This window comes from Anastrepha ludens, chromosome 2 (genome assembly GCF_028408465.1).
Source record: "Anastrepha ludens isolate Willacy chromosome 2, idAnaLude1.1, whole genome shotgun sequence".
Classification (NCBI taxonomy): Eukaryota; Metazoa; Arthropoda; class Insecta; order Diptera; family Tephritidae; genus Anastrepha; species Anastrepha ludens.
In genome coordinates this window covers 109,554,866-109,699,044 of record NC_071498.1, presented here as the reverse complement: position 1 = coordinate 109,699,044, position 144,179 = coordinate 109,554,866, and the positions used below count along the sequence as shown (strand labels likewise).

General features: G+C 36.6%; 1 protein-coding gene across 3 annotated transcripts; it reads left to right on the top strand.

Annotated features, from left to right (window-relative positions):
* The first annotated feature begins 67,861 nt into the window (after window positions 1–67,861).
* Window positions 67,862–142,468, top strand: LOC128855068 (rho GTPase-activating protein 100F). 3 transcript variants are annotated; one of them, XM_054089668.1, is made up of 12 exons: window positions 67,862–71,075; window positions 116,750–117,034; window positions 119,354–119,476; window positions 119,555–119,692; window positions 119,759–120,026; window positions 120,098–121,140; window positions 121,219–122,344; window positions 122,408–122,487; window positions 122,549–122,879; window positions 123,440–123,690; window positions 138,396–138,519; window positions 138,593–142,468. In XM_054089668.1, the coding sequence occupies exons 1-12, from the start codon at window positions 71,022–71,024 to the stop codon at window positions 140,266–140,268; spliced, it is 5,499 nt and encodes a 1,832-aa protein (XP_053945643.1). In that variant the 5' UTR covers window positions 67,862–71,021; the 3' UTR covers window positions 140,269–142,468. The 3 variants fall into 3 exon arrangements, with proteins under 3 accessions (XP_053945643.1, XP_053945642.1, XP_053945644.1); XM_054089667.1 differs by having other exon boundaries at window positions 119,759–120,032; XM_054089669.1 differs by having other exon boundaries at window positions 119,759–120,032; window positions 123,436–123,690; window positions 138,593–138,683.
* Window positions 142,469–144,179: the final 1,711 nt, after the last annotated feature.

Sequence of the window (144,179 nt, the reverse complement as noted above, 5' to 3'; positions counted from 1 at the left end):
TTGCACGATTTGTTTGTGCAGTAATAATTCGATTTGCCAGCCATTTTGATATATTCGATGTGGAAAAATGCCCTTACACACCGAAAATGTCCTGTCCACGGTCTAGTGAGTGAGCCTGAGGCAAGCATTTGTATACATTTGAGTTTGTGCGTTTGCTGAACAAATTAAGTTTGGACCAACCCGATGTTCGGTTTACTTTGGTTTGTTCAGCTACAAAATGAAAGCGCGGGAGCTGTGGTGGCGGTCGCAGGAACTGGTAATGCTGCATAAACACAGCTTGCAGCCAATATTTCATAGCCTCACTACAGTAAAACTCATCGATTTTGACTAAAGAAATATTAACGAGTAAAATAAGCTCAACTGGTTCGACGACTAAGCATTTCTTTCCAAGGTTAACAAACTCAGTTTGAATCAGCATTTTACTAGTTACACATTAGTTACTTTCAGACTTTAACAGACGTTGCGGTCCAATTTAAATGAATTAAAAGAAAATTATTTATAAAAAAATATTTTTATCAAAATAAAAAAATATTTAAAAAAATATTTTATAAAACAAAGAGACCACACCGTTACAAACCCAAAAGTACCAAGCACAGGGTGCGCCATCTTTTATGTATATATACTCATATTTACTGGGATTCATTGGACGAGACCCAACGTTACCGATAGTTGAACGCCTCTGAATAACTACGTACCGGTGACGGGAACTGTCCGAACTGTTCGGCTACGGGACCCATTCATGGAAAGAAATGAAAGACTTACCCTTGCCTCATAAAGTAAATATCTACAGATTGAACTCATCAGCTGTTATTAAAGAAATTAATTTTAAACAGTTTTTTATTAAAAAAAAGTAATGCATTCTTTACTTAAAAAATCAAGTTAAAGGTACCGAAATATTTATTTGAAAGTAAAAAACAAAGTCTTATGACGTACAGAAACAAAAGTGAGTCAGTAGAAGTCGCGACATATCCTTTTACACTTCAACTAATTTGTCCTTTGATATTTCATGGAGTTTTGTTGCTACATTAATTGGTGCTTTATATCCCTCGAGGGATCGATTACCGGAAGAAGAATAGTAACGTGAAGGTAATCGTATTTGTTCTATATTCTCATCTGTTTTTGACGAGAAAAAACGATTCGTCTTCTTGGCCATCTTGAAAATGCTTAAACTACTAAAACCATATCCCTTAAATGGATCAATAATGTATTGCTTGAATATTTTGGTGTGAAAACCAGGATAACCAGGACAATAACCATGATAACGCTGCGTCACATTCATCGTTGAGAGAGAGAGATGGAAAAAATTGAAGGAATTTCACTACGAATTGGTTCCACATCTTTTGCATGCTCTAAATCTGGGTCTCAGCGACTATTATTTGTCTCGAAATAGGAAGTGATTGCTCCAGGGAGTGCTTCGTTCAAGCGTGAAGTGATCGCCGATATTGAGGCTACATTTGAAAGCGGGTCGCTGGTTTAAGTGCGCAGTGCTATGATATGAGCGTCCATACTGAAGAACAAAAATTGTTTAAAAAAAAAGGTTGAATTTGATATTTTTCCAATCAGGTTCGAGAATGTGCTCAGTAATCTCAGTAAGTTTTAAAATGGGATTCCGATAACTTTTCGAGTTATACTGAAATACGTGCAACGTGTCAGTGAATCATTGAAATGGACTACCCTTGAATATTTTTGTTTGTATTTGAATGCAACTAGAAAATATATGAGAATTCCATTATAAAGCTTGCAGGGATTACTGAGCATATTACAATTTGTTGGTGCGTGGCTACCATTCGGAATTCAGAAAGAACGCAGGTTCGAATCTCGGTCGAAGATCAAAATTAAGAAAACGTTTTTTTCTTATAGCGGTCGCCCTTCGGCAGGCAATGGAAATCCTCCGAGTGTATTTCTGCCATGAAAAAGCTCCTCATAAGAAATATCTGCCGTTCAGAGTCGGCTTGAAACTGTAGGTCTCTCCGTTTGTGGAACAACATCAAGACGCACACCACAAATAGGAGGGGGAGCTCGGCCAAACACCCAAAAAGGGTGTACGCGCCAATTATACAGTGTGCGCCATCTCGAGCTTCGGTATGGAAATATTGAATAACTTTAGCAACTAGCAAAATTGAATGTTTGTTGGTGTTTTTTTATTTGATTTTGTCCTTTACAATCTGTTTCAACTTCACTTAGAACACAACATCCAACAAATGACCACCTTTACGAGTTACACAATATTGTGCTCTTTTTTTCGAAATATCCATTACTTTTGCTAGCATTTCGGGTGATATTGCCTCTATTTCAGATCTAATGTTGGTCCTGTATTAACGGAAAAATAAAGAAAAAAACTGAGTCGGAAGTTTTCCAAAAATGAGCAAACACATTTTTTGGCTTTAAAGGAACTTTAATATTTTTCTTAAATTTTTTTAAATTAAAAAGAAAATAATAAAAAGGTTAAAAAAATAACCTTATAAAAATGTGAAGGGTGTTGTTGTTAAGTCAAGTTGACATTAAACATTTTGCAAAATTTCAATTGCGTCGTATATTTTATTGGGTTTATAATTTGTACCAAATTGGATTAATTTTCTTTGCTTCCTTATTCTTAACAGAGGTTTCACTGAAATTTAACGTTATATTGAAAGTAAGAAGCGTGATTATCGACCGCTTTTGCCGTATATAATGGCAAATGTCCTGTGTGCTGGGAAAAATGAGAGTTAGTCTTAAAAGCGCAGCGAATAAAAAACAGTGGATACGTCGGCTGGGTCATGCCGTCCGAATGGGTAAAAACGCTCCGGCTCTGAAAGTATTCGATGCGGTGGTAGCAGAAGAAAAGTAAGGCCTCCTCTGCGTTGGAAAGTTTAGGTGTGAAGGACTTGTCTTCACTTGGTGAAAAGAAAGGAACGACTGCCTCACTTTTTTAAACTCGGCCAACACCGTGTAAGCGGTTATCGCGCCAATCAAAAAGAAGAAGATGTCTTAAGATAAAAAAGTGGGCGTGGCTTTCACTCGATCTCCATAAAATTTAAGTGGGATCTAAATGAGGTGGGGAGAAACTATTTAGGGCTAGTACCACGATACGATCTGCTGGAGGAGCTGGAGAGGAGTGGATGTAAGGTGATTGCCTACGCGGATGGCGTGGCACTTATAGTCAGAGGCAAGTTTCTAGATACTCTGATGGAACTGAATCTAGTTATGAATTGGACCAAAAATTGCGGCCTATCGATAAAATAAGTTACGGACACTCTAGCATCCTTAAAAATTTTCAGTTCATCCCCATGGTGCTGGTACACCTAGTCCGAGCGGACCTTTTTCTATTCATATTCCCTCAAGGGATGAGTCGGCGGCGTGCAACATTTGGAGGCAAGGCGTGGCAAACATGCTCACGGATGGCTTGAAATTGGATGGAAGGGTTGGTGAGGGAGTATTCTGTAACGAACCTCCAATCAAACTTAAATTTAGGCTTCCGGACCACTGTAGTGTTTTCCAAGCGGAGGTATCCGCAATTAAGGAAGCGGTGGTCTGGTTGATTACCTCGGTAATTACCGTTAAGGAAGTAAATATTTACTTCGATAGTCAAGCAGCAATGAGGACCTTGGGCTCGTTGTTTGTGCGTTCGAGATTGGTCGGGGTATGTCTGGCTTCTCTCTCGATTGCATCCGAATACTTCGACATCAGGCTCATTTGGGTTCCCGGTCACAGCAGCATTGAGGGAAACTGCTGGGCTAATGAGCTGGCTAGACAGGGAACTTTGGAGACGGTTTTGTCGCGAAATGAGAGAATTAGGGTTCCCTTAAGAACCTTTGGTCTGCTCCTGGAAAGACGGGCCCCGAGTCAACTCAGCGAGCGCTGGGCTAGTGCGCAAACGTGCAAGGTCGCGAGATCCTTCTGGCCATGGGTAGATCGGGGACGCTCGAGGGAACTCCTAAGGCTAACAAAGCCCCAGCTCTCGAATTTGGTGGGCATCCTTCCCGGACATTGTCCGTTAGGTGTTCATGCCGTGAGACTTGGTATTGCCTCAAGTCCGTTCTGCAGAAGCTGTCGGGAGGACGAGGTGGAATCATCTCAACACCTTTTTCTCAGCTGCCCTGCTCTCTTCTGGCAAAGATTTAGTCATCTGGGCTCTCATTTTTTCGCTACGCTTGCGGATATAGCGGGTCTAAATATCATAAATTTGGTGAAGTTAATCAGTAGCTTGTTGCGGCTAACTACGAACGCAAATCAGCCACCGTCGGCGTCGTCGTAATATGCTGGTCATTATCGTCTCTAATCCTACGGCTTCTTCTTCCTTCTTCCTTCCCGTTCTCCTTTCTCCTCTCCCATGTATAGCATCACAACGGACGAATTTTCAATATTTGTCCAAGTGAGCCCTAAGCTAGGGCAGCCATTTAACCTAACCTAATCTCTATGATACTATGCAAATTGTTATCGAAATTTAAGTATGTGTCCAAAAGCGGGGAAGGCAAAGTTGAATGGTATATAATATTTCACTTCAAAAAACTGCATCATTTAGTTACTGCATATATCTCAAAATTACAAAATGAAAAACAAATTTTTTGATTACCTCTTATTATAATCAACCTTAAAAATAAACCAATTTTTCAAAGAATTGTCAAAAATACTTCTATCACTGGATATGCAATCGCGCTAACACCTACTCTATGTACTTGGTAAAAGTACTCGTATTTATTCTAAAAGTGCTTGAATTCAAGTAGCAAGTTCAGAGTACATACCTATTGTGTAGAATCGCTGGAATCGGCTATTTTCCAAACAGCATCCGCGTCTCTAAGTTCTATTTCAGACAGTTTAAATTTTATTCACTTGTTCGGATTTCCACTGTAACTTATACAGATATCATTGCGTCAGCCACAAGCACACACCATACAGCCGTGCTTCCTCAACACATACATACATCATGTACTCCGGCTATTTCCCATACACCATCTGCTATGGGGCATCACGTAGTGTATGTGTGTGTGTGCAGCATTGCAAGAGTGGCATAGTGTCGCATAGTCGCAATAAATTTATATTTTCACTTGAATTTCAATGAGTCGTAATTGCGGAATTTTGACATACACAAATACATATACATATATGCATGTATATGTGTGCACTTATTGCAATGGGCCTACAAATATGAAGTGCTCATAAAACACTGGCACACACAAACAGCTTTGGTTGAGTGTGTATGAATGTGTGTGCGGGTGTTAGTTTACTCATTGCTTTACAGCTGATTATTTTGCCGGGTTTTAAAATAATAAAACTTTGTTGACATTTTTATTTTTCCACAATTTTTATTGCATTCGCCGTTTCTTGTCAGTTAATAAAACTGGCTTTTCAAAAGGCATTGCCGTCAAATAACAACAGCAACAGGAAGAGTAACAGCTATAAAAGGAACAGTAACAAAAACATAAGGTAAAATGAAATGAACTACAACAAAGTATCCCACTAGACCTTTTGGTTTAACCCAACTCACTCTCTCTCTCTCTCTCCCTGGAATGTTATATGCGTTTGGTTGGCGACGGCGGTGGATGTAAATGACGCTGCGTCGCACACAAATAAAATTGAATTTGCTGCGTTGTAAAGTGAGTTCGAGGCTAAATTAATTTGTTTATAAAAGTTTGGCACTGAAACGCAAGTTTCTGCAAAACAGCTATAGAGCTGCCTGCTGCATGTCTGTTGCTAGCTTCGTTCATTTTGAAGTTTGTTGGCGCGCAGTCAGCGCTTTTAAAATACGAACCAGCTGGTGGAAGTGCATTTTTTCGTTGCACTTCCGCACGCGTTTTACTTTTCAAACTAAAAAATAAATATTAAAATAAATACTGTACACATTTATTTTACATTTACATTTATATTTACACCTATGGATCTACACGGCTATGATAACACCCATTATCACCTATGCATCAGTGGCCTGGATGAGTAGACTCTCTCTAGTGCAAGTCAGGAGGACCTTATCGAGACTACAACGCACTGTGGCCATCTGTTGCACCGGAGCTTTTCCGATTACTTCACGCCCGGCATTAGATGCTCTGATTGGTTTACCACCACTTGATGCTTTCATCCAAGGAGAGGCCTTGAAGGCCATCTGTAGACTGAAATATAATGGGAACTGGTACGGTCCTTGTCCGGCATTGGAACATAGAGAAGGCATGGACATCGATCCAACGATTCTCTCCATGCCCCTTGACTCCATGCCATCAAGAGTCGTACTTGAAAAGAGATACAGTGTAGTGCTACCAGAGGCTCAGTTGTGGGAAGACTTAGAAAATGAGCCCGGCAAACACTGTTTTCGCATTTTTACGGATGGCTCCAGGACCGAGCATGGCTCCGGCTCTGGGGTCTACGTGGAATCCAGCGGGACAAAACTGCACTTTGCTCTTGGAATGCATGCATCTGTGTTTCAAACGGAGGTGTATGCAGTTCAAGAAGCGATGAACTTTGTTGTGGAAAAACCATGGAGAGGCAGATCTATATGTGTCTGCAGCGACAGCCAAGCTGCGCTTATGGCCCTAGACAGCCCTCCAACCACATCAGGGGTAGTCAAGTCCTGTAAATCCAGTCTGAACTATGTCGGTAGACATAATAGCCTGATGCTAAAATGGGTCTCGGGACACGTGGGTATCGCGGGTAACGAGACCTCTGACTACTTAGCTAAGATGGGCTCTGAGGCCAACTTCTTTGGCCCAGAGCCCGTTTTGCCACTCCCTTCTGCGGCCATCACAGCCACGGTTAGCAAATGGGTAACTACCACCCACAAGCGGGCTTGGCAGGCTGAGAGAGGCTGCAGATGGACTAAACTGATGTTATCTGTCATGTCCGATCGACTGTCGCAAATCTTTTTGTCATTAAGCAGAGGGGAGTGCAGACAACTGGTTGGACTGATGACGGGCCACTTTCTGTGGGCGAAGCACGTGGAAAGGTTGGGCATCTCAGACAGTGTACTCTGCCCAGTTTGTGAAGAGGAGGATGAGACGGCGGACCATTTCCTGTGTGTCTGCCCCGTCTTCGCTCGAATCAGGTTTGAGGTCTTTGGCACTGATGTGTTAAGAAGCGACCATCTTGGCTCCTCGGCACAACAAGGTCTACTCAGATTTCTTCGGAGATCGGGTAGATTTAAAGAAAATTAAAAGGGAATCCAAGTGCAGTACAATGGACTTAATTAATGTCTGAGTGCTGCACTTGCTAGTTGTCCCGACAAAAAAAAACAAAAAAAGTACACATTTAAGAATAAGTTTTTTTAAGTATATTTTATACTAAAAATTTAAACTTCAAACTTTTTGATATTTTTGTTTTTAAGTTTCATGTTAAACTTTTTTGGAATAAAATTTGTCTTTTATCATTTTTGAAAAACTATTGAAAGTAATTTTTGAATTTCACTGAAAAAATGTTATAATTTTTCACATGGGTTCAATGTTGAGAATTATGGTATACAGGTACAGTGTTTTACCTTCACTACTGCTTAACATTTATTTGTTTTTTGTTGATTATTGATAAATTATACCTTTAGAATAATATTTTTTTTTTTATTTTTGTTTTATGGTAACAAGTTTTTGGAATACAATTTTTCTGGTCACGTTTAGTGCTTGCAGGTTCGGTATGCGGGAATATAAAGCTATCAACTCAGATGAATAAAAATCACGTGTAATTTGCTCGAACTTATTTAATAGAAATAAGAGGAAATATAAACTTTGCCAAGTTGACCGCCAAAAATTATTTTTTTAAGGTATATTTTATACTTATGATATTGTGTTATAATGTTACATTAAAAAAATTAATATATGTTAAAAAGAACCGAACATATTTTAGTCTAAAAACTCTTTTCCAAAATTTTCAATATTAATTAAATCTGAGAATTATAAATTTTTTTAAGTTTACTTCTTAATATACTCAGACCCACAAATAAACCAATTTTCAGAAAAAATTACGGCGATATCTAAAATATTTCGATCACTTGACGAGGAATCGCTTAATATGCAATGGTTTACTTCATAAAAATGTTAAAATATATCTGCTTAATTTAAATCACTCTGAATTAGAATTCTTGATGAGTTTGATATTGGATTCCTAACTTTTAACAAAGTATTTATAATTGTAGCACTTTTCTTATTTAGTATTAATTAATTTTTTTCGAGTCTCTTGATTTTGTAAAAATATTTTTCCTTTTTTGTTAATTTTTTGGTAAGAAGGAACAAAATATTGGCAAATAAAATAAAAACTTAACATCCCAAATAAACTCATTATTCATTTTCTGTACCCCACAGCAGGTACATGAATGTACATCCCTTTGGGGTGGCATTTGGTACTATTTAAATTTTTAATAAAAAAAAATTGCCATGTACCTTTCTTATGCAACATATTAAATGTATTGAACACTGTAGAGAGCATCATCTGAGAACAGTGAGAGAAAGATGTTGACGTGACAATTAGCGAGTAGTACTCCCTATGCATTCAATGTGCAGTCTGTGGTCCTTGTTACCGGTATGCGCTACAACTATGTTTATCAGAATCTGGGACATTTTTCTTCCATATTTTGGCTTATTTGTTGATTAAAAGTAAATCATGAAAGCTACAATTTCGGGCAGCATCGCGCTTTATTTCCTTCTCTAACAAAAACTTAGTTTGAGACTTTGACTTCACTACATAGAAACATATTTAAACACAAAAACCACCGCTAGTAACTTTACAACAAAACCAATAATTGCTGGTATTTCAGTAGATTTCGAGTAGAAGTCAGCGTAACAACTTTTCATAAAATGAGAAATTCCATCAACAGTCGCCAATCACTTCTCAAACATTTCTATGCGCGGCAATTATGGCAGCACCAACAACCACAATTCCCAAAACAACTAGAATAAAAAAATAAAAAAAAAATGCACTTCCAAATAAATGCACTGGATTTGGTAAAGCGTTTTCAATGAAGCCAAAAGCGCCAGATTTTCCCACAACAAAGTATATTAAATACTGTTATTTTATGGTTTGTTGAGTGCAACAAATACAATATTTAGTAGGTACAGATATGCCGTCCGTCATTGGAGTCAAATAGCAATGGAAGTGAAAATATGCGAGTGAGTCACCAAAGTTTATCGCCTGCAATGGTGAGCCAATATTTCGAAGCAAGTGGCTGATTGTGCGGGTGAGTGGCACAGCTCTTGAGGAAGTTGTTAGGTAAATATTTGTGTGATTTGAGGCGAAATCGCGAGCATAGCCAAAAGTGATTGCGTTGTGAGAGGGGCTGAATGCTGGCAAGCAAAGAGTTAAATTTTAAAGTAGTAAATATGCGGAAATGTCTACTTCTACGGAAATTAAAATTATTAACATAACACCAACTAGCAGCCCGTTAGCTATATAGATGTGTCATAACAACTGTAGCGTTTTTTGCAGCCTTTCCAGATTCTCAGTTCAGTGATGGAATTCATAAATCGGAGCCTCGTTGAAAAAAATGTATTGATATTTAGGAAGAATCTATTGAATAATGAAGTGTATTTCAGACCGCAAAACTTATTCAACAATCTAGTATGTACACATAAACAGCAATTGTTTTTTTTTTTTAATTTGCATTTATTCAAAATATAAATGAAATATAACACTTCAGATGGGTGTTTGGTCGCGCTCGTCCTTCTATTTGTGGTGTGCATCTTGATGTTGTTCCACAAAATTTTACTAGTAATACGAAAGAGTTGGTAAATTTAAGCCATGCAAAGTGATAGGAAATATATCAAAGATTTGTAGCAAACACGAAATTTGTCGAATCGGTTGAGTTATTTTTGACCGCTGCAGCTTTAAGTTTAGTTTTACGATTTCTTAACAGCTTTGACCTTATAGACAGGCCTTTCTTGTAAGTTTATGCCGCTTATGCAGTTTATGTTGAAGAGGCCTTCTAGGAGAGAGAAACTTCAAAATACAAAATACCCTAAGTAAATCGGAGACTTCTGTGGGAAGTTATTATACTACAGGGTTGCCCATATTCGACGGACCCATGTGTTTTTTTCTAAATCAAAGAAAAACACAAGTTTTTTGATGTTGACGATAATAATCATTTAATTTCGTTCAAGTAGATTTGTTAACATTACTTTTTGAATATAATATCTCTCAAACGGAGGCTTTTAGCCTGTACGGCGTATTGTGCCCGTTTTGCAGCATTTTCCATAGTTTTAGCTAACATTTCGGCTGGAATAACGGCTATTTCCTCACGGAAATTGTTCTTGAACTCTTCTATGGTCTTTGGCTTATTAATATAAACCTTTGATTTTAAATATCCCCACAAGAAGAAGTCAGGTGGCGTTGAATCGGGCGAACGCGGTGGCCAGTCAAAATCGCCATTTTTTGACATCAAACAACGAGGACACAATTTCTTCAAAAAATCGATTTTGGGGCGAGCTGTGTATGGTGGAGCGCCGTCTTGTTGAAACCAGAACTGCCTCATACGCTTTCGACGAATAATTGGCATCACAAAAGTGGTTATCATATCGCGATAACGCTTCTGATTGACGGTAACAGCTTGACCATCTTCATTTTCGAAGAAAAACGGCCCAATAATCGTTTTCGCACTAACGCCGCACCAAACAGTGACTTTTTCGTCGTAAAGAGGTACCTCTTGAGTTTCGTGAGGATTTTCAGTAGCATAAATACGGCAGTTTTGCTTGTTTACCGTCCCATTCAATAAGAAATGAGCCTCATCGGACATAATGATTTTGTTCTTCTTCTTTTTCTTTTGACTTCTTTTGTTGAATGTAAATTTCAACAATTTGCGAGCGCTCGCGTGGCGTGTACTGTTCCATGGTAAAAATCTGCTTGGACTGACGCTTCCAACGCGATATGTCATTAAGTGTCTCTGTCAAAAGATACAGGGTTGCCAGATGGGTCCGTCGAATATAGGCAACCCAGTACATACATATTTTGGGGCTTTATTTTATAGAAAGTAGATCATTTCAATGTGAACTAAGGCATTGATATTTTTTTTTGGAAGAGCGTTGCAGAATCACTGATTTCTGTAATGATAGTCACTGCACAAAAAAGGTTGGGCGCCACTGGTTTACCCCATATGTTCATTACTCTTAATTAACGAAACCAACATAATTAACTAAAACAAATTTTAATGTATTATTTACTTTTGAAATTATTGCAACGGCTTTTAATGACCCAGCTATTCATATTCACCGGCTTAAAAATGTGTGCAGTCTACATCAGCTGATAATAGTTAACTTTGTCATTTCAAAATTAGCCTGGAGTGTCTGTGTGTGTGGATGGAATGCAGCAACTAAAATGTCTGGCGTCGATTTTATGAGAAGCAACACCAAAACCATTCCATATGTATGTATGTACGCATGTATGTGTGTAGAAGTACATACACAAGTGCGTTTTGGTTGAGGTGAGAGAGTGCACGAATACATTGCCATTAGCGTGTGAACTTTAAATTATCAAAATTTTGCAAATTTGTAAACTTTGTCCATTTTGTGCGTCTGTCTGTTGAAATACTTGCGCGTACCAACACTTGTGCGTTACAATAAACAGCGAGTTGCTGGCAGCTGCTGCTTTAGTTTTAGTTTGTTGGAAGTGTGTCTCGACGATGTTGGCAGTTGGTGGAGCTTTGTCGTAATTATCAGTAATAAACGGCACTAATACTCCAGACACCTGCTCCCTGCCATTTGTCGGCTGTCGGCTGCCGACTACGCCTCTTCCTCTTTCCATTTCCCACTGTAAAGACTTATAAATAGTTTTTAAATTATTTTGCACGTAACTTAAGATTTTTGTTTGTTACCCGAAAAACAGTTTGTTAAACTTTTCCTCTCCTGTCTACATCTCTCATTTTTAGTTCTATTATTTTGTTGGTTCCTTTCATTTCCTTTTGTTATGTATTTGAACACTCGAAAACCGCATAAGTTTTGCATTTGGGCCCCATTGTTGTGTCACTTTGATGCGAAGCTAAGATGAGAAATATTGGCGTTGCGAAAGCAGCTCGAGTGGTGCTGATAACTTCGGTTGTACGAAATTTCTCAACTATGTGCCGAGGGGTCGGCCTTGTTGTTTGACTTGAAAACTTTCGGAAACTTTTGCACCCAACGAAATTGTTCGAAACACTTAATTTGCGTCTCTATGCCGTCTGCTTTCCTACTTCTAAAACTTTCTGCTACTTCACTTGTGCGCTTTTCATACTCATATCAGCTCTTTGCATTGAATGCTCTCCGCTAAATGATGTCAGACTCGCTTCCTATGCCAATAAGTGTACATAAGTTTTTGTTGGTGTTGCTAATATAATATTCTGTGTTTTTTTGCTTTTGGGTTTTTTTTGGTGGTTCGTAGAAATAAATATGAACGTTTATTGGTGAATGACACTCAAAGGAGCTGTGCGGCATTTAAACGTGTCTTTGCATATAAATTTCCAATTTTGCATTCTGTAGCAGGTCTGCTTCAGCGACGGTGCCAGTGACAACATCTCAAGCTTGCCATATACATGCATATTTGTATTAGTCGCCTGTGTAGAATACTTATGGTTCATTTTGGGCGCATACTCGAGAGATGACTTCACTTTTAGCGACTGTTCATATGTTGAAGGATATTTTTTCATTCCTTCTTTGCGAACAAAACCCACACTAAAAATATTGCATCACGGTGGATGTGAAAGAAGATGATCTTTGATATGAAATATCGAAATGTTGTCGGTACCCATTGAATAACACTAGTGTTTTTTTAACTAATTTGGGGTCGCTGTATACGAAAATGCGTTCCATTTATTTTTCTATAGAAGCGATTTCGAGTTATAGGTAAAAAGTCTGTAGCAGTTAATGGAAAAAAACTCGAGAAAGGCGAAAAAGTTGCCTTTTATGGAAATCCATTCGTATATTCCGTCTCTTTGCGTTGATATATGTATATATTTTTTGGTTTTTTTAACAGGTAAAAAAAAAATTGTAAACGGAGTAAGGACAAAAATTTTATAAAAATGTTAGAGGTTTTAAACTGAAAATGTGAATGTGTCAAAAATTTAAACTGATTACTTTTATTTAATTTGTCTGCTCTAAATTATAACTATAGAAATACATATGTACTTACATTAGTTAGATACAAGCACGAGTACATATAGGGTTTTTCAGTAAGAGCGCTTCAACTTTTGAACTTTTTTGAATAAAACACAAACGGTTTGACTTTTTTAACTAATTTTTTTTTTATTATCGAGTTTGAACATATACATTTAAGTATGAAATTCGATTTCTTTTGCATGACCACCGCGTGCACGTTTTACGAAGTCCAATCGTTGAACTCAATTTTCGACCACTCTTTTGCATAAATCCGCTGAAATTCCAGCAATTTCGCGTTCAATATTGGCGCTGAGCTCACAAATCGTCGCCGGCTTGTTACTGTAGACCAATGACTTCACATAACCCCAAAACGGGACGGCTTGTTAAATGGACCGTAAAATGGCCGTAATGCTCTTAAAGTAGCAGCAACAGAACGATTATTTTCATAAAAAATTTGCACGATTTGCAATCGTTGCTCAAGTGTGTAGCGCTCCATGATGAAATGTATACTAATGAAGTTTACAAATGACAAGCGAAAAATAAAAAATATTGCGTCGTTCGCCCTCCCTACGGAAAAAAGTTGAAGCGCACCTATTGAACAACCCTATATAATATGAGTGCTGAAATGTCGCTCATACGCCATGACATCGCAGACTGAATGCTCTGGCATAACGTACTGGATGGATACTCTTTGAAATATATATACAGAAATAATAATATATATTTGAATATATAATATAAAATAATATAATATATGGGTGTATGCTTTAATATATCTTCCCGCTATACACTTTTGGGGCGATTCGTTAAACTTTGGTGGCGGCGCCAGCTTCTGCATCAAAGTTTTTCCCTATGTAGTAAAACTTTTTGCAGATTTTTAATGAAAATACATTCTTTTATTTATGGTGTTGTTTATGTTTAGCAAAATTTTTCTCTAATTGTGTTAACTATTGATATATGCACATACATACATACAACTTTACGCATGGAATTATTCGAACATTTTTAAGGTTTAAGCAATTTTTGACTTTTCCCACACATTTCCTATGAATGAAGTGAATGAAAACTATTCAACGAGTGCTGGTAGCAATACTCTTGTAGTAAGGGGAATAAGGCGCCACTGCAACAACTTCGAAAGTAGTTTTTTTTACTTTTTACTTTTATGAATTTAGAGAATGTCTTAAAAATTGCGTACTAAAAGGATTAAGATTGTGAAAAAATATCTGAATGCATACAGGGTGGTCAATATAGTGGCTTTATTTTATTTATATATTAATTTGACATTAATAGCTCGATTCTGCTGTAACTCTTGATAGAAAGTCAGTATCATGCACACCACGGAATAATTATAAGGCGCCACATATTGCTAAGTTTGGACCATTTAGTTATTTAGTTTTGATTTTAATTATTTTTTTGTCAAAATTTATTTCATTCTATAACAAAGGCCGTAATAATTGAAGTTTCGTACTTTGTATAATATTTACTAGCGAAAACCCGCCCGTTCCGCTGGTCGTCTTTAAAAAAATCTAGATTAATTAATTAAATTAAGCCGAAAAATACTGTGTGTATTTTATAAAAATTCTCGCGCATGAATAGTAATGAAAGAAGTTTTAAATAGAAGTAGCAATTAAAAAACGTTTGATGTGATTTACTTTATTACTTTTTTTATTGTAATGTTCTTTGGTATAAAATATTCTTCGTTTTTCCATGCGTTGTTGAATAAATGAACAATACCGATGGCTTACCAACTCTTGAGCATGAAACATAAAGTTGGCTATGAGAAAAACATGGGTATTCTAAATCAATACCACAAATTGATAAAGTTTAGCCTTGTGACTTATTAATAGTAATCGCGAATGCAAAGCGAACAGGAAATTGAAGACGTTTGAGTTCAAACGGCATATCCGATGGCATCATTGGTATTCGCGGTATTAAAACGTCTTCACCAGAGTATTTTCCATTCAAAATTGTTGCTTCAATGACGTTATTCATCAATCTCTTAACTGTTAATCGAGTGCCATTACATAGTCGTGGTTGATTTATGTTTCTCAACATAATAATCGGTGTTCCTATTTTCAAGTTTAGTATGTGTGGCGGTAATCCAGGTAAATCAAGGGAATTCAAAAATTCAGTGGGATAATTTACAATATCATCTTGATTTGTAACAGTGTCAACGGATCGATATGTTTGTTCTGGACTTGGTATGTTAGCCAAAATAGCCGCATTCATTTCATTCACATCTTTATTTTTGCCAGCCATGATGGCTCGTTCAATAAGCCAATCATGATTTTTGTAGTTTTGAGGCAAATTTGGGAAAATACTTTGAATTAACTGTTCTTTCGTTTGACTTATTTGACAAAAGTTTGGTTGTAAAGTTATTAAGCCAGTTAAATTATCGACAGGAACTTTGCCATTTCATATATCCAATAATTGCTGTGAAAATTCAGCAGCTGATGGATCATTTTGCATTAGAACACGTACATTTGTAGTTAGTTTGAGTGTTTGAACATGTCTCCACAAATATGATGATTTCAAACATGCAGCCAATTCATCTGCTACAGTCGCTCGAGGAATAACAGGCAGTGTTTGTCTAAAATCACCTGCCAGCAGCACTAAGGCACGACCAAAAATTTCATTTTTACTACGTAAATCTCGTAATGTCCTATCAAGCGCTTCCAGTGACTTTTCATGTGCTATCGTGCACTCATCCCATACAATTACGTGTGCGAAAAAGCGGAGAAGGAGAAGAGAACTGTTCTATTCCCCCCGCTTTAACCCAGCTATGTGTTCAGGTGCAAATGACTTTTTTGCGTGAAGTCTGATATAAAATAAGTTCTATTTACTCTTCTTAAATTTATATAAACTTTTCCAGGCGAAGTATAAAAACTGACATATATTTGCTTCAACCGTATATTTGTGAGTACACAGGTAATACGTAAATACTATATGAATGATATAGGTAATATCTCATATTAGCATAACCTTTCTGCAAAAAATTAAGGAAACGATCACCCATCACGCCGGCAATGATACAATGAATTTTTCACTATAACTGACTTCAGATTAACGTTTATATAATAAGCGGATATGTAACATTTTAAAATTTTTTTAGAATTTTTTTTTTTAATTTTTAATAATAACTGGTCTTCCTCTTCCTGTAGCTATTCCTTTTCCTCTTCCATCTCCAGCTCCGTCTCCTTTCTTTATCCCGGAAACGGGCAGTAAAAATTACTTCACTTAAAAGCTTTCATCAACAGCTTCCATCTGATACCCATATTGTACAAACACATCCAAGGGTGCCTTGGTCCACCTTTTCGGCTATATCTCGAGACCCTGGTCACTCAGAGATCTAAAAAATACTCTGTGTTAAAGCACTCATCAGTAGCTTTGATTTGATACCCACAATGTAAAAACACATCCTAGGGTTACCCGGGTCCTCGTTTTGGCCTTCGGCAGCGCCACCTGGTGGCGAGTGGAATCAATAAGCATATTATACTAACCTTCACCGTGGGAAAATATATATATATACCAAATTTCATAATAATCGGCCCAGACACACCCGACCAAAATGTATTCAATTCTAATGAATGCTATGTGCGGTACAAAAAATACGTGCGGCAAATAGCAAAAACACACTCACTTAACCGACGCACCGCACACACACGCGTCATTGGATTTCAACCAAACTTCACAGAAACCTTTGCCAAAGCAACACCAACAATGTGTGAAACTTTCATTGTTTTCCTTACACGCGTTGCTGAGATTACCCCGGACAAATGTACACTTTTTTTCGGCTTAATTTTTATATATAACCAGAGGGTCCGCCTGCTTCGCTAGGCATATCAAAATTAGAAATGAGTAATGAACACTCGATTTAAATTCACTCTATGTGTATTTATTCTTTTTTTACAATATAAAATTAATGTTAATTTTAAACTTAAACTAACGCAAAGCCTTTTCGTAAACTACATTTTTTGTTTCGCCCTGAGTTGTGGTATAAATAAACAGAACTGATTGCTTTCCTACACGTGAACATGATACATATAATTGTCCGTGCGAGAAGCATGGATATTCTAAGTCAATTCCGCATAATTCCAGCGATTGTCCTTGTGCTTTGTTTATTGTCATTGCAAATGCAAGACGTATTGGAAATTGCAATCTTTTGAAGTCAAAAGCTAAATCTGGTGGAATCAGCGGAATAGGCGGAATCAATACGTATTCACCTTTGAATTTTCCTTTTAAAATTGTTGCTTCAATAAGATTATGCATGACCTTTTTGACTGCTAATCTTGTTCCGTTACACAATCGTCGCTGATTTAAATTTCTAAGTAAAGTATCAATTGATTTAAATGTTACAATCTCACCAGGCACATCATTTAAAATATTCGCATTCAATTGACCAACATCCTTATTTTTCGCAGCCAGTATTGCTCTTTCAGCTAAGCAATTGTGATTTTGATAATTTTGCGCAATATTTGGAAAAACACTTGAAACTAATTCTTATTTTGTGTGTGTGAAATTACAAAAATTATCTGGCAAAGTGATTAAGCCAGTAGCAGCATCAATAGGTATTTGTCGATTTCCTATCTTCAGAAGTTGTCTTGAAAATTCGTCAGCCGATGCATAATTTTGCAAATAAATTCGCAGATTCGTTTTCAAAGTCAAAGTTTTTACGTGCCTCCATAAATGGGATGTCTTTAAACATGCTTTTAATTCATCTGCTGGTGTTGAACGGGGAATTACTGGCAAAGTATGACGAAAATCACCAGACAATAATATTACAGCGCCACCAAATATTTCTTGATTATTACGTAATTCATCCGTACATTCATTCCACACAATTAATTTGCATTGTTGCAAAACTCTTCCCAATCCAGAATTTTTTGAAATGTTACATGTTGGATTTTCATTAATTTGCATGTTCAATGGTAATTTAAGTGCGGAATGCGCTGTACGGCCACCATCTAATAATGTAGCAGCTATTCCAGACGATGCAAGCGCTAATGCTATATTGTTTTGTGATCTTAGACTTTCACCACAAAAAAATTACTCAAACCCATGAACAAAGTTATACTAATAGAAACCTGATCTTAATACTCGAGCTACCATCAAATTAACACATTTTATTTTTTAAAAGAACATTTATGGCGACTGTCGATCCATATTGATGGATTTCAAAAAATGTATGGATTCAACCGCTGAATAATTTCGTATATTTTAAATCCATCTAAACTTTTACATTTGCGCATTTATATATATATTATGTATTTAACATTTAATTTAAGTAAATGTTTCAATATTTGTCCAAAAACTTTGAACTTCGAAAAATACAGGCTTATGGTTATTAATGGAATCAAATATATTTAACGAATTTTTATTTTATCTACAATAAATCATAAAACGTTCAAATGAAGCTCAAAATATTTTTCCAGTTTAAAAAAAAGCAATGTGCTTTGATGCCGTGTCACGCATGCATAAAAAGGAAAGAAAAGAGAGGGCAACTATTGCGTTACGAATAATACAGTCGCATACGTCACTCGACATCGAAACAATGTTATTCATGTCTGTGTACATTCTATTCATTTGCGTGTATTCTCATTCCGTATACGTAATGTCCGTATAAGGGAAACACGCAAATATTGTATTTTTCACACTTACACAACGCACGCATACTTTTACTGATTTCTTTAAAACTTCACATAAACCATCTATGGACGAATACCAATGATCTGTGAAAGTTTGATTGAAATCGGTGAATGCGTTTAGGCGTGAATCGGCGACTAACGAACACAAAAAAACGTCTCCATTTTTATATATAAGATATATGGATAAAAATTTGAAATTTTTTTATTAAAATTTCAAAAGTGAAAATTTTTTATTAAAACTTCAAAATTTTTTTTTGTATTTTTTTTAAATTTGGGGTATGCAATTTTATAGTTTATTAAATACCAGTTTAATAAAGTGCAAGTTTGAAGTTGCACTAAGTGTTCGTTGATTGCAAAGCCAGTTGAGGCAGTCACTTGAATCATATCGTATTTCATCCAAATAAAAATATAAATCAATAATACCATATAAATAAATTAAAAAAATTATGAAAAAACTATACTGTGTCACCCTGCACTTCTACTTCGAATATTTACCCTGTTTTGACTGTACTGGAAACTTGAAGTGCGCTTTTCTCAAACTCACATTTTTTTAGAATGGCCGGACTCCTTATTTTTATTATTATGAGGGGATTTAGCTATGCACACTGAAAGATATGTTGTGTCGCCTTCCTGGAATAAGAGCACATACTTTTCTGAGTCCAACGCAAGCCCAACCACCAATCGTTAAAGTTGAGGTAGCGAACAAATATTGACCGATTGAAATTTGAACTATGTAATCACAATTATATTTTGCGTGGAAGTACGGATGGTATTTTCCGTATAAAGGGCCAGCAACATTTTTTATGTCGCCTCTAATATTTGTCAAGTGGTCAGATGTTAAATTTTACGCGATAGAGTAATGCGCCAAAATTATTGAAACTTATTATGAGAATGGTCGATCTTTATTTAAGAATGAAATATGGCAAAATTCGTAATTTTTGTTGGAATTAGCCATACGAATAAGTCCACAATTCAAAAGCTGGCGAACAAGTTTCAAGAAACTATTTCTGCCCAGAATACAAAACGAACTGGCAGACCAAAAACTGAATGTTGTCTTGAAATATTGCTGCTGTAGCGCTAGGTGTTGCGGAAAAATCTTCAAAATCGATATTTCGACGATCCCAACAATTATGCATTCATGATTTTATCTGTAAAATTGTATTTTAATTAATAATTGTATAATAATTGTAAAGCGTCGCTAGCGATTAATTCGGCAGGGTGCTCTTCAAAAACGTATATAAAAGAATTACAAACAATAAATTCATAGAAAATAATTGTTTATTAATAACCATAATATATAGGTATTACAATACCCGGCATCCGTTGCTAAGCCTCGTTGCATCAAATCAAAACAACTCATCAGAAAAATATCAAGCCAAATTATTTTTATTAATTTTCTATCTCAAACCGTTTTTGAACTTTGCATTTGGGTTATAGTTGAACAGCTTATGCGGATTATGAAGTCTAGAGTGTGCTATCAATAGCGGAAAATAGGAAAAACTAAGATTTTTTAGATTAAATTAAAGCAAATATTCGATTATTAGTGACGAATGAGAGTGGTAGCGCGGCCTGAGGGCTGTAGGAAGGGAGTTCCATCATAAAAGCATGCCTATAACCTTCATTGGGTGAAAAAATGAATGTATAACAATTTTTACGCCATTTGGTGTTGTCGTTTCGTAGTGATGCGCGGACACCTTTATAGTATAGAGTGCTTCCCAAAAAAAAAAAAAAAAAAATAGTGAGCAAGCAGCCAAATACAATAATTCTGAGCCGGGGATCATATCTACTTATATCTAACACCATCTAGTGTATACCATCGCATTTATTTATCGACAGATACAGTTTCCTATATTTAATGCATGGGCTGAAAAGTCCCATGCCTAACAAATAAAACACGTTTGGTTTTGTTCAAAATCAGGTCTGTTCATCAACGTAATTTCCATCAAGAACAACGCAGTCATTCCAGTACCGCTTTAATCAATACCACTTTTGTAGATTGATTTATGTTTTGCCTCGAAAAAGGGGTCAGTTTCAGCGCTGACCTCTTCATTCTAGCGAAATTTCTTACCGGTGAACATTCTTTTAAGGCCTGCGAACAGCCAGTAGTCGCTGGGAGCTAAATCTGGCGAATGCGGTAGATGTGAGAACAAACCGAAGTTCAATTTATGTAGTTTGCCATTGGTTTCAGTGACTTGTGACACGGTGCGTTGTCTTGATTTTGGTCAACAGTGAACTAACGCGACACCCACTTTGATCATAGCTTTCTCATAGTCACATGCTCATGCAATATAAAGCCAACACGTTCTTTTGATACGTTTACGATGTCAGCTAACTCACGCAATTTCACTTTTCGATCACTCAAAATGATTTTGTGGATTTTAGTGTTACCGCCCCATTTGGACGTCCACTGCGTTGTGCGTTATCGTTGTCTCTACGACCACTTTTGAAGTGAGTAAATCACCGTTTTATTGTTGTTTTATTGCTTCTGATGGAACGAAGTGCCCATGACACTTTTCAAGCCATTGCTTCGCTTGAACGGTATTTTTCCCTATCAATAAGCAGTGTAAAACTAAAACACGAAATTCTTTTTGATCCATTGTTTTGAAAATAACAAAAGTAGCGCCCCTCTTAGCACAATAACTCACGAACTAATGAATAGAATATCACGAAATTTTAATAGCTGTTTTTAAGGTTACTACTAGCTAAAAAAAGGTGAACGTGTGAATATATGCGATTACCAGCAAATAATTTAGTCCATTCACATAAAATGCATAACCCTCTAAAATATGCAATATTGATTCCTCTCCAAAATCGGCATTTTTCATGGAAATTTTTGTTAATTATGCACTTTTCATAGTGGCGACAAAAAAAAGAAGAAAAAAAGACAATTATAATACATAAATTCATTATATGTACTTTTCTTCACATTTAAATATTTGTCTGTGTGAGGCCAAAAGTGTGTGCTAAGACATATTAATGTACTGTTGATCTTGGACTCACATGGAGCAGTCATTGAAGCAGAACTGTGTACAAAAGAGTAGTTGAATGAGTTTGCGAATGCACAATGGAACACACATTTCAATGTTTTTCCCTTCTCCGCATAGAAACAGCAGACCATGGAAGAGGTTATAAGAGTGTGTTAATTCGACTGGAAAGCTGATTGTGAGAAAAATATGAGATGAGCTGGGCACACATAAAGAATTCGCAAACAGTTTATTGATAATGAAATATTTATTACCTCTAAATCGGGTGGCTGAGTGTTCATGTAATACTTCAAAAAATTTTCTCAATTTTTCCTAAAAATAAAAAAAAAAATTTTAAATGGTATTTATTGGTTGATATGAAATTAATTAAAAAAAAATCATTCCGAAAGCTCAAATTTCATTGCACAAAATCACGTGTAGTTCTAAGCGTAGGTCGGATGTATTTGACACAAATATTCATTATTTTATTCTATTGACAGAAAGTTAAGATAATGAGCGATTCTATGTGAAGTATTTTGTACATTGTCGTCAACTATTCCAAAAATTGGTTTATTTTTAGGCTTGAACAAAATGAGAAGTAGACTGAAAAAATGTTGAAAATTTGTTTACTATTTTGAAATTTATTCAAAATATAGCAAATTTAACCCACTAACTCTTACTTAAATGGACATTTTCGACCATTCCTCAAAACTGGTGTAAGGAAATGTCGCAGAACGCTCACTTGCGCTATAATCGATTGTGACTGATTCACATTTATTGTAGTTTTCTTATCCTATATATTATATGTATATTTATGCATATGTATACATATATGTATGTATATTTGCTGCTATGCTTCGTGTTTACTTGTACTTGCCAATCATTCGTTGGTCTGCAGCAGAAGTTAAAACAGCAAAATAAACCGAAGATATATCCAGCAAAAATTTTGGACATTTGTTTTTTGAGTAGCTGGATTTGGAAATGATTATGAAAATTCATTAAAAAAAGGCACTTAGAGGGTTAAATTCGTCCACACACATTTTAAGCAGACATTTTTACCGTTCCCACGACAGTCCCGTCTACGTAATCGGAAGGAAACAGATTTATATCCGGCCAAGGACAGTCACTTTTTCTTTATGCTGCTACAAAAACAACCGTGGATTATCGAAGACTGAAAACTTGTATGGGTTAAGGTGGGTGCTCAAAAAGTCTTATAATGAGTGTTGAAAAAATTTTTGTTTTGGTTTTTTTTCGAAAAACGTGATTTTTGAGCCACTTATAACTGCACTTTATTATACCAAAATTAAATGGGCTAAATTGAATCCCTGACATATTTCTAGAAATTGCGATAAAAAAGTTTGAAATTTTAAAATAATAAAACAAAGGAAATAAGTAAATTGCCAAAACTTGCTAATAAGTCTGGTTGTAAGTATTTAACGCAGTGCGTACACAAGGTGGCGCAAAATTATTCATCCATTTTTTTAATTATTTTTATTATGAAATAAAATAATTTATTTATGAAACAAAAAATATTTTGAGCGATGGAAATCTTTACTTGGATCTTAATATTTTTTTTGTCAAGTTTAAAAGTTGATACCCGTGATTTGTGTGCGTTTTTCGCATTTTCCCAGACTTTCCGCATGGGTTCCGCATGCGTTTTTCACAAAATCCATTGTGGCACATGCTGCGCGTGTGCGGTTGCACTGTCTTATTGAAACAAGCTTCCTCATTAAATTCCGGCAAATAAGTGATTTAGTGTCCGATGACGCCTTCAAAAAAATATACTCCACGTGAACGGCGCTCCACGCAGTGGCTTTGAGTGAATGTGATGACTTTTCATGCAGCACTAGCTGTGTTTCAGTACCCCAAAATCGAAGATTTTGCTTATTGACGTAACCGTTTAAGTGGAGATTCGGATGATTTTTGACACAAAATCTGGGCCTTCGGCTGATGTTTCTTTTTTTCAGTGATATCGGCAGCTTTTGGAGCAATCTTTCTAAGTAGGCAGTATTGGAACGAGAAAAAAAAACCGCAGCGTTGCTGATAACTCTGTCATTATTGACGGCTGCAATATGAAATCGGGGGTCGGAGCAGGGGTTTTCTCTAGATCCTTAAAATTGCCGAATAATGCTAGTGTTTTTCAGGTAGAAGTCTCTCCGATCCTGCAGGCATGCAAAATGCTTAGAGAACGACATAGATATTAACATTTATTCTGACGACGACATGGTGCTGATCCAAACTAGCCAATTCTGTAAGGAGGAGATCAAATTTCTTGGGTGTGCAGGTAACATTCGATGTCTCATAATGGTATCAAAACGGCGCTTTAATGCAACTTGGGGAGTGCCAGAGTGGTGTATCAACCATTTCATTTCAAATAGAATTATGTACCTATAAATTAACCCTGAACGGCCGAAAGGCTCCGCTATGGGGATATAGTACTTATGCGATAGAAAACGAAAGGCCCCAATACAGGGACATGAAAAGAATTCAGTTTTCATTTCACTTATTTATCATTGCTATAGTTTTCTTTAACAAATATTGCAACTTTGTACATCCCTGGTTTGTTGATCATATAAAATTATAAATCAAGTAAATATATTGAATTCATATCTAAATAAATCAGTTTAAATATTTATGATAGTTTAAGATTTTATCCTTATAAGCGCTTTAGCGCTTAATTTTCCGTCGTCTAATGGGCGAGTACTACAAAAAAGCTCTAGGCCGCTAAGGGCTAATAATTGGTTCACCCTGTATTCAAAATAGTATAAAGCTAATATATCTTCTACATATAAAAATCCACATCCTAAATTATTGAAATTTTTTAAGTGAATGGAATATTCTGGATATCGCGTGTGTGTGCATGACAGAAACAACAAAATATCCCGCGAAACATGCTAATGCAATTTCTAAGTAAACATACATACGTGACGTAACAATGATACAACGTCAATAGCAGCAACAACAAGAGAAATATAGTCGATATTTAGTCCCAAAATAGCAGAGCTCACTGATATTTGATTACTCTGACTCTGAACCTCACTTTGACTCTGACACTGACTATGACGTTTAAGTTGCCTGTCTGCTTTTATTATTGCTAAAAATAATTTTCTTTTTCGTTACGTGGTGAGGTTGAACTACAAAATGACAACTTTGGTGTGCATATGCCGGTGACAGCGTCACTATGTTGCACTAAATTACCCGTAATCACGTATTCATCGGCTTCCCATTCGTCTCAAGGTGAGATTGACAAACAAATATTATACGTGACACTGTTTAGCACATTCGTCATACATACAAACAGTAAGTATGCACAACGTATTGATAAATTTCCTATGAAATTTCTTATGAGCACGAGATGAGGTCGCTCAAGTCAAGTCTTCTTATCCATTTATATTATATAAAAATGAATAATTGTTTGTTTGATATCTACGAACGCCTAGAACTGTCCGATTGAGCTCGAATTCATAGGGTATTTTTAACTAGTAGTTTAGCGTGTTTTTGTAGAAGAAAAACTCGTTAGGTGGCGCTGCAGTCGAAATACTTCTAAAAATCGTGTTTAGTGCCAGATTTGATTAATTAAAACGTTACTGATTTGAGTTCTCTTGTTTTTTTGTTGGATTGCCACATCTGTGATTAATATGCCTGTTAAAATTGTATTGACATTTGCAAAAGTTGCGCTTTGAGTAAATCTACCACTGCACGCATTTTCGAGTTTTTAAAGGTTTAAAAATGGATCTGAATTTCCAACAACGCGTTTGTGTTCAATTTTGCGTTAAAATGGATTCAGTGGTGCGAGAATCTTAGAAATGTTGAGAAACTGTTTCGGTAATGATATTCTAAAGAAAACAGTCGTTTACAAGTGACAGAAACGCTTCAGATGAGATCTTGAGTGCATCGAAAACGACGACTTTAGTGGCAGGCCATCGATATCGAAAGCTGATGAAAATATCAGTAAATTGAAAGAAAAGTTTATCAATTATCACATATTAACTACCAGAGAGCTGGTAAAGGACTTGAGCATTGCTTAAGAATCTATTCAGGACATTATAGTTAATAGGAAAGTTGGTTCCAAGGGACCGAAATTTTATGCAAAAAAGGGACTGCGTTGACACCACCAATGACATAATTTGCAAGGCTTAATCCGACCTAACATTTATCAAATGAATCATTACTGGAGACGAGGCTTAAGTTTATGAGTACGACATGCAGTGGAGACAACAGACGAGTGAGTAGAGAGCTGTGAATGCACCAAGACAAAAAAAAGGGGTTGTCTGTAAAGTCGGTTTACTGAAGATAGTTTAACGTGACAACGTCAAAAGAAAATACTGATGGAATGGTTACATTTCCTACTTTTCTTATCATATCATATCGTAGAGAATAGATTCGTCCATTTGTTATGTCCATATGATATGCATCTATATGCACATATAGATTTGTTCTTTTTGTTTGAAAATTGCGCGAAATTGTAACATAACATAACATAACATAACATAACATAACATAACATAACATAACATAACATAACATAACATAACATAACATAACATAACATAACATAACATAACATAATATAACATAACATAACATAACATAACTTAACATAACATAACTTAACATAACATAACATAACATAACATAACATAACATAACATAACATAATATAACATAACATAACATAACATAACATAACATAACTTAACATAACATAACATAACATAACATAACTTAACATAACATAACATAACATAACATAACATAACATAACATAACATAACATAACATAACATAACATAACATAACATAACATAACATAACATAACATAACATAACATAACATAACATAACATAACATAACATAACATAACATAACATAACATAACATAACATAACATAACATAACATAACATAACATAACATAACATAACATAACATAACATAACATAACATAACATAACATAACATAACATAACATAACATAACATAACATAACATAACATAACATAACATAACATAACATAACATAACATAACATAACATAACATAATATAACATAACATAACATAACATAACTTAACATAACATAACATAACATAACATAACATAACATAACATAACATAACCTAACATAACATAACATAACATAACATAACATAACATAACATAACATAACATAACATAACATAACATAACATAACATAGCATAACATAACATAATATAACATAACATAACATGCAGTTCAAGCAAGGTAACGCCGCATGAGCAAGATAACGACGCATAAGCAAGATTTCGACGCATTTTTTGGTGCGTGCAGCCGGCTACATCGATTATAAGACGTTATCACGACAAAAACCACATCTGACGTTGTTTTCAGTCAGAAAGCGTTGCTCACTGTTTTAAGTATTACAATAGTATTAAAGACCGCGTATTTTTACCAGAAGATCAGACTATTATTTGGGCGTTATGAGACGTTTACGTGAAGCAATTCGCTCAAAAAGATAGAATTTTTGGGAAAACAGCTGGTGGATTTTGCACCATAATAACGCAACGTCGCACAGTGACATTATTAGTCGTTAATTGTTGACCAAGAACGAAACGAATACCAGCCAACAGCCATCGGACTATCAACCATTTAAAATAGTTAGCTCTCTGCGATTTTTTTCTTGGATCGAGTCAAAAAACTACTATAAAGGACTATTTTAACAGCCGAAAGGAATTAATGGATAAATCGAAGACTTATGGCTTTACCGAAAATTGAGTTCCAGAAACGTTTCGAGAGCTAGAAATTGTGGCATAAATACGTTACAGTTAATTCTTTGGACACGATTATATCCCTTTTGAGGAGTCAACTTTTATTTTAAATTTGAATATATTCCCGGAACTTTTTGATGAAGGTGGTATCTCAAACTTTCCAAAAGAAGCTATGGATGGCGCCTGTTAGCACTAGAAGTACCCAATACCAGAAATATAAATAGGAACCGTCGTATTTACCTTTATACGTATTCTGCAATATTTTTTAATAAATTACTGTCCTTATTTTCAAATACAAACAAAGATGAAAAAATAATCTAAATCACTTATGATACGAGCGTTTCCCGCGAAAAAAACTTTAGGCTAAAAAATGCAATGAGTATCGCTTGACTAGCTTAATGAATCACTTAAAAAATTTTTTTTTTAATTTTACATAGTCGGATATATGCCAAGTACAAGGAAGCCATCCGAGACTCCCAATTCGGGCTTAGAAATGGAACATGCGAAGCTCTCCTATGGGTTCATGTGATCATTCAAAATTGCAAATAGAGGGTAAGGCACTCGAAGTGTAACCAATTAAAAAGGCCATAAATTTAGTTTGAAAAACTACTTTTTTTCAATTCAAAGTAAAAAATGTGTGAAAATAATACAAAATTAAGAATCAATTTACTTTTGCTCGATATGACAACCTTTTGCCTTGACTATGGCCTTGAGACGGTCCAGAAACCAATCGCAAGCTGCCCGAATGTGACTTGAAGGTATTTTCGCTCACTTGCGGATAATGGCTTTTTCAGAGCCTCGAGACTCGTGAATCGTTTAGTTTGGGGCTTGCTCTCCAAAATGGCCCAAAGAGAATAATCCATCGGATTCCCGTCTGGTGAATTTGAGAGCCATTAAGTGGAAGGTATGAAGTTCGTAACGTTGTTTAGCCATTCTTGGTTCAGTCGAGCTTTGTGAGACGGTGCCGAGTCCCTGTTAAACCGTCCATGGCCTGCCACCGAAATGTTTGTCTTTCCACGCTTTCAAAGCAACTTCCAGAAAATTTCCCGATACTATTTCGAATTTACCTAGACGCCAGGTTGTATGAAAACGATTGGAGAGCGCCCTTCTGCAGTTACAGCGCCCAAGTCATTACCTGTGGCGGGTGCTGCCTCCATCTGCACCATCGATGACTTAAATTCTCGTATGAAAGGTCGGTCAAATAAACTCTATCATTCTCGTCAGAAATCACAATGTTCGGAAATTGACTGCTTTCGGCCAAGCGAAGCAACTCCTTCGCTCTCTCAAGTCTGACTTGTTGCTGCTTTGGTGTGAGATCATGTGCCTTTGGGTTCTTGGAAGTCTTGACTTAGAGATCATTTTCCAGTATGCGGCGGATGCTATGGTCAGATATTTTCAGCGCTTTCGTCATTTGATTGGCACTTCGTCGGGGATTTCGCTCAAGTCGTTTCTTCACTTTTTAAACCATTTCACTTGACATTCCAGTTTTTTGGTGACCACCTCCATGACGTTTCGCGATGCTACCAGTATCATTGTAACGAGTAATGGTGCTATGAACAAAAGATTTATTTACTTCAAGGTCGCTCGAGCTCACGATCAATCGCTGGTAGTGATTTTCCAGGCAAATATAATGCAATCACACTATTACGTTTGAAAACCATTACTGATTTTCTTTTTTCGCGTTTACTCTCCACGCGCTTGTAAACAATACTCCGGACTGGATATAATACAAAGAGATAAGAGAAAAAAATTGCCCAAATATGCAAAAATATGACAAAAGAGGTAAAAATGGACCCAATTTCTGATTTGAATAGTGTACAACCTAGTAAAAGTCAAAAATGTTACAAAATTTAATAAGTTTTTTTTAAGATCTTGAGAACTTATAATGATAATACAAAATTGAAATATTGTTGAAATGAATTTTTTTGTTAGCGAATTTCATGGCATTTATTTTTTGAATATGATGTCCGGTATATGACCGCCGCGGCTACAAGTAATGTGGACCCATTTTTGACTACTTTTTCGAATAAATTTGAATAATAGGTAAATCTAACTGAGTCCACTCAACAAAAATGCGCCGCAACCGATGACTTAAATTCATGTACGAGCTGTATTTTATAGTCACGTAAGCCAAAATCCTGGGGACGCCGCAGGGTGGTGTCCTTTCGCCCCCACTTTGGGTAAATGCTATTGACGATAATGCTAAATAAGGGTGGGGTTAAGGTAGTAGCATACGCCGATGACTTGGCCCTAATGGTCTCGGGACCATTTCCCTCAGTCGTGGCTGAGATTTTTGAATGGTCACTGGCTGTACTCAGCCGCTGGGCTACCAATTGCGGCCTCCGAGTCAACTCTAATATAACTGAGCTGGTGCTATTTACCAGAAAATATAAACCTCCACCCTTTCGACTTCCCAATGAAACAACCCCGTTCACCCGCTTTAATCGAAAGTTAGGTATCTTGAAGTGATACTTGACTCCAAACTCCATTGGAAGCTATACATTGAAAATCAGGTAAAGAGGGCCGGTGTAGTCTTCTACTCCTGCAAATCTATGTTCGGTAAAAAATGAGGACTCAAGCCACAGGTCGTCCTGTGGATGTACAACGCTGTGGTTTTGCCAACTGTAACGTATGGATGCCTGGTTTGGTGGGAAGCTCTTCGGAAGGGTTATAATATCACTAAACTGGGGAGGGTGCAAAGACTGCATGCATTGGCATCACCGGCGCATGTAAAACTTGCCCTAGTGCTGCCCTGAATGTCCTTTTGCTCTTACTTCCCATCGAATTTTCTGTTATTTTTATCACAGCTCAAAGTGCAATCAGGTTAAAGGAGGTTGGACCCTGGAGACATTCTCTTAAAGCACATTATAGCATTTTCGGGCAGTCAACACCGAATGTCTCCGAGCTTCGAACAGATCTCTCTATCCGCAAGCTATGTAGAGTTTGAGGGTCCTGCTAGGACAATTTTTCCAATTAGGCAGGATTAGATCGGGAGGAAAATCTGCACCGAAGCTCAGTCTTCACTGCCGGGAGTCGGAACAGAGATTTTCTCTAAATCAGCCAATTTATCTATCTCCTTTAAATTGCCGAATACTGCTAGTGTTTTACAAGCAGAAGTCTTGCGATCCTGCAGGCATGCAAAATGCTTAAGAAACGCAGGAATGAGGAAGATATTAACATTTTCCCCGTTAGTCAAGTCGCTATCAAGGATCTGACGACGCCATAGTGCAGAATGAAATTAGTAAACACCTGTAAGCAGGAGATCAAATCTCTGGGGTGTGCAGGTAACATTTCTCTGATCTGGGTTCCAGGACATAGAAACATAGAGGGAAATGAAATTGCTGATTGGCTTGCCAGGAAGGGGACTGGATTGATCTTTTGACTTGATCTATTCATTGAGCCAGTTTGTGATGTTCTCGTAAGAAGTGAACCGCTCTCCAATAAGGACTAACTGCATTGATCGCAATAGATGGTAATCCGAAGATGCAATATCTGGAGAATACGGCGGGTGGGGCAAGATTTCCCAATTAAGTCCCCCTAAATATTTCTGGACCGATTTAGCAACGTGTGGCCTGGTGTTGACACGCAGCAAAATAAGTTTGTCACGTCTACCGTCCCATTCCGGCTGCATTTCTTTAAGAGCTCATTTCAGAGCTTTACCTGGAGTCGGTAACGATCGCCAGTGATGGTTTCAGATGGTTTAAGTAGTTCATAATAGATGCCACCCTTCTCATTCCACAACATAACCTTTGAGGTATGAATATTTTTTTCCGCTGTCGATGGACCTGGTTCACTTGGTAGATTCCAACATTTTCGACGCTTAGGGTTATCATAATAGATTAATTTTTCATCGCCAGTGACAATGCAAAGCAGAAAACCTTTTCGTTTCTGCTATTCAAGAAGCATCTCACTCATCACCAAACGTGTCTCGATATCTTTCTCCATTAATTAATGTGGCACCCAGTTACCTGCTTTCTGGCCTATACCCATCGCGTGCAAACTCCATCCAACTCTTTAGACCTATCATCAAGGAGGATTCGACTTGCGTCTTCATCCAATATTTGTTGTAGTCGAATATCTTCGAAGTTTTTTGGTACATAAGTAATGACGAATTTCCGTTTTTCTGCATCTGTTAGTTACTTAACAATAAAGTTACTACTTAACTACTTATTAATAAAGTATAAGCTGAAAATTAAATAGTCGATTGTTCGGTTTACCAATGGGAAATACCGTTAAATATGCTGGCCTTGACATTATTTGATTGAGCCATTACCAGCCAAGTATAAATACATCTTTATTTATATATAATTTGTGTGAATATATCAATTTTGATAATCAATTTTGATAGGGAAACATTTGTGAAAAGTGCCAATTTACTCATTCTGACCTTATTTCATTGCCTGTCAGCTGACTTGCCAATTTAAAAAATCAACCTAAGCTACTTATTTAGAGATCATTTGCATGCCATCGTGCCTGAAACATCTGTGGTATCACGTGGCACAACCGACGCATATTTTATATTGTTTTCACCTGCCGCCCAACATGTCATGCTACCTTGACATTTTTAGTAACAGAAAAAAAGCAAACAAATATTTCTTTAAATATTATATTTTTTTTTTTATATTGTCAATTTTCATTAGTTTCCCCACTTTTCCCCACAGAATGCTTCATCGATTACAAGCAAACATCTCTTGCTAGCAATGCGTTGGCCTCGCTCCGCCGAGGTGCGCTCGTCTGTGAATGTTGTCGCAGAAAAATGTAGGTAGTGCTTTAGAGGAGTTAGTGCCTATAAATATGCTAATTAAGTTGTTCGCCGTCTCTGTCACCAGGTTGTGCTCCATTGAAATGTCTCATTAATTACACATGTGACACAGAAATGATGGCGGTGAGAACACATTGCCCTATTTCGTAGCCACATCAGCGATTGGCCGGTTACTAAGGGGAAGCATTTAGGCAACGGACACCGCTTTGGCAGTGCTTGAGTGAGGGGTATGACTGCACACACACACATGTTTCGAACAAAAAATCTGCATCATTTATTTGTATGTATGGATGTATGCGATAGTACTCAAGTATCGGCACTCAGCAAGTACTCGCCATATGTTATTGCCTACATACATACATATACATATATAAATAATAGGTATATATGTATTTAGTATATTATGCAAGCGAAACCACGCCGCGTAAACGGGTAAACGGTACACCCACTGGTGAACTGCAGCAACGAAGCGAAAAATATTAAATGCAAAAATATGCATACTTCAAAATGTGTGAAAAAGAATTAAACGTTAAGCGGTGCACACTGGGGTGGCATTACACTAGACGGTGCCTGATAAATTTGTTGGAGAGAGTTTTACGTTCAAAATTATATAAACAAATGCACAAAGGTAAAATATTGACATTCTGCTGACATTTTATATAATTACAAACAGACACGCAATGGAGCGAAGATAAAGATTTCCATCACTGAAAATACTTTTTTTTTAGGAAAAAAGTTATTCGAAAACAAAATTGCATGATAAATTTTGCGCCACCTTGTATTTTCCCTGCGTTATACTACTATAGCATAGAGACTTATTGTTTTGACAATTTATTTATTTCCTATTTAATAAAATTTTTTTATAAGCCATATTTTGGGCTTATTCTCCTACAAAAACCATATAAATGTAAATTTCAAATTTTATGAAAATTAAAAAAAAGTCCACAAATTTGTATCAAAATTTTAAACGTTTTTATCAAAATTTCTAGTTTTACATAGTTTTTTTTTATACTTTATTCCAAATTTTTAGAAGGTATTTTTAATTTTTTTTCTTTAATTTGGAACTTTGTCTTTCATTATTATTATTATTTTTATATTATTAACGGTTTATTTATAAAGAAAATTCTATAGATAAACACTAGCACTAGGCACTACTACCATGGTCTTCAGTCTAATGCAAAACTCAATTTAAAAAATTCTTTATATTAACAGCGGTATGTAATATTTTGTTTTTGTTATATTAAAAATTCCAGGTGCGAGAATTTTTTCGATATATTTGAGTATTCGATTTCCTTTTTCTTAATTTTTTTTTGTTTGTTTTTATTTGTAAAACATGGGCGTCGGAACCGATCTTATAAGATTTATCTGCAAAATGCTTAGCGAATAGCCGCGGCAGAGCGGGGCGGCATCTCCATCCGCCGGCAGGTGAGGAGGGGCACTTCGCAAGGTGGTGTTCCCTCCCCATTTCTCTGGGTTGTTGTTGTGAATGATTAGTTGGAGGAGCTTGTGAGAGGGGGCTGCAGGGTAATTACCTACACGGATGACGTGATACTAATTCTAGAGGAAAATTTGTGGATACTCTGTACAATTTGATGCAGGGATATCTGAATGTAGTTGTTAGATGGGCAATGGATTGCTGCCTGTCGGTGAATCCTCTTAAGGCGGAGCTCGTCCTATTTACGAGGAAATATAAAATACCCAAAGCTTAACTTCCCTCACTAGGGGGTGCTCTTCTGATGCTTTCTGACAAGGTGAAGTACCTAAGCAATTTCCTTGACAGCAAGCATACATGGAAGCCCAATATTGAGGAAAGTGTGAGGAAGACAACAATCGCCTTGTATGGGTGCAAGCTGGCAATTGGCAATGGGGCTTTTCGCCTAGAGTTGTTTTTCGGCTATATAATACCATTGTAAAGCCTATCGTTATATGGAGTCATAGTCTGGTGGAACTCACTAGAGAGGACGATATTGGTGAAGAAGCTGGAGAGAGTTCAGAGATCGGCCCTCATTGGAATCAGTGGGGCGCTTCGACGCAATATTAAATGTGGTACCCGTAGACATCACAGGCAGGCTGCACGTACCGCAATCAGACTGAGGGGTTCGGGCTATATGCACAACCTCACTTATGGGCACACAAGCATGCTTAGAAACTTCGAGTTCATCCCCCTGTCAAGGGATCAATGTATACCCTCGCTTAGGGAAACTGGTACTTTCTCCACACATGTTTCATCAAGGGAAGAGTGGACGGGGGGGCTACACTTAGCGACAGGGCCTGGAGAACTTGTTCACGGATGGATCGAAGTTGGAAGGAAAGGTTGGCGGAGGAGTTTTTTGCGAGGAGCTCCTCATCAGACTCAAATTCAGGTTACCGGACCACTGCAGTGTGTTCCAGGCAGAGGTAGCCGCAATCAAGGAGGACTATGACATGCGTACTAACAGTCAAGAAAGTAAATATTTACTCCGACAGCCAAGCGGCAATAAAGGCTCTCGGGTCAGTGGCGGTGTATTCGAAACTGAATGCCTGGCCTCACTTTTGACTGCGGCCGAATTCTTTGACATAAGCCTCATCTGGGTTCCTGGTCACAGCGACATTGCCGGAAACTGTGAGGCGGATGAGCTGGCCAGACAAGGGACATGTGATTTCCCCGCGAAGGGAGTGAATTGGGATTCCCTTGACTACCTGTAGTCTGCTCCTGGAAATATGGGCTTCGCGCCAACGCAGCGAGCGTTGAAAAAGTACACAAAATTGTAATGTAGCGAAATTCTTCTGGTCACGTATGGATCGGGGCGCTCGGGCGAGCTTCTGAGGTTGACAAAATATCAGCTCTCGAATCTCGTGGATTTTCTCACAGGTCACTATGCGCGAGGAATGCATGCTTTGAGACTTGGAATTACCTCGAGTGCTTTTTGTGTTGGAGCTGAGCTGTATGCAATTTTTTTAAAGTAGTTTAGTTTTTGTATGTACATTGTTTACAATTTTTCTTTTTTTTTTGTTAAATGTGGTTTTTTTCGAACAAAAGGTGTTGCGCAGAATTCGACTAAAAAAAATCAATAATGTACTGTTAATAGCTTTGTGTGAATAAATTGTTTTTTTTTTTTTGTATTTTTGTGTATTTTTTGTTTGTTTCTTTGTCTTTTTATTCTTTTTGTCGTTTTTTTTTTTTTTTGTTTTTTAATAATGCTGGCTACTCAATTTAAAAGGGGATGCGTAAAAGTTGAGCTTAAGCGCCGCCTCATAATGCGTTCAAGCTCAATTTGATATACTTTAGATTGATTTAAATGTTTTGTCTCCACGCCTGAGCTGAACGTTTCAACAAAAACAATTATGATCTTAAGCACAAAACTATAGCTAATGGCTAAGCTCGCTTTAATGCTCAGCTCTTCAAGCTCAGTGAAAATCTGATTAAAATCAAAAGCAAAAAAACTAAAAAGAAATCTTGTCAAAAGCAAACGTTTTTATCGATTCACAGAGGAAATGTGTGAAGAAAAAAATGCTAAATTTGTTTGCATTTAGCTCATTTCCGGTTATAATTCACTCATTTTAAGCAACTGGTAATTCTAATTTTATTCTTCATAACTTTTTGACTTCATTTCATTTCAAAATTGTCGTCTCAGCATTCAGTCGAAGTTTTAGCTAAATCTTGAGCTCGATATCCTCAGCTCAGCTCTCCACCTTAAATCGAACTCAATCTCAATTTTATGCATCGTAACTAATATGATAGCGTAGAATTTCAAGTACAACAGAGGTCAAGCCATAAGATGTTCAGCTAGTAAATACAGATATTCCTGATATGACTAAGCAAATTCAATCGAATTATTGAGTATGGCTAAAGATCTAACACTGGCCTGCTGTATTCGGCTAGAAGCCTCTTGAATGAGCAATACAAGATGAGCCGGTGCGTTGTCCTGGTGGAGGATCCGTGACTTTTCTCTGCTTAACTGGAGTTGGGGTTTCCTTATTTTTTTACAAAGTTTATCAAGAATGGAAAAGTAGTAATTTTGGCTAATAGTTTATTCATCGGGTGCCCACTGATAGTGCAGTTTCGACCTTCATATCAAATTTTACAATAATTCTTGTTTATTGTTACACTTCATATTTTACCGCAGTAGCCGAATGGGTTGGTGCGTGACTACCATTCGGAGTTGGGAGAACATAGGTCCGAATCTCCGTGAAACACCAAAATAAAGAAAAAGTTTTTCTAATAGCGGTCGCCCCTCGGCAGACAATGGCAAACCTCCGAATGTATTTCTCCTCATAAAAATATCTACCTTTCGGAGTCGGCTTAAAACTGTAGATTCCCCTATTTGTGGAATAACATCAAGACCCACTCCACAATTAGGAGGAGGAGCTCGGCCAAACACCCAAAAAGGGTGTACGCGCCAATTATATATATATCAGAAATTTAGTTTATGATTAGACATTTACAAAAAGAGCCGCTTTTTGCTCGAACGAAGTTCAAAAAATATTACAATCAAATATTGATGCTGGAAAATGGAAGAGTCAACTCAAATGATGATGACAATTGAAATGTTCGCTTCTGAAGGGTGATCAATTTAGAGGTATCGGATTTTAAATTGAAATAAAACAGCGAAAATTCAAATTGATTGGGCAATCTTTATTAATTTTGTGCAGAACCATTCATGACATTTATTTTTTAAAGATAATTCCTTTCAAATGTTGCCCGCAACTGTGGAGTAATTCGGTCATCCGTAAACACCAATTTTGAATGACACGCTGGAGGACTTCGGCCGGTATCTCGTGAATAACTTTAGTAATGTTGGCTTCCAATGCCTCAGTCGAAGGTGGCTTACCCACAAAGCATTTAGACTTTACATACCACCGCAAATAAAAATACAAAGGGGTGATATCACACAATCTTGGTGGCAATCCACTGGTTCGAGACGAGAAATAAATTACTCACCTAGGTAAACGACGACGCAGTAAATCCACTGTTTCAATTGTTTCACGAGCTGTATGGCAAGTAGTGGCATCTTGTTGGAATCAGCGTCGTATTGTTGTGGAGATCACGGGCTTCAATTTCCGACATCAAAAAGTCGTTTATCATAGAGCGATATCGTTCCTATACATTGTTGCGTTGGCGCTAGGCTCGTCTTTGACGGCCCGGTGGGCTGATGATTCCTCCAACCCATGGGCCGCACCAAACGGTTGTTTTCAATGGCTATGATGGCTGTTCCTAAATGACTTCGGGTTGCTCTTCAGCCCAAATATGGCAGTTTGGTTATTGACGTAGCCATTAAGCCAAAAATGGGCCTCATCGCTGAACACCATATGTAAGTAGGACTGAGCGCGCGATGAATACTTTTCACAGAGCGTCGATTTTCGTAATACAATTGTACAATTCTTAAACGTCTAGTCTAAGCATAAGTCTTTCCATGATGAAGTGTCAATGAATACTCAAAAAATTATGTATTTAATTTGACAGTAGTCCCGCCTGATCTGTCAAAGAAAAAACCCTATTGGAAAAAATACTTCCAATCTAATCACCCTTTACAACTAGAAATAGTTGATGGCAAGAAATGGGCTATGCTATAAATAAAGCAGTCATGAAAAATGTTCATTCTGTTAATCAAATTTGTCTGTACATTTTCGTGCGTTTCGGCACTAATCTGACCGATGGAATTCTTGATTTCATGTTTCTACTCTTGAAAAATATTTAATTTTGTAAACTGAAGATGAGGGGCTATTTTGATATTTATTGTAAATATAAAAATAAAAAAATACCCTACAAGCAGATACAACGTCTGAACACTTTTAAGTATAATATGACTTGAAAACGAAAGGCTTATTATAGCATCAGTAACAAGTTTTAAATAGGAAATTTCAATCTGGAGTATTGCCTAAAACTAGTGCAAAAGGCGCTCTCTGAAATACACCAAAAAGGAAAACGTATTGGTCCGCACTCGTTATGATATGTGTAAAGTATATATTATATATTTGTAATTCCCGCTTACACACTTTATTGAGTGTTTTGGCCGCGCTCCTCTTCCTACTGTGTGTGTCTTAAACAAATGAAGGTGCCTCCCGTTTTATGCCGCTTTTGAACGCCAGCTGGTTATTTTTTATGAGTAATTTTTTCATGGCAGAAATTCTCTGCGAGGTTTATCCTTGCCAGCAGAGGGCGACCCTATTAGGAAACCAAATGTCTATCATTTAGTGTTTCTCGAACGGGGTTTCGTACCTAGGCACTACCGAATGGCGGCACGCAACAACCCATTCGTCAATGGTTGACGGGAACTTGCTATTATTTGCATAAAAAACAAAAAATTCACTATTCAAACTGCATAAGAGTTACTGACAAATTTTGGTAATCAAATTTGACAGTTAAAAAATTTCTGTTAACGTGCAGAATACACGCATTAGTGTATATATTGGCTGTATATATAACTAATATATATTTGCGCCTAATTGTGTTAAAATAAATTTCCTAATCTACCTATTGCCGATAGAAAGAGTGTGGTACACTCAGTGTACAAAAATACATAGATATATGTACCTAAATAGATGTGGTTTGTATATAGCGGCAAAGACCCACTGCAAGTGTGGTTGTGCCCGATTATGCGTTGATGAATGACTGAATAGTTGAGAGTTTGGTGGCTGAGTAAGTTGCCATATTTGTTGATAACAGGCATATTGATTGTGGTGCTCATTCGCATACTCCTCACCAGCAGCGCATTTACTCACATATTTGCACTCACCAATTTCCCGTTACCTTTCTCAATATTCTATTCTCATTTTAAGCACCCTAAATTGCTTACACACGTTTTTGTTGCTCGCTCAGCAAAAGTTGATTGCTGTTGGAAAAATTGTTTGCATACTCATTTGGCCATGTTGATTTTCTCCTTCATTGGTTGATATTCATAGTAAATATGTAGTAGTAATAACTCGGTCTTTCATTCTGAAGTTGAAGCCATCATACGTTATTCGACATTTGTATTTCTTAATACATATATATTTGTTGGTGTGCAATTGTAGACTGTGTGCGTATTACGCGAGTATGCGTATCCGACTGGTTTGACTTCCACCCCATTTGGTATAAATGTGAGAGTTGTAGAGCAACGAGTAAATTCGCTCTAAGAGAGCGAAGTGTAAGTGTAGGGGAAAAAAGCTTTACGAATAGAGAAAAATACAATTTTACTGGTGAATTTTGGGTGACCAGATGAATGATGATTGCCACTCTATATTTAAATATGACTGATGAGCATTATTTAGTAGTCTTGGATTTAAAAGTGAAGGACTTGATTAACACGGAATCTGATGGTAGATTCTGTGATGAGTTTCAGAAAGTTGTATTAACAACTAAATATTAAATTCGGAATCAATTGCAAAGAATCTAAACTCGTTTAATTTGTAGAAGTTTGCAGTTTAATCGAAATTATATGGGGAAACTTGAAAAAAATTCAAAATTGCTTAAGTATAAAAGTAAACTTTGTTGCTGCTTGAAATGGTAGTAGCCTACTGATGTTAGGTTAGGTTAGGTTATGGTGGTAGTCGGTCTGCACGATCAACTCACTTAGACCTTAAAGGTCCATTGTGATACTACGGTGCTGCACGGGAACCCCATTTACCTTTCTTCCTGGAACCATTTTGTGGCTCTTATGAAGCGTAGAATTGATCCCAACCCCACGCCAGACAGCTCTGTAAGAGAATTAAAAAAGTATTTACCTAGACAACCTGCTCTGATTTGAGAAATGTCTGCCAAATAGCCAATGACCGGTTAAACAAGCCACGACCTTCGAGATCTAAGCAATTTCTGTGTTTGTGGCCATAGTAGCCTATCTGTTACTCATGTATCTTCATCTCTCCATGACCTATAGGCCTCTTGGACAATGTTGTTTTTTATTATTAGTTTACTTGTAGCCATAGGTATTCCAATGGTATTTTTATCGCTGAGCAGTTGAAGAGCTGTACCTTTTCTGGCTAGCTCATCAGCTTTACAGTTGCCCTCAACATCTCTGTGCCCCGGAACCCAAATGAGGCTGACCTTGAATACGGCACTAATATCATTTAGGGCTGCCCGGCATTCCTGTGCAACCTTCGATCTAAGTATAACCGTATTCTTTGATTTGATGGCCGCTTGGCTATCCGAGAAGATATTTATAGTAGTTTTTGTTTTGTAAGTAGCCACTTCTTTTATAGCTTGAACCTCTGCCTGATAGACGTTGCAGTAGTCTGGTAGTCGAACGGATAGTTCCAGTTCTAATTCCTTCGAGAAAACCCCATAACCAACCTTATCGTGTAGCTTGGAACCGTCTGTATAAAAATTTAATTCTCCCCTTCTCCATGGCCTTGGTGCCTTCTACTCCTTTCTTGACGGTATACTCGTTTTGAAGAGCCTTTCGAAGGAGAGTCTAGGAGTAGAGTGGTCTATTTCTTGTTTGTGACTATTCAGAGAGTGCAAAATAGAAGCGCGGCCAAACCACCGGTCTTTCCATAGCGCCATACTTTTGAGTCTGAGCATCGAGGCGGCGGCGACGTGTTTTCCTACCAGATTTAGGGCAGGTAAATTGAATAGCACTTCCAGCGCCAGCAACTTCTAATGATAACTTTGATAAACGGTAAGCTGATGTCCCGTGATTGTTGCAGTTCAGCAGGGTAGATACCGGCCAGTCCTGGTGAGTTATAAGGACCAAAAGTCTTCATAGCCCATTTGATCTCTGCGCTTGTAACTAAGATAGTTTCTAGGTCGAATTGCCTTTTATTATTGGCGGAATCGTTTTGTTCCACCGGCTTGTTTCCTTGGAAGTGAGTATCTAGGAGAAGACCTAAATATTCCTCACTTGTTTATCCGATCAATATTTAGTCAAAAAGCCATTTGTGGTGAAAAGTAATTTTCTTCATTCATTTTCTTTCTTTCCTACTCAACCGGCACTCACAAAAACCGAATAATTTTATATTAATGATCTGCCTACTGAAACCCATCCATTCATATAAACAGCATGTGAAAAGAATTGAGAAGGTGTGGCCAACAACATACTGTTATACGGCTCTCAGCGAATTTGACAGAATCTGCTGATAGGCTGACGAAACAGGCTATGTTTACAAGACAACTGAGATTGTATTGGTGATATAAGAAAAAAATCGAACAGTGACCCTTTGTTGCCAACTGAACGACTGATTGGACGAGTGTGAGAATACATGTGAATTGATCGCGCGGGATTCGACTGCCGAGCCCCTTGGGACGTGGCAGCCGAAGTTGCTCGCAAAATTTTGTTTTTCACCCGAGCTAATGATCAAAACTGCTAATCTATCACCCTTAAGAAAAATTTGATGCCGTCTATACACGGACTATTTAGTGGTCTTTTCTTTCAGAAGGAGTGTCTTGCCGCTGCACCAAAATGTATTGTATAACTTGGTCTTCATACAGATTTGGAAATTTCATGGCTTACTTTTGTTTCAATTGACAATGGTCTGACTTCTTTCAATCCCGTAAGCATTGGCAAGCAATAAAGGGACTTCACTTAAATTGGTTTGGATCTTTCAGAAATTCGGCATAATACGAAATCCGCGAAGATTGTTTAAAAACCATATTTAAAACTCGACAAAATATTAATATATAAAAAATGCAGTTTTTAGAATATCTAATTTTTCGCTCATTAAGAAGGTGATATAATTTTTATAGTGATCATACACTGCGCTACTGTACCTCTCCTTATACCAGAGCTCAATTAGAGCAAATCTGCATTCTTAGTTTTTCACCAGATCGTCAGGTTTTTTCGACTGGCTTCCTCTCTCGCACGGTTTTATAGCGCCAGATTTTTTCCTGTAGATCTACTTAAAGGGTACACTAAAAAGTTTCAAATACTAGACTCTGACGACCACTACCCGGAGTCCACTTTAGATGGAACACCCTGTATTCTACAGAGCTATGAGCTTTTAGTTGAATCGGTTAAAAATGAAGTTACAAGCTTCATCATTTTCTCAGAATTTAATTAAAATGATTGTTTTTATCATATATTTTTTGGAAAAAATGTAATGAAACTCTTTATTGAAGGAAAATATTGTAAAGAACATTTTTAACATATTTTAGTAATAATAATTTTTAGCGAAATCCTTTTTTAAAATGTCTTATTACTTTTCTTTCATTTGATATCCATATGCCCATAGCGCAAATTTGAATTTGCTCCACTGTAATAGAGGCAAAGCTATGTGAGTGATTTTATGTAAAGTGATTCAAGTATCAGGTCAGTCCATAAGTTCGTGCGTTTTTTAAAGGTGGTTTTAAAATTAATAAAAAAGATGTTTAAAGTATTTATTAATCAATAAAATATTTTCCTTCATTGTTTACAATAAGACCCCAACGTTTAGGCAAATTTTTAATTCCCTGCTCAAAAATTTTGTTGTCCTTGGAGCTAAAATACGCTTCGATACCCCTTTTTATAGCTTCTTTTGAGGAGCAGTTCTTGTTAATCAAATGGGATTGAAGTCCACGGAAAAGGTGATAATCACAAGGTGCAATATCCGGAGAGTATGGTGGATGCGGCATTAGCTCCCATCCGAGCTCGTTCAGGTTGCCTAATGTTTACCTTGCGATATGAGGTCTTTGTGGGGAAACAAAACTTTGCGTCTATTCACTAAAGACGGTCGATTTTTGTTAAGTGCCTCATTCAGGTTTGATAGCAGATGGGAATAATAATCAGCAGTTATCGTCTGGTTTGGTTCCAGAAGTTCATAATAAACAATACCGGCCATGTCGCACCAAATAGACAGGAGAATCTTCTTGGGGTGAAGACCATCTCTAGGGGTCGGTTCTGGGTGTTTCATCTTTATCTAACCATTGGCGCTTGCGAACAGGATTATTGTAAAGGACCCATTTTTCATCACCAGTAACGATACGGTTCAAAAAAATTTCATTTTCAAGCCATTGCAGCAGCTGAGAACACACATTCACTCTCGGCTGAAGGTTGGCGACGGAAAGTCTCTGCGGAACCCATTTTCCCAGGCTACCGCGTGAGATGTCTCCCTGACAACGAGCAAAAACTTGAAATTGGTTGATCAATGCTTTACAAGATATCGATCACTACAGCCATCTACCGAGAAAATAATGGCATTCTTTTGCCCCAAGCTAATATATGGTTTGAAAGGTCCTAGTTTTTTTTTTTGGAAAAAATCTCAAAATCGGTTGAAAATCAATAAGTTATAGGCTTATAACTTCGGAAAGTTGCGTAGTTCCAGTTTTTAGCCATAAGTCAAGATTTTCCAGGTGTTTGGCAAATTTCATATTTTGCTTCTTGTTTTCCCCAATACACTTACAACAAAAATAACATAACTTCTCACGTATGCTTGAGTGCCCAACCGAGCTCAAACTATTCGATTTTTTGCGAAAGATCAAAAGTAAGGTTGAGTATGTTGCGTCGTCCTGTTGAATCCAAATAACGTCTACGTCTTCAATTTCAATCTTCCGAGGGGCATCAATTATTAATATGGCGCGGTAATGCCTGCAATTGACTGTAACCATGGTTTCGGACTCATTTTCGAAAAAATAGTAACAAATATGATGATGTCCAAGCAAAATTCGCACTCGTTGTGGGCAAGAATGATAGATTATAAGTTTGGCCATCCAAAGCGGAGTTGTGAGACTAACTTCAGCAGCTACGTCATCAGGGACTCGGCATCATAATTCTGCCCGCTCATATCACAAACAATATTCTTACGCTCTTCCAATCACTAGTTATTCAGATGGCAGCGGTAATATGAGTAAAGGCTGCTGTGATGACACCTGTTACATCAGCAAATCAGCTGATTCCTTCAAAATCGCAGTCTGATTTTGGTCATCTGTCATCTCGTAGTTGTGGATGGTGTATGAATTTCTTCAGCATTTTATTTCTAAACATAACCGCCTTTCACATTAGTTTCATTTAATAAGACAATTTTTTGGTAAAAATACAAGGCGTTCAGCCAAGCGTTCTTCCGTCCATAGTTTCAAACGAAAAGCAACCCATATTGTAAATGTCCAACCATATATGTAATATGGTGGTGGCCCTATGTTCCACACTAGAACTCTACCAATTTATGATGATGATGAACCATGTACTAAATTTCTGCCCCATCAAGGTTGTTCTTTTAACTATCAAAGTCAAAATAATCGACGGACCATCCTGTAATTCAAAGCAAAACAATTTTATATACCTTTTTCACTGCTTTCGCATTTGCGTGCTTTGCTTTAAGGGGGGCCTCTACTGTAAAACTTAAAAAAAATCGATTTTTTACTTTTTGTTGAAACATACTCAGAAACAACTCCAGAATGTTCCATGAAAATCTTAAAAAGAAATCTTGAATAGTTTTCAAGTTATAAAAGTTTTAGCAAAGCAGGTATAAACTGAGCGCTCGAGCGGTTTACGGTCATATGCGCTTGATAATGCGCTTGTGTAAGCGTGTTTTTCTCGAAACCACGTTTTCAAAATTGCCCACATCACAGCTAACAATATTTACTAGTTTTTAAAGCTATGGTGGGAAAAAATTTATTATTTATAACCCCTTTTTTAATAACAAAATGACAACAAAAAAATGTCGATTTTTTAAAAAACTTCAAAAATTTAACAAAAAAATTTTTTTTTTGCAAGTAATAGGCTTAACAACTAAAAATAATGATATATAATAAAAAAAAATTGTTTTTTTTCATTTCAGATTTTTTTTAAATGCGCGACAGTGTGGGCAGATTTCAAAAGGCGTTTCGGGGGAGCGGCTGTACAGCTGCCATTTTGAAATGAAAATAAATTTAAAAAATTTTTTTGTACACTCAAGACCTGTGTTTATGTAACCCTAAACTTTTTTTTACTAATTAAATTAATACAAGTATGAAAACAAAATCCATGAAAATTTGATTTTTACAGTAGAATCCCCCCTTAAGCACTCAGCCTCAAGCCGTTTGAGTGCGAAGTAAAAATCCCAAAAATCCAAATATCCAAAGGTTTTTGCTTGACTCATTCCACAAACATGGATTCTGCCCATTTAACAAACTTACTGACAAAACTTTTCCTCTTCGGAAATTCGTTATTAGCAGCTCATCCGTCGTTGGTGGGGGCCGAGGCGTATGAGTAACAACCAAAATCGCAGAGGGCAATAAGCTGGCAATGAGCGCGTTGTTTGAATACAAGACAGAATGGAATGGCGAACAGCACAAGCCATTGTTATCCATCCGGTTATTCATGTGTGCTGATACGAAGCTATTTTCCAATACTGGTTACTTTGCATTAAAGCAACACCCAACTGTCGGCAGATGGATTTATATAGATGTACAAGTACATATGAATATATGAATGTATGTATACGTGTATGTGTGAACGAATATGTTGCAAGTATCTTTGCTATCATTTGAATAACACACGCACACACATTGTATTTGCAATCGAAGCGGGATGGTGCTAAAGGATGAAATCGTGAAAATGTTCAGTGACAGAAATGTTTATTTGTTCTCTATTTAACACCCACAAATCTCGTATTGGCTGCGAATGGAATGCACCAGATTGAGTATCTGATAAGTAAATACTTATTTGTCGGACATTGTGATGTGCGATGTTGTTGGTGTTCTATGTATGTATTGCGAAGGAAAAACTCATTTTAAATTAAATGAGTTCGCCCTGAAATTGTTTGGCTTAATGCTTGCAATGATGTGTCACGATAGAATGAAATCTGAATGAATAGTTATTGTTGTTGTTATTCTTGCTGTTATTGTTGACACTTTTGCTGCTGATAATACACGCTCGATTTCCCCCCTTCTTGTTTTCCAGGTTTCATGGCTTCTATTGCTTTTGCGGTTATCGTAACTGCTAGACTTTTTTTTTGCTTGTGCGCAACAAATTAAATCCTTGCGTATGCATCCACGAACACGAACACATACATATGCATGTATGTATAAATATCCGTTAATACACTCACTTGTACGCTCGCTTTGGCACAAATACTTATCTACGTAGACTTTGCATGTGAACCATGCAGGAAACTGCTGCCCAAATGGAGGACTGATGAGTTTGCATTTTTCCATCGATTCAACAACTGTTAGTTTGGAATTTTGTAGGAAAATGCAGAAAACCAACAACTGATGAGCCCATAGTTGGCATTAGTTCTAAATTATCGTGCCTCACTTGAGTTCGAGAAAATCGTTAGGGTGAGCATTGAGATGAGTAAAAGTTGAAAATATAATAGAAACCCTCTCAGCATTTGAATAAAATTAATTGATATTAAAAATGTAGAAATTCTGAGAATTATAACCTTTCATCTTTCATTTGCACAGTGTGGAAGAGCGGGCATGTGAGGTCCATACCCTCACTTGGAGCCCCAACTGCCAAGTTCACCAAATGAGGTCTAATTTCTAAGCTTCTTGGCATGCATATTCGAGGTGGCGCAGAACTAATCATTCTATCGGAAGATTTATAATATTTGCAAATAAAGCTCACAAAGATCAAAATAAAGCTTGCTATCACTCCCTATTATTTAATAAAAAATTCTTAAAAAAAGAATGACTAATTTTGTTCCACCTTATATTTACTTGTTTCTGGTATCAGAACAAAGTATGGAGCGCAAAATAAATATGGGTATAGCGTACATATTCAAGTATCGAGTATAAAATGTGAATAATAATAATTATGAACTTTCGTTTTTCATATAAATTTTATTTCTTATTTATTTATAACTTGATTTCTGGAAAGGATTCTGCGACTCGCTGCTCTGTGCATAACAGAAGCGATGAAAACCACTCCAGCGGCAGCGCTGGAAATGATACTCCGCATGCCACCTATTGATCTTATGGCGGAAAACCTGGCAGTGAAATCCGCGAGGAGGTTGGTGGCCCCTGGAGTATTCACTTGTAGAAACTTCGGGCAGAGCTCAATAAGAAAGTGGGGTTCAGATTGCACAGACTACATGACTCCGTACTTTAATTGGGAGAGAAGGTTTCGTACTACAATTGAAGAGGCGGGATGACACAAAAGCATGAAGCCTGACCATAGAACTTCTCACATCTATACAGAGGGCTCTAAAACCTTAGACGGAGTGAAAGCGTTCATTTACTTCTCAAAACTAGGGATAAGGCAGCCTATCAAGCTGACATACCACAGCAGTATTTTCGTAGCGGAAGTTTTTGCTGGGGGGAAAGCCGCGGAGCTAGCCTACACAAGAACAAGAAAGAACTCAACAATTAATATTATATATACGTGGACAATCAAGCAGCAATAAAAGCAATAAGCTCATATTGTATTAAGTCCAAAAAATGTTCCACGGAGCATAGAAAGGCTAGCCGCAAACAGTAGACTGCATATCTATTGGGTGCCTGGTCATGGGGAACGAAATAGTAAATAGATGAGATAGCAAAAAGCGCTGTTAAACTACCTTTTGAACAAGAGAACGACATACCAAAACCGCTAAATACAATATACAATGAAATGGACGACTACATGAAAAGGCGAGTGGAAGCTAGGTGGACCAATTTGACCACATGCAAAACAGCAAAGTCATGTGTAGAACTAACGACACAAAACTCACTCAATTCATACTTACGCTCTCGCGAAAGGACTGCAGAACTATTAGAGGTATGCTAACAGGTCATAATCTATTGGCTGCACATGCGTATAAGATGGGGATTGCTAACACGCACAAATGCAGGAAATGCAGAGAGGATGTTGAGGGAACTTTAGAACACCTTCTGTGCGTTTGTCCGGCTTTATTAAAAACGCGACTAAAATGCCTGGGAGCCCCACTGTTTGAGGGTCTGGAAGACGTCTCAAAAGCGGAGTTCTCAGCTCTACTTAAATTCCCCAAAAGCGCTGACCTCCTACATCATGTCTACTTTCAGTATTCATAGAGGTCGGTCTCCATCTGGTATTGCCAGGGACCAAAAGATCTATGCGTGGCTTATTGCCAACCAGGCGAACCTAACCTAACGTGTAACTCGATTTAGTTTAAAACTTATCTTATAACTTATCTTATAAGTTTTGATTATAATTATAAATTTAAATTTATAAATTTTTGAATTTTATCTTAAAATTATTACATATACGAGGGGTGCGTTTCATATGTCGGGATTAGAGAACAAAAACAAATTTTAATCATCAAAAATCACTTTATTGTTTTTTCAAAATATTCTCCATGAAGATCTATACACTTTTGCATGCTTTTGAATCAATTGTCGAAGCACTTTTGCCACTCTGAATGAGGTACCTCCAAAACATGCATTCTGAATGCCGCAACCGCTTCTTCAGGTGTCGAAAAACCTCTAAGTTTGTTTTTTACGTTCGCGAATAAAAAGAAGTCATTCGGTGCCAAGTCAGGACTATACGGCGGATGACCCATTAATTCGATGTTTTGGGTGCTCAAAAATGCAGTTGTTTGAGCCGATGTGTGAGAGCTCGCATTGTCCTGGTGAAGAGTGATCCGTCTTTGGCGATTGGTTTTCCTAATTTCTTGGAAGACAACTGGCAAACAAATGGTTGTGTACCACTCAGATCTTACTGTTCTACTTGTTCTAGTGGTACGGTTGCGACATGTCCAGTTTTTCCGAAAAAACAGACGACCATTTGCTTGGAAGTGCTTCGTGCGCGAACAACTTTTGTTGAATTTGGCTCATCTTGAAACACCCATACAGTCGACTGCTGTTTATTTTCGGGCTCATACGCGTAAATCCACGATTCATCACCTGTCACGATGTCATAGACGTGTTTCGAAGCTCCGCGATCGTATTTTGTGAGCATTTCCTTCGACCAATCGACACGAGCCTTTTTTTGAGCGATTGACAAGTTGTGTGGGATCCAATGCGAACAAATTTTTTTGATAGTCAAATATTTATGCAATATTGTATGTATGCTGGACCCACTAATACCTAAGATTGTCTCACTCTCACGATAGGTCACATGACGATCTTGCAATATCAAAACGTTCTGAGTACGTAAAAGCCAAAAAATGTCAAACTTTCCGATACAGCTGTCAGTTGGCAGATTGCAACACCAGGGGTGCCAAATTCCGACATATAAAAGACACCCCTCGTATTATAAATTTGAATTTAACAAATGGGAAATACAGAGAAATTAACATTTTTATATTCAGCATAACATACTAAGCAACTGACCTGAGCAAAGGCCTCACTAACTGGGGTCCAAAAAGGTGATTTCTCTAAGTAAAATTATTCCTTTTCTGTGTAATAATGTTTCCTTCCTTCGAGCAAAGTCTATCGCGAGAGACAAAATACTTCACGAGCGTTTAAAAAAGTGCCAGCACAAAAGCAGCAGTTCCAAAAAAAATCTGCTGTTGCTTGGCCACGAAAACAGTTATTTTTCTGAAAACTGTTGTGGTTTCACTTCGATGCGCACATCTCTACAGCAAACTCCCTGTAAAGCTACAGTTGGCTCTCAGTTGCTGCTGTTTTCCGCGCTGGCTACGACATTTCAAGCAGTTCAGTCACAGCACAGTTTAAAAAATGGTTCGTTGCGTTTCGTATTTGCGTTTGCTTTAACTGCCGAACAGCATAGTACTCGTATAGCGCAGTTTTATGTATTTTCTGCTGTTGCTTTCCGAATATTGCTGTTCAGCAAATTGAGTAATTGATTGTGTTTTTATTTTTCTTGTTAATCATTTCACGCGAAAATGCTTCGAATACCACTTGCAATTTAAATATTTGATATGCTGCAAGTTTAGTGGAGTTCATTGTTTCGTAGTTTTTTAAGCGGAAAATATTGGGATATTGCAAAATCTCAGCTTTTCAGTATCAATTACACGCAGAAATTATAAGGAAAGTAAAAACGTGTAATTCAAATTTGCTTACACTACTTTGACATGTTGGAATGAATTTTTGATGGATGATAGTTATAGCGTTGCCATATAGCAAATAATGAAAAATATCGATTAAAGAAACTATTTGCTGCGTGAAATGTATCCAGTATTTATTTGAAAACACAGGCATCTTGGGATCACTGAGCTCATGGCCTTTAAGTTTGTTTTCCATTCCATTCACAGTTTGATTTTAAGCCAATGTGATAATTATGCTACTCGTAGTCTCCAAGTATAATCTGGTAAAATACACTAAAATGGGTGACTCTCCTAATAAAATCTCTCAAATTACGCGCCTTTGCAGCAACTTTGCAGACTGTCTGTAATAAAGTTTCGTAATCCTTATCGCATTTTGATCCACTGGTTCTATAAAAGTGGTTACATGAACCCTGTTCAAATAAAGGCAACGTCACTTCTAAGTTATTTATCAGGTAAATGCAGTGAATGCAAAACAAAAACTATATAAAATAAAGGGAAAATTTTGCACAAAGTTTTTGTTTTAGAGAAGTCACTGGTGGTTAAAATTGTTCTTTCTTAGGGATATTCATATGTTACAATGCCAATAATACTGCGCATCCACTGTTTTTAATTCAAAAATTTTTATTTTCTTTTTCCTGATCTCTAGCTTTTAAAGCAAATTTCAAAATTATGCTATTAAAAATTAAAAAACTCAATTTTCTTGCATTGTCTCATTTTCTAGCGGCTGCATCCCTTCTGTTTCCAAAACTCATGCCAATGATTTAGTTTAGAATTTATTTTAAAGAGGCATTAATTTCCAATATCACTTTATTTAAAATTTAGTCACGATGGAGCATTTTGTACCAAGAATTCGTGTTGAACACGAAAATATTCTTAAGAAATATTACTTACGCCGCCTTCATACGGCCAAATCGCTGCAGCTTATCAAAATTGTGGTATACATTGGAAGGAGAGGCAGATGGTTTTTTATGAGAAACTTTTACATGACAGAATGGCAAACATGTTTTTCTATTTCCTTCGATTTCCTGATTCATTTCCACAGTGGGCTTCGCAGTCGAACCAATTGGAATGGTAGTTACGTACAAACTATCTAACTTTTATTATTTTTATTTTCACTGCCTTGGCTACTATTCAGTAGACCCGGTGTGCGAAACACCGAATAATAGAAAACGAGTTATCTAATAGAGGTCGCCTCTTGGTAGGCAATGACAAACTTCCGAGTGTATTTTTGCCATGAAAAAGCTCTTGATAATAAAACAACTGGTGTACTTCAGAGGTGACCTAAGCAAACTGTAGGCCCCTCTATTTGTGGAAAAACATCAAGCCGCATGAATAGGAGCACCAGAAATAGGAAGTGGATTAGCTCGGCCAAACACTAAATAAAGGGTGTAAGCCCAACTAGAAATATATAATAATGTCCCAGACATATGTAAAGGGTGGTTAAATTTCAAGGCCCGATGTTAAATGTGAACCACACCTAAACGTCAACGACACCGTTGGACTTCTTTCTTTGGTATTATTTGAAAGAAAAGGTGTACGTCGATAAGCCAGCAACAATTCAAGAGCTAAAGGATGACATAATTCGGCACATTAACGGCATACGGCATAGAACCTCAATTATGCCTCAGCGTCATCGAAAATTTGGACCATCGGATGGAGGTGTGCCGCCGAGACCGCGGCGACTATTTGGCCGATATTTTTTTCTACGTAATGGAGCTATGCCAATATTATCATAATAAAGAGAAATGACAATAATTTCCTAAAAAAATTGTATTTTATACAAAATCAACGCCGGCCCTTGAAACTTAACCCCCCTTTATATAATAAATAATAAAAAATAATATTGGTCATACAGGGTGGGCTATATAGCGCTTGCTTTTTGAACCACCTATTTTTTTGAGAATGGTAACACAAATGACATGCTAAATGTGTTCATAATTTACTTAAAGGTTTGACATTTACGAAATGGGACGCTATACGCTTGAACAAAATTGGGAAATATTGAAAACCTATTTCCAAAGTGGTGAGTTTTCTTTTTCTTTTCTGATTTTCACATCGGTGGCTACGTCAATAAGCAAAATTTTCAGATTTGGGGCTCAGAAAATACCCACGTTACTGTAGAGAAGCAAATTCATCCACAACGAATCACTGTTTGGTGCGGTTTTTGGTCTGGCGGCATCATCTAGCCATTTTTTTTCGAAAATGAGCGAGGAGCCGCGGTTACAGTAAATGGCGAGCGTTAGTGTGATATGCTCAACGAGTTGTTTCCAAAAATTGAAGAGGATGACATGGACGACATTTGGTTTCAACAGGACGGTGCAACTTGTCACACTGCCAAAGTTACACTCGAACTTTTGGCTACCGTTTTTGAATTCCGTTATGAATTGGCCGCCTCGGAGCTGTGATTTAAGCCCGTTGGATTATTTTTTGTGGGGAGCCGTTAAGGACAAATGCTATGCGAACCATCCAGAGACGATTGATGCCTTAAAACACGAAATCGAAGTTGCCATTCATGAAATTCGAGCCCAAACAATCGAAAATGTGCTTAAAAATTGAGTTGATCGAATGGCCTATTGTAAAGCCAGTCGTGGCAGTCATTTGAACGATATTATTTTTCATTCATAAATGACAATGTTCAATATTTAAAATAAAAAAAAGTTTGAAAAAATATTGATTCGTTTTTTTTTATAGCCGATTCAAAAAGCAAATTTTACATGGCCCACCCCATCATAATTGAAGTCTAGAAAATATTTAAAAATAAAAAAAATGTTATAAAAATAACACAAAATTTTATTTGGCCAATTTTGCACATACTCAAATTCGACAGTAACACTTTATTCTTAATACAAGAATTTCCGTTATTTTTCTGCTATTAAAATTTACTGTTTCCTGACTCCTTTTTTGCGTATTAGTTGTATTAAAATTCGTTTTTGGACACTGTTTTTCGCCAATTTAATTTTTGTTGTTTAATGAACTAGTTTTTTATACAACTTTTTTAGAATTAACCTGTTTTGTTAAACCCAGTATTTGCTATTATTCATATTTTTAAAATATCACACCATTTAACTTTTCTTTCCAATTTGAATATACATTTATTTCTCATAGCCAGATTTTCTCTACTGGGTGCGCTTGCATACACGTTTTGCTCTTTGTGTATGTGGACGCTATTTACGGCATTACTCTTTGATTCTGATTCATGTGTGTTGTCGCCATTTTTATGATGGAAATGACCCACATTTTGCGGGTAGACATTTTCCATTTTCATTTTTTGAAGTACGAGTTCACTACCCCTGTGCTTGTATTTGTACACAGTGGGTATATCGTGTGTGTAAGGCGCATGTAAAAAAAAAGCCATACTCGTTTTTATGTATGTGTGGCTCTTTTCGTAGCACCTGTCGTAGCCTTTGTGGACGTACCCATGTGCTTATTGCATCGGTATGTATGCTTGTGTGTGACAGCCATTTAAAGCGCTATGTGAGAAACGTATTTCCATTTTATTATTATTCTCGTTATATTTACTTGTATGTGTTTAAGTGCTGGAGTGTGAGTGTTTGCTTTAACTTTTTTAAAATTTTTTTTTTTTAATTTAAAATGCATTTTTAATGATGTTTTTTACCTTGTTTCTCTTTGCAGGTAATAAGAAATGATTTCAATAACTTCACATATGTATGTCAACCCATACAGATGAAATGCCTCGCACTCTATGTGTACAAGAGGCAAGTAAAAATTTACACATGTATGTGTGGAATGGTAAGCTATTGTAGTGCGTAAGAAGAAAACACAATTCAAATACTAAATGCCGAGTCCTTTATGGCTCGTTACTGTGCTTGTACGAATATATCCCGCCGAAGGCCAACCTTTCGATGTGATGACTGCTAGTTTTCGTATTCACACACATGCACCTATGTGTATGTTGGATGAGTATTGATTTAATGCGAAGCAATAGGATTGTAGATGTGTGGCAGTCGTTTGACTTAAAGTTTTGGTAACATTTTGGTAATCCGCTTATCGTCTGAGGTCAGAGTGAAAGTAGATGAACGAAAGGATTTATTGGCATATCCAAGTTTTGGGTATTCTTAGATGATTCGGCAAACCAGATTCAAATTAATAAATATAAATACTATCCAGTTAAGCGTTGCATCGTAACGATCTTTAGAAACTGTTCACTCTAAATATAGTTTTCTAGGTATTGTCAAGACTGTAAAAAAGGAACATAAATTCTTGACAGAGCCTTTAGATACTTACAGTGTTGTGGATTCATTAAATTTAAGTATTCGCTATTTAGCACCATAAATATGTAAATGTGTATGTAGAATACTCCTGTACTACATGTATAGAGAAACAGCCGTACTTGGAGCTTATTTTAATGAAAATAAAGCCTTCTTAAAAATTACCAATTCTGTGTGATTCCATGTCCAGTGATCCAACTCTTTTCGACTTTATTATAAATTTTTATGAAAATTTATTTATACTTTTTTTTAGGTTAGAGTATAGTAAGAAGTAAAGTGAAAAAATATTGAAAAAAAAAATTAAAAATTTTGAAATTTATTCAGTATTGAAAATTTTGGTATATGCAGAAGCGTAAACTTAAAGAATATTTTTTTGGAAAATAAAAAAAAAATGTTTGGAAAAGAATTGGCGGAAAATAATGTGTTTTTTGGGAAATGAGTTTTTTTGATTTTTGTTTTTGTTTTTTTGACAATAATTTTGTTTTTTATATTTTCCGGGATTTTAAAACATCGCCCCTATATACGATATTTTTTTCTAATTTTTTCCGTAAATAGATGAGATTACGTTCAGAAAGTCCACTATGAAATTTTCAGGGACTACTGAGCAAAATTTATTCAATTTGTATCTACAACTTTTTGTTCTTAACATTTGTATCATAATTTTTTAGGTTAAAATATACTTAAAAAATATTTCTAGAAAATATATTTTGTAGAAAAAAAATTTTTAGGGATTTTTATTCAATTTGTATGAACAACTTTTTCATTTTAACATTTGTAAAATATAGATACTTAAAAAATATTTGTACAAAAAAATTTTTAGGGAAATAATAGAAATATATGTTTTTTTCTAAAATAATTTTTTGCTTAGAAAATAATTTTTTTAGTAAGTAATTATTTTTAGCAAATTTTGTTTTTGGGAAAATTATGTTTTTTCAATATTTTTTGGAAATTTTTATAATTTTTTTGGGGAAAAATGTAGTAGAAAATAAGTTTTTGGAAAATAATGTTTTGTTTAGAAAATATTTTTTTTTAGTAAAGATTCTGTTTTTTTAATTATTGTTTTAAAATATTTTTCGGGAATTTTTATTTTTTTATTTGTAAAAAATCATCGACCCTAGATTTCTGTTTCTAATTTTTCTCTTTAATAGTTGAGTTTACCTTCAGGGATTATCGACCAAAGTGTGAGCTATTAAAGCAAAACACAAAAAACGAAATAAGAAAAATATATGAGGGTGGTGCTTTTTCAAAAATGACAAAATAAATTTATTTGCAAAATTATTGAACAAAACATTAAAACTTATTTGCAAATGGCAAAGTAAGTAATTTTCTTGCAATAAACTTTTTTGTATTACTAAGCTCCCCCGACTCTAGGTGGAACGGCACTGTCATTCAGTGATGACGCTCGCTACTTAGGTCTAATACTAGACAGAAAACTAAGGTGGAAGGCAAATGTCGAAAATAGAGTGAAAAGAGCGACAATAGCACTCTACACTTCTAAACAGCTTATAGGACTAAGTTGGGGTCTCTCCCCATCTATCGTATATTGGATTTACACAGCAATTGTCAGACCAATCCTAACATACGGTATACTAAATAGTATGGTGGCTGGCTTTAGATAAGTTATATATTAAAAGAACCATTGTACATGTACAAAGAATGGCCAGTCTTTGCACGTGCGGGGCCCTTAGGACTACACCCACAGAGGCACTAAATATTATGCTTAACCTTTTACCAATAGAGCATTTCGGTAAGCAAACAGCTGCCAAAGCAGCTCTCAGACTAAGAGAAATCGACCTACTCAGAACGAACCAGAGAGGACACTATTCAATTTTAGAAAAACTCCCCTGCATTCTTGGCACAACGGATTTCTGTAAGGCCTAGGACATCAATTTAAATAAATCCTTCGTCCCAGTATTTCCTTCCAAAGAGGAATGGGATAACGGGCTTATTGCTAAGAAACATGATGTAAACATCTATACAGATGGCTCAAAACTAGACAACAAAGTAGGTGGAGGGGTCTACTCCGATAAACTCGGAGTTAGCCAATCATTTCGCCTACCTGATTATTGCAGTGTATTTCAGGCGGAAGTCACTGCCATAAAAGAGGGACTTACGGTAATAAAAACGAGAATATTATCCACAAATGAAGTCTTCATATACACGGTCAGTCAAGCGGCAATAAAAGCGCTTGAATCTAAAACACCCTCGTCAAAAACAGTCTTAGAATGTTTTAAACTTCTAAATGACGTATCTAAGCGTTACAAAGTGCACCTTATTTGGGTGCCAGGCCACAGGAATATAGCAGGGAACTCCAAGGCGGATGAACTCGCTCGAACCGATACAACGCTCGATCTCCAACCGGATAAGACTCTGATACCCATGCCTAAAGCCACTTGTAAATTACTTATAGATAGGGAAACCATCAACAGGGTAAATACAAGTTGGCAAAACTTCACAGCAAGCGAACTAAGCAGACAGACATGGCCGTATTGGAACAGCGGTCGATCGAAAATCTGGTTAAGACTTAACAGAGAAGCTATAAGAAAAAGGATAGGGGTATTAAGTGGTCGATGTATAATAGGCAGCCACGCTAGAAGGTTAAAACTCCCGTACTTCGATATCCGTAGAAGCTGTCTTAATTCAGAAGAAGAGGAAACAGTCAGACACCTTTTATGTGAGTGTGAAAGCATAACTATGAGGAGGCTGCGTACTCTTGATACGGTATTTTTAACCGATATAGCGGACATAGCGCATCTAAAACTAGCGAAGCTCTGCTCGTTTATTAAAGCTACCGGATGGTTTGAAAAGGAACCCATAGGGTAAGGATAAGCTCCAGTGGTATCACAATGGACCTGCGAAAGGTCTGAATGTGTCGCTACGATAACCACCCAACCTACCTATCTACCTACTAAGCAAAGTCTCAGATATTAATGTAAAACAATAAAAAGTATCTGAAGAGGTCCCAAAAATAATTATTGATCCTAAAATAAATGAATATAAAGAACATTAGGTTTTTTGTGAAGCAATTTTTTTTAATAAGTATATTTAAATTTTTATTAAAGAGGCAAATTTATAAAAATGTTAAAAATAACAGAAGTTGTTTCACTTTGAAAAAACTCTGCAACAAAATTTTCAGTCTTAAATAAATCTGAAACTTATAGAGTTTTTTTTTAATTATTTAGTTTACTTTTTATTATACGCAAGCCCACAAATAAATAAATTTTCAAAAAAACTTACGTAAATATGCACAATATTTAAATCACATGACATGGAACCGCTTTTATCCTAAAAGTGAAAATTTGAACACATATTGTATAATAAAACTTGATTTCATATATTATAAATTAGAAACGTTCTTTTTATATTACAGGTACATTTCTATTTATGTCGAATGCCGAATGCGCAACACACTTGTCTTATTTAGGCCTCTCACAAACAAACTAAACATGCCACATTGCTATAACCGTGAACATATCTTCGACACGAAAAAATAATAATAATAAACGAAAGTCGAATGTACGTAGACCGCGAAATTTGAGAATTCATCTTATTTTTCGAACACACCTCGTACATACAATTTGCTATGGGTAATGAAATATTTGAATAGAATACGTCGGTCTGTCTCCACGAGTTTCATAATTTGTACTGACAAACACGTTACTGTTGCATTTAATATTGTTTTGATTCACGTTTGTATCGTAGACTAAATGCATATGGAAAAAAAAACTCAAAAAGTGTTGCATATCTTAAGGGGAACTGGGGAACTGGGCATCTATTTTACATTTGAATTTCTGTGCACTTTTAGATTCGATCGCTCGCCACAAATAGGAGGAGGGCTCGGCCAGAAAGGGTATACGCGCCAATTATATATGTATATATATAATTTCATATTGTTCCTTTATACTTCTTCATTAGCTAAGTTTCATCTCACTTAATTTTGTTTTATTTAATTTCATTTTGTTTCGCCCTTTTAATTAGTATTCTGCTTTTTATACCACTTAATTTCTTAAGTTTTATCTCACTTTATTTTATTTATTTAACCATATTCCTTTTATGTTCAGTTAATTCTTTCATTTTCTTTTACTTCATTTTCTTTAACTTTTTTTACGTCACTTTATTTCTTCTCCGCGTCTTACCGCTTCTTTTCTTTCCCTTTATCTCTTTTTATTCCATTTGACTTCACTTCATCTTCGTTCATTTCATTCCGGTTTTTTTACTTAATTTCATTTTGTGTCGCCTTTTTTGCTTTTCCTTTCTCTTGTTTTCTTTTCTTTTTTTTTCCTTTCTTTTCTTTTCTTTTCTTTTCTTTTATTTTCTTTTCTTTTCTTTTCTTTTCTTTTCTTTTCTTTTCTTTTCTTTTCTTTTCTTTTCTTTTCTTTTCTTTTCTTTTCTTTTCTTTTCTTTTCTTTTCTTTTCTTTTCTTTTCTTTTCTTTTCTTTTCTTTTCTTTTCTTTTCTTTTCTTTTCTTTTCTTTTCTTTTCTTTTCTTTTCTTTTCTTTTCTTTTCTTTTCTTTTCTTTTCTTTTCTTTTCTTTTCTTTTCTTTTCTTTTCTTTTCTTTTCTTTTCTTTTCTTTTCTTTTCTTTTCTTTTCTTTTCTTTTCTTTTCTTTTCTTTTCTTTTCTTTTCTTTTCTTTTCTTTTCTTTTCTTTTCTTTTCTTTTCTTTTCTTTTATTTTCTTTTATTTTCTTTTCTTTTCTTTTCTTTTCTTTTCTTTTCTTTTCTTTTCTTTTCTTTTCTTTTCTTTTCTTTTCTTTTCTTTTCTTTTCTTTTCTTTTCTTTTCTCTCCTTTTTTTCTTTTCTTTTCCTTTCTCTTGTTTTCTTTTCTTTTCTTTTTTTTCTTTTCTTTTCTTTTCTTTTCTTTTAATTTAGATTTTAGATTTTTATGCCATTTCATTCCTTGAATTTCATTTCACTTCATTTCTCTTCATTTTACCTCATTTCTTTTTTTCATTTAATTTCTGTAATTTCCTTTAATTTGCTTCCCCATTTCTTTCATTTTCCTTCCTTTTTTATCTCGTTTTATTTCATTTTATTTCAGTTCATCTGCTTTCATTTCATTTCGCTTTGTTTTATTTCATTCCGTTTTCTTCTATTTCATTTCATTATATTAATTTTAATTCCATTTCGTGTATTTATACCACTTCATTTATTAAATCTCATCTCACTTCATTTCACTTAGTTTTTTATCTCGGTTATTTGACTTTCTTTTCCTTTCTGCTTATTTCTTCGAACCACTTGGCGTAATTTCATTCGATTGTCACTCTACATAGTGGCAACTTTGTTAGTGAATGGTATTTTATAATACACACATTCATACGCACTTATGTTCAAATAACGTGTTTATTATAAATGTACAAAACCTATGCATAGAAATTCACATACACTTGTACACTCTCCCAAGAATGCGCACATCACAACTACATGCATGGGTTCATGCATACATATCCCGAGGATGTCTATATCTCGGCTTCCTCCAACCATTCATTTTCCTAAATTTGGAGCTTTTTATTCTAACACAATTGGCCACAAACATACACACTTACACAAAAGCAGACATGCGATTTTAGGAAACTTTTTGCGGGAGCATTGCGCTTAGTCAGGTTCCAATTCGTTTCATTTTCGTTTTCCTTTTCCTTTACCTTTTACGAATTTCGTTTGCTCGTTAGAGTTGCTCCCCGTTCGGGCTGATTCACTTTGGGAGCTCGGCTCATACGTTAGTGCTTTTCAATTCAAAAAGTTCATTCGACTGCGTCGGTCGGCAGTGCGTTCAGCGGCGTTCACTCGATAAGCGGCGTATAGTGTAGTGCATAGTAGAGTAGTGAAAACAAGAGGATAGATACATGAGTAAAAAGCATACCACAAATTGTATGTAGTGTTGTAGATGCAGCGCGTAAAATTGTGATTATAGTGAGAATAAAATATAATATAATAAACCCACCATATCAACATACATACATCGTAGCAAATGTGCAAAAACAAAAAAAAAAAAATTGAAAATTGTCAATGAAGCAGTTACAGTAAGGTATTTAAAAGAAAAGAGGTGTGAGTGTGTTAATTAAAAAAAATAAATAAAAAATAAAATAAAGCATAGAAAAAATTAAAAAAGAATATCGGACTTAAATGTAATTACGCATTACAGTTGTGAGACGGCAAAGCGTGTGTGAAAAGTTCACAAGTGCATAAAAAATAGTGAGGCAAGCAACGTGACAAATGAGTCATGGAACGCGCGCCATTAATTTCTGTGTGTACACAAAAAAAAATCTAAAATATTTAAGCGTCTAAATTTGAGTACACGCGTACTTATATATTGGTGTGTTTGGGTGTGAATGCATGTCAGTGTGAACGCGCGTAATGTGTCAAATAAATTACCTCCAGCTGAAACTATTAAGCCTGTCATAAGCAAAAATAAATTGAACGACAAAATTATTGAGACCTCCATTGATTTATCTTCTTATCCTTTACTGCCTACACCTTAATTGTGCTGCCCTTTGCACGCGTATCCTTTATACACTGTTCAATTGTCTTTTTCCCCCTTGTCCACCTCTTCAAAAATAATACAATAACTGCTATCTTTTGCCTCAAATAATTCTCTCTACATTTATTTGCTTTTCATGCTTCAATTGTTGGTCTTTAATGTGCTGTTTGGACAACAGCCGACCTTACCTTGCATTGCCAAAGACTCATAATCATTTATGCGTTTGGGTATTCAACTCTCACATATAAATATGCTGAGCACATTGTCCAGCAACTCGTGCTCAACTCTATCTAGAAGTGTACCCGGAGCTCCTTCCATTCTCTCAATACACAAAATACACTATTATATTTCCAATTGTCCTGAAGCATCAAACAAAAAAAAAAAAAAAACAGAAAAAATGTATCAGTTTAGCCGTCTCGTGTTTGTGTCCGTCTACCCGTATCTTTTGTATACAGCTTTTGTTTTCCATTTATTTTTGTATCCAACAATTTCTTTTTCCACTCATCCCCAAATCAAATTAAAATCTGCCAATCTACCCACCGACCAACTCGGTGGCTTACTAAGCTGCTATTAGACATAACCCATCGCACCAACCTGCTGCAAGACCTCATCTTAAAACATTTACTTTTACATATATTATGCATACATACACATATAAATATATTATCCTTTAGCTTCCCATAACGTGCGCTACAAAACTTCATCTAATTTCATGGCTCCACCCATCTCATACTTGGCGTCCTTTCGAATCACACACGTATCTGATAACAGTTGTCTGTTTGCGTATGCTGTTGTTGCATTCTTCGTCTGTATACTGTGGCAGAATGTAATTTTTGGCATTTTTGGAGCAGTTCGCCGCCAACAAAATGCTACCCGCGTAAATGGTACCTTGGAGAAGACCGTATGCATGCCCATATACATACATATATAAGCTGTCGATGGTATACGCACAATAAATTGAGTGAAGGCGAGTAGCTGCGGCACGCACAATACCAAAGAGGTTGAAGAAAATTAGAGAGAATGTTGAGGGGTGCTTGGTGGTAATTCTGTTGAGACTCGGTTTAAGGATTTCACATTGCTTTAGGTAACAGTTTTTGTATAAAATATAAAAATAATTTTAATTTATTTTATTCTACTTAATTTTTTTATTTTAAATATAATGTTTTTAGTGTTATTTAATTTGTGTACGATTTAATGTAATTTTATTTCTTGTTCCAACATCCCATTCTTTGGGAGCCACTTACACCACTTGGTGACAGCTTTTCATATGCTACTGTAATCTATCTTCTTAAAATAGAACTACCTACTAAAAAATTGTATCAGTAAATATGTATTTCGGTGTACTAATTTACTAAAAGAAATTTCTTCTGATATGGCGAGAATTCAGCAGATCCGTTTTTTGATGGTCATAAGGTTAATTTTATTTTTTTTTTTGGGCTCTATTTTTAAAATGTAATTAGTATTTTTTATATTATTTTATTCTGCTTTATTTTATTTAACTTTTTTTATTTTAAGTTAGTTTCTGTTTTTTAATGGTATTGACTACTTTCATTATTTTATTATTTAATTTACCTAAATTATTTTAAATTTAATTTGTATTTAATTTATAGTATTAGGTTGGCAATTAAGCAAGTGCGGATTTTTTTAAAAAATCAAAACAATTTTCCAAGCACTAAATAAGTTTATTCTGTAATGTATTGCCGATTTTGACCTTTGGCAATCTTTCACGCAGCATTAGAAAAAACTGAATCAGGTACGATTTGACATCATCATTATTGAAATCGTTACTATTCAAGAAGTTTTGTAAAGATCGAAACAAAAAGTAATCAGATGGTGCAAGGTCAGGACTATATGGGGGATGTGGTAAAGCATCCCAAGGAAGCTCCAATCATTTTTGCCTAGTGGCCAAAGATGTGTGTGACCTCACATTGTCATGATGGAATACAATATCTTTTCGATTTGTCAATTCGGGTAGCTTTTCTTCCACTGCATTGTTTAATTTCGTTAGTAGACATCAGAACTGATCGTTCGGTTGGGTGGTAAGAGTTCAAAGTCGACAATTCCTTTGTAATCCCACCAAACTGATAACAAAACCCTCTTTTGTTGAATATCAGCTTTTGATGTTGTTTGAGTTGATTCACCTGGCCTACTCCACGGGCTTTTCCGCTTGATATTGTTGGAAACAACCCATTTTTCATCGCCAGCTATCAGTCGTTTTAAAAATGGATCATTTTCATTACGTTTCTTTAGCAAATCGCAAGTGTTAATGCGTTGCGTTAAGTGCGTTTCTTTCAGTTCGTAAGGTACCCTTGTATCGAGTTTTTGAACATAGCCAAGTTTTTTTAAGTGATTTTCAATGCATGTGGGTGATACATAAAGCCTCTCTGCAATCTCACGTGTTGTACTGCGACGATCCGAATCGATTATTGCTTTGATTAGGGCGTCAAGCCCTTCGTCAAGGCTTCGTCACCATAAACAGCACATAACTTTTTATGAGCTTGCGATGCGGTTTTCCCTTTGCGGAAATAAAAAAGCAAAATATGACGAAAATTTTCCTTTTGATTTTTCATTTCTCAACGAACGCCAAACGAAAACTACGCAAGCGATCAAAAACCTTTTTTTACTGATTGATAGCTGAATTGCCAACTATCGAATAACAAAATGTGTTTAACATTTATGCTACGTCTGCAAACCTAAAAATTCAACTGAAGCCATCTATGAGCCAATTACTTAGTTGCCAACGCAATATATTTTTTAATATTTATTTTTATATATTTTCTTAGTTTTATTCGTTTTTATATGATTGGATAAAATTTTGTTATTTACTTTACTTTATTTTTTGTTTATTTTAAATATTCTGTTTCAAATATAATTTAATTTTAGTTTTTCTTAATTTTTTATACAATGTTTAATAACAGTTTCAATAAGAATTAATAATAATTAATTTTAGACATTTTTTATTTTAAAATGTTATTATTACCTTTTTTAATTTTATTTTACTCTGCTGTTTTTTATTTAACTTTCTTTATTTTAAGTATAATTTTTTTTTTGAATTTTATTGAACTTTTTTGCTATTTTACTTAATTTTGCTATTTATGTTGCTGGATTTTTTTATTTTAAATATTATTTCGTTTTATTTTAGATAAGGTTTTTATTATTCTATTTAACTTTAAATTTAATTTTTTATTTCACTTAATTTTTTAATTATTCTTAATAATACTTTTCATTTATTTGGGTTATGTTTTTATTAATATTTTTACTCTATTTTCATTTTATTTTACTCTGCTTTAGTATATTTCATTTTGCCTTAATTTTTTTATTTTTATTTGATGTGTATTGTTTTGTTTAATTTTATTGAATATTTGTTTGAAACTATCTATCATACCTGTCGCCACCCTTATTCGTTTAATGTGGCAACCTCATTCTTACACATTCTTTTCCTTATCTTTTCCTTTTTTATCTAATAAAAGTTAAAAACATTGTCCCGCACATATCACTGAAATACTTGAGCAATATTTTTGTTATTTCATTTATATTAATTTTGAAATCTATTTTACTTTATTGTTTCTTTTAAATATTATAACTTTAAATTTTATTGAATGTTTATATTATTTAAATAATTTAATACTTTTATTTTAAAATAAATATTTTTTCTTTTTTAATTTTATTACACTCTGCTTTATTCTATCATATTTGATTTTCTCTTAATCTATTTTTTTTGAGTATTTTTATTAGGCGGCCGGCGTAGCCAAATGGGTTGGTGCGTGACTACCATTAGGGAGTACGTAGGTTCGAGTTTCCGTGCATGAACATCAAATAATAAAAAAATGTTTTTCTCATAGCGGCATTAGGAGAAGTGTATTTCTTCCATGAAAATGCTCCTCAAATGGTTTTTATTTGCCATTCGGAGTCGGCTTAAAACTTTAGGTCCCTCCATTTAGTGAAAATCATCAAGACCTACACCGCAAATAGGAGGAGGAGGAGCAGGGCCAAACACCTAAAACACAGAAGTACACGCGCCAATTACTTTTTTAATTTTTTTAATGTAATTTTTACAATTTATTTTAGTTTATTTTGGGTCACACTTTGTCATATATATTATTTTCTTAGTTTTTATATACAGTTGCGGTCAATATAATAGCACCACGCACAAATTTATACTGACTCCGTTTACATCTGTTTAACTGTTGGGCCGATTTAACTCAAAACAAAATAATAAATTCTTTGATGTTAATGGTTTATTATCATAAGAAAGTTATTTGTATTTTTTCAACAGTTTATAATACGCTAATTAATTTAAACACAAAACTTAAAAACTACACAGTCAAAATAATAGCACTTCGGTTCATTTTTAACAAAAGTGGTCTTTGTTAAAATAAATAAAAATTTTCACTCAGATATCTTTTAGATAAATTAATTGTATGGTTTCAATACTTTGCCGCGTGCCCATTGTATGCTATTACCGCGGCACAACGCTTTCCCATGGAATCCACTAAATGCTGGCATCTTTCAACTGTGATATAACTCCAAATTTTCTGCACAGCCTCCCATAGCCCTTCAAAGCTTGTTGGTTTTGTTGTAGATACACCCTTCTTTATGTCCGTCCACAGATTTTCGATAGGGTTCATATCTGGGGACTGTGCAGGCCACTCCATTACATTGATAGAGTTATTCTTGAACCATTTTTTTGCCATTTTGCTGGTGTGTTTGGGTCATTGTCTTGCTGGAAGACCCACACCAGCGACATTTCGTATTTTATCTAATTTTTATTTTGTAGCTAATTTTATTTTATTCCTTATTTGCTTTACTTAGTCTCTTTTATCTTATTTTATTTGATTTTCCTTTTGTTTTATTTGAACTTTTTTTTTAATTTTATTTGTATTAACCTTTTTATTTTTTAATATTGCGTTTATTGCGTTTTTATTTTTTAAATAATTTTATTTTATTATGTTTCTTCTTATTTTTTTTCACACTTCTTTATTTTATTTATGGATATATTTTATATTTATTTTGTTATTTTGTTTGATTTTATTTATTACTTTCAGTTTAATTAACTTAATTACTCATTTTCTATTATTTTATATTGAAAATTTATATGTATTACATTTTTAATTTTTTTAATGTTTTATTTTTTTTATATTAGTATACTAATATATGTTTTTTAAAAGTTTTTATTTTTTTATTTTCGTTTGCTTATTTTTTTTTATTATATTTAATTTAATATTTTTTTATTATATTGTTTTTTAATTTTTTTTTTTTTGCTTCCAATTTCTCATTGTTTCATAGTGATTTTCAAGTAATTAATGAACATTGAACAAATACATTAAAAACTTTTGATGTCAACTAACAGCAAAGGGCCCACCAAACTATACTCTCTTTTTTACTTCACTCATCTCACTCGTTGTTAAACTGGCCGTCACAACACTACCTTTTCATCCGAAACCAAGTAGTATGAAAATATCAAAGTGTTTGCACGACACCTACTCACACAGCAATTTGCAAGTTTGCCTGAGTGCAATAGTATTTTATTTTGTGTATGCCTTTACCTACAGTACAAAGAGAAAAAAACAAAGGAGACCTTAATTACCGCGAAATTTTGTAAAACATGAGTGATGCATACATTTTTCAGCTCTAAAAAATGTATTCGCTTCTACTTTTATTGCGCTTCCTTATGTGCACAAGTTCTCAGAATTGAGAAAGACATGCACGTTCGAGTAGGCAAGTAAATAGGTAGGCCAAACGTGAGGAGCCACTTTGATACCTCGGTTGGGTGTTTTAGCTTGCCAAGCCATATAGTGACTCTGAAGAGACTTATGGTATTAGGCGTTGTTCATCCTCCCGATTTGGGTGAGCTGCGTATGGTGATCTTAGAAGATGCGGCTTGCTTTTCCGCTGTGAGAGATAGTTCTAGAGGAGTTTCAAAATCATTTCTTTTTGACATTTTTCAAGCTTTCAATAGGTTACGCTGCCAAGCTCACGTCCTGCAGAGGGCTCATTAAGTACAGTTGAAGCTATAGATAAACTCCTTGGCCATTTATACCAATCGAGCATTATTTAATGAAGTAATTACGTGTTGCTTGTTATGTTTGAACAGATATACATAGGTATATGTATAATTTCTGCTCACCTATTCGTACTAAGAAGTAAGCCTTAAGACAAGAAATAATCTTAGAGAGATTTTTGGCACGTTTAGCAAATTTTAATAAGCTATTAGAGAAGAGATTGGCATTGCTCAGTAGTCATATATATGAGAAAAACAGACCAAAAATAACAGCAACTAACAGCGAAATGAGCCGTGCCTGGGCGAATAACTAAAAATTCGAAAGAATTTATAAAATGCTGTGATGCCATTTATTTCCTACGAAATTCTGCGGATAGTGTAAGCAAAAGTAAAGAAATTAATTCTTCTTTTAGGGGACACAAATACTTGGGTCGACCCAAAATAGCACCACTAGATGAAGGTCTCACACAAAACATAAATAAATAATAAAGTGAGTCTCTATTCAGCTGCTTTAAATCAGCCAAAAAATGTCTGGCGTAATTTTTTTATGTATTTACATAAGTTAATTTTTTCTCATTTCCATACCGCTTAATCCTTTCAATTTAAGACACGAAAAAAGAGTTGTGCGATTTTGTGAATGGATGTATGGATAAGTATGCGTGTATATGTATGCAACTACATAAATGCGATGAGCTACCATGCAGTGAAGTCTACTATGTAGGTTTGACTTATTTTGCTACGAGTTAGCTTTGCAGCTGTAGTGGTTCCCCTTCTACCTTTTTTCAGTGCAAGCAACTCATATTTTTAACATTGCGATGTCCTGCGGAATATTATTGTAGTATTCAGGCTATGCATCAGAAGTATAATATTAACTGTTTAATAAAGTAGTTCACAGTAATAGGGAACAAAAAAAATAGTCCAATTTGCTCCGAAAATCACCGGTTTTGGACGAGTTAAAAAGTAAATAAAAATTGACAAATCAAAGTTGAAAGAATATTCCATTGTGATTTGATTTAATTGTTGATCGACTTAGTTTTATTTATTGGAAACAAAAATTTAAAATTATTATTTATTCTGGAAAGTTGAAAAGAAAAATTGATATGTAAAGTTTAAAAAATAGTTCATTGCTAATTAAAATGATATACTAAAACTAATTGATCGCCTTAATTTGATTTCATTAGATATTAAAAAAAAACACTGCATACATATTTTAATTTTTTAATTATTCTGAAAGTAACATAAAAACAGTGTTAAATATTGCTTTTTAGGAACACAACAACAATAAAAACAGCAAACAAAATTGAAGAATGCTTCTTTCACATACAACTCTACAATTCATTCAATTAATTTTGCAACTGGTACAATTCTAGTCACTGTCGAACTAGTTTGACTTCTACCACCTTTACCAGTTCATGAACCAGAATGTTTGCCAGGTAGTTTAGCTTTGCACTGCAGACTATGTGGGGCATATACGAGCATGTGTATGCTTTAGTAAATGTAACCGGTCTCAGGTGTGCAGAAAGACTTAAACTCTTATTTGTTCTACATTTATAGTTGACTGTGAAACTAGGAAAATATTAAAAAAAGAAAAAAATTATAGAAATAAAAATATTAAAATTTCTCTATCAAGAGTCAGTTAGGTGTTAATATTCATTTTGGGCAAAAAAAAGTTGGATATCATTTCACGGTAGCGCTCACCATTCACAGTTACGTTACGATTCGCAGCTTTTTTGAATAAGTATGGTCCAATGATACCTCCAACCCATAAACCGCACCAAACTGTGACCTTTTCTGGATACATTGGTAGCTCTTGCAATTCTTCTGGCTGATCTTCACTCCGAAATTGACAATTCGTCTTATTTACGTACCCATTGATCCAAAAACGAGCTTCGTCGCTGAATACAATTTTTCGATAAAAAAGTGATCTGCGGCCAACTTTCCAAGAGCGCATTCACCAAAAATTTTGCGTTGTGGTAGGTCGTTCGTCTTCAATTCTTGCACCAGCTGTATTTTGAAAGGCTTCACACCTAAATCCTTTCGCAAATTTTCCACGTTGTTGAGTAACAGAGGCCCAATTGCTGCGAACGGCGACGAATCGATATTTGATGGTCATCACTAACACTGGCCGATACAGCTGCGATATTTTCTTCAGTTCGCACTCTGCGTAAGCGTGTTGGTGGTTTGATGTCCAGTAATGTAAATTTGGTTCTAAATTTAGTCACAATAGCTCGAATAGCCGCTTCATAAACTTTCTTCGATAAACTTTCTGTTCTGTTAAACACGCGTTTTTATAATAAAGTCCAATGGTTTGCAAGCGTTGTTCGTTTGTAAGACGATTTATGGTTAAATTATAGACCAAACTGAAGATGTTTGACAGTGAAACAAAAGTGAAAAGTTGGGTTGCAGTGAATTTTCTAAATTGGGTTAAACAATGTGATGATTTGATTAGCTGATTCATAAAGATTCATTGGACAAATTTTTAGTTCCATTGGGCTAATTAGTTACGAGATGTTGCATTTTTCCACTTTTCGTTTATTTAGAGCCACTGTACGACATTCTGCTAAAAACAAAAATTATCCAAGGCCATATCATAAGAATTCGCTAATTATGGGCCCGTAATAAAATTGCGCTTCCAACAGAATTTTCTAAAGAAAGAAGACCTACGATGTCTCTTCTTTGAAACCGGCATAAAACTATGAATCTCTGTGGGTGCATTAGTTTTTTTTGCAGCAATTTAGTTTATTAGCATAGCTGTAGAGATGAAAATGAACCGCATTCGAAAATAACGAACGCCCAGTATGGCATATACGTAGGAAGTAAGTTCCAATGTGTGGGAATGTTCGTCAAATGACGTGAGAGTTTTTGCTACTTTTTACGCAAGAAACAGTACCAGAAAAATATAAGCATGAAGTTTAAAAGAAAAACAGACGTTGGCGTACCCTTTGCACCCCAGCCACATACACACTCCTTTTCATAGCTATGTGTGATTTTGGCGACGCTAAATAATGAACTGTTTGATGGTTGCATGAGGTTGCGAAATTTTGAATGGAATTACATTGTATATATGCAGAAAATTAAATTAGATGATAAAGTATTGTATGTCGGTGCGATAAGCGAAAGAACAGATAAACATTAATTGAACTGTGAAGGTGAAGTGAGTGAAATGGTTAGAGAAAAAAAAATAATAATTTACCTTTCACTGAACAAACAATAGAGTATTACCTTACTCTTGAATGTATTGTGTTTGCGTGTATATGTGTGTGTGCGAAAAGTAATATTAACATACAATAGCAAAACGAAGACTTGTGTTCGCTTTGTGTGAGACGTAATTTTAATATTTTTCCTTAAAATAATATCAAAGGTACAAAAGTCACAACAAAAAGCAAAAAAATTAAATGTATTAAAAATCTTTATTTAGAAAAAGGTTAGTAAAAGAGATAAGTGTAAATGAAATTAAAATATTTTACATACATACAATCGCAACCTACGCAAATCCAATTAATTTCGCGATAAGAAGAAGAAAGAAAGAAAATTATGCTGAATGATGGTAATGAAATGAGATATTTTCGAAACGTGACTTTTTTCCACGTTTGTGCTTGTAATCTAAACAAATTTCAAAATATACTTACACGCTTATGTATATATTTTATTGCGTGTACCCCACTTGATTTTCTATGGATAAGTGCGTGGGCAACTGTGAACGACCACCAACGACCCACCGTCACCAGTTAAGGAATACTCACCAAAAAGTTCAAAGCAAACGAAAAATCTAAGAGGTAAACGTAAGAAAACAACGAAATCCGTCCTACATAACTGAAATTGAAAATAATCCTAATGAAAAAGCATACATATAAACTTTGAATTGAAAGAGAATACTCATCTACATGCCCACATCCATGTGCTTGCATACACCCACACACACACATATGTTTATGGAATGAAAATTCAGTATACGCCACGGAGTTCGCAGATATAACAAACAAGTCGCAAGCGCATAAGCAAGACAGAAAAAGAGAGAAGAGAGAGAGAGAGACAGAGTGAGAGTGAAAAAGGAAAATGAAAAAGCGTCCTCAACAAAGATGATAACCAAAAAGTGTAATGTAAAAAAGTGCGTGCGAAATCATTTGGGATAAGGATGATAGCGTAAGCGGTCGTTGGCGTCTGGATCGAATTCTGGCAGTATATGGAATAAACGAAGCAAAGTATAAGGAAAAGAGAAAGAAAAGAAGTCCGATACTCACATTGCGCGCGAAATTTTCGATATACGACAGTTCCCATATATACACACATTTGATTGCTTGCGCTTTGCAACTCATCAGACTATTTGCCCTAAACGAGCAATAACAGCGACAACGCAGAGTCTTAGACAATTATTTTGAATTGGATTGTGATTTTTTGTTTGGCAAAAGGGGAATCTTCAATCGGAGAAACTATTTTTGATGTGTGATAGCGCAACCACTGGATGCTTTCTGACTAGGAGCAGCCACCGAAAAGTAAGTTGTAAAACTGACTTGAAATAAAGAGTAAAAAAAAAAAAAATATTTTTTTACAAGCATACTTTTTTGTGGTTATGCGCCTATGTAGGTATGCACATATATAGGGTAACCTAAAAAGTCATACTGGGTAAAGTCGAGAAAGACCTTTTGATTTAAGTAAATTCTGAATAATTTAATCCATGACAAGATTCCATCCCAGTGACGACAATCTAGTTTTTAAAATAATTGGCAGAATAGTTTCAACAAAAAAAATTTTTACACACTTAGTGGAAAATCTGAAATTCAAAATCTTATTTAGCTATATTGCTAATTTTAATAATATTGATAATTGATATCCTCCTTAAATAAAACAGAAAAAATTGGGCCCCACAACAAACTTTTAAAAAAGTGAATGTACAAGTAAAAAAATATTATTTTCACTTCTTTTATATTTATTTTTATTTTTATTTTTAGTTTTTGATTGCTGTTTGGGCATACTTTTTTTCTGGGAATATTAATAATTGATATGCCATTTAACTAATCGCAGAAAAGTGGACCGTGGAACAAAATTTAAAAAAAAGTTGATGTACAATTAAAAAATGTAAGGTTTTCTTTTTTATTAAGACATAATTTTTAAAAACAGAAAAAGTCGAACCCTTGAACAAATATTAAAGAAAAAGTGGCCACATAAGTAAAAGATATTATTTTCTTTCCTTCTTTTCTTTTTTTTATATTTTTGCTACTTTTATTTGGAAAATATTATTAATTGATGTACCCTTTAACTAAAAACAGAAAAAAATCGGAGCCTTGAATAAACTTTAAAAATGTGGACGTACAATTCAAAAAATACTACTTTCGCATTTTTTATTTATTCGGACATAATTTTTTTTTTTGGTATCAATATTACTATACTCTTCCACTAAAAACGGAACAAATCGGACCTTTGAAAAAACGTTAAAAAAGTTGGCGAACAAGCAACAGAATTTATTTCTTACTTTTTTTTATAAATTTTTTGTATTTTTATTATGAGGACATAATTGGTTTTTGGTAATATTGATATTCGGAGCCGTGAACAAACATTAAAAAAAAATGGACGTACAAGTAAAAAAAAATATATACCTATTATTGGTACTTTTCCTTTTTGTATTTATGTTAATTTAAATATTTTTATTTTATTGCATTTTACTTTATTCTGGGAGATGAAGAGTTTTTACGTTGTCTGCTAAGTTTTTATGCACGAGTCAGTGGGCTGAGATGATATTTGGTAGTATGTGCACCTTCCTTAGCTTCCACTGGCGTTTGACATCAATGCCTAAGTCAGAATATTTGGATATTTTTTCCGCATATGTTATTTGCATGTTTTTGTTTAGAGGAACATCAATATCAACTATATAACAAGTCGTTTCAGATTTATCAATCAGTAAAAATCAGGCCTATTGTGGTCTCTTGTGGCATTAGTTAAAATTGTACGGTCCTAATAATATAGTTGGAGTCTTCTTGAACAGATTCTCGGGTGTATCTGAAGTACGGTGTTTTGCTTGGATGGAAGTTGTACATCTGCGCCAGTTTTAGATGGATTATTTTCGCGATGTCATTGTGTCTCTTCAGGTAGATAGAGTTTGTCAGCGTGGTGCATCCCGCTAGCACTTGGTCTAATGTCTCACTCCGACTATTGAATCTCCGACATCTGTCAGCAGCGGCATTTGGATCTCGCATTATATATTTAATGTAATTTCTAGTTGGAATCACACCATCTTGTATGGCGAAAATGGTACCCTCCGTTTCGGCAAATATTGACCTGTTGGTAAGCCCCATAAGTGCGACAATTTTTGGTCGACATATTGGCTCAGCAGGTCTTTTCGATATACGCCGTAGACAGCCATTTCAGACAATCTTTAGATCTTTTCATGTATTGTGGTTGCGTTCCTGATTTCGTAAGATTGATTCATCCGAAGTGGGGTGTAATTATCATCCGCAGCAATTGCAGCCTTGTGCAGATCGGATTGGGATCACTTATGTTGGAAGTAGGTATGCACTTATGTTTAGGATAAGTTTCTCATGCAGTGCTCCAGCATCAATCTGTCCCCTGCCGCCCACTTTTCTAGGTAGCATCATTCGAACGACAGAGCTTTTAGGATGACGTGACTTGTAAAGTAAGAGCGCTTCAACTTTTTTTTTTAATAAAACACAAACGGTTTGACTTTTTCAACTAATTTTTTTTTATTATCGAGTTTGAACATATACATTTAAGTATGAAATTCGATTGCTTTTGCATGACCACGGCGTGCACGTTTTACGAAGTCCAATCGTTGAACCCAATTTTCGACCACTCTTTTGCATAAATCGGCCGAAATTCCAGCAATTTCGCGTTCAATATTGGCTCTGAGCTCACAAATCGTCACCGGCTTGTTACTGTAGACCAATGACTTCACATAACCCCAAAGAAAATAGTCTAGAGGCGTCAAATCACACGAGCGGGGCGGCCATTCGACCGGTCCATTTCTGGAAATAATGCGCTCATCGAACTTACTCTTCAACAAATCAATTGTAGCGTATGCTGTGTGGCTTGTGGCCCCGTCCTGTTGAAACCACATGTCGTCTCAGTCCATACCATTCAATTGCGGCCAAAAATAATTGTTTATCATGTCGCGGTATCGATTTCCATTCACAGTAACGTGGCGATCGTTCTCGTCAACGAAAAAATATGGGCCAATTACGCCGCCGGCATGTAAACCGCACCAAACAGTGATTTTTTCGGGATGCAACGGTGCCTCATGAATCACGTTTGGATTGCTTTCTGCCCAGTAACGCATATTTTGCTTGTTGACAAAGCCATTGAGCCAAAAGTGAGCTTCATCACTGAAGATGATTTTTTGGAATTATTTGGATTTAAAGTAGCAGCAACAGAACGATTATTTTCATAAAAAATTTGCACGATTTGCAATCGTTGCTCAAGTGTGTAGCATTCCATGATGAAATGTATACTAATGAAGTTTACAAATGACAAGCGAAAAATAAAAAATATTGCGTCGTTCGCCCTCCCTATCGGAAAAAAGTTGAAGCGCACCTATTGAAAAACGCCTTATTTAGTCATAATTGTACGAATTATTCGTTGTAGATTTCCTATTTCAGTAGATGACCATTTTACAATTCCGAAGCTATACGATACCACCGGAACGACAAATGAATTAATAGCGTGGATTTGGTTTTTCCCATTAAGTTGGGTTGTACAGACAGCGTGAAGGCGCCTTTTAATTTAATATTTAGGCAAATATTTTATTTTATTTTGTTTTATTTTATTTCATTTTACTTTCGAGCTTAATCCATCTCGGCTATTACCGGAGATTACACATCCCGGATAAAATTTTCAAGGGATTGTGCTCTGGTGGAGCGTAGTCCAAGTTCTACGCCCATGCGATTACTATTGCTTAAATATTTAAAAATCTACGAACTATTGCACATGTGTCCAGTATGGTCGATTTCTGCATGCCTTTTAAAAGGTGTTTGCAGTCATACATACTTCTTCAAATTTTGGATTAGATGCTTAGGCACTCATCCAATGGAAGATATAAATATTGGTATTTTATTCACTTCCCTGGCTTTGTACATCCGCGTAAGTTCCATGGCCAAAGCTGCAACTTCGATATTTTAGTTGAGTATGCGTTTTGGATGTTGCGATTAAGAGGCACCAACTGAGCGGGCTAAAGCCATTATCTGCCATAGCGATAGCCTTAAATAGATGAGACTCGCTGTTAAGAAACTATGTATGTAGCTTCAAAGTTTGCGAAAAGTATAGACGCGCTATATTAATGATTCCTCTCCCACCAACGTTGCGCACCACATTTACTAAGTTTCAAAGCCATTACCCTCAAAGCTATAGAAAGAATATCGCTTCCTTATTTTATTTTTTTTATTTTATATTATTTTATCTTATTTTATTTTATGTTTTTAAATTTGTTTTTTATTTTTATTATTTGGACATGATTTCAAAATAAATGAAAAATAAAAAAAATCTAGTCCTTGAACTAAACAAAAAGTGGACGTACAGCAAAAGGAATATTTGCTTGTAATAATCATTAAAATTAATTTTCATTACGTTGAATGCCATGGGGGTCACCGGTGACCGGCACTAAGTTTTTTGTAGCGCCGTGGGGGAAAATTATTAAAACTATTTATAATAGTCCGCAAAGCAGTACAAGAGGATTAGCTCTTCAAGTTGAAAAAGACTACGGGTTAAGAGTTTCTCATGAAACTGTTCGAAAAGTGTTGCAAAAACACAAATATTATTCAAGAGTGGTTAGGAAAAAACGAATTGACTTCCAGTATTAGAAAATTCGGCTTTGTTGACCCGGAAAATTCGAACAAATTTAAATACAATTACTATTAAGATAATGATCCCAAACATAAATCTTATTTATGCAGGTCCTGGTTACTCTACAACTGCACCAAAGTTATTGATACCCCGCCGAAAGTCCCGACACTAACCCAATCGAAAATTTGTGGGTTCATTTAAAAATAAAAGTAGGAAAAAGATCGCCAACTAATAAAACTGAATTAATAAGATTCATCAGAGAAGAGTGGGAAAAAATACCATTGGAATATGATACTCCGAAACTAAATAAATCAATGCGAAGTCGTCTTCAAGCGGTAATTGATGCCCAAGAAGGACATACAAAATATTAACCGGAAAAGACTGAATTTTTTTGTTGTTTTCATCAGTTATGCAAAGCTTTTTTTGACACTTTTTAAATAGAGTAAACCCCTTTTTGTTGTGGTTTTTTTAATGTGTGTGTTTATTCATTAAATGTTGACGCCTAATAGTCGTAGACAAGTACAGTAATGGAATGTGTGTATAAATTTTTGGAGTTTACTCCTTAAGGGGGTCCTCTAGTTTCTCGTCTGTTTTTTTTCGGGTTTTTTAATTTTTAACGGGCAAACGATCAAAATAATAAATCTCATTGTGTTCACATAATCTTTAGTAACATTTAAATGAGCTTTACAAATTTTTTGAAGACAAAATATAAAATAGAATAAAAGTTATAGTGGCCGACAAGAAGACATAAAGTAAAAGAGGTGCTTGGCGGTGACCAAGATTGCGGCTGTTTGGCTTATCTGAAATCGAAAAACCAAACGACATTTTAATCTTCATATTTAAGACTAGCGATTGAACTAGAATGAATTCTTAATTACAAAAATTAATTTTTGTATACACTTTTGAAAATTAAATTCTATTTTTTACTTATTTTTTCTTAATTTTTTCGCTCATAGGAAAAAAACTATCGAAGCAATCATGATAATCCTAGTTCAATCGCTGGCTTATAATATATTAAAGATGAGGTATACATTTGAACAAGATCGGTTCAGTAGTTTTTGAAATATCGTGGTCACTATTTTGAAAAATAGTGTTTCGAGAAAAACGCGTTTCAAAGTTCGCGCATGTGATTTATAGTAAAAATTTCATCTTACCGTCAATCTGCTATGCCTGGACCATACAATAGGCCTTCCTCTTCTTCTTGGAAGTCACGCAGAGCTGCTCCTTCTTCCCTTTTGGCGATTCGATATTTTCGACCCAAGAAACTAGAGGACCCCCTTAAGAAACGATATATAAGGCCCATGGTATGAAAAATATGGGTAGTAAAATCGTGTGAATCACCGGAAGTGTACGCTGACGGAAGTGACGCGTTGCCCTTTTTCTATATTCTAGTGAGAAAAAGCACTGCCTACCTTGTGGCGCTACTTTGTTGGTGCAAACTTGTCAGAAATATATATTTCCTTGTGGTTCCTAATTTCCAGTGAGAAATAGCACTGCCTGCCATGTAGCGCTTGGTTGTTCGTGCAAACTTGTAGGAAATATATATTTCCTTGTGGTTGATAATTTCTAGTCAGAAATAACACTGCCCACATTTTGGTGCTTATTTCCGTTTCCTATCTAGTGCTTGTGCGTTCGTTGAGAACCTACATATACCAGTGATATCGTCTGAACCTTTGGAGGAGATTGTCTTCAAAAATCCTTACAATGGTTCATCTGCCAATTACACGCCAATGAACTACCGCTTAGACATTTGTTTGAATACATTGATGGCTCTACGTCTGAAAGCTTTAACGGTGAAATAGAGAAAAAGTTGAAGGATTGTGAGAAGCTTTCTTTCGTCAATTATAAACCAATTATATTCACACTACCAGTTATATCCAGTGAAAAAGATTTAAGTACGGATCAAAAATACCTATTTGATATTTGTAGTGCCATTATAAGTGGACATTGCAACGACAGCTTAAAAAAGAAAAACCCCAAAAAAATTGTTCATTCCAGGTGGCTTACTATAGCGAATGGAATAAATAAATTTATATTTTTCCAGTAATATAGAAAAGGTCTTCATTTACTCCTTTTGCATATTAAATATATTTTTAAATATCACGGTAATCGTTCTTAAAGAGTAAACTCCAGTCGCGTGTCGGAGCTGACACACACACCTTTTTTTGTTTGCTTTTTTATTTGTTGTTGGAATTCTCGATCAAAACTAAAACTTTAAATTTTTCTTCACCATGCAAAGATATTCTTGACAAACTGTATGTATATATATAATTGGCGCGTACATTCCCTTTTTGGGTGTTTGGCCGAGCTCCTTCTCCTATTATGATGTGTTCCACAAATGAAGGGACCTACAGTTTCAAGCCGACTCCGAACGATAGATATTTTGCCGCCATAGTAGAAGTAATGCTCGTATATAAAATCTACTACAAAATCCTTTCAGCTGTCTGTTGCTCTGAATCGAGCAAGTACGAGATATGTAGGTGTAATCAAATATGTTAGTATGTTATATTCAATACTTTTTAACATTTCATTTTTAAATTTAAATTAAACACAGATGTCATGTCAATGATAAATGATAATTTCCAAGTGGCTTACGCATGTACGCTTACAGTTCTCGATTCTTTTGGTGAACATTTTGATTACACTTCGTCGTAGTTGGCTACAGTGCTTATAGGGTGACCTGGCTGTCTGACAAAATACAGATATTCCTCGCAGTAGTATCTCTTTTTTTCAGCAAATTTCCATGCCACTGATCTCTTTAATCTACTTGAAAGACTTAAGACTTAAAGCTCGTCATAAAGACACGCGCACCAGTTCTACCATCCTCAAACTTCAACTACTCTGTATATTCGATTTCTGAGTCAGGTTGAATGTATGGATTAACTGTCTAACAATCTAAAAGGAGATATCTATTTTCAATTCCTAGAAATCTTTAGTGCTGGAGTCATTCCGACTAAGAATTGATATTTTGTAGGACATTGCTATGTGAAAAATACCAGTTGCTCCGATTGAAAGGAGATAGAAAACGAGGTAAAAGTAGAAGTGTAAAGCAAAGTGGTAATAAAGTAGTTCAAAATTAGTAGGCTTGACTGCAGGGACTCTTCAGTCATTAGCATAATTACATTCAGGAATTTGTGAATATATGTGCGTGTGCCACTTCAGTCTGCGTTAATGTACATATTTCAAATTATACCTTGCAGTTCATATGAATTCTATCTTTGAATTAATCAGCAACAAAATTGAGGTGCATTTACTTTACAAACTGTGTCTGTCACACAACTTGAGTATCCCTGTTTTCCTAGAACTAATTACAAAATGAGGTCGACATGAATTTTCAAGACATAACTTATTGATTGTGTTTTCGTCAACTTTGTGCATGAGGGTATATATGTAGCGGATGTAGCGGATACGTGTGAGCTCTTCGATGGGTCGTCTGAGAAGAAAGTTCATACGGTTGTTTTCACATTGCTTTGCCTATCAATAGTTACAATAAATGTCGAGACTCGATAGCGGTAGATCTAATGGAAATATTGAGAGAGCTTTTGCTCTCCGTATCATATGATAGTGGCAGGGGGTTGCCACATACCTCCCTTTGCCGTTTTTTTTTTTAATTTTATTTTACAGGATCAAGTTACGAAACGAAGAAAAATTAACTTAATATTATGTTTTTAATAAATCAAGCTTAAACATTATCGGCGAAGTGTACCCGCCGTGTACTTTTAGTTGTGGTTGCGGCTGTGTCTGAGCCTGTGGCTGCGACTGTTTTTGCGTTTGCGAGGGTGGTGGCTCCAACTGTGAAAGTTGCTGTTGCTGTAGCGCAGGCTGCAAACCAGTTGGGGGATCTTGTGTCGCCGTCAGCATCGCAGCAAACGGATCTCCAAGCAACTGCTGGTTGTGCTGTTGTTGATATGATTGATGCAGTTGTTGTTGGGGCTGATTGTGTGATGATAATTGTGGATGAAGTCTGGGTGATTGCTGCTGGAGCATAGATTGTTGATGTGGCGACGGTAGCTGTTGTAGCTGCGGCTGAGCATGAGACGATGGCTGCTGCTGCTGTTGTTGTTGCACTTGATGTGCTTGTTGTGCTTGCTGTTGCGCCTGTTGTGGTTGTTGCTGCTGTTGTTGCGCTTGTTGTTGCGCCTGCTGCTGTTGCTGCTGCTGAGAGGCAGCAAGAGTGGCTGCCAGCAAACTTTGCTGCTGCTGCTGCTGCGGCGTCGCCTGATTAATGCCAATAGTGCTGGTGACCAGCGGCCCAGCCTGATTGGTAATAGTTACCACTGAAGTTGTCGGCAGCGCCGATGCCTTCGACTGATAATAGGCGTGTTGCTGCAACGCTGCGGCTGCGGATGAGGCTATGCTCGACGGCGTCGAAGAGGACACCGAGAAGGGTACGCCGGCGATTTGCGGTGGTAAGTGTGTTTGCTTGATTCGCGAACGAGGGAAAACGGATAAGTCAGCGCCTGTGTCCACGAGAAATTGTGTCCCAGAAGCGCGGTCTGTCAAAAAGAGGCGGTGCGATGTTGTAATTAGAGAGTCTTTTACCGCCTTTATAGACTCTCTTTTACGTTTTTTTTTTGCAAATTTGCAACCTGGTAGGCATCGTCGAGCATTAGCGCCAAATTTTTTCTGATAAAAACATTGGCCGTCTGTCGACAAACGCACGCGACTGTGTGACGAGCTACGTCTGCCACGAGGTTGTGGACTATGTTGCCTACTACGTGAGTTGCTTATACGGAACGTTTGTAATTGCTTACGTATTTCTGCTATTTCGGAGCGTAATGACTGCTCTTCGGAAATGTAGGAAATGGAGCGAGCGACGTTTGGAATTACCTCGTGAATTTTGTCAGCTAGGCGACTGAAGTCTTCTAGTGAGGCGTCGGGCTGTGCTGCCAAGCAAGCGCGTGTTTGCGGTGAAAGTTGGGACTGCCATCTTGCTTTAATAACGTTATCTGAAACGTCCGGGCAAAGACTACGAAGGTGACGAAAAAATTGTGACGGGGTGCGGTCACCAATTTCCTCACCATCTAAAAGTTGTAGGAGCTTAGCGTCTTTTGACTTCGTAAGGCGCTCGATTAGAGCCGTCTTCAACGAGGTGCACGGTGTTGATGTAGAAGGCCGTAGTATTAAATCTTCTACCTCCGCTGCTGATTGCGTATAGATCAATGATACTGCATGGTGGAACATGTCGTCTTCATTGCAAACAGATCGAATTCTGAATTGCGATTCCAGCTGGGCGAACCACAGCGCAGGCCGCTCTGTAGAGAACGGTGGCGCGCGAACAGTCGTGCCCGTTGTAGGATGCATTAGCGGATGCTGTGTTGATGAGCCTGCCTCGTTGTTTGTTAGGGAATTTGCTTCGTTCATCATGACCCTTTTGATGCTTGCGTCGTGTTCAATCCGCCGGAAATTTACAAAAAAATATACTCCTTGGTCGCTACGTATTTTTGTAGACTGTCGCACAAATCCAGTCTTATGACTATATCTTACCAATAAACGCCGATGTTAGTGGATGAAAATGGCCCTCTTTTAATTAAAGTTGTATGTTGTAATTGTCGAGGTCACCAATGTAGCGGATGTAGCGGATACGTGTGAGCTCTTCGATGGGTCGTCTGAGAAGAAAGTTCATACGGTTGTTTTCACATTGCTTTGCCTATCAATAGTTACAATAAATGTCGAGACTCGATAGCGGTAGATCTAATGGAAATATTGAGAGAGCTTTTGCTCTCCGTATCATATGATAGTGGCAGGGGGTTGCCACATATATACTTATATTAGGGTGCATCACTCTCCATACAATTTTTCTATCGGAATTGTATAAGCTTTTATACTTTAAGACTTCCTGTAAGATATTTCGGATACGAAACGAATATTTTGAAAGTGACTCAAAAATTTTATTACTGTGACAACGTTGTTAGAATTTTTTTTTTACAGTTTTATGGAAACCTTTTAATCTTAAACCCTTTTACATTCTGAGGTGATTTTTTTAAATAATTTCATTTACGAAGGGGTTGCCTTTTGCTATATTTTGCGCGAATAATGAAAAAATCAGTAAAGTAATAGTGGAAATGTCTTTATTCTTTTTCAAAATAGTATCTTTAGAGGTTATTTCAAGTACTTTTGCCACTCAGAATTGGATACTTCCAAAACGAGCTGTTTAAATGCTTAAACAGATTCTTCAGGATTTGAAAAACGTTGCCTAGTCTTTTATTTTTGATGTTTAGGAGCAACAAGGAATCATTATGAGCCAAATGAGCGCTGTAAGGCGGTATTTGAGTGCTAAAAAATCTCTTACGTGAGTCGATACGTGAGAGCTTGCATTGCCTTACTGAAGGATGGTTGGCTTTCCTTAATTCTTCCAGAACTTCTGGCAAACAAATGGTTGCGCACGACTAAGAATTGCCTGTTTAAAGTTTCCCTAGTGGTACAGTTGCGACATGTCCAGAGCTCTTCTCTTCTTCTTCTTCCTTTACTTTGAGTTGCTTTTTCCTCGAACAACTTTTGGAACCCAAACGGCCGATTACAGCTATGCTGTCAGCTTATATGCATATATCCAAGATTCGTCATTGCTACAATGTCATTGGAGTGTTTAGAACCAATGGACCTATGGAAATTCAGCGTTCCACAGTGACGAAGCGTGATCAAAGAAAGAAAGTTTTCACGAGTTAATTCCATCGAGTGGACAAGATGAATTCTTCAACTCACTAAAAAACAAAAAAACAAATAAACTCGTAACTCAAAATGTTGTATGTAAGTTTATGATAAAAAATGTTAAAATTTTCGATAAAAATACCAAATTACAGCTCATCACACGTCATGTCGCAAAGGCACAAAATATATAATGAAACCCTCGTATTTCTCGACGATTAAATTCTGTGGCTCGCACAATCTTTTCCAACGTCAGGTTAAAGAAGTCACACTACAGAGAGTTACCCTGCTTCTGATCTCGTTTGATATGAAATGGCTCGTAGAGTTCTTTTCAAAGTTTGATGGAGCTGCTGATATCGCTCAGAGTTACCTTACGCAACCGTCTTAGTTTTGCTAAGCTTCACCTTTGCGTATAACAAAACTGAATAAGAAGTTGATTGCCTGTTTGTATTACCTACATTAAAAAATCAGGGCAACTTAAGAGTGCAACAGGACACCACGACAAGTTATTTATTTATTTTCAGTCAGTCTACAGACTAATAAATTAAGTGAAATGTTACAAAAATATTGAGCGTAAATTTTTGAGTATCAACCTTAAAACCTAAATTATTGCTGTAATTACTCGCACACATCACATGACAGGTTCATTCCTTGAGTCCTTTGTTAGCCTTTGTTAGCTGCATGAACAAACAAGCGATTATTTCTAAGATTTTGCGGCGGCTAAAGAGCTAGGAAGAGATTATCCAACTTATTGCAGTTAATGTTGCCATTAATAACATTGTAAACAAAAATTAATAAGACGTAAATTTGTCCAGCAGACAATGACTATGGGCCTAGCAATTTCCGTTTGCCCATTTAAGGGGTGGTCATTTGGTCAATCATTTTTATTCAAAGTGAGTTTGGTAAATACTAGGTTGTTTAATAAGTGTTGCGGTTCAATAAGAAAAACACAGTTTTATGGTTTGAAATACCCTCTTATTGTTCAGTATAGTCTCGCTGAACATCAATATACTTTATGAATTCCCAACCCCGCAAAAACTGAACTAACTCTCTTTAGAAACATAGCAGCATAGACTTCCTATAACCTACCGCTAGTTTTTAAGGGTGTGGAGATTCCTCATTACGTGAAAACCTAATACTAAGGAAAGAGAAAAGTACGTTAATGTTGTATTACACACTTGGAAAAAAGCAGTCGATATTAAATGGGGGTTAATACCTTTTTATAAGAGCGTACAATTGCTGGCGTATGCCGATGATATTGACATCATCGGCCTTAACAACCGCGCTGTTAGTTCTGCCTTCTCCAAACTGGATAAAGAGGCAAAGCGAATGGGTCTGGTGGTGAACGAGGACAAAACGAAGTACCTCCTGTCTTCAAACAAACAGTCGGCGCACTCGCGTATCGGCACCCACGTCACTGTTGACAGTTATAATTTTGAGGTTGTAAAAGACTTCGTCTATTTAGGAACCAGCATTAACACCGATAACAATGTCTGCCTTGAAATCCAACGTAGAATCTCTCTTGCCAGCAAGTGCTACTTTGGACTAAGTAGGCAATTGAGTAGTAAAGTCCTCTCTCGACGAACAAAACTAACACTCTACAAGACTCTCATCATGCCCGTCCTAACGTATGGCGCAGAAGCTTGGACGATGACAACATCCGATGAAGCGACGCTTGGAGTGTTCGAGAGAAAGATTCTGCGTAAGATTTTTGGACCTTTGCACGTTGGCAACAGCGAATATCGCAGACGATGGAACGATGAGCTGTATGAGCTTTACGACGACATAGACATAGCGCAGCGAATAAAGATCCAGCGGCTACGTTGGCTGGGTCATGTCGTCCGAATGGATACAAACGCTCCGGCTTTGAAAGTATTCGATGCGGTACCAGCTGGTGGTAGCAGAGGAAGAGGGCGGCCTCCTCTGCGTTGGAAAGATCAGGTGGAGAAGGACTTGGCTTCACCTGGTGTGTCCAACTGGCGCCGGTTAGCACGAGAAAGAAACGACTGGCGCGCTTTGTTAAGCTCGGCCAAAATCGCGTAAGCGGTTATCGCGCCAATTAAGAAGAAGAAGAAGAATACCTCGTGTTACACAGTGGCTCTATACTTTTGTAGTTAGGCCAATTTTAATATACTTGTATGGTGGCCATCCGCACAAAAAGCGAGTTACCCTAAAATCATGAGTAAGGTCGTAAGAACTTTTTTATGCATCTCTGTTGCTTGAAGGACTACCTTAAACTAAGTGCTGGAAGTGCTAATCAACTTGCCTGCACTAAATTTCTTAGGGAAACACGTGGCCGCGGCCTCGGCGCCTAAACTTATGGCGCTATGGAAATACCGGTGGTTTGGGCACACCTCTATTTTCCAATTTTTGAATAGTCACAAACAATAAAGCGACTACTCTATTCCTAGTCGCACCTTCGACAGACTCTTCAAGATGAGTATACCATCATGATGTTAACGTCCTATTCAAGGTCTGCCTTATTTGGGCTCCGGGGCTCAAAGATATTGAGGGAAATTGTTAAGCCGATGAGTTAGCCAGGAAAGGTGCTACTCTTCAACTTCTCAGTGATTGAAGTACCACTGAGGTACCTATGACCACGAGCAAACTAATGATCAGAAATCGCAAATAAATAAAAAAAAGTCAAAGGAATTACTTAGTCTCTCAAGAGACAAGATCTCGAACGTCGTGGCTTGTTTAACAGCTCATTGGCTAATTGGCAGGCAATCCTTGAAGCTAGGAGTTTTCTGCCATGAACATTATAGATGTTGCAGAGATGAGAAAGAGGAAGAAAAAGTTAAGCACTTTCTATACAATTGTCAAGCCTTAGCTAAAATCAGAGCAGGTTTTCCAGTTAGATATTTTTTCAGTTCTCCTCGGATAGCTCCGGTGTGGGGATTGGAAAATTTCTGCGCTTAAAAAAACACAAAATGGTTTCTCGAAGTAAAATAAATGAGACTTTCGTGTCACACAGTGGTATCACAATGGACCTGTAAGGTCTGAATGAGGTGATCGTACAGTTGGTCGACTAGCACAATAACCTAACTTAACCTACAGCTAGCTGGGCATGATTATTAAATACTATACTAAAAATAATATTTTTAGGAGTTAGAACTAGATTAGTAAAAGCTGATATACTGGACATGAAACCACGTTGACAGTTAGAAATAAACTTACTATACAAGTACGTCGTGATTGAATAGCTTAGGTTGAATAATGGCATCGAATATTTTAGCCATAGTGCCTTGCTTTTCAACAGGTCTCTAGTTGCAGACATTAATCCCGTTAATAAATTTGTAGATAGGTTCAAACGAGCAGAGTTTCCACGAATCAATGGAAATGAAACCGTCTAAATATTTCTGGAATAACAGGGTCAATGGATAAGAAACCGAAAAACAACAAGTTTCAGATAGTTTAGAAGGAAATATCTCACTGCCTGCTTTGAGACTAGGCTTAAGCTTCCAAATGACAAGCTGCACATCATCCACGCAAATTGCAAAACTTCTTCATCGACTTCCCCGCAGCCAGAAGTTACGAGTCGAGGCAACAAAAATTGCTCTGTATGAACGCGGTCTAATAATCCTAACATAAGAAAATAGATTGGGTATAGCATTGGAAACATTTTCAGTGTTCCAAATACCCTCTATTAAAAGAAGTAGATTTCGTGCACACCCTTGAATGTCAGCCTTGAGGAGTTCTAGATTGATGTTAGTTGACCCTGCCGCTTTTTTGGCTTTTGGTGCTTTAATGGCTTTCATAATCTCACTTGTGTCTGGACAGGTGGTAGAGATATCGCACCTTACAAGGTGGCCAGCACAATTGCATAACTGAATAGATGCCGACGGTGTAGAAGATAGCAACTTCTCATAGCATTTATCCCATATAAGAATTGGTTTTTCCTTGGACGTAGTTGTTTCTCCCTACTCGTTTTTTAGTGGATTTGTAGTTTTTAGCCGAAGTATTTGTAACGCTACGTATAGTTCGATTAAGGTCGCGGCTGCGATACGTATCCACAACAGCCTGTGCTCTATCTATAACATAAACTAAATAACATACAATTTGGCACTCCAAGGGTGAAGAAATTGAACATTTGAAAGCAGCCTTTCCTTTTTTTGAAGCTGGAAAAATCGAAATTTGATAACATTTCGAAAACCGTTCTACTTTCTCAACATCCAAATCCTAATATTATACAATAATAAAAACTTTAAGACAAAAAATTACTTGAGCTAGCAAAAACTGAAATTCTTATACAGCTTCTTGAAAGTAATTTATGTCAATACGTCACAGACAGCGTTGCACTATATGTACATTATTGCTGCATCTCAGCCATCGCTAAAATTCAAAATTTTTTATCCAACTGCTTACCAGCAAACTGCTGCTGTTTGTCTCGTCAAAGCAAACGACAGTGTTACACCCAGCTAAATGCCACTGCCTTCACTGTTCTGCCTAATTGGCGTGGTGATCTTTCGCTTGCGTCATCGCTTTGCATCACTTGACTTCACTTTGCAGAACGCCTTGCTGTATGCCTTGCCTTACCTTGCCATGCGTTGCTGTATGTTTCTTCGGCTGCGTTCAATATTCCTAGCCAATATTCCCACCAATGTAATTTATAATGTTATTACATTGCTCTCTAGCAGCCTCCTTTCCATTGCCACCTTCGTCCATTCAATCTTCACCCATATTGTGTAGCTGTTTAAGAGACTTGCAATACTACTCGGGGTTGTCGCCTGCATCCAGCTGCGTTCGCTTGATTGTGCCTGCCATTTCGGCTGCCACTGAAATTGTCTGTAAAATAGATTAATTACATAATATGATACTCACGCTTGGCGGGATTGAGTGTTGAGCAGCGCCGGGTAGATTCGAAGATTACTCCCACTTTCACAAAAACACAAGGTGGACGGACGGTGGCAACGAGTCATTTGCTGAAGTAATTTGTGCATGTGTATATGTGTTGTCGGTTCGAAAAATTTAAAATCAATCGATAATCTTGATAACTCTCTAGTGTATGTGAATCCATACATATATACATACATATTTACATATATATTACATTTAGTACCTACATGCCCCCTTTAAGAACAGGGCCTTTTAAGTTCGAGTGTCTGTTGAAAGCTATAACAGTTTGAGTTAAGCTGAAAGTTTAGAATATCTCCTGTGATGGGCTCGATTATGCTCGATAACCGTGAACAAATGATTAAAATCAGCTACAAAAATGAGGGATCTCTGAAAATTCGAAATTTCGCATAATTGTGTATATTTTTGGTTGCCAAAATCGTCATGCACAGAATTCATTAGGAAAATGAATCAATAAATTTGAGTCGATTGGCTCGGTACAAGACATTTGAAATGAAATTATCACTGCTGTGAGAAAATCCTTTCTCTTGGAAGATTCAAAAACTTGGAAATTGGACTGTGTTCAGCCCTTGTGTGGGGCTTAACTAGAACCATCACATGCCGGATTTTTGGCTCTTAGCTCTTATTAATGGTGTCACATTTAAAAGCATCTACATTCCTCTCGTATGATTTTCTGTAACTGAGGCATTTGGGCCATTTTTCTTTGAAAATTTAACTGAAAAACCGCCTATCGTTAAAAAATTATGGTATGGAATCATATGCACCACCAAGGAGGGGTCGGTTCCTGCTCAGGGAATCAAACCCCCAGAAATTTTGATATCAAGCGCGCCTTTTCATTAATAAGCATGATACAAAAATTAAAAAAATACAATCATTGAAATAAAAATGTACCCTAAAAACTATATAATAGAGCCAAGGTATGCAGTTCACCTTCTTGTTTTTACACCAACGGTAAGGATATGGCTCAGTATACGTCGAGACAAAAATAAATTCACTTTAAAATTAATGTTTAAAAGTATACTTTAATTGTAAGAAAAGAAAATGAAAAAAATATAAATATGTATGAGGCGCGTAGATCCGTTAGCGACCGCCGTATTCGTCGTTCGTTCTCTCACTGCCGTTAACGATTTTAAAATATTATGACATCGCTGTCATGTAAGGTTGCCATGTGTTTACATATGTAAGCTGTAATGCTTTCGCGCCTGGGAAATAATACCGATGTAGAATTTAGAAAATTAAACAATAATGCAAGGAAGCAATTTGAAACTAATTTCTTTATAAACAAATCTAGGCTAACGATTTGTAGCACAGTAACGTTAGGACGCGTTATCATAAATCACTGTACGTATCGGGATAATCCGCGTCGGTCCGTGCGCCAGAAAGCGGCTGCCTTGGGACTACCAAAAAGTATGTATTGTGCTTGAAATATTTCGGACGGCTCTTAAACTATACCCCTTCAAAATTCAAATCGTGCAAGCGCTTAAGTCTAGCGATTACAATTTGGGTAGTGCGAGACAATGTTGGATTCGATTTCGTACGGTAAACAGCATCTTTTGGTTTGATGAATCCCATTTTAATTTAAATGGAAGTGTAAATAAGCAAAACTGCCGATGTTGGATACCTGAAGGGTAGAACCCACTACCAACAGCCACTTTACAGCCCAAAGTGACGGTTTGGTGTGCATTGTCAAGCAATGGAACAATTTGAGGATATTTTTTTGAAAATCGATGGCTATTATCCGTGCATGCTGAACGATTATTTTCTTGCAATAATGAGAGGACATCCTTCTTTCAATACACACAAATGGTTTCAGTAAGAAGGTGCCACGCCGTCCGCGATCAGCGAGACCACGACGATACGGCGTGATTTCTTCCCTAACAAACTGATAAGCCATTTCGGTGACATGTCCTGGCCACTCAGGTCGCCCGATCTTACCCATATAGATTTTTTTCTTGGGGCGTACTTTAAAGTCTACGATACAAACCCAGCGACCATCTCGTTCGCGAGGTTAATGGTATTTCTATATCATTTCTCCAACGAGTACGTATGGAGTACGTAGACCAGATTCCAAGAGTGTGTCCGAAGAGAGAAAATAATATAAAAAAAATCCGCTATTGTCTTCTTTGTAATAGTTAGTGGAATAAAATTTTATGATTAATAATTTTTTTTTAATTTAGCTTCTATTTATGCTATCTTTAGATTTGTTAACTTTAAGGAGACAGCTGTTCAAATTTCATGATATTCTATTCATTAGTTTGTGAGTTATTGTGCTAAGAGTGATGCTACTTTTGTTATTTCCAAAACAATAGAGCAAAAGAGATTTCGTCTTTTAAAAGTGTTATGGGGACTCCGCTCATTAAACACATCAGAAACAAAAATAAAACAATGGTTTGTTGATTTTAAACGTGTTTGTAGAAACACCGATGATGCACAACGCAGTGAACTCCAAATGGGGCATTAGCTCCAGAAAACGTCAACAAATCCACAAAAAACATTTTGAATGATCGAAAAGTGAAGTTCTGTGAGTTAGTTAAAATCGTAGAGATATCAAAAGAACGTGTTGGCTTTATAGAAAGAAAAAAAGCTCTGTTCATTGCACTTCTGTTGAATTGCACTTCGATTTGCTCCCACATCCACCGCATTCGTCAGATTTGGCTCCCAGCGACTATTGCTCGGCGGTAAGAAATTTTGTTCGAGTGAAAAGGTCATCGTTGAAACTGTGGCCTATTTTGAAGCAAAAGATAAATCGTTCTACAAAGGTGGTATGTCCTTTATGCAGTTTCATTAGGTTTTATTTTGAAGTCTTTTTCACTTTTTCAAGTAAAGTATTGTAAAAAAATTAATTAATGTGTACTTATTGAATATATTTCTCAATTTTTTTATGACACTAAATGTCTTTATTTGTTTTTGTTACAAAATATTTTCTTTTTCTCTTAATTATAACTTTTTTGGGAGCATTGAAAGGGCTTTTTATTGCCTTCTACGTCCTTTATATTTTTAAGTTTTTTATACTTTTTCAAAATAAAGTATTGTAAAAAGGCTTATAAATATGTATATATAATATGTTTATATAAGTATATATGTAAATATAGAAAAGGTGGTACAAAATTAATCATGCAATTTTTTTTTGAATAATTTTTTTGCAAAATAAAAAAAATATATTTTTAGTGATGGAAATCTTTATTTTGATCTTTGTGTGTTCCATTGCTTGTCTGTTTATACAGCTGGCTGCAGTTTCTATTTCCCAAAAGTGAAATATGATTGACCTGCGGCGGTTAGAAATTTTATATTCAAAATAATAGCCATCGCTAGCGACACATTTTTCCCATCTCTCAGGCAATTTGTGGATGTCGTGCCAAAAAATTGGCCGTTTTTGGCCGTAAACCAATCATCGAGCCATTTTTTGGCTTCTTCGTGTGAATTGAAGCGCTGCTCGGAAAGTGCGTGGCCCATCGATGCAAACAAATGATAATCGGAAGGCGCCATATTCTTTTGAGTAAGCCGCATGCACCAGCGGTTCCCAATCGTACGTCTCCACCAATTCCCGGGTCGCTCCTGTTCGATGTGGCGGTGCATTGTCATCAAGAAAAATTACTTTGTGACGCCGATCGGCATATTCTGGCCATGAAACGTAACAAACAATGAACTGAATATTGTTGACAGAAGACAGACGAATAAAACAAGACATTTGGGAAGCGATAGCTATGGACTAATAGTTGAAAGTCTCATTTCATAGGTATATACATACCTTATTAGACGGTTTTATACAAAACAGAACCGGAAAAAAATCCTGGTTGCTGCCCCTTATGGAGTTGATTTGCTTATATTCGGTGCAAAATTGTTAAGGTGGAGCCCTAATTATACTCTATTAAGGGGTTATATACTCTAGAAGGCCGAAACAATGGGAATTTTCCAGAATTTTTCTGAGAATACTCTTAAATTTATTGATCTTGAAATTTGTACACATATTATGTTATATTTTAAGTGTATTTTAGGACTTAGTCTTAGTGAAAATATTTATTTGGAAAGGTGCTACAGCTGATCTCCGGGAGCTCCTCTCAAAAAAGACGTTTTGCGGAGACCACTATATCTCCGAACTGGATCTTCTAAAATTAAAAACCAAACACATTTTGTTATAAAAAAAATCTAGTAATTAATCGATGAAATAAGCAAAATAAATTTGTTTGGCGAAATGGCGGTTTCTCAAAAAAAAAAAAAAAAAAAAAACGATTTCATACCAAAGATCGGCCTTAAACTGTTTATAAAAAAAAAATATATTTATCGGTGCACAAAATCTTCTATTAATTACTATAAAAATATATTTAAGAACCTCGCGTTAAAATTTAAGACTAATCGACTTAGCCGTCTTCGAGAAGTGTTGGTCACCGACTTTGAAAACACCATTTTGAGAAAAACGCGTTTAAAGTTTGAAAAGCACTTTACAAGCACTCTGAAACGCCTTTTCAAATTTGCATGTAACTTCGAAAATATTCACCGGAACGATATTAAATTTTCTGTGTGTATTCTTAAATATAATATATGTACATTAAGAAGAAAAAAAAACTTAAAAAAATCGATTTTTTGAAAATTCTAACTGTATATGAATAAACCCTTAAGAAGAATCCACATTAACCATATCAATGAATGAATTGTAGATCTACATATATATAACTATGAATAGGTAATGAGTCCTTTATTTGGAACAATTTTTAAATTTTAATTTAAAACTTAAACTCTTACTTGTAAGACCCTGCATTTTACATGCGTACCAATGTCAAGAAGCACTTTGATATTATCAAGATACTAAATTGATGTCTGGAGCCCCTACATGAAATGTAGTTCCTCTTCTACAATACCCATTCAAAAAGCCTGTACATGTAGTTATGTATTTACATACATGTATGCACATGAATTTGTATGTGTTTGCGTAAGTGCACCTACTCATGCCGTTCACTAAGTGTTCTTTTCACACCGCAGCACAATTCAACGCAGTTCAGTGTCTGGCAATTGACAGTTCGTGTTTATTTTATAGCAACGCGGTTTTCGGACTGTCACTCAGTGGCATGCACTTACTGTTATACTCGTATACATACACACACACATACATATATATATATATATATATATACATATATATTATAGTTATGCTCTTGAACGATTGGTCACTAAGGGACACGACGACTCATCTTTTTGCCACCCGCTTAGAGCCTTCGTTCGTGCCCCAACCGTTGATTGCATATCATGTGACTAATGCAGACACCACCGAGGCATCGCTTTGGAACCACCTCAAATGACAAAGTGTATGTTTGAATGTCAGTATGCTTGCAAGTGTTTGTGTAGATGTAGCAATGTGTAGGTGTGCTTGTGTGTGCATTGATGCTAAGGAAATATTTAAATGGTTTTCAAGGGACTTGAGACGTTGTCATCACGGCGGTTAACATTGTTGTTCTTGTAATTGTAAATAGTTGTCAGCTACAGCTTGGTTGGCAGTGAATTATCACTTGGACATTTCAAAAAAGTTGAATGAAACAAACTTGCTGACGTTGATTGCTTTGTGTGGAAATTAAAATGGCGATTAAGTGTTGGTTAAGTGGCAGGTCATTGCTAATAAATTTAATTAAACAATACCTAAACTAAATTGAAAACCTTAATTGGTGGATATTGCAATGCACCTAATATGATTTCTATGTATGTAATATGGAAAATGCAGTCGGTTGCAAAAGAGCGTAGCCAAGTGAGGAGAAAATTCTGTAGCTAATATGAGATATCCAATCTAATATGCAGGCTGTACGGTAGCAGCATTTATTTCAATTATTATTACAAAGCAGACTAGTGCGGATTTAATTTTTTAAAATTCTGGAATCTGATCTCCGTACTTCGTACCACTCGCCGGAAAAGTGATGTCAGGTTTCCGTGAACCTCGTGACCGATATTTTCTTTTAGCGCTGAGATCATCGTGGGGTTTGCTTTACACAAACTTTACTTTTGAGGTATTTCCACAGAATAAAGTCAATAGAGATAAGATCAGGTGACCTGGGTGGTCAGGATATTCCGCCGAAACGTCTTATCAATTCGTTAGGTAATTTCGGTAGGTATCACCGTGGTATCTCTGGTCGTGCGCGACGTGGCGTCATTTTTCTGAAAGTTTAACAAGTGTTTAACAAAACGCATCAGTCGTTTCTTTCTCGAGCTAATCGACGCCAGTCGAACACACTAAGTGAAGCCAAGTCCTTCTCCACCTGATCTTTCCAACACAGAGGAGGCCTTCCTCTTCCTCTGCTACCATCAGCTGGTAGCACATCGAATACGTTCAAAACCTAAATGCAGACATCGCGGCATATTTTTTCATGACTTCCAAGACTTGACGCATTGTGAATATATGGCCAATTGTCGATTTTCCAGGTCTAAAGCCACACTGTTAAGGCTCAATCAGTTGGTTGATAGCGGCCTTCAGCTATTCACACAATACCTTCACTAGAACCTTATTTGCGATATGTAGAATACTGATCCCGCGGTAATTGGGCCAGATCACCTTTCTTATGGATTGGACAGAGCACATATAAATTCCAATCGACAGGCATGCTTTCATCCAACCATATTTTGCCTAATAGCTAATGCGTGCATCTTACCAGCACTTCGCCGTCATGTTTGATTATCTCAGCCGGCAGTCCGGGTAGAAGAGGCAGCGCAACTTGTTTACTATTTAAGATTTCTTAGATCTAAAATTTTGAAATTACAACCCACACAATTTCGAAAGTGAATGCATTCAACCAAAAACAAAAAAAAACAAAATCATTAGGAAAATGGTTTTAAACCATAACATTGTTCTACAAAAATATTCTTCGCGTGATGTACACTTGAAATTATATGGTAGCTTTTCTGTTTAAAAATGCTTTTGAAACCCTCTACCATCCTTATTGACTCTTTTATGATCACTTATTTTATTGTTGTAGTAATATTGCACTTAATTAGCGTTATAGTGGCTATTAAAACTTACTCGTGCTTACTCGCCGGAAAATATACACTACGAATGCTTTGTTGCACCCACGCTTTGTATTTATGTATACGAATGGTAAGTGTATTTGTGCCTTACTAACTGTAGTAGTTTTTACCGCAAACTACACTTAAATTCACCAATCTTCATTAAAACTCATAATTCGTTCTAGTTTCCAACAACATCAACGTGAAAGTCAACACCATTACCAACAGCAAAACTACCACTAAACCACACAACAACCCTCCCACCTCGCTCACACACACTTTCACCATGTCTTGCAACGCTTCAACCAGATCTAAAATTAGTCAGTACCAAATTGCGTGACCTGACAAATCAATAAAATCATTTTTTCCAAAACATCAAAACGGAAATTAAGTGAAATTGTAATTATATATGCGTCGCCATTAGTAATTTTCTGTGTAGCTGCTGCCAACCGCTGCCAGAATTTTTTAGTAACTACAGCCGCTGAACAAATACTCGTACCGGTATATGGTGTGCCGAAAAATCGGAAAATTATACAAATGTCAGCTTACCCTCCAACCAGACAACACCCAACGGAATTCACCTATTAAACTCGGGTATAGTTTCAGACCAATCTTCATGCCTCCGTTTGTTGGATTTGTACTTCATTTCTTATATTAAATATGAGAAAACCATTATTATTTTTTAATGGCTAACGAAATGGTAAATAGCGCACCTATTAATGCGGTTCTTGATGTTTTTCATTCGTTTGTGGTTTTCATGTGGAAAATTGTGCATGGCAACGTTAAATGACCAATTTCGAGAATATGCCTGTATGTATGTGTCCGTGAATTAGTGTATACTTAAAATAATGGTAGCAATATTTCAAAACACTGAAGTGGCCAAATAAAAGCAAATATGGTTCACCAATCAGTCAATCAACTGGCAGTGGGCAGTTAGTGAATTGAGTTCCTTTATAGAATACGAATTAAGGATTGATATTGGGCTACTTTCATTATTCATAACTAAATGGGTTTCCATAACTTTCATTATTTCGCATTGAGGATATAGGCCCAACATTTTTACTACTATTTCGATTTAAAAAAAAGAACAAAAAACCACAAGGACGCATAACAATCCGAACTTTATAATTAATTGAATTAAAAAAGTCGAAATGTTTGTAAGCAATCTTTCTCTTCCTTACATCGTATTGCGTTGGTTGGTAGTGGTGGATTTACGGACCGTTAAAATTTATTGTATCTTAACATCTCTACTTCAATGCCATTCAATATGTAGGTGTATAATTGGGGCTTACACCCTTTATTTGATGTTTGACCGAGTTCTTCCTCCAATTTGTAGTGAATATCTTGATGGTTTTCCACAAATGGAGCGACCTACAGTTTTACGCCGCCTCCAAACGACAGATGGTTTTCACGAGAAATTTCTTCATAGCAGAAATACTCTCGGAAGCTTACCATTGACTGCTGAGGGGCGATTACCATTAGAAAAAAAAATGTTTCTATCATTTAGTGTTTCATGTACGGAGATTCGAACTGGTACAGTAAAAGTCACGCACCAACCATTTGGCTACGGCGGGCGTCACTTTGTGGGTTAATTTTCTGCAAAAATAGTATGTCTTAGATACCCAACTCGAACCACCATTTATAAGTAAATCGAGCCTTGGATACGATTCTTAGAAATATCTCTTTCTCTGCAACAGGCAGTGTTTCGATTATAAAAGAATAGGTGGAAATAGGAGATAGAAATGGGAGCAGTTGATAAAAAACTTGCTTAACTTAGAGAAAATTTCACATTATTTACTCGCTCGCTCTCTCAATAGTCTTAGTAGTGGACATTCGTTTGAAGCGTAAAGATCCTTTTTAATTTGACGTCAAAAATTTCTACGTACGTCTCGAAAAAACGGCATTTGCGTGAAGTTACTCAACCACAACAATTATTGGATGAAGACGCATGTCGAACCTTTGACGATATGTCTAAAGAGTTGGATGTTGACAGATCTACCGTCGGTAAACGTTTGGACATAAAGAAGCCACGCTATGGGTGCCGTGTGATTGCTAACAGTCAACTATGAGCGTAATCGTAGAATTACGTTGTAGAAATTTTAGCGATGTTCAAACGCAATCCGGACCAATTTCTGTGCCGTTTCGTAATTGGCTCAGGCTACGAACTGCTATTCCATCCAGCATCTTAAAATTTAAGCCACTGTCATAATTTTTTTTTTTTTTAATCAGAAGAATTGGCTGGATGGCACGAGATTTAGTTTGAATGAAAAGGTCATCACTTGAACCAACCAACCAAAACTAAAAAAAAGTGAAACGTTGGCCTAAATGGACATTGAGAAATAAAACGCTTTTCTGCCAAACTTTTGTTCAAAAAGGCACTGAATTGTCAAACCTTGGAGTTTGGCCGAGCTCCTACTTCAACTTGTGCTTTCGCACAAATGGAGGGACCTACACTTTCAAACCGACTCAGACCGGCAGATTGCTTTTAGTAAGAGCTTTTTCATGTCAGAAATACATTTGGAGGTTTGGCATTGCCTGCCGAGAGGCGACCGATATTAGAGAAGACTTTCTATCAATTAGTGTTCCATGCACGGATACTCGAATTTGTACACTTTCGAATCATAGTCACGCACCAACCTATTCCGCTGGCTAGGTCATGCCATTCAACTTTGAAAGCATTCGAAGTGGGTGCGGCTGGCAGTAGAAGAGGAAGGCCTCTTTTGCATTAGAAAGATCAGGTGAAGAAATATTTGATTTCACTTGGCATCTTTAATTGGAGTCGGTTATCACGCGAAGGGAACTAACTACCCGCTTTGTTAAACCCGACCAAATTCACGTGAGCGATTATCGCGCTGATAAAAAAAAAATAGGTGTAATATTAAATAGAGTTTATTCATTAAAATATCATCTCGTGGAATCCGCTACGAAAATTTACGATCTCGTACTACCTTAATGTATAAAAATATATTACATAAATTTTTAAGCGGAAGATATAAAATGGGGCGAGTTCTTCGGGCGAGCATCAATGCAAACTTATCTATGAATATATGAATGCATGACAGTTTAATCCACCCTTGCGTGGGATGAGTACACGAACGTCTAGTGATGGCAATGACATCTTATTGGGTTAATTCATACATAAGCATCTATGTATGTATGTGCCACACTATTTTGCAGTAAATATGCCTATAGGCGTATTTAGTTCAACTACAAATATACGCAGCCATATGTATATAGGTATGTACATATAAGTATTTTGCCGGCAAGTAATAAAGTAAGCAGAAATATTGAAAATGGCTATGGGGAAAGGCGTAGAGTAGAACATGGAGACATGTTCGTGAACTGCGCGTGCTGCCGGTGTTGCGCATTAAATGCTTATCTGAACAGTAAAATTCTATTATGTTTGTTCAAGTCTGTTATTAGTATGTGTATATTGCACTTGCAACTGCATCTAATAAGCGCATACATTAATCTATGCACACGAATTCATAAGTATTTGCATGTGCGGGATGTTTTATTTCGTAATCCCGTATCCATCCTTTCACCAGAAGGCTAAATACGTTGAGGTGGGTGTCGAAATTGTCTTTTAATTATTTTCTTTAAGTTTTAAGTGATTGAGAACTTTAGACATTGTGCACAGATGCATACACTTGTGATCGCAGTAAAAGTCGCGTGACATACTGTAAAGTTTTGACTTTTTTTTAATCTATTTTTATAAAAATACTAGCTGTATCCGGCGCGCGTTGCTACGCCAAGAACTAAAATAACTTTAAGAAAAATAACTTTAAAGAAAAATCAGTACACAAATATTCAATTCATTCTAAACCATTTTATTGATTTTGTTTATTTCAAAAAAATTGTGACATTACAAAGTTTAGTTTCAATTCGATGTTTATTGAAGTGTTGTGGACAATATTTCTTGTTTTTCCATTTGGTGTGTAGACGAATAAATCAGAAGGTTTTCCGACACGTGACTAAGCCGCATAGAGCTGTCCATGTGAGAAGCATGGATTCTCCAAATATAATTCACACATTCATAACGATTGTCCTCGCGATTTGTTAATAATCATTGCGAAAGCGAGTCGCCCCGGGAACTGTAAACGTTTGAATTCGAATGGCATATCTGTCGTCTTCACCTTTGAATTTTCCAGTCAAAATTGTTGCCTCGATAACATTGTTCATAATTTTCTTGACTGAGAGTCCGGTTCCGCTGCAAAGTCGTGGTGGATTTATGTTTCGAAGAAGAGTGATGGGTACGTGAATTTTCAATGTAAGAACGTGCGGCGGCTTGCCTGGTAAATCAAGCGAATTCAAGAATTTAGTTGGATAGTTGACAACCTCGTCTTGATTCTCCACAGTATCGATGGACTTATATGTGGTCGTTTCACTGGGTATTCCATGCTGAATGGTGAAGTTGATGGTATTGACATCGATGTTTTTGGTCGCTAATATAGCACGCGGCCACTGATGGTTTTTGTAGCTTTGTGCAATGTTTGGGAAAAGTGATTCTTCTTTGATTCTTCTTGTGGATTATTTTTATTAGGTCTTTTAATTTTTTTTACATCAAGTCGAGAATATGATGTCATGTAAATGGCCGCCGCCACAGTTGATTGCCATTTGAGCCCTTTTTATGGCATTTTCCATCACTTTGGCTAAAACTTCCGGCGATAGGTCGTCACATTCTTGTCGGATATTGTCTTTAAGAGCTGCAATAGTCTGAGGCTTGTTGACATAAGCCCGCGACTTCAAAAAGCCCCACAAAAAGAAGTCTGGAGCGGTCAAATCAGGCGATCTTGCTGGCCAGTGCAAATCGCCAAAACGGGAGATTAGGCGCCCGAGAAATGCATCCTTGAGCATATCGGTTATGGCACATGCAGTGTGTGCCGTTGCACCGTCCTGTTGGAACCACATGTTTTCCAATCCCAATTCATCAAGTTGCGGCAAAAATATATTAACTCGTTGATCATTGCTCTGTAGCACCGTTCTGTTGGAACCACATGTTTTCCAATCCCAATTCATCAAGTTGCGGCAAAAAGAACTCGTTGATCATTGCTCTGTAGCGCTCACCATTCACAGTAACCGTTTGGCTCGCAACGTCTTCGAAGAAAAAAGGTTCGATGACTCCTCCAGCGAAAACAGCACACCATACAGAGACTTTGAGCGGGTGTAATGGCTCTTCGTGGGTTACACGCGGATTTTCAGTGCCCCAGAAGCGTAATTTTGCTTATTTACGTACCCGCTAAGATGGAAATGGGCCTCATCACTCATGATTATTTTTGATGAAAAATCATCTTCCTCTTGGTGGTGATTAAGGATGGCTTGAGCGTATGTTAGACGCGATTGGCGGTCAGCAGCTAACAGCTGATGCACCGTCTGGACTTTGTACGGAAACATCTTCAAATCTTATACCAAAATTCGCTGTAAAAACCGTCGACTGATACCCATTTGCGTGGCACGTCGTCTGGTCGATGTCGACGGCGCTTCCATGACATCCTCGGCTATAGCAGCAATATTCTCTGCAGAACGGCTACTCCGGGGTCTGCAACCCCTGGCAACATCTTGTGTTGTGCTAGTCTCTTCGAGGCGAGCGGCTAAACGTGGCAGTGTTTCACCAGTAGGCGTTGGACGGCGAGGAAATCTGCGACGAAATTCACGTTGTGCCAAAGTCACTGACCGATTATTGGTCAAATAAATAGTCAGCAATATTCCTCGTTCTGGAGCAGTGTAGCGTAACATTGTTTATTAACGTGTATTTCGCATGTGTTTACTACACAAATGTCAAAACAGAACTGACATTAGGGGCCAATCGCAAAATTAATAGCATTTTCTGATAGGAGGATTACCTTAGGGCCACCTGTTAGTTGTATGCGCATGTTAGTTTTCAAGGTCAATTTCTGTAAATAACGCCATAGAACTGATGACTTAAGACATGTATTAAGTTCATCAGCGGGTGTTGAACGCGGTACTCGTATAATGGGCAGTGTTTGTCGAAAATTACCAGACAATAAAATGAGTCCGCCACCGAAGACCCGCCTGTTTCCTCTCAAATCTCGCAGTGTACGATCAAGCGCTTACAATGCTTTCTTGGGAGTTATTTTACATTCGTCCCATATGATAATTTGACACGTTTGGAGTACTTTTCCCCTTCCAGAGTTTTTGCTGATGTTACATGTTGGTGCCTCAGTCTTTTGTAAATGTAACGGCAGTTGCAATGCATATTCTTCGAACTTATATTTATACGAATTCGTATAGATATCTATTAATCAGTATTGAAGTTGATATATGAAAGCGCAATCTGGTGATAACTTCGATTGTTTATAAAACAACAAAATCTATACAACTCAAAGTTTCAAACTTTGTACAAAAAGTTTTAAAAAATGTTTAAATGTTTTATTTAGTAATTTCAGAAAAATTTCAAATATGCAGTTTTGTAGGCTTCTAATTCTAATAAAATGGAGCGCAAGTTTGAAGTAGCTGTAAAATAGCTTTGATTTTTTACAATTGTTTTTTGCCGGCGGTCCTAAGAATTTTCTCCATACGAGTCTAAACAGTTTCGATCATTCGGCATTAAAAGAAAATGCATAACATCGTCACAAACAAAAAAAAAAAAATACCAAAATTCAACGAAAATTTGAATGGGCTACAAAAGTGCATAGGTACCCAAAACTTTTGAAAAGATTCTAACTAAAATTGAAAATTGAGTTTTGAAATTTTGACGAATGTTTGTTGAATTTTGAAAAATGTTGAATCATTGAGTTACACAGTTTTTGTTGAAGCTCGTGCAGTCGCCTAACCGTCAAACTAATTTTGCAACACTTCCCTGCTGATTTCGGCTCTTATTTTGGTACTAGCGCAATGACTCTTTTGTTCAAGTGCTTGATTATTTTCTTTGGTGTCACACAGTGGGGGTTTTTTGACAAATTTTGTTCAAAAATGGCTACAGGGTCCACTTTTTGACCAATTGTGATAATTTATATTTCAAAATGCTCCTATATGATTTTGGAAGAGATTGTTTATGCCTGAATTTCAATATTTTTTTTTTGTTATATCAAAACACGCCCTTGAATAAGGGCATCTTCGTGAAAAATTCGGAAAAACGTTAAAAATGAAAAATTGTATATATTCGAATTCGGTTTGGCATTTTTTTTATTGTAGTTCTAATCGATAGTAATAATTCCTGCAAGTACGCAAATTCCCAACCTCCTTTAAGAGGTTAAATTTTCCCATAGGTAGGTAGGTGGGTAGGGTGGCTGTCGCAACGACACCCTTAGAGCTTTCCTAGGTCCATTGTGATACCACTGGAGCTTATCCTTACTCTACGTGTTCCTTTTCAAACCATCCGGTAGCTTTAATAAACGAGCAGAGCTTAGCTGGTTTTAGATGCGCTATGTCTGCTATATCGGTTAAAAATGCCGTATCAAGAGTGCGCAGCCTTCTCATAGCTGGCTTTCACACTCACATAAAAGGTGTCTGACTGTTTCCTCTTCTTCTGTATTAAGACAGATTCTACAGAAATCAAAGTACGGATGTCCTAACCTTCTAGCGTGACTGCCTATTAAACATTGACCAGTTAATACCCCTATACTGTTTCTTATAGCTTCTCGGTTAAATGTTAACAAGCTTTTTAATCGACCGCTGTTCCCTTTCGGCTTAGTTCGCATGTTGTGAGGTTTTGCCAACTTGTATTTACTTTGTTGATGGTTTCCCTATCTATAAGTAATTTACAAGTGGCTATAGGCGTGGGTATCAGCGTCTTATCCGGTAGGAGATCGAGTGTTGTACCGGTTCGAGCAAGTTCATCTGCCTTGCAGTTCCCTGGTATATTCCTGTGCCCTGGCACCCAAATAAGGTGCACTTTGTAGCGCTAGGATACGTCATTTAGAAGTTTAGAACATTCTATGACCGTTTCTGACGAGTGTGTTTTAGATCCTTCCCTAATTACATAAAAACTTAAAAACTAATTTTTTTTCAAGGGCAAATTACATAAAAACTTAAAAACTAATTTTTTTTCAAGGGCAAACTTAAAATATTCACCCAAAAATTTTCGAAACATTGATATACCTATACGTTTTTGCGTTTGCTGATCCCGAATTCGTTATCTATTTGTTCTTGTAGGGTCAAATTTACTGAATTAGGGTGAAACTTCTTTCAAACACAAAATCAGGTAAAGGTAAAGTCACATTTGTACCATGGAGCTCCAGTAGTTGAACATTTCGGAGTAACTCCAGTGCGATCCGGATGTGTATCCGGCTAGGAACTGTCATTTCAGCAGCATTCCTCAAAATTTTTGACGATTGATTTCTGCTGTTACAACAACAATTATAACACTACACGATCGATTGTTCATTGATTTGTATAGCACTTAGCGCCGTATAGCCGAAGCTGGAGGTCGTCTAAATAAAATTCTTTCATGTTTCTTTTCCGTTTTCCGTCTCCTAGAAAAATGTAGTAGAAAAACGGGCTCATAATGTTTCACTCAAACAGTCACAGAGGATACAGAGAAGCGGGCGCTTCCATTATTATAGTTTTCTGACCTTCAATTTTTGAGTTAATTGAGCCTTATAAATCAGTAAGCCAAGGCTTTTTGGTAGAATAATTTCTTCTCAAAAGTTACGAAGGTTTGCAGCAATTGAAATGCTCAATTTTTATAATTATTTTTAAGCAGCAAAACATTCTCGGGTATCTAAACATACCGCGGGTGTATATGCCATACTTAGTTTCTACTACTTTCCTCGCGCGCAATAGGTATCAGTTTCAAAATATAAAATGTGATTTAAAAAGATACCTTGAGCCTACCCTTTATGTTAAGGTTCCACAGCGCTGATTGTGGCACTATTCCCAACAAATCCACCTACTGATTTCTCAATTTGACTTGAAGGCTAGTTTTTGTTTTGAAAAATTAAGTTAATATTATTTACTGCCTTCACTATTTCAGTGCTGTTGGCTCGGTGTGGCTCACAAAGTATGGTGGGACTTTCTGGGCACGCGATGCTCGTTCGGGGTGTCCTTCATAATATGTGCGCATGCAAATTTAAAAATATGTTAAGTAAAAAATAATTGTATGAGTGTGTGTAAGTGCGAGTGTATGCGTGTGTTGAGTTTCTGCGCTGGCTTCGCACAGCATATAAATATCCATACATACATACATATTTATGAATAGGAATGCAAATTTGTTGAGCTTTACGGTAAGTAAATGGTTGACTTTGAGGCTGGCGTGACACGCTTTTCAAATTAGAATTTGTTTCCACGAAGAGAATTGTACCGAAAGTAGCAAAATTAAAGTATGCAATTATTTTGGGCCTTTCGGAGGACGAACGGTCAATTTTGTTTGGTACAGTCTGACCAGACGGTGGATGTAATGCCACCTTTACTGCCCTGAATGCAATCCATCTATTCCTGTGTATTATCATCTTAATTTGGATTATTTAGTGAAATGCCATTGAAATCGCAGCTTGCCTAATTGTACGATTACCAAAATTTTAATTCCTTTTTTTAAATGAATGCCTTATACAAAAAATGTTTATAAAATAATTAAAATAATTTTTTGGATATATTACATTTTCTTTATTTTTCTCTTTTTAATTTTTCTCGAATATATTTGATCATATAAAAATTTGTGTCAGTCGGTCAACCCACCGAAAGATATAAATTGCCTTGGATTTTTCAAACATTAATTCTCATATCCTGAGCAGAATCTTTAAAGACCTGAAGCTGGGCTATTTTAGTATTGCATGGATTTAAACACTGATTTAAATCACGTCATAAAATAGACCTGCGACAATGGTTTACTTTTAAGTCCGAGTACATCACAGGGTATTGTTATTCACAAGACGACTTTCAAAATCGACTGCTACAGTGAAGTGAAATTGAACAACACTGTTATAAAATTGTTTGCACTGCCGGAAATCTAGGAATAATTTTCAACACAACTCTATCGTGGAATAGCCAGTTCATTATGCTCCGTTCATTATGGGTTATTCAGCACTTTACCCCAGTGAAGATTCTACTGCTTTTAGCTAAATCATTTCTGTTGCCAACCTTATTGTATGGACGTGAATTGTTCGCCAATTGTGATAGTCTGTGGTGTAGTAAACTTTATGTCCTCTACAACAACATCGCCAGATACGTTTAATGTGTAAAACGTCGCAATCACATATCAGTTTTTGCCTTAAAAATATTTTCCTAAAATTTGTGGACTCATGGAAAGTAAAATGCCTAATACTGCTTCACAAAGAAATTAACTCTCGTGAGTAGAAATACTTCGTCGAACGAATTCAATTCACTATTAACACTTTAATATTAACATGGAAAGTAAAATGTCTAATATTGCTTCACAAAGAAATTAACTCTCGTGAGTAGAAATACTTCGTCGAACGAATTCAATTCACTAGATCGGCGCGATCACTTAATTTGCTTTATATCTGAACGTTCTTTATTTTTCCTGTTCATCATTGGAACGCTTTATCACAAATGATCAAAATCATCCGATGTACCTTGTGCTTTAAAATGAGCTCCTACATTATTTTGCCCCCTAAGTTGCTAATATCCCTCTATCAAATCTTTTAATATTAATATTCGTAATCTTATTTTTAAGCTTTTAGAATTGTAAATAAAATAATAAATAAATAAAATAATAAATATCACAAAACAAAAAAAAAAAAAAAACAAGTTCTCAAAATCCTTCTCAGGTTTGTCCCCCTATAGTATTTTGATTATTTAAAAAAATTTCTAAAATTCATAATAGAGATGTCAAATGTATTTACACAAAGATGAACTGTCAACTTTATTAAAAAAAATTGTTGTTGTTAAAATATTTAGAGTATTCAAAGAAAAGTAGTCCAAATTCAAAGAAAACAAGTAAACGCTTGAATTAATGTCTCCTCTCGTCGAAAGTATTTACGCAGCATTAAAAAGTGCTAGTTATGATTTTTCTATGATGAAGTGTGTCTGTTTGCTGTCGGATTTATTAATGAGAAAAACTATTTATTCTGAAAATTAAATTATTAAAATATTTAAAAAATGGACTTAAGAATTGAAATGCGAGAGAAAATCGTTACCAAATTTAAGAATAGTATTTCGCCTTCAGATTTGGTTAAATCTTACCGAATTCCACCAAAACCGTTTGCAGCGACTGGGCGTAAGCCAATACTGCCTATAAAGATAGCACAATACTAATGAGGGTTATGAAGGAGAATCCCTTATAACATCCTGTTGTCCTCAGAACAAAGTCTTAAGGTGATCGACATATCGTCCCCTTAGTATAACAATAGCCTATGTGCTCATAGGCTATTATTTTTTTATTGAATTTTTGGATTCTCCATCGTCGATTTTATATGTGGTCAAAATTTTGTCAAATTCTAGTTCCACAAAGTGGGTCAAAACGTCAGTCAAAAAATAATAAATATTTACAAACATAACGAGATTTGAGTGAGAGCTACTTTCGACAAAAAGTTTGAAATTCATTATCTCAAAACATCAAAAAATTTATAGGCTATTTTAATACTAAGGGGACGATATAGTCTATGTCAGAAAAAGGAACCGCGATTATTCATGAAGTATAAAAGATATATATTAAAAAAAAATTTTGCATGAAAGTATGTACAAAAGTACGAGTCGCAGCGGCATCTTCTTCATGCTTTGAACCAGCTTTTCTGCGTAGCTCATCGACAAACAGTACTAGATTTTGCGAACTTGATGCACAGGTTGCTTTAAATCACGGACTGGCCTTCCGGCAAGATACGCTTTCATATTTCTCCACTCTTTTTCAATGGGGTTGGCGTCTGGGGACTGGGAAGGCCAGTCCAATACTGTGACACCATTTTTTTGTTTTATTGTTTCTCAATGTGTTTTTCTGAGAGCAGTGATTTTGCTGATGCGAGACGGTAGGATATTTTCGCCTCCCTAACTCGACGTTCGCATCTATTCCCGTTCACATCTATTCCTTTTTAGCAAGAAATGATGGTGCTTGGCGTATTCACCAAGAATGATCCTGCTTAAAAAGTTGGTCGACCACTTTATCCTGCTGTTTTGTAGTCACTCGCTTCACGCCGCGCTCGGAAAAGTCATCAACATTTTTGTACACTTTATACCGCTGATTCCACATCACAACAAACTTTTACTTTTACTTTACTTTTGCAGCTGCGACGTAAGATAATTTCGATTCTTTAGAGTGCGGGCATAAAAATACCGCCTCAAAATGCTTCGCGTACTTCTCACTTATTTTTGTTTGGTTGCGTTTACGGGAAAGTTTCGAAGGACACTAACTTGAGTTAGCACTGGCGTCGTAGCCCTTGAGTGGGATTATTATGCAGCAAAAAGCAGAACGAAATAGTATCTTGAAGTTACAAGAAAAAAACCGGTTTTCTTCTGACACAGACTGTTAGTCCAGCGAACAAATAGATACACCTTGCCTTTGCTAAGGGATACATAAAAAAGCCAATTGAGTTCTGGCATAATGTGTTTTCGACAGATGAGTCCTCATTTTAGTTTCAGAGTGTAGTTTGGAGAAAATTCATGCAATTGCCACAAAACCTACTGAGTAGTGTAATGCAGCCTCTTAAGGAGACAGATACCTTTAAAATTTCGAAAAAAAAATTTTTTTTGTTATAAAATGTTAATATAATCCTTTAAGAATATGTCAAAAAAATTTTAGAACGTAAATTTAAGTATTTCTTATATTATAGATCGTCAACCGTAACGACTCTATTTTGCGTTCGAGCGCTGGGAGAGGTATTATATAGTTAAGTATTGAAACTTTACACGCGTTTTTCTCAAAACTACATTTTCCGAATTGGCGTACACGATAACTCGAAAAGTTATTGACCGATCTCCCTGAAATTTCGCACACATCTTTTTAATGATATTACTTATTACTTACAATTTCGAAAATTTTTCAAAAAAATAATTTTTTCGAAGCAAAAATAGTAGCAAAATTCGCCCCAAAATTATTTTTTTTAAGCATTCTATTCCGCGAATTTTTTTTGTCATGTGTTTTTAATTCATATAGAAATTATGACATTAATAAACACACCAATTTTTGGTTATTTGTATTCAGGTCACTGACGCCGATGCTACAATGCCCGCCGATTGAGAAGCCCCGCTGCGACCTTCCTGGAAGAGTTGAGTGTGCATCCGCCATTTTAAATGACTAAAATAAAAAAAAAATAAAAGATTTATATTATTTTAATCTAAGAGTGGTTAAGTTTTAAGGGCCGGTGTTTAGTTTGAATAAAATACAAGTTTTTAAGAAATTACAGTTATTTCTCTTTATTATGATAATACTGGTATATCTCAATTATGCACAAAATAAAATATCGGCCATAGCCGCCGCGGCCTCGGCGACACACCTCCATCCGATGGTCCAAATTTTCGATGACGCTGAGGCATAATTGAGGTTCTATGCCATTAATGTGCCGAATTATCTCATCCTTTAGCTCTTGAATTCTTGCTGGCTTATCGACGTGCACCTTTTTTTTCAAATAACCCAAAAGAAAGCAGTCCAACGGTGTCAAATCACATGATCCTGGCGGCCAATTGACATCGCCGCGTGTGAGATTATTCGACCATCAAATTTTTCGCGCAAAAGAGCCATTGTTTCGTTAGCTGTGTGACAAGTGGCACCGTCCTGTTGAAATCACATATCGTCCACATCCATATCTTTCAATTCGGGCCATAAAAAGTTCGTTATCATCTCACGATAGCGAACTCTATTCACAGTAACTGCCTGACCTGCCTCATTTTGGAAAAAATACGGCCCAATGATGCCGCCGGCCCATAAACTGCACCAAACAGTCACTCTTCGTGGGTTCATTGGTTTTTCGGCAATCACTCTTGGATTATCATTTGCACAAATGCGGCAATTCTGCTTATTGACGAATTCACTGAAGATGAAGTGCGCGATATGCATTGTGATTTGAACGCCTTTTTCATAATAAGTCTGAATAACTTTAACGCGTTGCTTGATTGTGTATCTTTAAATAGTTCAAGTTGAGTTAGTCTGAAATTGAAAAATGTCAAATGAAATGCAGAAAAGAACTTGACGTTTAGGTGTGGTTCACATTCAACATCGGCCCTTGAAATTTAACCACCCTTCTTCATTTTAAATAATTTTAATGAAAATCAGCAAAACTATGGCCGCTTACAGGTATCTGTCCCCATAACAGATTGGGAGGCAGTTCAGTTACGAGTATAGCGAGCTCGTGTCCATTGACGGTACACCAAGCCAAGTCGGATATATTGGCATTTCTAATAATCATGCATTCTCATCACATTCTCTCACCTTTTCTGCACTAACGACAGGATTTTGCAACATGAGAATGCATTATGCCACAAGGGTTGGCTATCTATAAAGTTTTGAGTGAAGTAAATCAAACTGCTCTACCTTAGCCAATCAATAATAATGGGAAAAGACATAATACAATCACTGAAGTTAAGGAAATTTGGCATAAGCTGACAATTGCATTTCTATACAAATTGATTGACTCCATTCCTTTCAGGCTGCAAGCAGGAATCTACACCAAATGCAATGAAACGGAATACCATCAATATTCTTACAAAGTATTAATAGAACATCTCAAAATAGCATTAAATTTCATAAAGAAATTACATTTTAATGGTCTGTAATAGCTTTTGACGACAGGAGCCATAAAATGAGCGCTTGCCACAATGTGAATTTCTGTGAATTTGCACTAGTTATCTTTGCATTCTCTAGAGATTTCAACAACAACAAAACTTTGTTATAAAGTTGTTTAACAACTACAAACAAATGATTTCTAGTAAACATTGTGACAATATCAGCTTTGGGTGAATACTTTTGAATATGGGTGTAAATTAAGTGTATTCGTTTCCATGCAAATCACTTTGAAGATAATAAAATAATTGCTAATGAGCAGGACTATTCACAATATCCAAATGCATATTTTTTATTCGAAGTCCTGCCGCCTGATTTTAATCTACACACGAGTATATGTATGACTTTTAAGCAGAGGAAGCGAAGGTTTGTAATTAGCACATATTTCTGTAAATTTTGTAATAAACGCATTATTCGCCATATTCACACATAATGCACTGATTTGTACATTTTAAAGCATATTTATAATTAGAAAAGGAAATTTAATTTTTCATTCTAATTTCGAACTTTTTACTTCCAAGTACACAGTTTTCATGGGCTATGATTTTTGGCATAATGAAGTAGTGGCATTTTTTCTGACTGTTGAGTGCTGTTAATTTTTTATATGAAAACTATCCAACATTCAAAGCGCCACAACATTATTTCAACCCCTTATATAATATTATTTTACACATTGCATTACAAAGAAATCCTGGAGTTGTCTCTAAGTTATCGAAGGATATTAAATAATGGTCATATTAATTTTATTCCTTCGAAATCGTACTCTGTTTAGCCTTATACGATGTAACACCTCCAAGTTTTCGAATCCGTATACCTTTAAATTGCTTAATACGGTTCTTGTTCGTTCTCACTTAGGATACGAAGTAATAATTTCGAGATCATATGACCAACTGTCTGTAGGTAGAATTGGACACGCTCAAAAAGCTTTTCTCAAATTCAGATTGCGTTCGGTATGGTTTGAAAATCCGGTTTCGCTTTTGAGGTTAATGTTGATCAACTTAACCACTGTAGAGAAAAGAAGAACAGTTCTTTCATTATCGTTTACCTATAAGACAAGGTGGCTCAAAATTAATCATCCTATCGGAAGATTTACAGTTTTTCCCAAATGGCGTCTCACACCGGCGGTGAATTTAACAAAGATGAAAATTAAAATTTCCATCACTCAAAATTATATTTTTATTTAGTAAAAAAACTATTCAAAAACAAAATGGGTTGATTTATTTGTCGCCACATGTTTCCCATTTCGCACGTTGTTCTTAAGTTTGTTATGTTACGTAAAAAGAGCCTTACACTAAAGCCTTTTTAGAATTAATGCATTAAAAAATATATAAAAACCAAACTGAGTGATTAATTTTGCGCCACCTTGCACATACGTTTTGAATATACATGCGAACAAACTAGAAAGTCCTGAAGAATTTATAAAAAAATTGTTATTTTTATAAAAGCATATTTAGGCGCATTTTTTAATGTTAAAAGTGCACTCAAAATAAAGTTTTTAGCGCATGCTTTGTATTGGTCTTGAAGTAAGAGTCAAATCGGCCCTTTTCAGTTGGAGCTGATGGGTTAAAATATTCTACAAAAATATTTTCCGTAAAATTTGATTGTATATGTCATAATCCTTCAATTCACTAAGATATATACAAGTACTTTAACCACCTTTTAGGGGTTTTTTAAAAAAAACTTAAGCTGAGATATGCAAATTTTAGTAAACCGTAAAAAAATATTTAGCTAATTATTGCAAATTCATCGATTCTTTTATTATTTAATAGGTATGGAATATTAACAAAGTCCCGTCTGGTTTAAGTTGCCGTAAAATTGTCGCACAGTGTTGCATTGGGAAGTAGGCAAAATGTGTTGATAAATTGTTCAAATATGTTAGTAGAGCTATCGATGTTATTCGTTCATTTTCGGGCAGCCTGGTATACTCTCGATATCCTGGTATCTGGAGCTTCAAAATAGTATTTAGTATATCGCTTATTAGCAGGTTGAAGTATGTCGTTTATATAGAATTTAGAAAAGAAAAGCGATTATAAAACTATATTTCGCCTCTTTTTATACACAAACCCACATAAATAATATATAAAATGTATGCAACTACTCAGAGGAAATGAGAGAAAGTTTTGAAGTGTTTTTATTTACTTATATATTCACATATATATGTACATGTACATATCTACATCCGAGCACACAAATTGTACCTTCAAATACTTGGACGGCTAAGATTAGAGAGAGACCTAAATGCCTTAGTATAGGCACCTATGAGTAAAAAAGCTGATGGCAAAGTGTGGTTAGGATGGTTGTTGGAAAAGTGTTTTTCTTGAAGCACCAAAGAATCATTTTGCATATAAGTCGAGACTGCATTTACCATCATATATGTATATTTAAAATTTAGAACAAAAGTCATAACCCAAACAGAAAATTTTTAAAAGCAACAATATTTTTACGCGTATGACAACAGTAAAAAAGTGATATGCATTCATATGTACGTGCTTGTGTGGGCATACGAATGTGGATACGCTCGAAAAAATCCACCTTTCCACTTGAACTCTTTGTTGCATCTGAAAAGTGTGTGTCACTATCACGTGGCACACGAGGATTTGTCAAACGTAAGATTGTTTTTCTTTTTTGAGTTGCGGTTGTTTGCTAGAGCCACATTTGCCTTGCAGTGAAAACTCAAACGAGGCTGTACATTTTCTAGTTCATGATTGGTATCATATTAAATGGAAGGAGTCAAACTAGATCGAGCGTAACCAGAATGAAATCAGTTGTAAAATGATTACTTAGAGCTAATAAGCAAAACTAATGATTTTCTATTGTGTTTGTTTTTTGTTTTTATTGCTGATATGCTTACAAATACAAATTTTTAATAATAAAATCATGTAAGACGAATAAGTTAACAATCAATTTTTTGTAGTATTTCAATTCAATTCAAATTAATTTAAGAAAGCTTCGTACATGACGCAGGAATTAATCTTAGCTAGAATAGTACCAGTCGCAAAATGACAATTGAAGGTTAATGTAAAATATTTATATTTTTGTTTTATTATTTATGTTAATTGTCTTATTGTTGCCATATTTAATAATTTTTATTTTATTTTGCTAATAATTAGTTTTGCAATTAATGAAAGCTGAAAATTTGACTTTTAAAAAATAAAATAAGATTAAGAGCCTTTTTCTCATCTTACCAATAGCATCTTTTGCTCGTGATAGAGTGGAAAATATGTGCATTTTTAATAACTTGAGCTAGTGGAGAAACATGAATTGGGTATTTTTTAAGCAAAAGTTGTGAATTTTGCAGTTTACACACCACTACATAAAACAAAAACAAACTCAGTCTGTATAAAATGCGTAAATGAGCAAAAATTCAAAATTAAGATTTAAATGAAATTATCTAACATTGAAAAAACTAATAATAAAGGCGAAATCTGTAATATAAAAAATATATAAAAACTACTGCAATTTTTAATATAATCCAAAAAGTAGGTAAAACAAATTTGTAAAATAACAAACTAACAAAGAAAACTTTTAATTTTTTATAGGTTAGAAATGTTTTTTTGCTTTTGTAAAATATCAGAAATTAAAAAGATCATAATTCCATTATTTTCTTCTCCTGACTTGGGAAGTCTAATAATTTTTTTTTTTTTTTGACATTTTCTTGCTGAAAAAGTAGTAGTATAATACAATTTATTAGCATAGAGCATCAACCGGTCACTAACTCTAATATTTACTTAATTACTTGCTGCTGGCTGATTTGCTCGTGGAGCATAAGGCCTGTGCAATATATTTAAATCGCACTCTATATGTGCTGCCTGCGTCTAATGAAATTTCAATTTTAATTTGTGGCGTCGATTTCCTTATCGATGGTTCTGCGCCAGGTCATCTAGAACCTTGGAATTCCAACATAAAGTCTGTCTTACGATCTCCATCGGCACAGTTTATAGTTAAGGGGTTATACATATACAGTTAGAAGGCCGAAAAAGGGAATTTTCCAGAATTTTTTTTGAGAAAACTTGTAAATTTATTGATCTAAAAATGTGTACACATATTATGTTATCTTTTAACTGTATTTTAAGACTAAGTATTGGTAAAAATATTTATTTGGAAATGACTTACAGCTGATCTCCGGGAGCTCCTCTCAAAAAAGACGTTTTGCGGTGACCACTATATCACTGAACTGGATCATCTGACATTAAAAAATCGAATAGATTTCGAAGAAATAAACAAAATAATTTATTTTTGACAAAATGGCTGCCTCTTAAAGCAAAAAATCGATTTTTGACCAAAGTTTCGGCCTCAAATTGTTATAAAAAAAAATACTTATCGCTGAGAAAAAATCTTTGATTAATTACTACAAAATATATTTAAGAAGCTTGTGTTAGAATTTGAGTCACCGACTTTGAAAACACCATTTTGAGAAAAACTCAGGTACTTCACTTTCGAAAGTTGAGATCCTGCTGCTTTGCAAGATTCCTCTGAAATGCACTATAAGGTGTGTTTAAAAAGTATCGCGAATTTTAAATTTTCGCAGGTTGCATATATTCGAATTTCGATTTTTTTGTGGCAATATGTTGATACTCATGTCTCTCACTCATGCCGACGAGTTCGGCCATTTTGAATGTTCAGTTAATTGTTGACAGCTGCTTTGCTTGCACTTGTTTCGGCTCGTCTTCAATTTTTATCTATTCAAAAAGATGGATCAAAGAACGACGAAAAGCGTACCGGACGCCCGAGCATTTCAACAACAGACGAAAAAATTGTTGAAGTGAAGAAAATGGTATTGCCCAATCGTCGAATAACTGTTAGAGAAGTTGCTGAGGACCTAGACATCTCTCACAATTGTATTTTCACCCTTCTTGCGGCGGCTGCTGTGTTCTCCACTATACACCTTTGATTTATGATATTTTTAAGTAAACTTACAACGATTTGTAAAATTCTAGAGGGTTTGTCAATTTTAACGAACTGTCTGTTTTCGCTAAATTTTAAATGAAAATGTGAAAAAATGTTGCTGACATGTTGCGTGGTGTTTTCACGGTGTAAGCTGAGTACTACTTTGCCGTTAGAGACATACAAAATTTCTCGAATATTACACGGTAATGCAATTTTTATAGATTTGTCAGCCATTTCTCGTAAAACATGAACTTAGTATTAATTTGTAATAAACTGTTTCTACAATGTTTATTAGTAAATTTGTATAACTCACCCCAAACTAGTATTTTCAGCACAAATAGGACTAACTTTTTTAGTATATTATGGACTAGTTCATAACTGCTCTGTTACATTTGACATTTCGTCGAACATCGCCGTATTAAAAATTCCAGTTGCTAGCACTGGGCAGATGTAGAAGACCAGTTGTGTTGCACAGCAAACTAGTAGTACAGTCGTTCAAAACTAGTAGGTTGGCCTGCAGGGTGGCTGAATGCTGTGCATGTTTGTATAGGTATAAACCACACATATAGAATTTTTTTTTTTACTTTACTTTGCTTATAACCTGAATTGGTATTGCACTTGCACTCATTGCTTTTGTTTCAAACTTTTACGGAAGTTGACTTTGTTGCGGGCAAACATAGGAACAGAGAAAAAGACAAAAAGAAACAAAACAAAAACTAATGCAAAACGTAAAATGTAATATAAAAAAAAAAATAAAAACAAAGACAGAGGTAAAAGCTAAGGAAGCGCATCAAATGTGGCGGTTGATGCATGAAATTTAGTGACACGAACTGAAATGTAGCAGTGGCCTTTATTCTACTCTAGGGTGAGGTGGGTGATAGGAGGCGTAACTGAATGAGGTCGGCCTGTAGTTGGAGCTTCCATAAAAAGAAAGCGACAAACATACATACATCTCTACCAGACATTGACAAGAAACGGTAGTTCTTAGTGTTAAAGCTTTGTACTGAAATGAGGACAATAAAATAATTATCGGTAGAGGTCAGATGTGTAGGTGGTGGTGAATTTGTTTAGACATCTTTGACTGGTAAATGGATAATGTGCTCGAGTTTGTGTCTATGTTTGCCAACAGCAGGGAGTGATATTTTTCGACTAGTGGTTTTAGTTTTTAAATTTGTGTAGTATTTCTTGCTTTCACTGACATTGTGATAAAGTTTAGACAACTAAGTTAATGGTCGCCTTCCTGTGTTGAATATAGTATGGCGTAATCAGTTGGCTGTACATGCAATAAATAATATATATAATAATATGTTTTGGATTTATGTTCACTCATGCATGTAAAGCGGAAGAAAAATATTTGAGGGCATGCATATATATGGTTATAACTTCCCGAAACCTTATTCTACTTCTTACTCTTTTTCACACAAAACGGGGAGGACTACAACTTAATTCAAAAAATGAATGGACATGCAGTTATCGCCGGTATATATGCAAATCTCACCGATTTAGAAACCTTTAATATTCTTAAGTGCGCACGTTCAATTGTTTATAAGGTTTGCCGTGAATTGAACGCATCAGGTGGTGATGCAGATTATATTGCAAAACGCATGAAACACGAGGAACGTTCTGACCCTTCCCGTCTGCAAAATTTATTCAACAAGAGGAAACGATCACCGCCGATGACCCTTCAAAATCAATGATGACGCTTGCGAGGGAGCTTCATGCTTCCCATCCGATGAGTTGTCCATTAAGATCTCCGGTACTGTTACTGTTTTTGTCGAATCAAACACTAAAACAAAGCTAAACACCCTGAAGCGCCTAAGATGTTATGGTGTTCTTCTGACAGAAAAAATGTTTACAAACACCAAACGATCAGCCACAGAAATCGCCAGAATAACTATGATGGCTATTTTTCAGTCCTACAGAGGTTCCTGTTGTCATGCACTCGAAGCTTCCAGCCAATGCTAAGGTTTCAGATTTTTTAAACAAACAAGGACAAGTCACCACACTTCTTTAATCAAGGCTTTTCAGTAAGTTCTGTTGCATATATCGAGGTTCTAGAGACAGTAGTGAAATCACCATAAATCTTTCAACAAAACTTTGCTCCTGCACACAATGCGATGGCGGCGCAAGATTGGATGGCTGAAAATTTCCTTGGCTACATAACACCGTATTATGGCCCCTTATTCCGAGGCCTCAATCTCCTGGATTTCTACATATGGGGCATAGTTGAGCTCCAAACCAAGAAGCATCCTCATAACACCATTTCTTCTCTGAAGGCTGCAATCAATCTCGCTTTGGTCCATACGAGCAAGGATCATTTATTTGGCGCATGCAATCGTTTCCAAGCGGGGAGGGTACATCCCCGAGCTAATGAAATTTTATTGAATTTTACTATTTTGTTTTCCCTTATTCACCCCGCTCCGGAGCATAGAGTCTTGACACCACTCTTCCATCGTACACGGTTATGAGCTGTTGTTTTTGCGCTCTCCCATGTGATGGCATCATTAGCTAGCTCGCTCAACGTTGACCTTCTCAAAGTACATATTCATCCGTGACCTCTGCTACCTTGCGGGTTCCAGTACATTGCCATTTTCGTGATGCTATTTGGTGGTTTTCTAAGCGTGTGACCTACCCATCGCCACTTTCTGCATTTTATTTGCCAAAGAATGGGTTCCTCGTTCGTTGATCTTCGGGGGTCGGCTGGTCGTTGTTTTGCTTCCGTAAAAAAATACTGACTTCACATATGAGCTGAATATCCGCAGCTTAGAGCACCTGGAGATTTTATAGATATACATATAATACAATGGTGCGCAAAAAATTCGTGAAGTTTCATTAAATTTTGTTCAAAATAAAACCTAATTAGTTTTTCTCTCAAATTGTCCTCTAATACCGCAGGCCCTATATATAACAGGTGCTTGTTTTTAGTGAAATGTAACCGGTAGGAAAGTGTAAACATATTTTTAAGTTTATCGCCATTGAACCACTTATTTTACTAGCAAAGGGTGAGAGATTATCCGAAATTCTTGTTACCTTGACACTGAGAGACACTTAGCATTTTCATTAAATATCTTCCCTCAGTATCACAGCAAGAATCGAACTTAAAAAAAATTTCCAAATATAAAAAATTACTGCGAAATTTGTCCAAACTGCGTATTTATTCAGAAAGGATTAAAAAACATGGCGGCATCTGAGCCTCGGAAAAGTCGCACGCGTTTATCAAGAAGCCAATGCACCCGTAAAGCAAGCCAGTTTTGAACAGAATTATTTTATTATATATATTCCAGTTTTTTTTGTACATTTCGAAATCCATTTCTTTCAAATTTGATCAAAATAATATGTATTTACTTACTAATTTTCACTTCTATTTTCTTAATCTAATTTTAGGAAAATGGAAGATCAGTTCCTGATGTTACCGCCAGCCCTGGTCGTGCGCCTCCGGGCCCCTTGCCGGCGAATCAGATGCAATCGTTGGCCAATCAGCAGCAACAACAGCCACAACACCATCAACAACAACATCAACAGCAGCAACAACAACAACGACCTGGAGGCAAGGAACCGGTGTTGCTGCAGGGTGATTTTCGTAAGGTGTCGGGCATCAGTTCGGAGATCTTTCGGCAGATAGAAGCAGTCGAAAATGATCACGATCCGAACACGGCAGCCGCTTTGGAGGTGAGCTTGAGCGAGAAACGCCACAACACAAAAATAAAAATAAAAATTGACAAAACCGGTGATTAGCTTAGGGGTAATGGGGGAATCGAGTGGAGCGGGAGTATATACGAGACACTCAAGCCAACGAGCGATATGAGTGTTCGTACATGCGTACGGGAGTGGTTTGAAAAGTCTGTAAAAAAAATAGAAATTACTTATTTTCTTGAAGTAAACATTTTTTTTAATTTTTCGACATCGGCTTATACACTTTAGGCTTATACATTTCGTCCAAATCTATTCTAGTTTGCTTATCCCTTCCAAATAATAAGATTTGTTTAAATGTGAAAAATAGCCATTCGTTTTTGCAATCACCTCCTATTATATTTAAGTAAAAGCTTTTTCCCGCCACCCATTTCTTCAACTTGTCCGAGAGGTCCAAGGGAGGCAATTCGGAAGAGTAGGGGGGAATTGAAACGAGTTGGAACTCTATTTCCATTAATTTTGCGACCACAACTGCTGAGGCGTGAGCTGGCATGTTTTCGTGATGGAAAATCACTTGACTTCTTCGATTCAAATGAATGTTAAATACAAAGAAATATACCGATCTGGCTCTTACTTTGTGTGCGTTCTTCCAAGAGATGCTACTAACTAAACATAACTTCAATACACGTCAGTAATGCCATCTCTCTGACTTTGCACGGACTTTTCAAACGATCCTCCGTATAATACAAGGTGAAGTCCAAAATAGACAAGACTGGCGTCATAAAAATGTTTTTGATGGCGCCATATTTTTAATGAGTTAGTGCATTGGAAATAACATCCCTACTGACCTCCAGTGAATGCTTGGCGATATTCGATTCAGTGGAAGCGAAGTTATTGCGTCTAAAGTGTTAGTATGTTTGTGTTATCGGTACAAAAATGTGTTTCGAACAAAGAGCTAATATCAAATTTTGTTTTATCTAAAATCGGTAAAACGTTCACCGAAACATTTGAATTGATTAAAAAAGTTTATTACTGATGATTGTCCATCTCGCGCCAGAGTTCAGGAGTGGTTTACACGTTTCAGAGACGGCTGTGAAGACATAAATGAGTAATAGGGGCATAAATGAGTAATAAATAATCAGTAATCATCGAAAACTCCATCGAAAAAAATGAACCGAAATTATCCTTAAAATCTATGGAGTCGATCAAATATCAATATCTTGCCGTCAATGCAATTTTTTATATTGGCATTTTGAAGCGTTTATTGCATCGCATTCGTCGATTTCGCCCCAAATACCGCCAAAGGAGGAAGCTGACGATTATTGCATCATAATGCACCATTTCATCGATCCACTTTGACTGATTTTTTGACTAGAAATCACATTTTAATCATCAATCACTCACCGTGTTCGTCAGAAATGGCTCCCTGTGACTTCTACCTATTCGGAAAATTGCATTTGGCCATGAAAGGAAAACGTTTTGCGTCCGAAAGGCTCGTACTGGCATCCTGAAGGACATTGCGGTCAATGACCTGAAACACTCTTTCGAAAAGCTTTTAGATCGCGCAAAACAGTATATCGAGGCCAGAACAAAACTCTTGTCGTTTATATTTTAGCTCTGCCTTGTTTATTTTAGACTTCACCGTTACGTAGTTACACTACTTAAAATCTTTTAAGCCAGCCTCAACTTGGCTTTACCCCATCAAAGTTGGACACCGGTTTTCAAAAAAGGCAGTACTTTCGCTTTCTTTGGAACACTTTTCCGGGCTATTGCAAGATAAGTTAATTTATAAGGGTTTTGCTGTTGACCACGATGGAGAACTAGTACTGACACTCTGACCTGATTCCATACGTCTTCTTTGAAAGCTTTATTTTAATACTCTTGAGAACAAAAGTCAAAGTCAAGTCAATCTTAATTAGCTGGCATTTCATAGCCCAAAGTCTTACAGCCAACGCTTGAGACCAATTTACAGCATATGCAATGAGATATTCTTTAATTTCATCTGGAGCCACACTTATTCGTAGATAATTCATTAACCACCGACGCACGCTTTGCGGATTGGATGCAATTCATGTCTGTTCATAGTTTTTCGAAGTACAATATTTGCTTTATTTCTGTCAATAATCAACTTTTCTAAGCTTTTGCGTTAAATTGGCGTTAGAGTCGATTCAAAAGCTGTATGTGAACGACCCTTACACATTTTTTAAATAACTTCAAACTATTCGAACTCAGAAACATACTTGCCTATGACTATACTGGGTAGTAGCTAAGTATATTGAAAGTGGGCCTGGGCAGATCTAAAATAAAATTTTTGTTAACTTTATCACTTTTATTAAACTCATTGCAATCACTTTTCAGGCGGTTGAGAGGAGGGGTGAAATGATTGTTCGTATTCTGGAACCACGATGTATCGGTGGCAAACAAGCCGTGGAGGCAGCTCATAAATTGATGTCTAAGGGAGATGCCCGACACACAGTACAGGTGAGTTGAGTATTCCGAAACCGAGTCGCAATTCTAGATCCTCTGCATATAATAATAATTAAAATTCCTAATTTGCAGCTTGTTGAGATAGTTAAGCGTCCAGGACAAACTTTGGGCTTATACATACGCGAGGGCAATGGAGCTGATCGTACCGATGGTGTTTTCATTTCTAGAATAGCTTTGGAGTCTGCGGTCTATAATAGCGGTTGCCTAAGGGTTTGTTATCTTTATAAGAAAGTAGATTTAATGCTATTTTGGTAATCTGCATCACAATTTTCTTAGGTGGGTGATGAGATCTTGGCCGTTAATTTGGTTGACGTAACTCACATGTCATTGGATGATGTCGTAATTATTATGTCAATTCCCCGGCGTTTGGTGTTGGCAATACGCCAAAGACGCGACAGTCGCAGTACTGGATCTCCGGGACCGCCAACGTTATCGCGACCCGAACAAAAGCCACCGCCAGTAGTCGTTATCAAACGTGATCTCAGAGATGAAGACTTAGATGAGACAGATCGCATGCCAAGATCCCGATCATCACGCGAAAGACGTACAGGTATTTCGAAATCATCGCCAGTAATATTTTACTGACTTTCTCTTTTCTGCTTTCTTATATTCCAGGAGATGGCAGAGAAATGACAGAGTCCCGCTCGCGCCTCGGCTTGGGGCTCAATAACTACAGCCCACAGTCTGAGCAATTGGACATGTATTACAATACACGTGCTGGCGTGAGTGCGATGAACGAACCTCCAAGTTGGGGTTATAAGCCACCGCCACCACCATCGGTCATTACGGAACAGCCTAAGGGGCATGCTTTTGCTCCTTCGCATGCGTATTATCAAAATGCTGGTACACTGGAGAGTTTGGCCGAGAAGGTACACGCCTTCTATCCGAGTGGACCATCTAGGCGTATGTCGACTGGCACCGGTGTTAGTTTAGCGCAGCAGCAAGCGCGCTTTCCACGCTCTGGATCAGATCAACATTTACCACGTGTGGAATATACAGATTATTCGAACTCCTTGGGTCGACATTCCTTATTGCGTTCTAGTTTGAAACCGGGTACCGGTGCGGCACCTATAGCAGTTGGAGGAACTCTGGGACGCTACGGGCGCTATGAACCACCGCGTCAATCCTCAAAATATGCACCACCAAATATAGGCGCACAATCGCTTACTCGCCGCTCGCGACCGAATCTGGACTATTCCAGTGACACGGAAGCAACTATAGGACCCAGACCAAGTTACTACTACTATAATAGACCTGCTGTGGGTAGCATGCCGCGCGGTACTAGCACAGCAGGTGTGGGTGGAGCCGGGTTACTTGGAGTTGGGCCAGATATGGCGAAATTCAATTCACTGCCACGTGAACGTCCGGGCGTGCGTCTACAGGGTATACGTACACGCATCGGCGATCGCATTATGGATGAGAGTGACGGTAATATATCGGCACCGGAATTCAATGCTCGTCGCGACCGTGATCTGAGATCACGAATTACGGCGAGCCCTTCAATCTTCACTTCGGACGAGTACCGAGCGTGGTTGAGGCGAGCACCCAGTAGTTCAGCTATAGCGGAGCAAATGCGTATGACGCGAGACCTGCTAAGCCAGCCTCGATCACACCGATTTTCATGCAGCGCCGAGAATATACACGATGCACTGAAAAATGTAAATTGGCATGATTTATTAGTATTTATTTGAAAAAATTATCACTTAATAATTTACCTTGTCTATTTATTGCAACAGACTGAAAGCATTTACTCCAGTCGAACGGGCATACTCGGAACTGGTACATTGGATCGACACCTCGGCATGCCACGCCCCATTTCAGCATTACCAGTCCGTTCGATGTCATCGCAGCACATTGGCGGCCCATCTTCGATACGTTCGCCAAGTATACGGCGCATGCGGCAGCTGCTCGAACTTTCCGCAGGACCGGCTAGTCCAAGCGGTAGCATCATGAGCACTGGTGGCCATCAAAGTCCGGCGCCGACGCCCAGTGCCACACTACCCAGAACGCACAGACAAATTGATATTAATCCAGCGGAGTTTGCCAAGTACAAACTCGACAAACCGATAGTCGATATTGGTGGTATATCGGGCATGTTGTGGATCCATTTGCTTGCGGGCCGTGGTTTACGTTCGGCACCCGAACTAGGCGCACAGCACGTCGGGGGCCCACATCATGCAGCGCAATCTCAGACACGTGATTTATATTGTGTGATCGAATGCGATCGTGTGCATAAAGCACGCACAGTGGTGCGATCCGGTGATCTCCAATTCGACTGGGACGAGTCTTTCGAGTTGGACTTGGTGGGCAATAAGCAGCTGGATGTATTAGTTTACTCGTGGGATCCACAACATCGTCACAAGCTATGCTATCGCGGTGCCATCTCACTTTCCATTCTGCGACAATCACCGCTCCATCAGTTAGCGTTGAAGGTGGAACCACGTGGCACTATTTACATACGAATGCGTCATACAGATCCCATTACCTTGTATCGAAGGCGCGGTTTACCTAGTCTAAGGGCTGGATATCCCATATTGTTCGGCGCTGATTTAGAGACAGTGGTGAATCGTGAATCTAAGGGTGCTCCTGGAAGTGCACCTGTGCCAATTGTTTTGCGCCGTTGTGTAGAGGAGGTAGAGCGACGTGGGCTGGACATAATTGGTCTATACCGTTTGTGTGGCTCAGCAACGAAAAAGCGTCTGCTACGAGAGGCGTTTGAGCGCAATAGTCGTGCCGTGGAATTGAGCCCCGAACATGTTCCTGATATTAATGTTATTACCGGTGTGCTCAAGGACTACCTAAGAGAGTTGCCGGAACCGCTGTTTACGCGATGTCTCTTCCAGATGACTGTCGATGCTTTAGGTCGGTTAAAATTGCGCTCAGGTTAAATAAAGAGCTGCTAATAACTTCGTTTACTAATTTCAGCTGTTTGCCTGCCAGACGATCCTGAGGGCAATGCAAAACTAATGCTCAGCATACTAGATTGCCTACCCAGGGCAAATAGGGTGAGATAAGCAACAAATACCTTTTTATTGTTGCACCTATATTTAAAATGTAATTTTACAGGCCACCTTAGTATTCCTGCTGGATCACTTGTCGCTCGTTGTATCCAATTCTGAGCGGAATAAGATGTCAGCTCAAGCTTTGGCCACCGTTATGGGTCCTCCGTTGATGCTACACGCCGCTAATGCTCAGCCGGGTTCGGAAATTGATCATGCCCAACCAATTGCCGTGCTGAAATATCTACTGCAGATTTGGCCACAGCCGCAAGCGCAGCATCTCCAGGCACCCACTGGCGGCATCGGTAGTGCGGCTGGCTTAATGGGCAGCATGGTCGGTGTGGGCGGTGGTTTGGCGGGTGCGGGCAGTATGAGCAACATGGCGGGCGCTGTTTCAGGTAACGTAATTATATTAGGCCTTTGAGGTTGCAAATCCTATCATGCTGTTTAGTTTTGACTCATCAGCGCTTTACTATGAAACATAGCAAAAATCTAGAGGCACTAATTCGAAATAAAACCCACAATCGTAAATGCATTACAAACGGCCTCCCAGCCGATGAAACTTTTTCGTAAAATTAACCAAGAAAAAAAGTAAATACTTTTTTAAGTTTCCTCGACAAATCACTTCATTGCGCAAGCAAAAGCAAACTTCACTTCATTTGTAACAAAACAACTTAAATTCTTAGGATTCATAAAAGCAAAGATACATACCCATATATTTTCTTATGCTTCCACATCATCATCAACTTGTTTTTTTTTTAGATCATTTAAATGATCGATATATATTCATAATGAATAATTTTCTACATCCTTAATTCCAAATGCTGTGAGTAAACTTCTATTCAATAGATATATAAATAGCAAAAATGGGAAAGAACCGAAATGGGATATAATCCCCTTTAACAATTAACTTTACGTTCAAATTAATATTGATTAATACAGAGTCCTATGTAGACAGGTCGGCGCGGCGAGTCAACAGGGCAGCGTGGAAGCAAAGTCAGTGCGTTGCAAGCGGACAGACAACTTCTACTGCAGCAGCAGCAGCAGCTCATGGCGGCGGGCAATCTTCTACGCTCGTCCACTTCGGTAACCAACATACTCTCACAAGGCCATCATCCGCTCTCAGCCACAGTCAACAGTCATCTGTATCAATCAGTAGTGGGTCAGTTAGCTCAATCGCCTCGAGCCTTGCAACAAGCGGTGCAACAGGTAAAAATGCCACAACAACGACAACAACAACAACAAACAGACAAGTACAACAGTAACAACAGTACAACCAATAATCCAACTAACAAAAGCGTTAGCAAGTGAAAAACACAGTTAACCTTCAAATTTGATTTAAATTACTGATGTTTTGAGTTACATTAAAGTGCATTAGGATGAGTCGTTATAATCAGAAGCTAGATATTTGGCTCCCAGTGTTAGATGTGGTGAATAAATGGTTCAAGAGGTTCACTAATTGGGTTATTAAATATGATGGTTCGAAAACTTAAGCATGTGAACTGTGTGCTGTAGAAGTGGCAGACCTCAGTTCGCCAGAAGGACAACTATCCTCTATTTATTCTATTTTTTTCACCAAATTTTCGCTTAATGCCAATCCTACTGAAAATGTGTGGGAAGTAGTAAAGCAAAAACTCAAGGGTAAATAAATATTGAATGCTAAACTGCCAAAGTAAATTCGACTAATTTGGAGCCGATTACCTCCATCACTTCACAGAAATTAACAGAAAGCAAGTGATGAATATATGTTTTGTTGAATATATTGTATTTCGTATAATAAATATTGGCGAAATAGTTATATGAGACACTAAAAAAGTATCAGGGAAGAAAACAAACGTATTATTTCAGCATTTTATTCTAAAAGCTCATTAATGCTCAAAGGCGTAAAAGAAAATGAATAATTGGGACAAAACTAATATTATATTATGTAAATCTAAAGAAAATGATACAAAATAATATTCAAGACCTCCGTTATTTAATGTAACTGATACTAGTCGTCGTAGCTTCGAGTTTACGAGTGACTGAAGGATATTAAGGACGATTTTTGCCCATTCCTATTTGCATTACTTTTTTAAGGTGCAGTAGACTATTAAACTGTCATCCGCCTTTATAAACTTGCTAGCTAAGAGTGTGCTAGAGGTTCTCCATGGGATTTAGGTCAGCACTAACAGCGGGGAACTTTAGCACAGGGATACGAGTATTTTTCGACGAGAAAAACTCTTTGTACCTTTAGCGCTGTGGATTAGAGCATTGTTCTATTGATATGTTGACGACTCATCTTTATCCAAAGGCTCTAGGTAATTTTCTGTGTTAGCCTTATGTGAAATAAAACAAACACTGTAGCTAAAAGCAGGTCATAAAAGAGTTGTCGTGGAAGTTTCGGCAGTGACGCGTTTGTCGTGACTCGCCAATATCTCGCCAATACTTTTCCCAACCATCAGGCCCATTGAGAAGACATTTTTTCCATCGCCAAAAACGATAGATTGCCATTCGTTATCTCAGAACTTATGACTATCGGTGAATTCGGGTCTAGCTGGTCTGGGGCGTGGTGTAAGCTTCGGTCTATTTTAATGCTTTAAATTGAAATATTCACTCAAAATTTGCTTTATTCTTCTCTTCGTAACATTGAGAGAAAGTTCACATCTATTTTGGTTAGCGAAGATACTCTTGTCTTATCTCTCACTTACACCTGTCGTTAATCGTAGGCTTTGGGCCAATTCTTTTAATTTTTATATATCCTTCAGGATTTTTCAAAAACTTGTGGATGGTATTTTTATTTCAATTTCATTTCAATGCTATTTTACCAACTGAAACTCCGGATTCACTAGAATACTAGCGCGCTCCTCGGTAGATGGCTGCGTTCCGTATGGCAGAGTGCCTTGAAAAGTTATTTATTTGTAAATGGAATCTCTTCATTCTGAACTTACTAATCTCTTAACACTAATCTCACAACAAGAAATAAAATCGTATCGAAAACTTTTCCCGTATAACTATTTCCATCAAGAAATGGAAATTTTAAGCAACGCTCAAACGTAAAGGGACTTGAAGCAAAAGGCAAAATAATTTAAAACTGCTCCCATATAGCTATTTCGCTTAGTGTATATAACCTCATACAATGCAGTTTATTGGAATCAAATAGTTTTGAATTATGGCGGACGCACTTCTAAACTGTCATTTATAGCCTCTCACACACTCTGCAAAATATTTATAAAGCCACCCATCCATCTACCTAGATATTATATATTGTATAATGAAGTCATATTTAAGAAGGTTTGCTGTATTAATGCTTGTGTTTTATTAACAGTTCAGCGTATTTTACATTTTTCCTTAAAACTAGAATAGTTTAATTTCGACAGACAGAAGCAAAATAACCAGATTGAAATAAATATAAACCCACTTTATGTGTTTAGCTTTATGTGCATACTTTTAGCAATCTGTATGTCCCAATTTTTTTCTTTTTATACAGGCTTCTAAGCGCCTTTGCCTTGAATTAATTAGAAAATGAACCAGGGTCTGATCAATTTTCCGCCATTCAGTTTTTCTGAATATTTTACCATTCATGTTGAAAAACTTTGGAGGACAAAATAGACCACAAGTTTTGCATTGGATTAAACTCCTTACTAATAGCTAAGGCATTGGATATTTTTTGGCACAACAAATATTTGGCCATCTTTGGACTGTGAATTGCCGCATTATCTAGCTGATATTTGAATTCAGCAATTTCGCAGTCTGCTTTGGGCGTGCACCTTTAGAGCATTTTCTCTATGGGTTGCGCTGGATATTAAATTTTCATATAATTTTATTTAACACATAGAAATCTTTAATTCGGGAATTAGGAAATAAAAAACAATTCCACCTCACTCGCTATTCATTACGATTGATTACGTTACATAAAACTAGTTAACTCCACATCTACAGCTTCTACAGATTATGTTAAAAACAACTCTAATTAGAAAAAAGGTCAGGCGGAGCCCCTAAATTGCTCAAGTCAAGGGTGGTTAAGTTTCAAGGGCCGGTGTCAATTTTGAATAAATACAATTCTTTTAAGAAATTATTGTCATTTCTTTTTACTATGATAATATTGATATAGCTCAATTACGTATGGAAGAAAATATTGGCTAAATGGCCACGGCCTCGGCGGCACACCTTCAAAGACCACCAAATGCAAATAGTTCCTTATCTAAAGGGTGGTTAAGCTTCAAAGGCCGGTGTTGATTTTGAATAAACTACAATTTGTTTTAGGAAATTTTATCATTTCCCTTTATTATGATAATACTGGTATAGCTCAATTATGTATGGAAAAAAATATTGGCCAAATGGTCGCCCCGGCCTCGGCGGCACACCTCCATCCGATGGTCCGAATTTACGATAACGCTAAGGCCCAATTGAGGTTCTATGCCGTTAATGTCTCATCCTATAGCTCTTTAATTGTTGTTGGCTTATCGACGTACCTCTTTTCTTTCAAATAATCCCAAAGAAAGAAGTCCAACGGTGTCAAATCACATGATCTTGGCGGCCAATTGACATCGCCGCAACGTGAGATTATTCGACCATCAAATTTTTCGCGCAAAAGAGCCATTGTTTCGTTAGCTGTGTGACAAGTGGCATCGTCCTGTTGAAACCACATATCGTCCACATCCATATATTCCAATTCGGGCCATAAAAAGTTCGTTATCATCTCACGATAGCGAACTCTATTCACAGTAACTGCCTGACCAGCCCTATTTTGAAAAAATACGGCACAACGATGCCGTCGGCCCATAAACCGCATCAAACAGTCACTCTTTGTGGGTGCATTGGTTTTTCGACAATCACTCTTGGATTATAATTCGCCCAAATGCGGCAATTCTGCTTATTGACGAATCCACTGAGGTAAAAATGTGCCTCATCACTGAAGATGATTTTCTTCACGAAGTGCGCGATATGCATTTTGATTTGAACGCCTGTTTTCAAAATAAGCCTGAATAACTTTAACGCGTTCCTCGATTGTGTATCTTTCCATGGTTCAAGTTGAGTTAGTCTGAAATTGAAAAATGTCAAATCAAATGGAGAAAAGAACTTGACGTTTAGGTGTGGTTCACATTCAACATCGGCCCTTGAAACTTAACCATAACTCACAACTGAATGGAATAGACATAAAATAGGGAAACAATTGTTTAGTGTGAAATGTCACCTTGACAACGAGCCTAAACCGTAAATTGTTTGATCGATACTTTACGAGACATCGATCACTACAGCCATCTACCGAGAAAATAATGGGCTTCTTTTGCCCCAAAATGAAAACATGTTTTAATATTCAAAGACAGACGCGACTTCATGCACCAGTGATGAAGATTATTCAGGTCGTGTTGAAGCTTCTGAGTATCTACTGTGTCCTTAACAGATGACAAAATTTTTAAATCTTACGCGAAGAGCAAACAATTAGAAAAGGGAAAAGCATTTGCTTATGTCATTTATTACAAACATTACAAAAATTGAGACTTAATCAAACCTAAATACATACATACATACGTACATGTAAACATACATTTATAAATTTTCTACTTTCTACTAATCCTGTTGGCCGTTTGTTAACTTGATCGTTACTAAACTTTACTAATTGTTTTATTGATAATTCTAATTCTAACATAATTCTAATTCTAATTCTGATTATCATTGAATTGAATTGAGTTGAATTTCATTCTCATTTCTTGCTGTAAACGTCAGTGTCAAAATAAATGATTTTTCGCTTTTTTAAATGAGTAACTACTTCACAATCATAAAATATTTAAGTCTACTCATATATATACCTACATATATATATATATTTTTTTAAAGCAAAAATAATATTAAATGAAATTGTTGTTGTTTGGAATTAATAATTATCTACATACATACATAAATATATACCTAAAACATAAACTGCGTGAGTACAAATGAGAAAGGCGTAGAGTAAAATATTTGATGTGAACACTTGCAATCGATGTATGTATGTGATATTATAATACTACATGCATACATACATACTTATATAACTATTCTATGTGCAAACGTACTCGTACATATATACATATGTACGTCTGAAGCTGATGTGGTAAATAATGTACCTTTGATGTCGGATATTAGCATGATTGGCCCACTACTGGTAATATGTATACATACATACAAGCATTAAAATATGTACATACATACTTAGTTCTATTGCGTTTCCTAACCATACATACACACATCTATAGATGCATATATATTTATAAATATATATATATATATATATGAAATATCGTCACTGATAATATAAAGTCATCGTTCATACGCTCGTTTATACCTAAACACATGCATACATACAAATAAGTCCCTTGTAATTTTATCTGTTGCAGCGTTTCCTCACTCATGCATAACTACTTACATATATAGTAAATATGGCTGTGCTAAGTCTAAATAAATATGCTTACATACATACATACATATGTGTATATCCGCTCCAAAATACGGTGTGCATCTGTACCTATACATTCATACACACATACATACATACGCATACTCTTTCACCAAAGCAAGCATGCAAATTCTGTAAATGTGCTACAATCTACATATATCAATATCTCCACATACATATGCAAATTCCTATAGACACACATGCAAGTATGTACTTGAAAAATTCCCAAAGCTGTAATTTTTCACCTACTATATTTCGTTCTCAACTTTAACTTCCTGGCAGGGAAGAAAAGTGAAAACTACGAGTGTTCTAAAATATTGCTAATAATTTCCGTGCTTCTAAAATGGCAAATACATACGCACATACATACATAGTTACGATGTAAATTTTTATTATTTCGGGATTTTCGGGATCCCGCTATTTCCATATCGGGACTCCGGGACTAGCACCGGTATTTAGATATGCATTATTTTACAACAACTTAACTCGAAAAAAATTACATCAATTTTGCTTGATTAGTTCTCCTATTACGTAATAAATAATAAATAGATGGGTTTTTTGTGTACTTAATTCTGCCATAACTTCTGTTACAAGTCAAGTCCGTTATAGGTATAAAGGGGTTTCCAATAAAAAGTGTTATTTTGATGTTCAAAGGAAGCCGCTATTTTTTAATATAAATGATGGGATGTTTATTTCACTATAAAGAGGAAGGTATGCCGTTAATATTGGAAATTAACATCACGCAAATGACCACCACGACCACGCTTACAGGACAATATCCTTTTCACGAAATTTTCCATAACCGAATTGCAAACTGGCTGCCCTATGTCCTCGATAACCTCGAGAATTCCATCTTTGAGGTCTTAAATCGACCCTGGGCTGTTGGAGTAGACCTTCTCTTTCACGTGGCTCCAAAGAAAAAAGTCACAAGGTGTTAAATCACAAGATCTCGGTGGCCAATTGTGATCACCTCTTCGAGAGATAACACGGTCCGAAAACTTTTCCCGTAAAATATCAATGATTTCGTTGCTTGTGTGGCACGTAGCGCCGTCTTGTTGAAAATAAATGTTGTCCCGATCAATACCATCCAATTCCGGCCATAAAAAATCGTTAATCATCTCTCGATAGCGCAATCCATTCACCTGTAACACCTGTTATTGGAAAACCCTATATATTCCTCTAAAAGCGTATGGCGTCGAAAGCTAAAATTCTATGCCTAGCGACTACAAGCACAAAATGCATTAATAGGCGCAGCCGTAGCGGCCATCATTCTAGTTGCCATAGTGCTGAACAGTCTGAAATAGACGCGGCGGCGCGGACAGTTTCAACTATTATATTGTACAACAAAAACTCATCATAAAAAAAAATATATAAGGCATAGCTCTCTCTCTCTCCTTTTCCTCTACGTTATATCTTTTTTTTCTCTAGCGGAACGAAAATGCCCAAAACGTTGCATGGCTTGATATTTTACTCTCCATTTTCGCTCGTCCATCGACGCATAAGAAGTTTCACTTCAAAAATCACATTATTGAAGCCTTGAGTGTAAATATTTTCTACTTTGTCTGTCGTAGTCTTAAAATTTATTTAAAAATGTTTACCGTTTAATGCTGAGTATCGTTTTTTGAAGCTCAGTTTTTTTTATTGCCAAATTCTATGGATTAACTTGGAACTCGTTACTTGTGTTTTTTTTTTGTTACTACTGAATAAGAATTTTAAGTAAGTTTTTTAAAGTGAAAATATTGGATCCGATATGGTCAATATAGCTTTAGCAAATAAAAAGAAATCTACCATAACTGATCGATTTCTTGTTTGGTTTTCCAGCTTATTGGATGATATGCATTTCGTATTCTGCAAAGCTTATTTCGTATTTCCACTCAGCGATCCTAAAAGTCTCCAAGTAACTAAATTCAAGTGAATTCGACGAACTCTAGAACAAACAATATGTCCGCCTTTCAAAATTTGAAAAATTTACTTTTAATTCGTACTCAGGCTCAAGAGGTCCCGGTGGTCTAGTGCTCGTAAATTTAAGGTACAATATTTTCAGGAATTTTTTTACAATAGAACAAATTAAAAACGATATTTAAATTTTTTGGGCTTTTAATTTAACTTATCTTACATACAAAAATGAAAAGAAAAACATTTTTTAATTTTTATAATTTAAAAAATGGCGCTGGAGTTGACCCTCGGACCTGGACAGTGTTGTCCCTTTTGCCTCTTCTATTTTTCTGAAATACAAAAATCAAGAAAATTATTAATCAGTATGACTGTAGCTATGCCCCGATAATAGAATAAAAAAAAATTTGACAAAATGGCGCGGCTTTGAATTTGACGCTCTAAAAATCGGGGTTTTTCTTTTCAGTTTTTAATGAAAAAAATACGAAATAATTGAAATAATAATATGATTCTAGTACGGGCCATAGTCATTGATTCTTTTTTTTACAACACCAGACCGAAATAAGTCGTTTTGAGATAAATTAGTTTTGAGGTGGAGATAAATGATTGAGGTACAGGAGCGCGCGGACCGCTTTTTACCTAGTTAATGGGCCGTAGAAGCTATAATATTGGGAATTTCCACATGAGAATTTCACAGTATATTCTTAAGATATTATACTTTCGAAATATCGGAAAAACAAAAAATCGATTTTTTGAAATTTCTAGACCACCGGGACCTCTTAATTCAATTTTCAACTTCAAGAGTGGCTCAAATTTGATTTGCTCTGTGTCCATGATTCCATAAGAAAAGGGTGTGTAAAATTTGACTACTTATTACGGAAGCTACTTCATCTATTGAAGCGATTTATAAGTAAAGCAAAAAGGGGCACAAGTTTATACCCATTCTGAAAGGTAGTAATAAATTGAAAAGGGCCTATGTAAACCTTATAATAATTTTATGTATGGTACTTAATTATTCATATTTTTAACTTAATCATTCCCGGGGCTTGTCATATAAATAGTTATTAGCTAAAGTGTAAATGCAAGTAAATGTAAGCTCACTCCACGAACAATCGGTCAACTTCAATTTTCGTATTGTGTATCCGGTAATATACTCCAAAGCATCTTCGTGTAGGCTATCAAAGTCAGACGTCTTCATTTAATGTCATCGGAAACTACCTCATCTTCTGTTAGGAAGCTTTGTAGGGTCTCTTAAGAAGTATCATTGAAGCGGAGCCACTTAGTTTCGTAGGCCTCAACAGTGCCACGATCAACTATGATTGAAGTGTTTCATGCCGTTCATAGAAACCATTAAGTTATTTAGAAAATAGCAATCTATGCATTCATGCAACTATATTAACAAACATCTTCGTAATCTAAATTTGAACTTTTAATTTGATTAATCTTAATTTTTTGAATTCCAGAATTTTTAACTAATTTATTTTGCGTTACATTTCTGATGAATTATTATTTAATTTCCAATATTTGAATTAATGTAATATTTTTACCTTATTTAAATTTCATCTTTTTTTTTGCTTTCACTTTGTTTTTTTTTTTTTTGATATTATATTATTTAAATTTTCTTGATTTGATCTGATTGCGTTTTATTTAATTCAATTTTTAACACAATTTTTTATAATTAAATTTGATTCATTTTTTAATTTCGTTTAATTTCATCTAATTCTTTTTTTTTATTAAACTTAAATTTTGTTTCTTTTAAAATAAATTATAAAATTCTTACACTGCGTGCGTAATCCCTCAGCTGCCATATAATTTTTTCGTATCCTTCGCTGTCACTCGAATGTAAATGGAAAAACGTTAATTATTGTGAACCAAAAATAGAGTCCAAAACGCAGTGGAACTTAAAAACCAGTGTTGAGTGAAAAGGCATGGCGATTCGTTTGCATTCATATGCCATCATCCCATTCCGATAATTCGATTGACGTATCACGTGACTTTTCTTCGTACTATTGACTATACGTTCACGGATGTGATACTTGGAGCGTAAATAAATCGTGAGAAACACGTACTTTAAGTTCCAACTTACGTTTACGCGAACGCCCTTTTAAACTGTACATCTCAATAATTTTTCATCAAATTAACTTAAGAAAATGCAAACAAATTGTGAATGAAACTAACCATAAAAAGGATAAAAAGATGCAAGGTAGGTTGGTATTGAAAATGGGCGAAATCGGTCGATAACTACCACAACCAGCCATATAACGGTAGTTTGCATAAAAGAAAAAGTCATACCTCTGTTATAAATGAAGTAAGAACTCAGTGATGAACCAAAAAACAAAAAAGTTTGGAAAAATGAACAGTGCCACATCCATTTTTGCGTAAAGGCGTGTATCTCGATAACTACAATACTTAATACAACTCGCCCAAAATCGGTACACGTAATGAACAGCACTTCATTAATGTAGATCCAAAGTATGATAGATATTACTGAGGATGACTAAAAATCATGGTTCCATGTGTAGAAGTCCACGCAAGTGGGGAAAGTTACTGATCGCCATTCACTTGGGAGTGGCCAGGACGATTCTTCTACATATGGTTCAAGCAGCTCACAACGGCCGGGATTAGCCCACGTATCCTCTGGGTAGCTTCCGAACACCCGTTCGGGAGTGAGCTAACGTGAGAAGGCGAAGCATTCCAGGAAAGCTGGTTGTGCGCTGGGTTTGGGACCCGCCACTTAAAAATCCCCCCCAATGAAAAGAATTAACAAGCCTCGGATGAGAACTGCCTTTACTGATGACGACCCCTGCAAACGAAATAAGGAATATGATTTGAGGGCATGCACCTGGAATGTCCGGTCCCTTAATGGGGAAGGTGCCTCTGCCCGGCTGGTTGATGTCCTCGTGAGAGTAAAGGCTGACATCACTGCCATCCAAGAGATGCGATGGACGGGGCAAGGTAAGAAAACCATAGGACCTTGCGACGTCTACTACAGCTGCCATGTAAAGGAGCGCAAATTCGGTGTCGGATTTGTTGTGGGAGAGAGACTTCGTCGCCAAGTACTGTCGTTCACTCCGGTGGACGAGCGTCTCGCAACAATCCGCATCAAAGCCAGATTTTTCAACATATCGCTAATTTGCGCCCACGCCCCGACGGAAGAGAAGGACGATGCGACCAAAGATTCCTTCTATGAGCGCTTGGAACGTTCCTATGAGCGCTGCCCCCGCCACGATATAAAAATCGTGCTTGGCGACTTCAACGCCAGGGTGGGCAAGGAGGGAATTTTTGGTCCCATAGTCGGAAAATTCAGCCTGCACAACGAAACATCCGGTAACGGACAGAGGCTGATCGACTTCGCCGGGGCCCGAAACATGGTAGTCTGCAGCACCAGATTCCAGCATAAAAAGATACACCAAGCTACCTGGCTGTCTCCTGATCGGAAAACGCGAAACCAGATCGATCATGTTGTGATAGATGGAAGACACGCTTCTAGTGTATTAGATGTACGCACGATCCGAGGACCCAACATCGACTCGGATCATTACCTTGTTGCAGCCAAGCTGCGCACCCGCCTCTGTGCAGCAAAAAACGTACATCTACCTGCGCAAAGAATGTTCGACATCGAAAAGCTGCAATCACGACAGACAGCCAGAAGATTCGCCACTCGACTCTCGCTCCTGCTCTCGGAGAGCACTGCCCAACAAACCGGCATCCACGAACAATGGAGCAACATTTCTCGTTCTCTACGTACCGCCGCCGAAGAAGAAATCGGATTCCGGCGAGCCCGAAAAAACAGTTGGTACGACGAGGAATGTCATGCTGCCGCAGAAAGAAAGGATGCCGCCTATAGAGCCACGCTGCGATCGGGCGCAACGCGAGCCATGTGGGATCGCTACAGAGAGCTGAAAAAGGAAGAGAGACGTATTATCCGAAAGAAGACACGAGAGGCCGAAATACGTGAGTGCGAAGAGCTTGAGATGCTGGCCAACAGGAACAACGCCCGAAAATTCTACCAGAAAGTTCGGCGGCTTACAGAAGGTTTTAAGACCGGGGCGTTGTCCTGTAAGAACAAAGACGGTGATCTGGTGACTGACGTACAGAGCAATCTTAAATTATGGAGGGAACACTTCTCGAACCTGTTAAACGGTGACAGCTGCGCATGTCATAGAGAATGTGAAGATCCCGATACCCCAATCGTTGACGACGGAATTGTCGTTCCGTTACCCGACCATGACGAGGTGAGAATAGCAATATCACGGCTAAAGAACAACAAAGCCGCGGGCGCCGACGGACTGCCGGCTGAGCTATTCAAACATGGCGGCGAGGAGCTGGTAAGGTGCATGCATCAGCTCCTATGCAGAATATGGTCGGATGAAAGCATGCCTGCCGATTGGAATTTAAGTGTGCTCTGCCCAATCCATAAGAAGGGCGATCCTGCAATTTGTGCCAATTACCGCGGGATTAGTCTTTTAAATATCGCCTATAAGGTTCTAGCGAGCGTATTGTGTGAAAGGCTGAAGCCCACCGTCATCCAACTGATTGGACCTTATCAGTGTGGCTTCAGACCTGGAAAGTCTACCATAGACCAAATATTCACAATACGCCAAATCTTGGAAAAGACCCATGAAAGGAGAATCGACACACACCATCTTTTCGTCGACTTCAAAGCTGCATTCGACAGTACGGAAAGGAGTTACCTGTATGCCGCGATGTCTGAATTTGGTATCCCCGCAAAACTAATACGGCTATGTAAGATGACGTTGCTCAACACCAGCAGCGCCGTCAGAATTGGGAAGGACCTCTCCGAGCCGTTTGATACCAAACGAGGTTTCAGACAGGGTGACTCGCTGTCGTGTGACTTCTTTAACCTGATGTTGGAGAGCATCGTACGAGCCGCAGAACTTAATCGCTCAGGCACAATTTTTTATAAGAGCGTACAATTGCTGGCGTACGCCGATGATATTGACATCATCGGCCTTAACAACCGCGCTGTTAGTTCTGCCTTCTCCAAACTGGATAAAGAGGCAAAGCGAATGGGTTTGGTGGTGAACGAGGACAAAACGAAGTACCTCCTGTCTTCAAACAAACAGTCGGCGCACTCGCGTATCGGCACCCACGTCACTGTTGACAGTTATAATTTTGAGGTTGTAAAAGACTTCGTGTATTTAGGAACTAGCATTAACACCGATAACAATGTCAGCCTTGAAATCCAACGTAGAATCTCTCTTGCCAACAAGTGCTACTTTGGACTAAGTAGGCAATTGAGCAGTAAAGTCCTCTCTCGTCGAACAAAACTAACACTCTACAAGACTCTCATCATGCCCGTCCTAACGTATGGCGCAGAAGCTTGGACGATGACAACATCCGATGAAGCGACGCTTGGAGTGTTCGAGAGAAAGATTCTGCGTAAGATTTTTGGACCTTTGCACGTTGGCAACAGCGAATATCGTAGACGATGGAACGATGAGCTGTATGAGCTTTACGACGACATAGGCATAGCGCAGCGAATAAAGATCCAGCGGCTTCGTTGGCTGGGTCATGTCGTCCGAATGGATACAAACGCTCCGGCTTTGAAAGTATTCGATGCGGTGCCAGCTGGTGGTAGCAGAGGAAGAGGGCGGCCTCCTCTGCGTTGGAAAGATCAGGTGGAGAGGGACTTGGCTTCACTTGGAGTGTCCAATTGGCGCCGGTTAGCACGAGAAAGAAACGACTGGCGCGCTTTGTTAATCTCGGCCAAAATCGCGTAAGCGGTTATCGCGCCAATTAAGAAGAAGAAGACTAAAAATCACGCTCACTCACTTTATATGCTAAACTAAATTTCCGTTCGTTTGTCTGAATCACAAGCTGTAACTCCCATTACTTACGAGTTTGTTTGATTCTTAAAATTCACCTCAATTAAGGGGGGAGCCTGGTTTATGAGATCTAAAAATTGCATCTCTTTGCGATTTTTTTTTAAGGAAAAATGAATTTAGCACTGCAAAGTGTTTTCTATCTTTTAATGAACATTTAAAAAGTATAAACAATTTTTGTACTGGTTAAAATAAGTTGAAAAAAAAAATGTTTAACATAGAAATTAGTAGAGCGCTGCAACGCTGGAGTTTCCAACTGGCGTACAAGATACAGCTCGTAATTATTATCTAAAGCAAAAAATTCAAATAGATTTCTAATTATCATGATTTTTTCTAGATTTTTCTGATTTCTAGATGAACTAAGAAAACTGAGAGAAATTCCAAAATTTCAACTATTTGGAGGTTTTAAAGAAAAAAAGAAAAAAATTCACTTCAACTAGGTATAAAAATCTTTAAAAAAAATTTTTTTTCTATTTTGTTAGTTCAAATAGAAGAGTATTTAATACTGAAGGGAACAAGCTATAATTCATTTCAAAAGGTTCATTAGTTTTTTTTCATTCATGTACGCCAATTCAAAGAAATCATAAAAATGAAAAGTCGAGAAAAGAAGATAAAGTTTGTACTGTAGCTGTCCGGTCACAGCGTAACTACCTAACGCTCGCCTACCTTTGGCTTTGTATCTACGGAAATATTGAGAATTAGGCTCTGTAACTTTGTGTGAATATTCTGAAATATATTAGGAATCGCTTAAAACGAAAAAAAAAAAAATGATTTTTTTGACCTTATAAACCAGGCTCCCCCCTTAAGTCGTTTTAAAATTTGCACGCGTATAAGAGGTTGGGTAGGTAGCGTATTTAGAACTTCCCCAGCTGTTATTTTTTTATTAATTTAAATTTTATCAAATGTTTGAATGTTTTGAACTAAGTTTTTAAATTCTGGAAATAGAAGCGATTACATTGCTGATATTACACTTCTTCAATCAAGAAAAGTTTTTTAAATCCGATATTTTTAAATATTTTTGGTGCTACAAGGAAGCTAACAATAAGTTTTTCAGATATTAAATTCTAATATCTTTTTACATGATTACTAAGTTTCAGTTTGATATAACTAATGAATACTTTTGAAAACTATTTCATTGCTACATAACTACACATTTGCATATTGGCTGAGAGTATCAAAACGAAATCCACCGAAATCTTCCTCCAACTACATAATTATCTGAATATTTATAAAATCCCATCTTTTGAAAGCAAATTGTCTAGAAAAATACGCATATGCATGGCATTGATGTACCCAAAGCTTCACAAATTGGCCACTCAAACCGCACCCTCAACCGCACCTGATTGCACTCATTGTTGTCACTGCTGAAATTAGATAGCAAATAAATAATTATGCACCAAATTTTGTGTTCACTGCACTTGTTACCGGACTTGTTTTCCTACTGGGCACCAACCACAACCACTACCTCCAACAACAACAACCACAACCTTGACATACGTGTAGTACTTAATTGTCGACCATTTAGCCAAAAAAAAACAAAAGAAAAGAAAATATTTAGCTATTTTAAATTGCAGTTCTTGTTGTTCATTCACTTCCTAACTCATCCAGCACGCTTCATGTACCTAACATAATTTCTCTATCCTCATATATAAGAATATCCACATACATATATTTATAAATTAAAGTGTACAGCCGTTTTATAGAAGAAAAATATTTGTTTTTTTTTTCTCTTTCTCCCTCTCTTATTTGTGTTATTATAGCCCCATCAATTGGTGGGCTCAGCGGCCTCAGCAATTCTCGACCAATCGCCACTGCCACTTCCAGGCACACCCTCCCCAGGCAGTAGTTCGGCATCGACCGGCTCCGGTTCGGGATCCGGTAAAAGTATGTAGCACTGAAGTCATACACACAATCAAGTTACATTATTGAGCCTTGTTCACTGAGCAATTTACCTTAGGTACTGATACAATAAAACGCGGTGCATCGCCCTCCTCCGTCAAGCATGTGAAAATCCAAGAATCCTCCAGCTCGTATTCCATAGCACAGAAGAAATCAACAAAAGACTCACCAATCGATGATAATTCGCTCTCTGTAGCAGCTATTCCAACAACAACTACACAAACAGCAACAAGAAGAGGCGTCGAATTTCTCCAAACGCACAAACCTCAGTTAAAGGGTGATGAAAGTAGTTACTCGAAATATGGCGAGCTGGGGATGAAAACGCGTACAGCTTTTAGCGAATCGAGCACTTATGGTACTGGCAAGGCGGCACTTTCGACTCTATCAACCGAAGATTACAAAGCGATGCGTAACAAATCGAGTGCTACATCCTCCTCTTCATCATCGCAAGCGACGGTTTTGAGTGCCGCTGGTTCTACTGCCACTTCAGCACCGACAACATCATCAGATGATTCTGACGATTTAATCTCATATAAATCTTCGGCGTCTACGAATGCGTTGCTAGCACAATCTCAGGCCATGACTACATCTCAGCTTATGTCCAAGTATCTGAAGAGGGAGCCGCGTGTTCAATTTACGCCCATAAAATCTCCCGATTCGCCTTCTCCACCCGATAGTGATGGGCTGCCTAAAGGCGTCTACCACCTAACCACAACGAATGGCAAAACGGGCGCATCAACAGGTGCCATTAGTAAACATTCAGCAGCGAGTACGGGAGATCCGAATGCAAGTAGTAACCACAAAGGCGCATCCCCATCTAGACAACTAAGTGGCAAAGAACCAATAGTATCAGCATCAACATCAACGTCAACATCATCATACACAGCACCATCAACTTCATCATTTGTATCGACTGGCAGGAGACTATTTGATAGTTTAGCATCATCGGAAGCAGAGGGACGACCTCAAGCGGGCACCGCCAGCACAACAATAGCAGCAATGTCTGCAACATATAATGATAGTAAAAGTGTAGCGAGTAGTCATATTAGTAATAAGAATCAAAGTTCAGAACACAGAAGTTATGGTAGTAATCTGTTCGGAAGTAGTGGGCATAGTGGCACAAGTCCTTTTGCCACAAACGGTAATGCCTCCTCCTCAACGACAAATGGCACCCACAATGCTATGCATCTTTACGGGACACTACCCAAAAACGGTCCAATCGCTAGTGCAACAGGTAATGGTTCCTCGAGTGGCGCAGCTGGAATGTACAGTTCCACCACATCCGCCTCGTACTATTCGGGGTCGTCGGGCGGCCACACAGCTAGTAGTAGTGGTGTGAGCTCAATGACTGGTTCGACCACCAGTTACGATTATTACAATACCAGTTCATCCTCGTATACATCAGCGGCTAGCACGCGATCCTATGGTAATGGCGGCACTAATGGTGGGGGAAATTATCACACTTTGGGTACATATAGGGTACAATATGCAGCCACTAATCCTTTTCTAGACGCATTCGAAGCACCGAGCAATAGTAATAGTGCAGGTAATGGAGCTGCGAGTGTACATGGTAGTGGCAATAATGGCGGCAATGGTGGGCATGGCTACAGGAATAGTGAACATCAGCAGGGTAATGGGGGGAGTAGCAGTAGTCATCAACGAACGTCGCTGCTGGCCGCTTTGCATGGCAGCGACTCAAAGAATGGCAGTGATGAGTTCGATGATTTGAAGTAAAATCACAAACAAAACGAAACAAAAGAGAGAATGAGTTTTATTGAGCATTTCGCAGTGTGTGTGAATATTTGTGAGTGAACAAATTGTGTTATTTTATTATTTCATTCTTATTGAAGTAAATGTTATTGCAGTTTAAGAAAAAATTCGTAATGAAATTGGATTGTGATAGGAGTGAACATACATACATACCTACACATACCATATTTGTACTTAAGTAAGTCGGTGACGCAAAATTAATCAGCTAATTTTGTTTTTGAATAACTTTTTATTAAATAAAAATAGTAGAAATAGAGGCAACGCAAGAGCAAACCTCCGATGACTGGTTGGCGTAGATCGAGACGCTGAGCTATTTGGTAAACGTTTTTGGAGAACTCAACCGAGGGATAAATCGAACTGGAGAGAAATGTTATGGCATGCCAAGACCCAGACCGGGTTGTTGAACTAACAATGATATGATGGTGTATGACGCCATTCAGGGTGATTAATTTTGAGCCATCTGTGCGTGTTAGTGAAATTCACAACGAAGTGCAAATAACCTTGCATCATGGCATTGGCAAATTACCGTGCCACACAACAACTAAGTGTATGCACATATACAGTGGGTTGAAAAGGTGTTGGCACAGTGATGTTTTCTTACAACATTTACACTGTTTTTCGTGCACACTCTGTATGAAAATATGATTTTTAGTTTAATAAAATCAGTATAAATCAAAGTTTTCAACTTTGAACAAAATAAAAAATAATCAGAATTTCGTATTTATCACTCAAATTGTTATTGGATGTGCATTTTTATGGCCCAATAAACTTAAGTAGTGCAGCAGATTCGCTTATTTGCATGAGCGACAGACTGCAGACTGCAAATAGAAGCTATTACGCACACATTAAACTGTTTAAAATCAAACTGTTGGACGTGTAAGGTCTACAGATCTACAGGACCTTTATAAGGTCAATAGCAACGCATGTGAAACCTGGGTTCAGACTACTAAGAAAACTGTTGTCTGTTGAGCGAAAAAATTTGAGGCGAATAGAATAAAAGACAAAAATGATCGAATACTTTGTAAATGGACTAGACCTAGGGCGCTTCGTGAAGGCGCAACGTCTACGATGGCTAAGACACGTACTTCGAATAGAGGACAATAGAATTGCAAAGAATACTTTTAAAGCTCGCTTTTCGGGCAGCACAAAGCGCGGACCGCCACTAACAAGGTGGGCAGGTGCTGTGGAAGACGACCTGCGTAGCATGAACGCAGGAAGAAGCCAATAAACCGGGACGTATGAAGCGCAATAACAAAGAGCATTAGCTCACCCAAGCTGTAAATGCTAAGATGATAATGGTGCATTTTATAACCCATATAATGGAAGTGCCACAAAGTGCAAGCTTGAAATATTTAACAGATTGTTATTTAAAAAGGAAAATAATAAAAAAAAAAAATCTTTGAAAATTCCTGTTGGCTTTCAATAAGATTTCCGCTAACATTTTCTGTATGTTCTTCTCTTCAAACCTTCAAGCGTTAGAGAAAAATATGTGCAAGACAGTCGGCAGAAAGAAAAAAATTGTTTGTAGCTAACGAGAAACTTCAGCACCTTCAAACTTACACTTTGTCACATTTGAATTTAACGAGCTTTAAAAGTAAGTACGCAATGTACTAAAGAAAAATTGAAAATTCTGAGTAAAAGCATCCAAGATTCGTTGAAAATTTTATGATTTTTTTTTAATTTGTACTATAAAGTTAGAAATGAATCCCGCTTTTTGTAAGTTGTAAACAAACTAAATGAAATTGATATGATTAAGTTTTTTCATTATGTTATGAACTGAAAATATTTGCATAATTTCCTAGGGGTCGAGTTTGCACACAAATTTAAAATGGCTCCGCTGCGGAGCCCTTAAGTGCAAAGGGTTAAAAATGTGTGGCCGGAACTACATATATTGTCGTATGAACTATATTTAAAAAAAAAATTAACGAAAAAATTGACATGAAAAATAATGTAAATATTGTAAAATTCTCGCAGTGCCAAACCATTTTTTTTTTGACTCACTGTGAAACAATTTTTTTTTGACGCACTGTGTGAGTGCACAATTTTACGAGTGCAATGATGCCAAGCAGTTTTCAACTAATTATAAATTGCACTGTTATATAGAGGCAAATTTAATTTTTTTTTTATAAAATTAAAATTTTGTGTTTTCATCAAATAATAAAAATTTAAACCATTTTTTTTGTTGAGCTGTGTGGTACTTGTGTAAAACTTAAGGCACCTAATTCATAAAAAATTTCATTCACGCAATTTAAAAAAAATTTGTTCTACTTGTAGCATATTTTTATTTGCACATTTCAAAGTTTTGCATATTGCTAAGCCTGTCAGTTTTTTTTTACATTTACTTCGTATTTCACTCACTGAGTTCTGCTCAAATGAAATGAATTCTCTCTGACATTTTTTTTATAAGATTCCAAACTAAATACACCTAATAAACAAAAACAATAATTTTTGGTTAAAAACTTAACGAATACCAGCAAAAAACAAAATGTGTGTACTAACACACACACATACATACGTACATTTGTATATACCGTTGACTTTTTTAAATGTTTACACTTTACAAATTTACAAAGACAAACAAGGTAAACAACAAAAACTTAATGGTCTGGGCAGGCAAACAATTTTGGTTATACGAAAGAAATCGAAGAGGGCAAATAGAAAAAAACAACAACAACTTGAAGTATGTATATTAAGGTATGGCAACAATAAACAGGCAATGACAGGCCAGTAAACTAAGAATGCAGAAAGAGAAACAAACAAAAAATTAAATAATAAAAAACAAATAAGAAAACCAAAAACTTGAAAAAAAAAAACAAAAGCAACTAAGAATACAAAAACAAGTTGACTGCTGATACCAGGACCAACCGTATACACCAAGCGATGCGAAAACGAATTTTGAATACATAAAATATTCAGCTTTATTTGTGTGTGTTTGTTCTTGTTTTCGGGCAGAATTATTAAACTTAAAAACATAAAAAATATGAATAAATTCGTTAAATAAAATGCAAACAATGAAAGCGTGGCAATCTATGATAAAGACACAGACTTATTCAGATGTATTAGGTATACATACATAAATTCATTATGCATATGTAGTATATAATATGATACTTGTGTACATATGTACACGCAATACATAGCAAACTGAATCACGTGCATAATATTTATATATACAAACAAACTAACCAACCCCTTATACCTAAATATACGCGTACATACACACAAATATATACATAAAATAGACTTTTTGAATTTTCTAAAATTTCCATTAATGTTATATACGCGTCTTATACAGATAAGCTCCATACATATGCGCGAATGTACATACATGCATGCTAGGGTGGTGCAAAAAAAAGTAAAAGTATTGAATTTTTAATATTTATATCAAATTTAGAAAAAACGTGACCTTTACTCATTCAAAATCTATGGACTGGGAGGCACATTTAAATATGAAGAGATTTCCAAAAAAAAAAAAATATTTTTTATTTAATTTATTATACTATATATTTATTATATATTTTAATTATTTCTTTTAATATTTACATTTTTTTAAATAATAATTTGATTTTGTAATTTCACCAAATTACATCAAATTATTTCTAAAATTTTTTCTAAGAATATTCCTTCTTAACATTTTGATTTTTTCATATTTAATATGCACAGATTTAAGAAAAAGAATAATTTTCCATATTAAATTAAATTTTTTCTGAAATATTTTTTTTTAAGTACGAATTTGTTCCAGTTGCAATCATATCCGCTGTATTGCATCCCGTTCGGTGCGAAATTTTGGCGACTTTGCCAAAAAAAATAGCATTATAATACTAGGTCATTCATTTTCTTTGTACGATTGCAATGGATGACAAAAGCGTAGTATT

Coding starts and splice junctions, on each gene's coding strand:
- LOC128855068 (XM_054089667.1), top strand. CDS start 71,022: ATGTGTGATAGCGCAACCACTGGATGCTTTCTGACTAGGAGCAGCCAC. Junction 119,477..119,554: donor ATGCCCGACACACAGTACAG/GTGAGTTGAGTA, acceptor CCTAATTTGCAG/CTTGTTGAGATAGTTAAGCG. Junction 122,345..122,407: donor GATGACTGTCGATGCTTTAG/GTCGGTTAAAAT, acceptor TACTAATTTCAG/CTGTTTGCCTGCCAGACGAT.